This window comes from Hypomesus transpacificus, chromosome 18 (genome assembly GCF_021917145.1).
Source record: "Hypomesus transpacificus isolate Combined female chromosome 18, fHypTra1, whole genome shotgun sequence".
Classification (NCBI taxonomy): domain Eukaryota; kingdom Metazoa; phylum Chordata; class Actinopteri; order Osmeriformes; family Osmeridae; genus Hypomesus; species Hypomesus transpacificus.
In genome coordinates this window covers 8,473,187-8,614,532 of record NC_061077.1, presented here as the reverse complement: position 1 = coordinate 8,614,532, position 141,346 = coordinate 8,473,187, and the positions used below count along the sequence as shown (strand labels likewise).

The following is a 141,346-nucleotide window of genomic DNA, read 5'->3' as shown; positions in this document are numbered from 1 at the left end:
AGATAAACTTGAAGTATAATGAATTTTAATGATGCCCCTGCATTTCAGCCTGTATTTCAGACAGCTCAGTGGATATCAATTTAGAACTTGAAACTCAGGCACAGACAGAAGGCCAGCTTATAGGGATTTGCTGTGTTTTTGTGTAAAGCATTGTGAAGTTTAGGACAGGGATAACTTGATTTAAGTGACAAGCAGTGTCACTTAATGAGAACAATGACAAGTTGGCATTTTGGGGCATTGGAAATAGAATCCATGGCATAATGATGTCTACCCAATTTGTAAAAATATTTTGGTTGCAGCTCCTTCACAACATGTTTACACAACAACTCTGTATTTAAAACAATTAGCATTCTTCTAATAATCACTCATCCATACAGTTGAGAACAAACCAAAATGATTTGTCAAGCGTATATCAGTCTCACTTTGCTGTAAATTTGGTAACCTAGTGTCTTTAACTGGATAAATCTGTTTTCTAATCTGTTCTGTACTCTCTTTTTCATACTTTCAGATTTTTCTTGGATCCATACTTGACCTTTGACATTTCCAAAGCAGCACAGAGCTAGCCCAAGTCTGCAGGCCAAAATTCCCCATGCCAAAGTCCACAAACTCACACATAAATCATCTCATAACAATCTGGCTTCATCAATATTTTCTCAACTTCCTGTTGCTGTATATATGGCCCACATTCATCAAATGCATTAGGCCTACCAACTGCAAAGGATACAATGGCATAATATTCTTTTCACAAAGTAAAATAAACAGCAAAGAAATTCAAAATATTCAATGTCGATCAAAATGTTTTAGTGAGGATAATCAGTGCATCTTTTTTTTGTGGCATTTCTGCTTCTAAATGTCTTATTATTTTCATAGTGACAGCATTACTGATGGGATGACAGCAAAGGGCCCATTCCAGATTTGAATCCAGGCCACTACGGTAAGGCCTTAGCCTATGTACTACACACATTCATCCGGTAAGCCACTGGATAAATTAACACCGTATGACAGTCAAATTTCACACAAAATGATGAGATGTATCTGTCATGTAAAACATGCTCAGTACTGACCTACAGGTTGCTTCTTTTATTAAACAAACAAATGCAATGCCAGCATTGTAAGTGACAAAGTGAAAGCCTACCATAAGAATTTAAATGAAGGCCTTAGATGGAGTGTTGCATAAGAAACCTAAATTTAGTCACGTCCTCCTACTCTTTGAATGAGTAATTTATTGCTTTGCAAATCTGTCAGCAACGCTTAGTAAAGAATGAGACTACACAGTGCATCACTTCATCAAGGACTATTACAGAAATCAGGATGAACAGACTGAGAGACATATGGCCTGGACAAACATACGGAAAGACAGGTTATGGGACTGGAGGACAGGAAGAGAAATCGACACACAGACTTTTAAACAGGCAGAACACAGGCAGACAGACGTATCCTTGAAAATATAACTGTTAAATTATACTCAATGAGATGTGACATCTAAAAGAAACCTTGTCTAAAAAGTCAAATACACAGAGATCTCTCAATCACTCCCGTCTCTCTTATTAGCAAAATGTCGGTCAGTGTGTTCAGAGAAGCAGAACAGTGGAAGTGTGTGTGAATGTGTTTGCCTGTGTGGATGTGTGATGTTGACCTATATCTGCGCCATCGGTTTGGGAAGCTCAGCAGGAACCACGTACAACCTCTGTGCATTACCCCCGATCAACACAATACAATGAGGACTTTGCCTGATAGTGCAGGTCTCTCTAAATCTGTGGGAGAAAGAAACGTGCATGGCGCAGCTTCTATCCACCGGCTCTACGCACAGTCTGCACCCCCCCCCACAGCTGAGGCCATATGCAACCCCCCGCCTGGCCCCTTTGCAACAAAAATTGACAAGCACATTGCATTGACCCCTGTGGACACTTATTAAGTCTAGCTATTTCGCCTCTCCAAAGGGGGTCCCAAATAGTGTACCTGAGTGTGCAGTAAATTGCTTTGAGAGGGGTTCCAAAATGTGGCAGTGATGATGTGTAAACAGCTACAGGGGAGCCACTGATGTCCATCGTATAAGTCCCACAAGCATACTTCTACGTTAGGAATACAGTACACTGCACAGTTATGGAGCTGCTCTCAGCTAACATTAATACATTTCTATTATACTGCTGAGAATGTGAGGAATCAGAAATCATGTTCCAACACTGCTCCATGGGTCACAGTATGTTCAAGAGATCTCTCAAGCTATGATAAATACCTGGTGTTGTCCTCCTGTACAACTAAAGACAGCACAAAAAGACTCCAGAATGTAAATGTTTACCTACTCCATGATTAAACCTTACCGGTATAAAGTGCATGCTGGAATATGAATTTGAACTAAAAGCATGCATCCCATGATCCGATCATTCATGATCAGATCATGACCACGACAGACACACCTGACAGAATGCATCTTAGGTGGTTTGTCGGTGGTTGCTGAAACCACTATTCCTAACCATTGTATACTCTATACCATGTATGTCAGATTTCAATCTAACTGAAACATTACAGTGACTCAATTCTCCTTCCCAAAAAGTGAATGCAACATAATGTACCACCACATATTTTGAAAAGTGGACAATACATCATATGCTTCGATCACCCCACACTTCCATTCTGTATTCCACTCATGTCATTAACCACACAGTGCTATCAAATTACTGTCTACTGAGAGTCCTTTACAGTAAACAGGCCTCTTGGCTTGTACCATCAGCAAGATCTGTTACCGACAGATACCTGACACGCTCATTGTTCACATGAGTGACTAGCTGAACAGCAGCAAAGTGGATTCTATTCTCGGCCTTAACTAATCTATCTTTTAGAATAGCGAGAATAGTAACATGTCATTGAGAAAAAAAGCTTGTCTCCAGAATGGAGAGCCAGAGACAGGTTAGGAACTACATTTGTGTGGCACGTAGTCATCCACATGAAGCAGGCTGATGTCGTGAAAGCACTTTCACACAGTGAGAGATGAGCTAGTCCTTCAGAAGCCAAATTCTCATTCATCTGATGCATCCCATGTGAATTATGATCAGCCGGTGATAAACGACCACCCCAAGATGATACCTCTGATGCAAAATGATCTGCAGCACCTTTCATCTCCAGTTGCTATAATAAATTACTTGGTCGGGTCACTGTATCATCTGGCTGTTTGACTAAATAACTAATGAAATCCTCAAACCTAAATCACAGAGTTAACATTAGTCATGCATCAGTTTATTATATTAAGTAGTTGTCTTATAACGTTGTTCAGAAGCCTATTCATTCCAGATTTCTTAATTTTCCCTTGTACGTGCCAAGGAAAGACTACCATTGAATACAGTAGGCTGTGCAGTTAGGCTAATTAATGTGTAATAAACTGCAAACGATTACAAGTTGGGTCCTGAGTATGTATGACTCACCTAATCATGTATCTAATTTAAACTGCAACAGGTTGATTTAAATAAATATGACTGCAAATGGTTGTTTTAAGTTTGGAGGTCTATTCCATGTGGTTGACAATTTGTAAAACCGTAGACATGCACTTATCTGCATTATGTAGGAATATTAACATGGGCAATGTAGCCTAAGGCATTTATACAATCAAACTATACATCCAGCTACTTATAATACTCAGTAATCAAGGACTTTTGGAACCTTCCCGTCTCGTTCATCAAACATCGATTTATATGCCCAACCGCAGCGCTAAATTTGGAAACTTACTGATATCCATTTTCCATTAAAAAAAAATATACACAACTATCAAGATGGTTTGACATTATGTATAACGTAGATTAACCAGTGGCAAACTGAGTCGTTGACTCAACTTCCCACAAATTATATTTTCTCGGGATAAACGTAACTGTATAGCATAAAACAGTGGTTAAAAGCCAAACACTTTATCACGATGCACGTTTTTGGTTAAATGTATCTGGTGTGTATCCAATAATGGGGGTCGTGAGATATAGTAATGGTAAATACAATAATTAAAATGAAGTAGTCCTACCTCCTGAAACGTGCTTAGATCGATGGCTGGTTCCAAAAATTACAAATTACCCGTCTCGTTAAAAACGGTGCTTCTTAGTCCACAAAAGTTCAGTCTTTACATTCCAAATTGAGGAACGCTACGCGCGATGTCAACCTCAATTCCATGGTGTGACTTCGAAAATGAACGGTGAATCTACTAGCAGTAACCCTGTCACCACAGCTGTACTTGGCCATTATAGCGCGCGCCTCCTTTGTCTCATGTGAAGATGAAATGACTAATTGTCGATCCGTTCTCCCCATTAACAAAATTCCATCTCTCAAAAAGACATGTCACGCACGGAGTATTGTAAAGTGAAACATGACCAAACAAGCTAATTCAACGCCAATGTTCCCTACATCACTGAAGACGTCCTGCTACGAAGGGAAATGTGAGTGAGGCATGAATGCGTCGTGCACTCATGCGCGCCCACTATGGAGGTGGTTACCAATGGCAGTTGGAGAAAATCCCAATATTAAAGGTAGTCTATAGGTAAGATTTTCATATTTTTGGAGAACTTATTTGCTCCCCTATCAACATGGCGCGTAAGCTAATGAGGCTAGGGTTGTGTATATCAACAGCTCAGTGCCAGTGGAATGTCAATTAATTTTTTTGGAGCGGCACAGCACTTTCCAGACAATTACTCCAGTAATCCTGTTTCAGCCAATCTCTTTCCGAGGAGGGTTTTCCTCTATTACTTAGTTTATTTTGTAAAGCCATTGTCATCAACGATTCAATGTAGGCCTATCGACAAGAAAACAATTAGGCCTACGACTATGTTGGTTTTATAATAACTATGTAGGCCTACAATCTTTGCATTTATAAACCGCAGATTACATGATTTTGTTTGGTGAACTAATAACTTGAACATATGTTATATGCTAATAACCCAACCACGAATCATGACTGGAATTTCCATATCTGCTTAGCCCAAATGTCAACATGACTTTTAGCTCTCCAAAAAACACATTTGCAAATAAGATTTTTTTTTGAACGACCACATTTATATAACCTATGGGTCTTATTGTCTTGCCTTGCAATGCTAATGGATAAACGCAATTAAAGAGCTAAAGGTGACGTTGTAATTTTACAAGGGGTACATTGTTAATAGCTTCTTATACGGTCACCGACGGGAAAGGCGTTGTCAAAGTGCTCAGAGGCGCCTTTTTATTAAAAATCTATAATTTTCTGCTTCTGTTTTCTGTCTTTTATCCATGCGCCTTTCCTACCCTTTTCATTCACGTTATTGTAGGGTGCTTGTTACGTAACACCTTAAGACTCCTTTCCTGGATAACTCTGCATGAATGAGTTTTCCCTTTGGGACTTAAAATGTTCCCAGTGATAAAAAGCTAATATATACAGTATGCAATATGCTGTACAAGACTAGGAAAAGAGAGACACGTGGCAATATTCATAATTAATAATATTTATACTCACGTTTAGTCTACCTAATCACTTGATGTCATGTCAGTATAAAGAAATATGTTTTCTAAAAACATCCCTCTAACATTACCATTATGTTGACCTTTTATGTCCACCATTATGTTACCATTATGTGCTGCTGTAGTTCTGACAGAAGGTTTTTGAAAGCCTAAAAAAAAATGTTTTTTTCTTCTTCTAGTAGTCATCATGAAATAAGGAAGGGACATTGCAGCCTTTTTTGCCTCAGTAAATACAAAAGTTAGAGAAACATATCAAGGTATTGAGAGAGCTGAAGAGCTGGAAGAGGGAGAGCCAGAGCCGTTTATATGATTTTAATGTAAAGCAAAATTAAAGTATTTAATGTTTAATTATCATTTGTTTGTTTTTAATGTGCCCCCTGATTAAACACTGCCCCCCCCCCCCCCCCCCCAGTAAAATGTGTCTAGAACCGCCACTGATCTGTACAATCTATCAACCAGTGTGAGTATGGGAGTTTGTGTGGGTGAGGGAAGGGCAGGGCAGGGGTAGCGTGGTGTGCCTGTTGTCAATAGTATTAGCATTATACCGTATAGCACTGTAAAACCCAGTCTGCTGAACTAAACACACTGCTTTAATGTCATTATGAATGTAGTCTCACTCCTGGACCAAGTGAAAACAGTACAGACTTACTTCTCAGGCAAGCAGCTAACAAAGGACAGACTATGGATGGTCTTTGGTCAAATAAAGAGATGAGAGGGATTAGACCACAGTGTGATGACATTTCAGTAGTAATCCATATAACACAAACCACAGTGTATTGGATTGCATGGAGAAGAAATGGGAGGAAGAGAAATAACCATTCTGTTCCTGTATGGTGCTTGGTGACCTGGAAGTAAAGAGCAACAGAAGGCATCTCCGCCCACCGGCTCTGCTGGCTCAGGGCTGCCCCCACTTCCTGTGTGAAGCAGACGTTCACTACTACTGAATACTTACCACTGAATGTCTGTTTTCACAGCTTGGCCATGCCTATGAAGCATAAATAGTGAAGCCAAGCTTTATTCTCTACAGAATGTGGACAGATTTGTGTTTATGTTTAATATTTTCTGTCCTTCAAGGGAAGGGAGCTTGTATATATTTCTGTAGCCCCTGTCCTCAATGGAAGAATACTGTCCTCGCTGTTATCAAATACCTAGTGATTGTAACTTGCTGTATTAACACATAAGGGCTGGGGAATGCAAAACATGTTGGTTGAAAATGAAACATGAGATTTTTGTCCTTTCCTGGCTGGATCATTTATCCCTTTTCCAGGAGCCCTAATGGGGTTCTCCCTGACAGTGTGCATCATCCGTCTTTCAAATGGCCTTGTTTGTCACGACAATGGGTTGTAGCTCAGTGCTGCAATTCTCACTGGAAGCTATATGTAAGTGTTGAATGATCTTTGAGATTTGTAGTGTTATTGATAAAAGTGTTGTAGACAGGTTATATCCTTTTCTATCTAAGAGCAATCTGTGAAAAAGGTCCCGCTTGGCTTAGTTCTTCCTATTTAACTGTTATTTATAATGAAAAATGTAAAAGAACTGTTATCGCAACATCATGGTTGTTGTCAGTTTATCAATTTTTTGTACGTCCAAAGAAATTTCCCACCATCCACTTTCCTATCAAACATACTGTAGATTGTATCTTTCCTCTTCATACTCCTTTCTTAGTCGCCCTTCATTCTTCCCCCTCCCCCTCCCCTATCATTTCCCCATGAGATGCCTGGACTTTTCTGAGGATAAAAATAGAATTAGCTCCCCCACTGCTGTAGCTTGAGATAATTCTATTTTAATTAGAGAAAATAAAAAACTAAATGTTCTGTGTGGTGTAATGGGGAAACTCAGGTCTGTGTAACATTGATAAATACATTTAGCACATTTGAAAGTGCTAAATAATACCCCTTGCTCGTTTCCGGCTCTGTCATTTTCCATCATTTACTGATCATTCACCATTCATTTGGGTTTAATTTAAAAACTGGTATATACAGTCACAAGTATAATTGACCCTCACTTACTAGCTACTTCTGTCAAGAGTATCTCAGAGCCCCCTATTTTAATTATGTTTACTGAAGTAAAACAACTCCACTTAAACCTCTGGATTAGAGCGTCTGCTAAAAATGACTAAATGTAAACCTTTTGGGTTCTCCAGCCATTTTTGTATAGACCATTGTCATGAGATGATGTCAATGTGTCATAAAGGAATAGGTGAGAAAACCAGTGCTTTGAATATATTTATGTTATGCTATGTTTATTCCTATTAATTTAGCTAGGGAGAGGTTAAACACTTGTTATCTTGAATACATTCAAACTCATCAGGCCACTGGATAATCCCTGTACTATATCAATCAACATATATAAAGAATGCAAAAAAGGGAATAAAGAGGTGAAGGAAGATAGTAAAACATCTGAAGCCTATGTAAAGAATGCAATACAGACACAGTTAGAGTAGGCAATGACAGGGTGATTGAGAAGGGTGCAGACAGAGAGAGGGGAGGAGGAGAGAGATGACTGTTGAGTCAGAACCATGCCGCCCAGGGCTGACATCTCTGTGAATAACAAAATGCAGAACAGATGCATAGTGGTGGCACTCTTCACCAAGGCAGGCCTAAGACAATGACATCAGAGAACACACCAAGGTCATAAGGCAAGAAATGATTGTTTGTAGAATATTGTTTTACTCACATATATTTATTTGTTATCTTCTGACACACATACAGAACGTTTTACACAGATATGCATGTTTAGCCTTCTTAAAAATAAATATTTAGTGGATAAAATAATACTTCATACTTTCCCTTCATATACAGTTACAGTATAGACACTTTGGTGTGTTGCACGCACTGAAACTAAAGTTAAAAGAAGCAGCTCATCTTTTTTCCAAGTCACACGTTTTTCTCTTGGTTTGCTATTTAAGACAGGAACGCAATGGCAAGGTGCTACTGTGTTCCTGGGGTTTCTAGCATGGTGGAGAGTGATGTCATTGTTTTCTCTCTATGCCTGCCAGTCTCTTTGTCTTGTTCTGAAGATACCGTTCTTTCCCTTCCTCAAACCTCTTCTGCTCTTCCTCCCCTTCAAGCTGCGAAGAGAAAAGGGTACACAATCCATATCACATGTACACCCTTAGGGATTCATCTTTCAATGAACACAAATTTGAACTTTCCACACATTTCCCTGTACTACTTTTTAATTGAATGGTTTTCTATTCCTAGCAAAACTCACATTCATCAAACCATTGGCAAATATCTTAAGCGTGATTGTCAGCTACAAATATTTTTACACACACACACACACACAAACCATGTCACAATGATTTCTTATACGGTTGTCTCCCACCTCTGTCTACAGCTCTGCTTGGCTGTGTTGAGGGATAACTTTTTACTGCCAGCACAGTGTTAATTAAACTGCCTGGCAACCTCATGACTTACACAGTAACGTTGTTGGAGTGTCAATGTCAACACACACTTTTATGGTAGTGCCTAAAGCCTGCTTTATCACTTACATTGGCACTACAGTGTCTCTCTCTCACACATGGGAAAATGATTCATCTGTAGAACTACAGTGCAGATGATTAATTGAGTACGTTTCCAGATGTGTTCTTTTATCAACAACAACGGTCCTGATCAATGTGTGCAGTATAGGGAGTTTCTTGAACATATTGGACACAGTATGCTATTCAAGGACAGAGCTGAGTTGTCACAGGCATGACACGCTTTATCTATGTCAAACAGAGAAGTTATGACAGATGATTGAAAATGATAAACTGATTCATAGATGGTATATGGAATATGAGATACATGACTATGCATGTATAGAATATGTGTGCAGGGAAGTCCAGGTGGAATAAAGTGAATTGTGAGCCTGTGTCTAAATAAGTAATCATATCAACATGGATGCAGTCAAAGCCTCCATTTACAACTTATTGAAACAAGTCTGACGCACTGCGGAGCATCCATTATTTTATGATAATGGACGACGCGTCTGGCATTATCACTTATGTAAACTTTATAGTTCTACAATCGTAGTGCCATTTTATTCATGCTTTTATCTTTAACAATTTACAACCGGTAAGGGAATTTTGTATATGGTCCTATTCAAGATTGAATCCATCATTGTAGCTTCATCAACTGTCCACTGACGTTAGCCTAATGTCTTACTGTACATCATTTTCCATTATGTTTCTGTGTATTTGGTTCTTGTCCTCATCTCACCAGTCGACCAATAATGTTATTACACTGTTCACATTCTTTCAAGGACTAAGGACCTTTGACTGCATCTATGTTTTTTGTTCCCTAATAAGTAAAGAGTAAGCAGTGGAAAGATTAGCAAAAATGACTGTGTGCAATCCCAGGCTTCAATGATAAAAGCATTTTAAGTGGTTGAAAGGGTCTGAACAAGTGGAGAGATGTTGAAAACAGGAACTGTTGACGTCATAGTCTTTCAAACAAAAACACAAAAACAACTTGACCAAATAAAAAGTACAAGTCCTCAATTAAGATACACAGGTATAATGGAACCCATGTAGAAAAGGGATACAAATGAAACTGCGGTCTGCTAAATGGGTACATGCCTCTCCATTTTCAACCATTTGTCTGTTTTAGAGCAGAAATGAATATTTGTCAATGTCTCATCTGATTTTCCTTCCATTGTATGACACTTTGAAGAAACCCTGTTCTGGTTGACTAGCTGTCCTGTGGCAGCTCAGTGTGTGTGTGTGTGTGTGTGTGTGTGTGTGTGTGTGTGTGTGTGTGTTGTGTGTTTTGAGTGGAGAGGAGCAGAGGATAACAAACAGTTCTTGTCTTGAACAAACTGAGTTAATCAAAGGGCAGAGGCTACATACTCAAGAGAAAACACAGCCAAACTGATTCGGTAGGGATTCAAAGCAATACAGAATACATTTTTGCATAATATAAATTGCCATTTTTGATAGAATATAAAATAATACAATAATAAATTGAGGAGAATCTTTATAGACAAAATAATATCTACAGGATCTCTGACCTAAGACTATAACCTTCTAACCTTTTTCATACATACATTTATTGCACACTCAATACACAGGTAACTCTCTCTCCCAGGTACTGTAGAGATAGCACCACAATTCAACACACAAACACACTCCACCCTGGAATGACACATTCCTCAATACTTCAGAAAGATTTTTGTTGGAGTGCATAGAAGGGTACCTATAACTCACTTCTTCCTTCTCTCTCTTGAGCCACTCAGGGGGTTTCCGATCCTTAATTACATACACACTTCTTTGAGCTGTGCTCGTTACAGTAATAATGTGGCATCTTTGTCTGATGGGACAGCCAATTAAAATATATATCTGACTACTGCTGATGACAAATGGTATGTCCAAACTGTGTGTAATGTGTCTGTCCACTGTTTTCTTATGTAAATGATAATCATAGGAATGGACCAAATGGAGTAGACCATAATCAAATGTTTCTGTGTGTGTGTGTTTGTGGATCTGTTTATGTCTGTTTATGGGGCTGTGGATGTAGGCACATGACTGTTGTGGTTTGTGTGCATATGTTTTCTTTGTATAACCAAATGAGACACGCCACTGTTGGCTAATTGTTCTTTTGATGTCAGTACGTCATTGCTATTTCCACGGTAACCCCTTTGTTCCATGGTAACCTCTTGCTCGTGTTTCTCATCTCGAAGCGGTGATCCTGGCACATATAGATGTAACTGTTTGCGACATGGGAAATAGTCATTTATCTGGGCCTCAACTATGAAAGTGGATTCACTGAGGCTCTTTTTGTGCTACTACAAGCAGAACATTTTCCTAATACCCAGTAGACTATGATCTAGTATAGAAATAGAAATATTACATGCTGTACTATTTGAGCACTGTAGGTTAGTTTGTCAATTTCTCACATACTGCAGCTGCTGAGTGGATATGAAGTCTCAAATAGCCTCATTGCACCCATGCTATCTCTGTATGTAGCTTCAGTCATGCACATCCATTTTACCAGTGCTGGAATACTGAGGACCTTTCCCATCTCTCCCTCCAAATGACCACAGCTGATCAATACGCTCTGTTCAATAAGCACTGAAAACTGTTATGGCAAACACGGCTCACAAAGACAAGCCTACAGGTTTCAAAATCATCATGTAACCACTCCCCCAGTTTTGTCTGACAAAGTTAATTGCATTCTTACATAAGGTTTGATAAAATCACTTGACAAATCAGATGTAGCCTTTATGTTCCTCCAGATGCATTTCAAGGTAATGAAGAGCACAGTCATGGCTTCAAGTGTCAGACCCAAAATGGCCTTGTTGAATTCATAATGGCTCTATAGGCCTCTAGTCATTGGGCTATTACAACGGCCCAGAGTGGGACTCCACAGGCTCTTTATAATGCTACAGTATATTATTATGAGGTTACTCAAGAATACAGTATGCACTCAGAGAGAGAGAGAGAGAGAGAGAGAGAGAGAGAGAGAGAGAGAGAGAGAGAGAGAGAGAGAGAGAGAGAGACAGACAGACAGACAGACAGACAGAGAGAGAGAGAGAGAGAGAGAAAGAGAGAGAGAGGACAGAGTGAAAGAGCTGGGTGGCATTGTTATTAGACTATTCAATGTAAAATTATTAAACTGTTAAGATAATGAGTTTGTCTTTCAGTGATTGTGGTCTGGTCCGCTGGGGAAAATGTTCAGGAGAAACCCCTGGCTGTTCTCCTGTGTGTCAGAGAGAAGATGAGAGGACACTGGAGACAGAAAGGGTAGCGGGTAGAATGGCATAATCTTGGCCCAGTGACACAGCGTGTGGGGAGGGCCTGCTCAGAGGGAGCCACAGAAATGCCAGAGGGGCTCCGCTACGTTGGCATAGCCTCTTATTGGAGTGGGCACAGGCATCAGTGACAGTGCCAAATGCCACCTTCTCAACAGTGGCACTAAGCAGTAAGTAACCGGTAAGGGACAAATAATAGCCATCTGCAGGTTGGACCATGTCCTCAATGTGTCTCTGAATGCGTGTGTTTGGTCAATTGAGTTATTCAATGTATGCTTGTGTGAGAAAGCATGACATTTGCCAAAGCACAAAGGGTTAGTTGTCAAACAACTCCAGCCAGCCCAAATAAATCTGCTAATTATTATTGATGTAAAATTAAGATAAAATATTGTTTTAAGACTTACTGATAAATCCACAATCACATAAATGGGAATAAACCGTGCATTTTGTGTCACCCCATGAAAATAAGAGAAGTACATGTACTACACTCAGTGGACTTAGTTACTGAGAGAATAACAGGCACAGCTCCAACCCCAACACAAGCACATTAACCCATTGCTGATCATCTTCAATGGGAGGCATCTAAAAATAAACACACGCTTCATGTGGACTACTGGGGGTTGCCATGACAACCCAGCTTGTTTTCATTTCAAAGGGGTCCAGCTGAGGCTCTGCCAACTCTAAAGCAAAAGGGAGGGATGGAGGGAGGGAGAAGAGAGACACAGGGATGGATAGAGAAAGGGATTGAGATGAAAATGAGAAAAGTTGACAGGTAGAGGGGCTGCTTAAGGATAAAAAATCTGTCAGTTACCTTTCTTGCTCTTACTTTACATTTTATTTCTTCCTGTCAATTCCTCATTTAAGTATTCCTTCTTCACTCATCAAAAGCTAATGTAATGCCACATACTTCTGGCATCGCAAGATGATACACATTCAGGTGGAGACAGGCAAGACCCACACAGAGAACTTTTCAGATATTTTCAGTCTTCCCTGGCACAGTCATCCTTGCATATACATGATCATAGCCATGATCATGTTCAAGGGTACTGCTTCTAAGAGGCAGATTGTCCCGCCCATCCCCCCTCCTCTGCTGCATCCACAGTACATTGCAGTCACTGCCAGCCCATCCTCAATCCCCCCCTTCTTCCCTCGCCTGTGCTGTCCCCTCTCCCCCCCCCCCCCCACACTCACACACACACACCCCTTCGCTGAGCTAAAATGGGAATGTCTAAAAATAGATGAGAGATTTTTCACTTGAGAGAGAAAAAAAGCACCTGAGGTCAAAAAATAGAAGGCACAGTCCTGTCGATAGGCTATTTTTAGGGAAGAACATGAGTGTAATTGGTCACAATATGACAAGACCCATTACGGAGGGGATTTTTACGTTTGTGCATGCACTTTTAATGCTATTTTTAGAGTACAGAAACCCCTAGCAAATGTTATTTTGAAAACTTGATGTTATTATTGTGATGAATGTTCAGTCTTCCTACTTAAATTGTACATGGCTCAGTAATCAGAGGAAAATGCAAACACTCAAACACAAACAGCCTCCTAAGACAATAAGCTTTCGAAATTTGACTTATCTTTTCAATCTATATGTCCATTTTATGCCAATAGTTGAAATATTTCATGGGAATTTTCATGTGCAAATGCAAAGCTTGGATGAGACACTTTTTCCAAACCAAAATCAAATGTAAGCACCTGTTTTAATCAGTGCTGATTGGAGTGACATGTTACACCTTTTATCCTGCATGTGACGCCTGCTTACATGGCTCTGAGGGACTAACTGTTATGAATAGAAATGTACAGATCAATGGTGTGTATGGGCTCTCCCTCCTTTATACACTCCATGCCTTCCTCAACCCCATAGTACATAGTCATGCCCTAAATAGCCTTGATTGAGCATTATTCCACACACACACATACACGTGTAAATACGCACATAGAGATACACACTGACACAAACCCATTCATGCATGCCCGGAAAAACACAAAAACACAGGCACACACCCATGCATGATTCTTTATTCTCTACCATGGTACACAACATTCCAGTACTGGCAGACTTAGCCCCATTTGAGTTTCCATTTATAGTGAAACATTCATTATTAAACACAGACATTTCTAAAAGGTGTTCTTATATTTTATATATTTTTTCGCAAGCATTTCTCAACTTGGCAGAGAAAGAAATGCAAAAAATTCCCATAACCTTCATTCACTTCATTCAAGCACTTGTAATCAGTGTTGGAAAGAGAAACTGAGGTGATCAATGCAGAGACTAAAAACAATGGTTATATAAGCAAGGTTTGTCTGAAATGGAAATAGGGATAATGCTGCTGTTAGAGGTTCAAATACAGAGCTGCAGCATGGGGCGCAGTGTCTGTGCTGTTTTAAGAGTGTCTTAACTGGATATCTTTCTCCAAAATGGAGGTCTTTCCAAAATGAAGGGGTACTGGTGAAATCATTAACTCTGCTACACTAGCAGTTTGCTGCTATAGAGGCAACAGACACTAGGAAGAACACAAATGTGGAGAGAGGTGGAGAGAGTGTCAGTAAGTGTGTTTCGTCAAGTAGAAAGCAGGTTTATGAAGGGCTGTTTCAAGAGCTGACAATGCAGAAGGCCTGAGATACCTAGTCTTGCAGGCGGGAGCAACATTTAAGTGGCATGGTGACGTACCTTGAGTGGGGGAACGGGTAAAGGCTTGCCCTCCTTGTCCAGGGAGATGTAAGTGAAGAAGGCTGTGACAGCGCGATACTTCCCCTCATCCGTCTCGATCAGAGGATCAGCATCCACAAATACCTCAATCTCCATGGACTTGTTGCTGGTGAACGTCATCTGACCAGACACAGTCACCACACAGCCTTTGGACAAGAAAACAAAAACAACAATTTCATTACAAAAACCTTTAATGTAGTGATCTCGTATTATCACAACACTAAACCATAAAATATGAAAGAAGAATATGTAAACGGTATCAACATCCCATACAAAACTGAATTACTGTGTCCTAAAGTAGCTGTACTAAACATAGTACAGTACATCTGTGAAGTAAAATGTGTTCTATTAGGGTAAGTGGCATGTGTTGGGGAAAATAGAATAGAATATACCCTACATAAGTTATGAGCCCGGATATTTCTTCCTCTGTTGGATAAATGGACACTTAGGTCTACACACAGTCACAGTACAGCTACAATTACATGACTGGAAGTCTCATAAGTCTCATGCTGATTTCAAAGCCATCTAAGGTCTTGCATCACAGTTTCTAAGACTCTGCCTCTGCAGGCACAATACCATGAAAAGAGGCAAAGTCTTTGTCTTGAAGCAGGGAACAATTCAGTTCTTTATATGTTCCAACCAGGGAGTAATTAAAACTTGTTTTCCTTCTATGTTCACGTTTATCTTTGCCAGCAGAGTTTAAACTACAAAGCGCTTGAAGCAGCACTTCCTCAGGCACAGACAGAAAACAAAATGATAATGTACATCTTCTTCGGTCCTTTCTGGCATATGGCTTTCCTTAATGCAAAATGTAGACTTATTCATGGCCTGTGTCCTACGACTCACCTGTCATTGGGATAATTAACTGAAAATGGATCATAAACTTTAATGCACAAAGTAAGTAATTTTGCACCACAGTGTTGAATGGCTCATAATGAGTATTTGGCATCCAAGTCCAAAACCAACTGCTCATTTAGGACAGAGCCATGGCAGGAAACTCAGTGTTTCACACTCCCACTTTTGAGCTCAAATCTTCTCACTTTGATCCAAACACACCGGTACTCGGGCACAATGTTAGCTCTCTTATTTTTCCATTGCACATCAGCAAGATGAAACAGATCCTATATGACAGCATGCCTGCACTGTTACCAAGATACCTGAAGTAGAAAATAGACTGTAGTCAGTAAAGACAGAGCTCACATTTGGCAAGAGAACTACTGCAGAAGTCAAATCAGGATTGTATCCCTTCCGACGTATTACTAAGGCCTGAATGGGTCTTGATTTGAAAGTAGGACTTTGAAATTGGATGGTTGAAATTGTATTGTCAAAGGACTGAATGAATGTGTACAGTATGGATATTTCAGTAAACTGCGCAGTCACACTGGTATTATTGACGACATCGGGTTTCTTTTTCTTCGTTCAGTTTATGTACATTACATTGCAATTCTGCCTGGTTTCCATGAAAACAACAAGTGCCATTGCCTTGCAATTTTTTTTTACTGCTTGTAAGTTTAAATACTCGCCGGAGATCTTTGTCCCATGTTCTGAACAAATCAAATTCAAGGCACATTCACTATACTGTATTCTGCTGCTATATTATAATATTCTACTATTCTTCCTTTCAGCCCAGGAACACCTCACAAGTAATAAAAACTCTCAATCTCCTCCAAAGCCTCTTTAGGTTTCATTCACTCTCCCTCCTTGCGGCTCTGTCATCAGGGTGATGGATGAGGTACAGGAACAACAATTGAACTTATGTCTCTCAAACAAACGGGCAGCCCCTCTGTGGCTCTTTGGAGCAACAGTTGAATCACATCATATCCAGAAGACACCAGACTTTACCTATACTGACTAAACAAGCTTGTTTATTTACTTGCTTCCTAGCTTGAGATGCATTCCCAAGGAATTTGCACTACCCAACTGACTTTTCAGATGGAACTTCTAGAGTCTTGAGATGTGTTTGAGTGTTACTTATGTGGCTCTGGTGACATCATAGTAGACTAATGGTCAAATAGATCAATTGTAAACCCATTGTGTGTATTAAGTAGGAAAAAACTGGGGCCAAGAAACTGGACCAGAAAATGTATTAGGCTATGGGTGTGCACAACATATGATTTACTCCAACTCCACAAATGACTGTGTCACCACACTATTTATTTGGTGAACTACTCTGCTTATATGGTCTTTCTAAGTGGGACCACCATCATCTTTTAAACATATTAGACTTAAATGGGCTACCATCTGTGTCAGCTCCACAGATTCTAAAACAGATTCTGTGAAGAGACATACCCACAGTATCTGCCAGCTAATTGTGTGCTCATCTGAGCCTCTGTCTGTTTGTGTGCATTGGCACTCATTATTGCTGAAGATAGCCTAAAGGCACTATTGTTTGACTACACAAATTAAAGATACAGCGTAAATCCATTGTTGAGGCACTAAACAAAATATGTGAAAATGGAAATAAAACGAAAATAATTACAAGAATCTAATATGTTTCTATATTTTTTGTATTCACAAAACAAATGTTCAATATTTATGGTAGTTTGTCCATGTTTCATACTACATACAAATTGATGTTGAACAACGCGTGTTTTGTTTTCTATTACATTAATCCTAGACAATCTTTACAGTATATGGTATATATATTTAAAAAATGGGTGAACTTCTCGTGCAGCATCTTAAAATTCTACTGGCATGGCAGAGAGAAGTAATTTCACTACTCAAGACACTCACCATACCCCGAGACAAACCATAACACTACTGTCACTTAAATACAACACTTGATATCTGGAACGTATCACATTAACACAGCCCTCACAAAGATTCTCTTTAAAGTACTATTTTCCCCCTATCCTGTGAATATAGGAATCCAAAACCTTCTCTGAGAGTCAACACTTCAACAAGAAAGCAGGGATTTATTGTATGTAGGTGAGAGGGTATACTACTTTTATTAAACATATAGACACTAATATCAATATTCCTGTAAGAACCTTAAAACCATTGAAGAAACATAGGAAGGCCTTTTCCATACAAGCCAGCATGGGACAATGACAATGGTTAAGCTGTACTTGTCCCAAGTACCCACTAAAACACAGGAATTATAACACAATCACTGTTTACAACACTGAAGTCAAACAGTTTCTAAATATTTTACAAATGGTGAAATCTCTGTCAAGATATTAAGGTGGTCTGAAAGTTGCTATGAAAAACCTGGTAGGTAAAATAATTATTCAATAAACAGCAGAAAATGATTAGTAGCCAACTCTGATGCCAACTAATAATAATTAGCTAAATGAAATCCTGTAGCATTATTATAACAGAGCTGTTTCAAAGATTGGATTATAATGGCCCCTACCAGAGGTCTATAGCACTATTCTTGTCGTGACTGTTTTAGAACCATTGCCACTGACAGCAGTAAGATAAGCCTCCACTAATCACATAATAGAAATAAATGCAATAGAACTGGAGAAAAACAAAAGGTACAAGTGTCATGAATAAAATGTTGGTCCTTGTGAAATAAAGGGAAAAAGACCACATACTTTCCCAGACATGATACTGCTCCAATAAGTTGGCTGATCTTCATTATCTATAATGTGATGCCACTTAGCTGCAGCTAATTCACCTGTGTAATATTTAGCTGTCTGAGGCCATATTTATAGCCTGTTGGGTTTTCCACATTAACAGGTAATGGACTATTCATGAACTGGGATTCATTAGCGTCTCAGCTTATTGTAGACTAGTTAAATAACGTAATAAAAGTGGCAGGTACATCACTCTTCCTGTAGCCAGTGGCAGCAGCAGTTAGCTAATTACCTAATTGGCACAGCTAATGCTAATATCTGTTAGCACTGTTTGTACAAACTGAGAAATCTGTTGAATCAAACACTCCTTGAGTCTATTTTATTGACTGTATTGCAGCCTAAAAACTGGATACCAGCACCCACCTACATTGTCTTTACAAGCTTTAACAAGCAAATGTGAACTTGCAGCTGGGCCTGTTTCTGCTGATATTCTGAGAGTTGGTTTAGGGTTTAGGAACTCCATCAGTACAGGAGAAGATAAGGATGGGTCTACAAGGATAATTACAGATGGTTACAACTGAATGGTAACCATATGTGCAGTATTTGAGTAGGAATATATACCTTTTTTTATCTTGCGATGGAAGTTGATGGCATCCACAGAGGCAGTGACAATGTTGGTCTTGCAGTGTCGAGCTGCCACAATACCAGCCACTTCGTCCATTAACTTCATAGTCACACCTATTGTTGGAACAGCACAGTAAGTGACACACACTATGATTAGGAGATACGTCAAATTGGTGGGGTACAGTATACTAATCTACTGTTGATAAAATTTATTTTGGCTTTGACTTCACAGAGACTTTCTTGGGACTGTAGTTCTCCAATATGGTGGGGCATCTTGAATGTCTGGCAGAGGTTGGTGGTGATGGGGGGGTCATCTCTTTCTCATCAAACCCGTGTGCAAAGGTGCGTTCCTGAGTTTTCGATTATAGGCCCACCTCACTCATTCATTCACTGAGACCTACATGTTCATGTTTTTTTCCCCTGCCTTACAGAAAATCAATAGGTGTGCTTGGTGATTCTGTCTTGACTTCCGAAGGCTCTCATCATCTGTGCTAGCTCTGTTTTTAAGAAAAGCTGAAACCGTGGGTGAACACAGGCAGAGCCTGCCATTTTCACTCGGATACAGCTGTAAGTGTACTGTCTGTTGTGACCTGGAGAGTTGACAAAAAAATGTGTTTCCATTCCAAATGCCCAAAGTGTCACTCTGTTTGGATTTCGCTGACACTGTTTACATCTGCGGAGGCCACACTATGGATTAGTGGAAACTTAACACCTTGCTTGAATAAGGAGAGGAAAATAGGTTCCACTGTCACAGTACAATCTCAGGAACTATCATTTAGATCGCAATGCGAGATGTTTTTTTTTTTGCCATTCGTTACACACAGGTTAGAATAAGACCGACCACATCATGGGAGGCTATTTGATTGTCAACTCTCACTTTTGCATGGAAGAAAGCAGGGTGTTATCCATAAAAAAAGAGGTGCCTGGCCACATCTCCCCTGTGTCTCTGTTGATTTGATGCGGCTGTACATCTGAGAGGAGGCTACAGTTGGCGCTGCTGTCAGTGTGTGGGTAGGGAAGTTATTCACTAAACCCCAAACGCCTGTTGAGAAGCGTTTTCCAAAGCACAGATTTGTCATCGTCCCCCCCACAATGTGTTACGTGAAAATTGATGGGATCTCACTTTGGACTGAATTTCCCCTGGGTCAAGAGCATCAAGTCGTCTGCTGTATTCAGAGCCATGGGAAGTCGTGTCTGTGCATGCAGCCACCCTGCCCATGATCGGGCACTTTCCAGAGGCCCCTTGGGAATCATTAATCAAAATGTTGAAAGATAATTTGCACTCAATATCTTTGTATCTACAAGTGCAAAACATACTGGAGGGCTTTTTGTTCTAGGATAGGTGATTGTTAAGAAAGTTTAACTGAACTTTTCAGGAATGTCAAGTCTTTACAGATGTAAAGTGATGCTCTATCTGAAATATAAAAATGTATCCTGATTTCTCTGATCCTTTTATGACCACCATGTTGATTCTGCTCCTCCTAATACAGCCTAATGCTTAGAATGTCTTCATTGCAGGTTTCCAGACACAGTAGACACAGAGTTAGAAAAGAGTGGTTTGGGTTCTAATGAGACTGTGTTCCCATTGCATTGATTCCCTTCCACTACCTCCTGCTGTTGTCAGCTCTCGAGGAAAATAGTTTGCCTCAAGGAGAAAAATAAGCATTCAAAAAAACAAAAAACAAAGTGGATTGCCAATTAGCCCAACATTGTTTTGTTCTTCTAAGTCTCCATCACCAGTGTAACTAAACAGTTGGCTCAGACTTGGAAAGATATCTGGCTATCAGGACCATTTAGTTGATCACAATACAGGTTCAGGGCTATGAAATCAGAGAGCTGTCCAGTAGTGACTGACACACCTTAGTAAGATAGAACAACTGTAGTCAACTCCTAATCAACACCATGCTGGGGAAGCTGGGATCTACAGCATTAATGAAGAACAGTATGCTGAATTTGCCGTGGAGACCTTGCATTTGTCAACCAACAGATTTGTGTGATTTCCTTGTGGGATCAGGCCCAGGTGGTGTTTAAGGATCTCCTCAGGACATTAAGTGACGTAGGTCATCGTCATCATTTTATCAGGTTGCTCTGATGAGGGTATACCCACTATTGCCTTTGCAGCTCTCAGTCCAATCTGCGGCTTATATCGCAGGACTGGTCAGGTGTAAATGCTGCCCTGCTTAGGTAGTTTATTACTTTTATTAGCTGGGATGCAAACATTAAAATAAACCTGGAGAATAGTACATTTAAAACACAAATTCAATAAACATGGCAAAAGGCCTTCTACAAAACCCTACCCGTTTACTGTAAATGTGAAAGGTTGGCGTAGGTCCTTATGAGATGGCAATGAGGACAAGCAAGGCCACAACTGCCTCGGGCTGCACATTGCACATCCAAAGAGTGACATAGCGCACTATGACTCTCACTACGCCTCAGGATGGAGAAGAGGAAGCGAGGGAGAGAAGGACAGAGGGAGAGAGGGTGGGGGTGGGTGGGTGGCGGCTGCAGAGGGAGAGCTCACTGCACAATGGAAAAAAGAGCAATTAGTAACCAAATCCCAGAGGAACCCAGTTGGCCACGGGGCAGAGTATCTCCGTGATTAGATTCCTTGTGACGATTACCCCAAATCTTCTTGCACAATGCTCTCAGCCAAGAGCAGGCATTAGAACAACAAAAGGAGTCTTCTGGGCAGCTCTTGTCTCCGTCAACCCTGACTACTAACTTCAGGCCTTTAATTATAACCCACAAAACAGCCCTCTGCTGGTAAATAAAATGTTCTTTTTTCTGTCCTCGCACTTGCTCTCTCTCTCTCTCTCTCTCTCTCTCTCTCTCTCTCTCTCTCTCTCTCTCTCTGTCTCTCTCAATCCCTGTATTTTTCTGTCTTTCTGTCTCTCTCTCTCCCAAGCCGCATCACTCCCTCTCTCCCACACACGTTCTTTCTCTCTCTACCCAGCAAGAGCTTTAATCATGAACGGTATAATCAAACGGCTCAAACTGCCTCCTAATGAGGTGTTTCCATAGAAACGGCTCCCGTTAATATTTTTGTAGAGCAGCCCAGAGGTCCTGTAAGCCATACACTTTATGTATATTTGTCCGCTGTTTTACTCTTTCCAGCTGTTCAGGGCCTTACTTGGCGTGGGGCCGGCATAAACAACATATCTGTGGCACTTTCATGTAATTGTGCACGGACAGTTCTAGAAATAGCACGTAGGCGCTGTCATGGTTACAGTTGAAATTCAGTGCCAGCATACGGCTGCTATGAGAAAAGTGTCACAATTATAGACACAGACTCAAAGTTAGCAGGATACAAATAACCAGCATAAGTATAGGAGAGGTAAAAAGTTATCTTGAGACTTGAGTACACTAGTTACACTTTCATAGATTTGGACTGTTAGTCAAACCAGCCAAAGAGCTGTGATCAATATTATCAGTCTTTAAAGTCATGAAGTGTCAAATCCTACTGACAATTCTTCTCCTAAACTTATCCATAGCCAATGTAGGTTTTGTTATTAACTTGAAGTGAATGTAGTGGGCTGCTTCAGTGCATTAGTGTTTGGGTAAAAACTTCCACACACATTTAAAGGTTTGATCACCTAAATGGAAATATCCATAAAACGGACTTTTCAAAACAGTCATGAATGATGCATAAAATATCAAAACATCACGAGAGGACGTGTGGTAGAGGGGCAGTATGTTTCCCTCTGTGAGTGGCTACCATGCCACAAGATGGCTGACGGGAGAACTACGCCTCCCAGAATGCACCACGCCGACAGGTGCAAATGCCTCAGTCCTCTGATTGAGGCGGGAGCTCAGGCGGGGGAAGGAGAGAGGACAAAAGGCTGGACCCAGATACCAAGCGAGAGAGAGCATACCTGGCACAAACAGAGGTCGATGCCAGAAGAACTTTAAGTTGAGAATCCATTGGTAGGATCCAATAGCCTGGTCCTAACCAGACCTTCGTACATTTCCTTTGTACAGAGGGTCTAGGATCGCTCCATTGACAAGCGTTAACTTCCATAAGGGCGGGTACTCTGTGGAAGTTTAAAACTATTGGATCTGCCTAGAGCCACTCTGATCTGCCATAACCAATCGCTAGCATTCGCCTTAGCCAATTCCTTCACCACTACTGTAACAGAGCTAGCTGCCGTAGCTGGAAAATCAAACTTTTCCTGAACCCTGTGGGGAGGAGGGCCACAATATCATGGCCACCAACAAACCTCAGCAAGGATTGTTCTTGCTCCGGCTTTATGGATATTCGGCACCGTTGCCACAACGGACCGAATAGCTTCAATCGCATCTTTCTCCGCCAACTACAACTCAAACTAGCACACAACATCAACGTCATCGTTCTCAGCCACTCTCTCTGTTCGCTGATTGGACCTACAATAAATGTGTTTCTAAAAAACCGACTGATGCACTGAAATCCCAGACCTAGTACAGAAGCAAAATCCAAATTGAGCGGAAGTACGTAGGAGGGCAGAGCCAGGCTAAGGATCCAAGGTGAGGAGCAACCTTTTGTGTTCCCAGTAACTTTGATGTTTTGCTTCCTGACCTATGTTGTTTTTGTTAGTGAATAAACCAGTTTCTTTGTTTGAACCCACTTTTGCCTGCTCTGCCCGGCTGTGACGCACTGCCCTACACCCTGCACCGGCTCTGCCCTACACCCTGCACCGGCTCTGCCCTACACCCTGCACCGGCTCTGCCCTACACCCTGCACCGGCTCTGCCCTACACCCTGCACCGGCTCTGCCCTACACCCTGCACCGTGGTCGAGCCTCTCATGATACACACACAAGTCAACACATATCCGTACATACACTCTCTCCCTCGCACACATTTCTCACAAAGGTCACTTGCACTAGCTTCAGCGGACACAGATCCCTGTCTTCCTTAGTTGGTTTATGCAGAACAGTGACATCTTTATATCTTTTGAGCCCTGTGCAGACTAGATAGACCTTCGGTGATGGGTCGGTCTTCTGGCGCCTGGCAGCCTGGCTCTCTCTCACACCCGTATATCAGTTCAAGAAATGTTCCTCTTTCTCTCTCTCTTTCTCTCTCTCTCTCCCCCCCCCATTCTCTCTCTCTCCCACTCTCTCTCTCTCTCTCCCACTCTCTCTCTCTCTCTCCCACTCTCTCTTCAACTCTCTCTCACACGCACACACATCATGTGAACATAAAGGAGAACATTACAGGAAAATAAACTTTCATTTTGATTCAACCTACTTTTACAGTAACTTGGGAACAGCTGGGAGGACAATTATTACCTACAGAAAATGGCCTCAGAATGTAGCCTTCTGCAGCAATAGGCTGGTACCCTTCTATACAAAAAATCTAGTTGATAATTAAAAATAAGAAGTCCATGAGAGGATACTCATGTACATTTTAAACCACCACTGACTACCATTTTCACTTTATTCATTAGTCTATTTGTTTTAATAAGACTGACATGGTCTCCGAGCCTGTGGCAATCAAGTGCTGTTTCCATGGAAACAGTGGAAAGCTTCTTTAGAACACGGGGACTAAAGGGGGTGGGTGGGGGTGGGGGGGGGCACTGAGATTGGCTTCTCTCTGATCTCTTCTCTCATTCAGACACTTCCATGCCGTTTCTCCACACTTTCATCTCACCCAACCACCCCAACATCTTGTAGAGGGAAAAGAGAAATGGATAGGAGATGTTTCTAAAAATGATAATAGCTAGATGGACAATATAGGGCTGCATTACATATCACACAAAAACGTTTATAACCCTTAAAACAGACACATCCCTAAGGACTGAGGTGAGGTGTGACATCTACCAAAAGCCACTATGTGATCTACAGCACATTAGTGTCAGTGTAAAGTATGCCCCATTGACGCATGCGGTCAACTCCCTGAAAGTCTGGTTTCATATTACTGTAAACAGAATAGGAGAGGAGCTGTGCTATTATCGTTCACTGTCACTCACTTTAGCAATGGAAAATGCACTGCAGTCTGTAACAATGTTTATGTTAGAGTGTGTTTGAAAGAGACAGAGAGAGACAGAGAGAGAAAGAGCAAGAGAGAATCGTGGTTGGTTGCTCTGATTGAGGGTTATGTAAACACAGCAGCAGCGGCAGTATCCTCCTCAGCAGGGCTCATGCAGCGCTGCTTAATGAGCCTCCTCATGTGAGGGACGAGAGGCAGAGAGAAGGCCACAAAATGCATTCTAAATGGATGGCGCTTGTTCCCCATTTGCTTGTTAATTGGACTGATTCCTCAGTGCCAAACAAATTAAAAAGTCCCACACATCACATCTGTGTCTCATCTTGTCCCCTCTCCTTCCCTCTTTCTGTTTGTTTCCCTCTCAAACTTCTTTTCTATCACTCAATAATTGTCCTCACAATCGATATTCCTGAATGTTTTTCGCTCTGCCTTGTCTTACACATCCTCACAATACACACACATTCACACACAAACACGTCTTATTTAATAGCCATGTCCAGTTTTAATTTACTTCCTACAAGTACAGAAAGTCAAAAAGCAATTCCACAAAACCCATGAAATTACTCTCTCAAGGACATAAGGGCTCTGATAAAATTCCAGACCGATTCCCCATACCCTAGAGTAATATTGTACAACTTCTCTAAGCCCCCAAAACTCTTGCTTTTGCAAGTTTTTGCAGGGGATTGATTCCTGCAGTTTTAAAAGTTAGATGAAACCTGGTCAATGATTCATTAGCTGGCAAGGCATGCTCCAGGATGTGAGGTGAGAGTTGATCTCAGAATCTGATATATCTTGCTCTTGTTTACCAGCTGTCTTTTTATGTGGAGTAACGAGGCCAGCTTAGAAGTTGGCAGGCAGGAGGAGGGAATCAATACACCGATCATAGACACATCTCCAGTCATCCCAAGCTGATTCTTTTCTATGTCTGTCTATCCAACTCTCTCACACACCATTTTTTTCTTGCTTCCTTCCTCCACCCACTGAAGGTTTTTCTTTTCATCATCCATCTCTCCCGGAGGATCACAAGGGAGACAGGACTGGGATAGTCCAGCTGGACGCTGACTAGCATACTGATACATTTGCCTGCAGCTTTTTTCTTAACTTTTCCCTTTCTTCTTAACATTCCGCAGTACTGTCGGACAGAGTGACAGGTACGGGAGAGTGAGGCACAGATCTGATAAATGTGCTGGCATCAGTTAGAACGCAGTGAAACGTTTGAAGCTGATGCCGCAGTCATCTAAAGTACTTGTTGTTTACCTTAATACTTCTGGTGAAAGAAGGTGACAATGCCCTACTAATTGTTATAATACTCACACTTCAAAATCATGACATGTTTACAAGACCCTTGTTAAACTAACCCAGAATAAAATGTGCTTTCAATGAAGGATGTCTATTTTAGGTGTTTTGCAGTAATGGACAATGACCAGTGTCTAAAGACTGATCTCAGAAGACTAAAACATACATATTGCATTGCTAAACTAACTGCAGAGCCAATGCCACTAACCATTGAAAATAGCAGCCACTGGCAGTACCTGCACCTCAAACAAATGTGGGAAAACAGCCATAGTGCCAGGGTTTAATCTGACATATATTTACATTGTCACAATATTCATGAATTTTCATATTTGACATAGTCAGAAATGGAGTGCATATGGTACCTTCCATATGGTATATGAGGCATGCTGTGTCACTGGCCAGCTGAGTAGCCCACAGCAGGATTATACTTTGTTGATAAGCTAGCATCACCACCTTAGTCAGTAGACAGGACAGCTAAAGAGCTCCATTTTCACATGCATGGTCACATGCTTCAGGTCACCATTTGACATTTAGACAATACTATAGGCTGCTTCCTCCAGTCTGTTTTCTCTATGACAATGTGCCCCTACAGCATACTGTCTTGACTGATTGCTTCATTAGCAATGTGTGAAAAAAGAAAATGAAAAAGAGCTAGCGAGAGAAAGAGAGACCCAATGCAACTCACATGATTGATAATCAAACAGTAATCCCAAGCCAGGTCCTAGGGAGGCTTCAATGCCTGCTAGCTTCTCTCTCTCTCTCTCTCTCTCTCTCTCTCTCTCTCTCTCTCTCTCTCTCTCTCTCTCTCTCTCTCTCTCTCTCTCTCTCTCTCTTCTCTCTCTCTCTCTCTCTCTCTCTCTCTCTCTCTTTCTTTCCTTCCTTCCTTCTTTGGCTGCTAAAACCACAATCTGTTTTCCCATTCAGCTTGTGTGTCCTAATCGCTGAGTCTTAATGACTTGGCTACTTCCAGAGGATGAATCAGTATTTATCTGAGTGGAAGTGAATGGATGACTTGGGAGGACAGAGCAAGGAGCAGTATGGGAAGGCCAGCGGGACTGGCCTCTGACAGATAGAAAGGAGTCTGGACTTAAGGACACCCTTAGACAGAGCCAGCCCAAGGTACAATGAGTGTTAGCATGTGTGTTTATGTGTGTATAGTATGTGTTCAGCACCGTACTGGATGAAACAGCTTAGTGGTATTTCAGTCCAGGACATCCTGTGTACTTAGTTAAAATGCAGTTAATTTACAATCAACTCACTAAGGAATGAGCTGATCACTGAGCTTCCCACACACACACACACGCTCTGCTCATCTCTGTGCATAGTGATTCACTTACCTCCGTGGACAAATCCTAGCAGTGTGCAGTCAGAGGGTCCCACTAGATGAATCAGGCTAGACTGGCTGAATCCAACAGTGTGTGGCTCTGCATTACACACACACACACAAACACATATGTAACCACATACACGCATACACAGAAGTAGAGAAAAGTTGTAGTATGACCAGTGTATTCCTGTCAACTCTTAAGAGTTATTATTATTTTGCCCAACTTCTATGTAACCCCCTCTCCAACATACACACACACACACCCAAACACAATGAGATTGTCCTACCTTGTGTTGTTCTATCTGCAGCAGATCATTTGAAAAAGACAAAATTAGACTAGGACCGAAACGCATCCCATTTATTCCGCTGAGGCACCAACCAGTGTCTGAGGCAGTTCGTCAGTACAGATGGTTTAAGATGATCCTCAATCATGACCATTATCTTATTTCATCAAATCTTAAGAACAAATTCCCTGCTGCGGTTATCGACCAGCACGGCGTGCGTGCTCTTACTACAATTCTGGGTCTTCTGCAATCATTGTCTCATAGTCATTGTTGATTATTTTGTTTACACTTTCTGGCTGGTTACCTGGGGCAGGAACAGGACGACTCAGCTCTCCGTTTCTCTCCTTGGTCTCCAGTCTCTCCATCTTCTGGGCCTCATATCGCCTCTTCCCTTCCGCCTCCTGTTCCACACTGGCATACTGGAGGACACACGCAAACACAAACAGAGATGACACATTAAGATGAACAGTGAAGAAGGACGATTATGTGAGCCATGGTAGCGTCAGTGTGCAGGTTGTCACATACACTCCATCACACTGTCATATTCTACTGCCCACTGCTGCTACCTTAGTCTTTCTGTTGACCGGAGGGTTTGGGTTGTGTCCCCAGGGTTCAGAGGCCAGGGCTCGGGCCTCCTCATGAAGATGTGTGCTTCATTCAGCTCACTTCCACCCTTCACAGCTCAACTGGGCTCCAGATAGAGGCTAGCCATCTAAGCCCCCATCCATTCCTTCACCATTAAATAGTATTTAAAGGTCATGTGCAAATGTGTCGCTTAGTCCACCTACCTTGATTGGAGGCACTTTAATAATCTTCTCCAGGTTCTGGATGGAGAAGGGGACATACCATAAAGCTGCCTTGTTGGTCAGTTTCTTGGCGCCTGTGAACATAAATTTCCAACATCATTCTTCCAAACTGAATACAGTAGCTAAACTTTCTGTAGTAGAAAACGACTGTGGAATGAGCTCAGAGTGAGAGAAGCACAATCTTAACCCTAACCCCTTCCATTCAAAAGAGAAGCTGGAATCTTTCAAATCTTCAGAAACATTGGTTGTTACTTAAACCCATACTCTAACAGGAAAACAATGAAGAATTATTGTTGATCTCACACATCTTGAAACAAACCTCTGCAGGAATCAAATGGCTGTGGTGTTGTCATGGCAATATAGCTTTTTCTAGCCTCCGTATTCAAACTTTTACTGAGTAGATGCTATTTCTGTTGTGGCACACAGTGGGATTTGTCCCCTTAAAACAAAATAGGGTGTGAGCAGGCCTTCCAGTCACACAATTAAAATCTGCTCACGCAGAACAAATCAGCCATCAAGAAAGGTGATGTAAAGGTCAAAACATTTTGTTTTAGCTTATATATTGTTTAGCTACTGTATATGAGTCAGATGGCTGAGTGGTTAGGGAATCGGGCTAGTAATCAGAGGGTTGCTAGTTCGATGCCAACCAAATGACGTTGTGTAACTGACGTTGTGTCCTTGGGCAAGGCACTTCACCCTACTTGCCTCGGGGGAATGTCCCTGTACTTACTGTAAGTCGCTCTGGATAAGAGCTTCTGCTAAATGACTAAATGTAAATGTATATATGTATATACTTTGATATGTCCTTATTAGATGCCCTTGGACTCTGACCATATGGAAACATGTACAGAAGGCTTCATGCTGTAGCTACTGCACAGTGACATTATGTGGTATTCCTTCGTAGCTTACAATATAGAAAATTCCCTGTTCAAACCATCCTTGATCCTTTATGGCTCAAGTCAGAAAACCTTATTATATTCCTTAGGCATCCTGTAACCTTTACACAATGCATAAAATATGAGGGTATCCTAAGACTATGGACTATTAGTACACTACTTCCCTGCAAGTGGGAGAGGGCATGTGACAGACTGCTTTTGGGAATAACATTAGCATTTTACACCCAAGTCAAAGCCATGCAGACGAGGCGGCGTTGCCATGCCAACCCAGCTTTGCACAGCAGCCTCTTTCTCATTGGCTCTAGCCCACCATCCAGGAAGTTCCACACAGCACAAATGGAGGATATATTTACATATGCTCGGCTCTACTAAGACTGACATGACTCTATAAATAGAAAACCTCTGGACCTTCTGACTTCACTGTAAGGGAGGAGGGGGTGTAGGATTGTATTAGAGTAGCATACGAATGAGTTGGTTGCTAAGGTGAAGTAAAAAGGTTATGTATTTATGTATGTTATGTATGTGTAAAGGATTTGAGCATACCGTTGGTCTTTTTTTCCTCAAATATATCAAGTGGGGAGCATTTTATCCTTGGAGGAACTACACATCAGTGGCCACCATGAGGACAAATCTGCCACAGTGAAAACAAGAGTCCCACCACTTTCCCTGTCCAAATGTTCCAAGCCCTTTACTACTCTCCAGAGGCCATTCTCAGAGGGACAGCTTCTCTTCCCATTGACTTTAAACGCTCCAAACTCCCAGGAGACAGACTCCTCAGCTCCGTTTCTCTATATACATGTGTGTATATATTCAGTATCTCTTTGTCTCTGGACCGCTTAAAATACTTAGTGTTCCACTCGTCCTTCAGAACAACATGTTCCCAGTACAAAGACAGTACAGCAGGGCTAGTTTAGAACTTGATCCCATAATTAAAGCCACAGATTTTCCACAGAGGTATGCCAAGCTAGCCTTGATACAGCATCCTCTCTGCAGGCCAACCAGACACAGAGGAGAGCATATAAATAGACGGAACAGAATGGAGCTCGTACTTCTAGAACCGTTCATTGAAGGAAAAAAACTGTCCTTTGAAAGGCCAGACGTTCCGGACTAGAAAAGCCTGACTGGGGTCAGAGTTTGTTCTGGTTAAACTGTTGGAGCTACAGATGTCGGGATGTGAATACTGCATCAGTGTTATTTTGTTCTCTCTATAATAAGGTAAAGGCCAGATCAGGTTCTGGTGCATGGTGCTGCATTCAGTCTTTTTGATCTCCATGCTGTATGTTTTACTATGAAAACTTAGCACATGCCAAGATGTGCAGACATCTCTGGTTTTCCACAGAGAGAGAAAAATGTACTGTATGTCATCTATACCACATGTTGATGTTCCCTGTTCACTCTCCATCCCCTGCTGAAGCATGTGCTATGTTGTGTGAGCTACAAGCACTGCCATGCTCATTGTAACACTGGCCCACAATGCACTGCAGTCAGCTGTACATGCTGCGTGTGTCTGTGGGAGGAATCTCTGTATGTGTGTAAATGAGGGCATGTATGTGTCTGTGCCTCTGTAGGTCCAATGTGTGCCTGACTGTGTATGTGTGTATGTGATACTGTCTGTGTGTGGATTTCTATGCATATTATGTGAATTCCACATTTATATCCAGCTATCTGTGTGTTTGTGTGTGTGTGTGTGTGTGTGTGTGTATGGGTCTGGACGGTCCACCCAGCGGGAACAATCATCACGGCCCGTGCACACAGTAACTAGAGTTCCCCTGGGGGAGCGTGACTGAGACCACACTGACGAGATGAGGCCTGACTGGCTCTGTGGAACCTGAACGCCTGGTCATGTGATTGCCAACAGCCCCAGTGCCCCATGCACATACACACACACACACACACATACATGTAAATGCATAAACAGAAAAATAAATAAACACACATATAAGAAACACACATACACACACATCCATGACCTCCATTCCAATGCCCTGCTCCCGTCCCTCCACCCAGGAAATATAGCATGAGGGCTTGTTTTCGATGAATTTGCACAATGATCAAACCCCTGACAACGTGTTTATTATTATGCATGTGTAAGCTACATATACCACCAAAAGTGTTCTTGTGACATAAGTTAAGGGAATTGAGTATAAACAGAGCTATCTGTTTGGAATGTGTGCCCAATAAGAGCCTTGGATGTAGAAGGGCTGGATGTGCAGGTATATACACTCAGTGTTTGTGGCTGACTGGGTCAATGTTTGTGATGCCTGATGCTAAGTAGACATGACAGAAGCAAATAATGTCTGCTCCCGTTATCTTCTCTTCCCCTAGGCCCCGCAGGAGTCTTTAAAGGGGCAAATACTGACACAGCACACACACATGTTCACACACATATACACACTGCGATGAGTGCAAAAACACACTTACAAATGTCTATACACACACACAACACACATTCACACAAACACACACGCAGAAAGACACACACACACATACCTTCATGGAGACACATTCACAGTAATGCAAGGTTTTTGCATGCAGCTCACACATGCGCAAACACATCAACACTGACACCTGTTTCACTGAGAGCTTTATTTTTGATACGGTGACCTGGTTGCCAGGTCCTAACCCCTTTTGGTGGTGTGCCTCTCCAATTTGGAGAGGCACACCACCCTTAACAGTGCCTGTGTGGAGCATCAGCTAGTTCCTCTCCACCTGTCATCTCATTGCTCTGCCCCCGCGTCTCCCAACCTGCTCGTGACACACCGCCGAACGAATAAACCCTGTTGCTGTGGCAACGACCGCCTGGGGTATACCTCTTTTGTCTTCTCACCCGTCCTCCCCTTCCTCCCTCCAATACGCCCAATTCCCATCTCTCTTTGCTTATTCTGTCTTTTCTCTCTTTGGGTCTGTCATTCATTCACAGAGTTGTTATTGGTCCTAATGTGTGTTGGCACACTGACATTGGACCGGTCGAAAAAGACAAGGCAGGGTGTGAGGTGAATGTAAAGAATGTCCCTAATCCCTCTGTGATTAAAGGAATATTCACTAATTCTCTTTACATAACTCCGCTTTACATATTTACCTTTAAAAAGTCCCAGCTCTCGCATATGTAGCATGTGCGTTGTATGTATACTACATGTGCTATGTGAAGCCAATGGCTTGTGCCCTTATAGTACCTCAGCATGTGTATCTGGTCACAGATCATATCAGTGCTGACTCCAGACAGGTATGATGAAAATGCACGTCAGATAGGATTGTCCACATTGTTTTGTCAGATGACATTTCAGGGTCAGAGGATCATGTTGGGTCAGGCCATTTTGATGTTGTTGTTTTTTGGTGGACAGAGAAACAGAGCAGGCGTGTACATGAACTAAGTTTGTGCACAATAATTTTGTTTTTAAACAATTTGGAGAATGTAAACATATATACTTTATTACATTAGGGTGTTGAAAATTACTGGTAGAAATACTGTATATTGACAATCACCAACTGCATGAATGATTGTGTTGCTGGTAGTACACTGCCCCCTTGTGACTTTCTAAAGGTATAACACCATGAAGTCATTTATTAACCATTTCAAGGCCAACATAGGGGCATTTTAGGAGTTAGTATTGAAAACAGTCAGGACTGGATGACCACCTTCTTAGATCAGGCTAGCTGAAAAATTCCCAAGAAAGGTTTTCTGCATGTATAAAACATTTAGCACCAACATCAATTGCCGTTGTTTGGCTACTCATACCTTTGTAAATACAACCATTATGTCAATATACTGACACTGTAGTAACTAAAGTCTCTCAGCTCTTACCTGTGAGGATATTCTCAGACATGACGTTGACCTGCACCTCCACAGAGTGTTTCGAGGCGTAGGTGATCTCAGCGCTGACGTGAGCCACCTCACCGATGAACATGGGGTACAGAAAGTCTGTGCGCTCCACCCTGGCCAGAGCAGCAACACAGCGATCCTAACAACGGAAGGCAGCAAATAGATTCAAATGTTCACCCTACTCAAAAACGTAATAATGATGTGATTACAACGCGACTATGTTATTTAACAGTTCCCTTAAGATAATTAGCCTAGAGAGGGTTTGCTAATTACGGTTAGCTGATTAAGGCTGTTGCACTGTGCCTGATAAAAACAGACTATTCTTTGGCTACCACGGAAATACGAAGATAACTGTGCACTTCTCATTGCTGATTATGTACTATATTTATAAGCACTATGTGATGTCTCTACAAAAATGTCTCCTCAATGATTACACATTTTGAATTTAAAGCCCTTACTATATTGCTCACCGGGTGACCACTATGGTGGACCCAACCAAAGTGGTTTCAAAAAGTTGGAAGATGTTTTCTATGACACTTCTTTTGAGAAGACTCTTCTCTTCACAAAGTACTCTGCTAAACACAATGCATACAGTATGCAGAGTACCATAATGCAACATTCTGCCTTCACTGTAACATAATCAGAATGTTCTAGAAGGTAATAGGATAGGATGTACATCAAAATGGGGCTAAAGATAAGGGGAAAGAATGCAATGCAACACACACACAATGACACGACAATGTTTCCAATCTTTTCCTTAATAATATTCAAATCTTTTCAACATTTCAAAATTATCAAACCCACTTTTAAGTCACTGGAAAAGTACATACTTTTTGTCAAATTGTTAACAACAAAGTTCTACGTCAATCCATGCCATTCAGCAACACTGTTCTCTGACATCCCTGACATCTGCAACCTTCAACTGAAAATCTGCCAAACACTACACACCAGCTTGCATACACAATGTCAAAGCAACTCAACATAAATAGGTAGGCCTACACACACATACTTACTCCTGGCTGGGTGTTGCAGTGGCGTGTGCCAATGATACAGCCGGCCTCTTCAATCATTTTTAGGATGGTGCCACCATGGACGTTGCCCACAATGTTGGCATCATCCGGGCGCATGAGCCTATCCAACAGACACACACTTAGAATTAGCACTAGTACTTCAGGTACATACTTAGCATTAACACTATTACTTACAGGTACATACTTAGTTAGGATTAGAAAGAAGTACATGTATTGCTACTGCTATTTACAGTTACATTTGAAAAGGCTCTGAGGATATTTGAAGGCTTTACTTTAGTTTAAAGTCAAAATTACAGACCAGCCTAGTACCGCCACAGATACTTGACACCACAGAGATACACGCTCTGACACAAACCTAAACACTTTTGGGTACTTATAGCATTGGTTAGGCTTTCTCAGATATTAATCATTATAAACCTTCTTATCCGGAACATCTAGGGGTTCTGTCTCTTGCTAGGTTAAATTCACACAGACAATGAGACAGTTCATCTTCCTGTTGTCAGGTCTCACTGAAGGATAGTCCCCCTTAAAGCCCATCTACATCACACACCCCACAGGACTAATGGGATGCTGTTTGATGAAGTGATCAGCTCCAACAGCTGACACCCAGACGCACACACGCACGTGCACACACACGCGCGCGCGCACACACGCACATACACAAAGATCTAGTGAAATCCAACAGGTTTTTGGCTACACTCTTTACTTCGAGCATATAACTATAAAGGCAGGAATTTCCGTGGGTCTGTGGCTCAATAACCAACAAAATCAGACAATCGAAATCCAGCAGGTGTATTGCTCAGTGTTGCTCAGTCAGGACCCAAGGACGTGCGGTGTTAAGTGAGTAGTTTGGATGAGCAGATTACGAGAAATAAATATATATGTGTTTTGACGCCATCTTGGGCTGGCAGGATCCAATCTAAGACTCTGAGTGGCGAGTGGCTTCCAGAGTCAATGCTTTGCAACAAAAAAAAGGATGAACACATTGGATAAACACCCTTCATGTACATTTCAGTAGCAGAGTGTATGTGTGTATGACAAAGAGCTAAAGAGAGCATCTGTGTATTGTAGGTGCCACCATCTCCTGAACTTCCCACAGTGTGAGTGAGTGTTTGTGAGAGGATGTGTGTACTACCTGATGAGTTGTGATCCCATTTCCCCTGTTGTGAATCTGCATTTCCTTTATCAACTAACCCCAATTTGAGAGTGAAAAGCATCAGCTCTCTCTACAATGCTCTCTTGGCTTGTTGTCATTGATAGATCACTTCATGACACTACAACCCTGGGGACATACTGTACATCACATGAGAACTCCTCTATCCTCATGCGTGGAAATAGAGGACAATTGAGCTATTTGTTAAAGTAATTTGCATAATATACAGTGCCCTCCATAGCCCAATTGTGCATACCTTTTATATGCTGAAGAAAGGGACTCCCCCCCCCCCAAAAAAAAAAAGGTAGGAGCTGAAGATGGCTACAGAAAAGCCCTAACAGAGCCTCACCAGAGAAGATACTTAGCACCTGGTGATATGGGTCACAGACTTCAAGCAGTCATTGCATGCCACGGATATGCAACAATGTACTATATGTGCCTATATGAATTTATACATATTATTGCTGTGTCCAAACCATTATTGTGCCCTGAAATGGGGGGTAATTTCTACATGTTGAAACCAATATGTACGAAAATAACCTTTAATAAAACTTGAGAATGTACACTTTAAAAGGGTTCGAATTAGAGGGGGATTGACCCCCCTAATAAAGACTTGGACCCCCCAAAAATAAGTAAAAACAACAGGCCGGGGTGTCAAAAAATGTATAAATAGTTACCTGTAATGTTGATAGTGTCTTTTGTTCTGGTACAGTATTGTGTGGGTCTGTGTTTGAGCGGAAATTATGGTCTCCTGTTGTGTGCGTGGGTTTGACTTGCTGACAGTTTTGTTTTACTACACTTTGTTGGTGACCCCTCACTACAAAGGTTTTTGTGTGGTACATGCCCGATGGGAGCTTCCCACATATGTGGATGTGAGTTTTCAGTAGTATGAATGTGTTGAAACGTTTCATAAGTGAATGTGTTTCATATGTGTTTGTGTAAGGACAGTCTGAAACGGCACCTCATCCTATTGAGCTTTGGCTCACAGGTTGGGAATCACTGCCTGCGCTGTACGAGGTATCTTTTACGCCCTGGAGAAAAGGTTGAGCCCCAATTGTCATTAAATAATTTTCCCCCTGCACTTTAACCACTTGTAAATGTTTTATTACAAATCTAAAACTTGAGTATGGAGGAAAGTCAAGAAAAATGTATTTGTCCCAAACACAATGTAGATCACTGTATGTTCCCATATATTTACAGCATGTAATAGTATTACATATAGTGGGGTAAGGGATTCTGAATTAAAAGTACAAAAGGTAAGATTTGTCTGTTAATATAGAAAAGGTTTGTCCCCTTTACACATGTATGCTAATGAGGCCCTCTGAGAGTTGTTAAACAACACAGACAGATCAGTGCCGGTGGAATGTCAATTTATAATTTTGTAGCTACTATTCAGCCAATTGTGTTCCAGCAATCCTGTTCTTAACCTGCATTTCCTTCTTGACTGTATTTTGTGAAACCACTGTCAAATCCAACTCAAACTGGAGAAAGTGCAGGTGTTCAGACAAGAATTGGGGATGCTGTTTCTCATATTGGAATGTATTTCATAATGTCACCTGCTATATCTTAAATCTTCATAGTAAAGATAAGTGATGATGAAGAGAGTACAATTCTGAATATAGGCGCAATCTCTGTGAGTTTAGGAAGGCTTGAAAAAATGGGTTTGAAAATGCTCTTGCATCTTAATCTGAGACAGACATTTAGACATAGACACACTCCGCACTTAACTATAACCAGAGTAACAGGCCCAGCAACATCCTTTGTCTTTAAAGCATGACTGAGTGGTGATTCATCCTGATAACAACAAGTAAAGAACATAGGACATGGCTACCTGATAAGGCTTAGAATCAGAGATAGGTTCAGCCAGTATTTATGACAATCCTCTTCAAGTCTAGAATTGACTTTCTATTTGGTACACCATCTTTGTGTCTCTGTTCTGTTTATTGAATTTCTGTGGAAATGTGTTGTTCAGATGTAAAGGCAAATGCGTTGGTTTAATGTCTCCATTTTGGTTAAGAACCATTAACTCAGCAAGAGTGCTAAAAAACAATTGAATGATTGACGATGAGCTACAAATAGAAAGCCCAACAGAGATTTCAAACTCACCAAAATCCTTTAACAAAAGTTGTAAACTCTAAACTTCCTCAAAGTATCATTGAACCAAATATTTTGCATAAATGCTCAACCATCAAGATGTCAAGTTCAAAATGTAAAGATATTAACATAGACAAATACAGCATGCAAACCCTTACTTTTTACACTGAAAGGGTTATTATAATATCATGTCTGTCTACAAAGGACTACCGTTACCTGAGTGGATCTACACATTTCACTTGCTTCAGAAAAAAACCTTTAAAAATCCAATATTTTCCATGAAAGTGCCACATCGTAGGTTGAAAGCTTTTCAGATGTGTGAGGCAACAGCGGATGCATAAGGGGACTAACTGGGTTAGAGGTTGAAGTAATGTAAATACATCATCTGTTCCTTGTGGTCCTTATCTGGTGACTGAGGCATCCACGAAAAATACTCAATGCAAACACACAAGCACTTTATCCCACCTCCACCCCTTTCCCACTACCACATATGATCATGGTTTCTCTTTATATTTGATGACTTGTTCACTGAATTCTGATGTTCTCTTCATTGATATTGCTCCAGTACAGAGGTCTAAACCTGGTACCTTGAGAGCTGCCTTCCTGTAGATTTTCGCTCCAATCCTAATCTAGCACACCTAATTCTAATAAAATGGTAGACGAGTTGAATCAAGATAGTTACAAAACCTAGGAACATGGTTTGAGACCCCTGCTCTACAGAGCATTTAAACTTGCTTTAGTGCGACGAAGTGCAGGGTTTCTTTCTACCTTCAGGGGGATCTTGAGTGCAGTAGCCTACGGCTACGGAAGTTGCTAAAAGGCTACATCGTTGGGCTGACATTGTAATACGAAGCAAAGGCAAACCCGTGCATATTACATTTTGTGATGATAAACACACGTTAATGCTGTTTTTGAGTGATCGTTTGTTTGTTTGTTTTTTATGACAATTTGTTATTCCTTGACTAATTTGGGTTACATATTAAGAGATCGTGTTGGCTAATGTAAAATATAGTCTTTCTGCGTGCAGTTGACGTAAAAACAGGCATGGAAGGTATTGCAAACCTGTTGGCTACTGTGTGTTATTGTTGTGATGTAGACTCAGTAATACTAAGGTCGATATACGACCTTACAATGTCCTTGTTAGCAGTGAAATACTGTAGGCTATCTTCAACCGGTCTACACTCAAGCATCATTGCTGAAGTCAGCCTAGCCTACGACATGGTGACGTGCACAATTTTCAGTTAATATGCAGTTTTCTTTCGTACGCTGTTGGAAATAACTGGCGAAAAGGCTAAATAATTACAATATCAGTATGAGTCGTCTTCCGTATGTAAGCTATAACTACAACTGAGAGGGAGCATTATTTCGAGCGGAAGCAATGGATTATCGGATTGGTCTGAAAACGCATCGTGTTGTATCTGTTCCTGTGCATTAGAATAGATACACTGAAAAATGCATTAAACTGTTAGATTACCTGCATATTTGAAGGCCAGGTGCTGCCTCTTGCGATTTTGTTGCTGACATGACTTGCTTTGTGGCCCAATATGTAAGACTCGTCTCTGCCCGAGACTGCGTGAGTAGACTAATAGGCTACTCTAGACTTCTACTGTCATTCAGGCTGCGGCTCTGGTAGCCAGACCGGTATAGCTAGATACTGAGGATGAGGTGGCGCGCGAAGGCTATTTCAGATTCCGATTTTTGGTGGAAGTCGTTTTGTGTGGACCAAGCTCGTATGGTAGCATTTGATTGCGCTTATTTTATTCTCATTTTCAACTAAATAGCAGTTCAGTTATTTGATCAATGAAAAATTTCGGACCTGTAAGTAGAACCTGAACGTTATCACAAATAAGGATCCATATGATAAAGGAAAACATTACATTTACATTTATTCATTTAGCAGACGCTTTTATCCAAACTATCCAAAACACCAAAATATGCCGTGAGAGGGCAGTACAGACCATGCAATGCGTGGGCTTGGCTGCGTTGAGGTTCTGACACCAACAGAGGCGCATTTGACCACAACATTCTGACTGGAAAACTTACGATTTTACCATTTTTAGCATGGTCTCTATTTATTCTTCAAATTGAAATAATATCCCTCCCAAAACATTTTTGATTACCATATAAGGTAGCAGTTGTATGCTTTGGTAAGACCATATGTGGATAGGCCTACAACGTTTTCACATCATTGCGCATGCATTCTGATTTGCGCGTCTTGGATGCCGCATGAATAGACTCAATAAAACATCTGTGAAACTAAATAAATGTAGGATACGAAACAATTTACAACTGAATCATATATTTATTACATTGTATTACCAACATGCTTAACAATTTAATACATTAAATAAATACATCCCTAAAATAGAGATACTCACGTTTAAAGGTAGAATAATAACACAACGTGCTTACATGTCGTTCATCTGCACGAACCCAGAAATACTGAAGTCTTCAGTGCAAATTCTTCACAAAAATACAACCCTTTGGGTTTTACGTGGGCGTTTTTTCAATGGCCCTTAATCATCTAACCCCAAAACAGGATTAAATATAACAAAATTACATACATGCAGATCTCGAGAAAAACGTCTTCAAACTTGTCATTTTAAAGGACAACGAATACGAGTGCGTAATAACTTAAGTATACAATACTCAACAACTATCGTGATTTAACGACGAATCCTAACTGTTCATCAAGATAATACAACGATTCTCCCTATGTATATGATGAAGAATAGTACACTGGACGTTTTCTAACATGTGTAGGCTATATCTTACGGTTCACATTGACTTGTTAGGGAAGGGACCAGCTACACTCTACCAAGGCCTCCACATGTTAGCATTGACAGCTTGTGGCACCGGTTGTGGTCGGTTGGCAAGGGGACCTCTGATGTGTGAGTGGTTCTCAACTCTGGAACTAAGATTAGCTTTGAGGCTCATGGTTCTCTGTTGAATCTGGGAGACGGCTCTGGAGTTCTGGGTGCAACAGTTCTGACATGCTGGGGTGACAGACGTAGACATGGACTGCTGAATAAACTCGTTCACCCGCTGGCAGGCGTCTTTGTCCAGGTTCGTCTTGGAGAGTAAAGCGGATACGCGCTGGAGACATGCTTTGTACCCTTCTTTGTAATTGTCAGTTGAACCTGTGGATCGAAATTGAACTCATGTTAGTTTTTTATGAATGTTGGCGAATGAAAAATACTCAACACACAAAAAATTCAGGAAATAAACCAAGAAAGAAAACTCACGTTTGGTTTGAGCGGGCATATCACTGAGGAATCCCACGGTCATCTCAAGGATATCAGCTTTTTCAAGCTTTGAGTGTCGAGATTTCTGGATAGAAAAAAGCACATATTAATGTCTGTAATCTACACAATTAATTCAGTTTCTGTAATATTTTAGATTAGCTCTTCTAATGTAGCCTATATTGGTTGTTTAGTGGTTGTTTGGAACTTACATCTTTGCCGGTCAAAGGAAGTATGAGAGTTTTCAGTTGATTGAGGCTCTGGTTGATACGTGCGCGCCTTCTCTTTTCCATCAACGGTTTCATAGTCTGAAAAGAAGAATGAAATCTGTTTAGCATTACAACCACAAAAAATAACATCACTATTCAGATGAAATGTAAAGTGTTTGCGAATGTAGCCTAATAACCTTCTTCTTTTACCTTTCTCAGTTCCAGCGCCTCCTTTCTCCGGGCAACAGTCAGCCTTGGAACAAATGGTTGGATCTGTCCAGAGATCATTTTTAGATAAAATTTGAAGAGAGGGAGATGCCTAGTAGAATCGTGGAGAGGATATGAACCCAGAGGCAACGAGTAGAGGTATATATGCTGGTCTAGAGCGTCCTTTCAATGCGTCAGTGGCACGCCCCCAAGCTACCGTGTAAAATTTGAACTGAGGACCATTGCTTTCAAAACGACACAAACGAATATACATTGCTACCATAACCATCTGTGTCCTCGTTTAATCCAAGCGTAACAACAAAGCGTGCCTTTGATGCTTGCATTTTGTGTTCAGGTTTATTTTGTCGACAGTGTTCCCAATTTCATATAGAATACAATGTCCTTATAACTTTATTTTGGTCGGAATTACATTTAATGCACTATTATACTTGAATACACAATAATATTATGATATTCACATGCCATTTAAAGGTTTTGTTGTTGTGGAAGGGTTGGACTCTATGCGTAATTACGCATTCACCCATATTTCTATAAAAGTTTTTTTGTATATTTTGAGGGTGGAATTCAAACAGAAAAACAATGCATTTAAGATCTATTCGAGTAGGCAGCGATACATCTACATGCCTATCTCAGAGACGCCACGTTTTACAAAGGAAAATCAGCGTGCATACAAATCAGATGCATATCCGTCCGTTTGTTGTTGTTGCGTTTGGGTACAGTTTTATGCACAAAAACTCCTGAAATAATCTATATTTGGAGCTTGGCTGCACAAAATATGCCAATAGTGTTGCTTAACTGTCCCCCTATTTTACGCGGGACTCTGTGCTGACGTTGCGCAGAAAGCCATCTAGGAGCAACTGTGTTGAATTGATTGGATAGTGATAATATCCTAACAAAATTGAAACTGTAACGTAGTCCCATTAGTAGAATGTTTTGTTATAGTTTATTTACCAGTAGATATATCATCAAAGTTATACCATCAAGTTACAGCACTTTTTCAGCATTGCTGTGGGGACCGAGGGAAGTGTTGGATATTCTGAAGCGGACATAGGCCTACATGATTCCTAATTACATATACAAAAACCCTAAACCCAAGCCAAGCTACTTTCAAATGACATCTGCCTTCAAATTCAAAAAAACAAACAATAGAATAGTCTTTAGTGACGTCCTACAATCTTTCTCATTAGAATGATGGTGAATGAGTGGCGTGGTCTTCACCTGTAGCCAACTGGAGGCGGAGCGAGTATCTCTAGACTCTGGACCAATACGAAGAGGATCTGGGGGTGGCTAGCACCTTGGTTTACGAATAAGCACAATGTCTAAATGTTTGTGCATTTCTATGAGTTTCAACGTAATATATAGTAGTTTATTATTAATTTGAGTTATCTACATGTTATCGACGCATGTTCTGCAGTATTATTTACCTTTTTGTAATATGGGTACAATTCTGAAGGTACTGCATGTAGCCTATATGAGACATACCGTTTTTATTTTTTACTAACAATCATTGTGCTAAGCATTAACGACCGAAAACTGTCCCTCATGGGAACCACGCGTGTAGCACGCGCCACAGGGAGCAGATGGACTTCTGTTACCGACCCATAACCCCCCCACACCCCTCCCTTTCCGCTCTCAAAACCCACCTTCCAGTGCTTCCCTCTCCGAGTCCCACCATAGGGACGAATCCCCCCTCCTTACTTGTTCTCGTTTCATTCCATTTAGTGTATGTCTACGACACAAGATTTCCATACAACTTTGGCGTGGGTAGCCCATCTGCATCCCTCAGCCATCGATGTGCTCATTGTAGTCAGTTTATAATTAAGAAGGGGGAGGTTGAAATAGTTCCATCCCCCTTTCCTTTAGATGCCATATTCCGGACGTCTTTTTTTTGCGTGACTCTTTCGTACTTAATAGCGTCCAAGCCACACATGCAATGCATCTTTACTAAATGTTTGTGCAGGGCCAGTCTACTTTTCAAAATCCTGAGACATTATAGGCTACAAACATCTGATTTACGTAATTTACACGTGCAGAATAAGCCAATATGGAAAGGAAAATGATAGACTTATCCTAACATCAATATTTATTTACAAAACGATAGATTAAAAAGCCTGGTGCTAGATTGTTCAACAAATGTGATGGTGGGATGCATGTAGCCTACTGAATTTATTCATCGTCTCACGACAATCGCAGAATAACATTTTGAATTATGAGCCTTGAGATAACCATCGATGTAATTATTTGGGGAGTGTATGCTGTCAAAGCAACGCTTGTAGTGTTACAAAGCGATGCACTGAAATTGATACGCGCACTTCCTGCACGCGCCCCTCTCACCCCAGCAGGAGGCTTCAATTAACATGACGTTCTGAGAATTATGAACTATTCATTCCACTGCTTACGGTTAGTCACCCTTTGTCTTTTTCATGAATTTGGCGTGGGTAACCCATCTGTGCATGCTGGGTGGACAGGGAGGCATTGTCTAAGAATATTCCTATACGTGGGAATTAAAAGTTACGCTTTGGAGATGGGGGAGGTTCAGATCAACTCCACGACTGACCAGACGAGGATCTGTGTGTTAGGTTAGCTATTTCCATGGTCAGTCAGTGTCAGTTATGACTATAATGTTTTCAAACCTATGTCATTGATAAATGTAGCAAAAAAACATGAATATGAAAGCAAATTTGCACTGTTTCTATTTAAGGTAATGACGCCTAAGATGATATACAATAAGTCACACTAGGCTTTAGGATAGGCTTCAGCATAGATATACAAATAAAACCTTTAGCCTTTCATTTTAAAACAGCCTTACTCATGTGGAAGGATAGCTTGATACACGCATGTTTGTCCAGTGTTAACCCTCCTATTGTGTTCAAAAAGTGTTTACACCTTTGGTGTTCGCGGGTCAAATTTGACCCACAACACCACAGATGTAACTTTTTTTTTATAGGTATTTAAAAAAAAGAAAACTGATCAAATTGTGTTTGATTGTATTCAGTAGACCACCGTGGAGGCATTAATGAAACCTTGTTATGATCAGAAAAAGTTTAAGGTGTTTTTCATGCATCTAAACTTCAAAATGGGTCAAATTTGACCCGAACACAATAGGAGGGTTAAACAAGTGAAATGGTGTCTACTCCTCTCGATATGAGTGTCTTCTCTCTTCAAACAGCAGCGTGTAGCGTAGGCCTACAATGTGTGTGGATTCACTGGATAACGCACATGCAACTGCTCTTGCATGGCAAATCAAAAATATTATGAAATGTGTCATGTCTGAAATTTAGGCTTGTATGTTTTATTGGGATGTACATTTGCGAACAGTAGCTAACATAACAATCTGAATGGCATTTATTTGGATGGTTGTGCTTATTTCATGTTTGAAATGTATTAGACCATGTTGTTTTCCTATATATAAAACCTGTTTTAATAGTTTTTATTATAATATACAAAAAAGGGCGCGAAGAAAAGAAGTTCAATGTTCACGACTGTCCTATGGCGCCCAAAGCTGCGCGGAAAACCCTCTGCTTTCAGCATGCGTTCGACCAGACTAAATGGGTGCGCGTATCATCTAATAAAATGTGTTTAATTTAACTATTTTACGCAATTCAAAAACATTTAAGAGACAAGATTCCCAACTGTTTTTCAGAAATGTTTTTTTATTCAGACAGTAGTCAAACACTAAACATTTGAAGTACAATTGTTTTCTTGTTTTAAAATAATATGCCAACTACAACACACAGTGTTTACAGACAGTCTTTTGCACAGACCAAAATACTTCAAGTCAATAGTGCAAACCTCAAACAAAATAACCCTTGGGGTTTACAAATGTGTTGTCTACAACCAATATCTTTGAAACCCCAAAGAGGATTGCATTTAACAAAGTTCTTAGTGTTCGTTTTCTCATCAGATCTCTGCTCTTTTGGCTTTTCATTGAGTATGTACATTGTTAGCTAAATGCTAAATTCCCAATATCACTCAATTTCTTCATGTTAATCTCTAAGGCTAAGTATTAGCTGCATTCATTTTCTTAGTTATAAATAATACACATTAAAGTAAACAAACAGCGTCTGATCTACCAAGGTCTCCACATGTTAGCATTTACAGCTTGTGGCACTGGCTGTGGTCGGTTGGGAGGAGAACCGCTGCTGTGTGAGTGGTTCTCAACTCTGGAGTTAAGGTTGGCTTTGAGGCTCCGTAGTCGCTGTTGAATCTGGGGAAAAGCTTTGGAACTCTGGGCGCAACAGTTCTGACAGGCTGGGTTGGCAGACGTAGACATGGACTGCTGAATAAACTCGTTCACTCGCTGGCAGGCATCTTTGTCCAGGTTCGTTTTAGGGAGCAAAGCAGAGACTCGCTGGAGACATGCTTTATACCCTTCTTTGAAACTATCTGTTGAACCTGAAAAAAATCAAGTTGAGTTAATATTTTTTATCATAACATTACCATTTAGGAAAATATGCAGTAATGAATACGTAGCATATCGTTTCAGAAATGAAACTCACTTTTGACTGGAGTTGAAGGAAGATCTGTGAGGAATCGTACGGTCATCTCGAGAATATCTGCTTTCTCGAGTTTCGAGTAACGAGCGTTGTCTTTGCCAACAAGAGGCAGGATAAGGGTCTTCAAATGTCCAAGGCTGTCGTTGATGCGTGCTCGCCTTTTCTTTTCCAACATGGGCTTGAGAGTCTAAGAAAAAAGACAAAGTGAACATTAGTAACTGGGAAATTTTCGGAAATTGGATGACAGAAAGTACCGGCTATTGATGGGGAATCTATAGGCCTCCATATTCCGCTTACCCTTCTCAGTTCGTTTGCTTCTTTCCTCTGTGCCACGGTGGACCTTGAGGGGAGAGACTCGTTTGTCTCAGACGCGACGCTTGGTGTCATGTTCTTTTCGTTGTGATGTACTGTCTCTCAGAGATGTTCTCTTTGCGAGGCTGTGAGCTGAAGTGTCCCCGGCAGCCGGAGATTTAGCTATTTATGCGAGTCCGGGGCGTCAGAGGGGAGGGACTATCAACTATTGTGCGCATATCAACTCAGGAGGGGTATGCCTTTGGGACAGCAAACCGGCGCTCCTTTGACCATCTGGTCCATGGTGTAGAAATAAACCAGACACCACTGGTATTTCACTGGTTTTACTTTTTGTGTGTTGCAAGCTTTTTCCCCACACCAGGTTTTTTTGAATAGACAACCTTTGTTAATACATGGGCTATGGCTTTTTATTCAAACCTATGCGTAACGCTTAACTCTTGTCTGAAAGGTTCAGCAGCTATAAAGAATTGCCTACCCATTATAAAAGGAAGCAAAGTGTATACGTAGGCCTTTTACACATAAGCAATAACGGTGTGGCTAAATACATTGTTATATTTTCATTCATTAGGTCTATTTCCGTTCACACTTGTTTCCTTCAAAATCCACACTGTCGTTTTATATGACATCTTGTATTCTGCCTTACATTCCTAGACAAGTGTTATAGTTACTATAAAATTGTTCTCATTGTGAGACGTAGACTACGTTTCATTGTGTTCGATATTTGTTTAGACTACCCAAATCCTGATCGAGGACCAATACATGGGTAAACTGGGGTGGATGGTTTTCTGAGGTCTATGGACATCTAATGAACAGATACCCAAGCCACGCTATGTATGGATTGACATCTGCTTGCAAGTCCTCATCAACATGTTTTCAACGCACTATGTATCCGTCCAAAACCTTTACTTGTGGAACTGACTCTTGATTTTAAGGAAAAGAGCGTCAGACAATAAAGGGAGGTGATCATTTTACCATAGCCTTTATGGTGTAGCTTAAACTAAATAAGGAATTTGGTTAAAAGAACATACATATATTGTAACTGGATGAAGGCTATACCCACATAGAATTGGGCATTGTGGAAGCTAAACCAATTATGTTCAAATATTAGATTTTATTTTTGCGTCTCATACAACGGCTATCAAAATAATATTCTGTTACTTTTTGCACTCCCGTAAATGTCTTGTAAAAAACATACAGATATCGATAAATGTTGTATTTTTTTGTTCTTGAATAGTCAGATGCTGGTTACTCGCGCTCGGCACGCGCCACGACTGATCAACAGATGGTAGTCTGGTGAGCCCAGCCACTGGGTCTTGCAGCGGAGCTTTGCACGCGCATTTTTTCGATGTCCCGCCAACACCCTAACCAACCAATGCATGCCTTGGGCTTGATTTCTGCTCCATCGTGTTGCTGGCCAGCTTTTAAAAAATGATTTGGCGTCGTTGGGCTTTTTCTATCTGCATAAAACCGAGTGGGGGAAGGGGTGGATTTTAAGACAAACAACACTGACAATGCCAATGGTTGTTTTATGGTGATGCTGTGACGCTATGCAGTTACAGTTCATACACTTTAAAAAGGATATAGCCTAACCTTGTTTACATGATCTGTTAACCACGCCATGAAATAAATACGCTCTCCATACATCTTTAATCCGATATATTGAAGCTACTTGATGCAATGCATGGCTTTGTTTAAGGAATGAAAATGTCTAGTGTGAAGTTGTGTTAGTAAAGTTATATAACAATGTATACTTTTCACTTTAAATAGAGTTAATGTGTGTTGAAGATAGTGTTGACCAGGTGGATTCTGTGGCTAGTTTCTTTGTGAAACCAAGGCTGACTCGACATGGATAAGCGTTTTTGCACGCGTCCTGTCGGCCCATGGGGCCCCAATTAACTGCCACTAAGGGATGGGCTCCTCGAGATCCGACCAGAATTGTACAGGACTTACGGTTAGAACCTTCTTTGTCCACATTTCGGCGTGGGTGTCCCATCTGTGCCTTCTCAATGGACAGTGATCCTTTGTTGAAATATATACATATTTAGAGATTCAAGCATGATTGTAAAGGGACATGCTGCTTTTCGATAACTAGGCCTATACGAGTTCTACTTGCTATTATGTAGCCATAAACATTCATGTTATATTTAGTCTTAAAATACGTAATCTCAATTGATAAATTACGTGTTGTAATGCTGTGCATCATATATTTTCTTGATTGTACAATGTGGCCTATACAAAACACGCAAGGGACAGGCCTGGCAAGTCTACATTTTGGGATTATTCTAGTTCTTTCTTTTTCTCAAAAACATTGCTTCAATGCTTCCATACTGCATCGTCAATGGCTTAGCTTAAGGTTTAAGGGTCAACGTAGCCTAGCCTTTACTGAACTCCTGAACGGCATGAGACCGACACGAGCCAATATTTCTAGGCAGATGGGTTCATAGCTTTAATGAAGCGTAAAGCCAAACGTCGAACTTCGATTTGTTGACGCCTTATACTGAGGATTTTACTTCCATTGTTTTGTCACCTTGCTGCCTTTAAAGTTTAGAACAACAAATAGATGCTGTTAAGAATACAAATGAAGTGACTAGGCTATCTAAACGAAATCGTCTTTGGAATGACAAGAGCATGAGATTGTCTAAAAGCTCAAACTGATGCTCAAACGTTGCACGAGCACAACAACACCTGTGATCATCCTACCCTATAGTAGATCCTACCCTAGATAGCTTGATGCCAAGCCAAATTGATACACACTAACAATCTCCATTCTGTTCCAAAATGTATTTAGTTTTGCCTCCACCTCGAGAGATTTAGTTGTGAAATACATTGTATAACTCCTAGATTTTATAAGCCAATAAAATTGGCTTATAAAAAAAAAATCTAAATACATTATAATGCGTTTTTTCAAGACAATAGCACATTAAAGATTATAAAAACATCAGAGTCAGTTTCATATAATGTAGTCTTGAGATGGAATCACTTGATCCTGAGATGAGATAAACATCAGACATGGAGCAGCAAGATGTAATGACAAACAAAATGCGATGTTCAAATGCATTAAAAAGTAAGAGGAAAACACGATTCCAATTTCGGGGACCAAATGAAAATGATAAAACACCCTTCAAATAGTCATAAGTGGTGACAGGTAGGTGTAGCTAGTTAATTAGTGTATTTTTGTCATGGGAGTCTTAGTGTAAGTGAAACAATGCAGTGTGTGTGCATGATGTCTTTTAGTCAAGGCTGGTAGGGGTGGTAAGTTGCAGATATCAATGTGCTAATGTAAAGAAAGAGTGATGGTGTGATTAGATCGAGTATTAAGGAGTCTGTATTAATACATAATTGATATGGCATCATTCCCGACTATGTGCTCGAGAGGTTGTGCCATTCATATTTCATGGGTCTGATTTTTTATTTACACGGATCACTTACAGTATGTGCACCTATACTCAAACACGGTTAGTGAAGCAGGCATCAGTTAACTATACTTAACATAACACTTATGCTATATACATATTTACTGTACAAAATGTATGTATTTATGTTTGAGACATGAGAGTTTTGAAATGTATGTCATAATCATGGTACTGGATTGTTACAGCCATTTCATACACAAGCTTCTAAATCATAGAGATCACGTGGTAGAATTATAAATCAAAGTCTTAAGTTACATGGACATACACTTGTCAGAATATGAAATGAAATTTCCATTTCCATTTAGTCATTTAGCAGACGCTCTTATCCAGAGCGACTTACACTAAGTACAGGGACATTCCCATGAGGCAAGTAAGGTGAAGTGCCTTGCCCAAGGACAAAACATATTTTGGTTTGCACAGCCGGGAATCGAACCAGCAACCTTCTGATAACTAGCCCAATTCCCTAACCGCTCAGCCATCTGACTCCCCACCTGACCCATCTGACTCCCCACTGATATCCCATGTACTGTAATTACACATTGCAAAGCAGATATTTGTTGTGTCTACAGTTGAAGATAAGGCAAAGGGTTCATAGAATTACCTTGATTTTATGACCAAAGACACTATAAAGCTGTAGGCAGACAGGCTCTATTTTCGGATGACAGTTTATCCCAACTAGACTACACCTAATCATTCTTCACAGTATTTTACTTAGGTTTTCTCTGGTTCTACCAGCTATAAAAGGGAGATTTGTGGGAAACAAATTGCTTTTGGATAAACAAAGTTGCTTTCTCACTCAAATGAACCAAGTACAGACATTTTCAATTTGCCAATCAATGACATGACAAAGGCTACTGAGAGAAGTATTAGTGAATCAGTTACATATGGCAGGGTCAAGGTTGGCTAGTCTAAAGTTGCTTAAATAGCTACACCTAAACAGACTTAAAAATTGGAAAAAACGTTACCTTAAGTGTACTTTAACCGCTTTGTAACTACTAATACCTGTACAATAATGCTGTAGTGACAGTGGTAATAGAGTTCATCCGTACAATTGATATGAGGCATTTGAACGGGACCCTCCACGGGTAAGTGGATGTTGATTTTGTTTGGCAAAACAACCTTCAGCTGATCTTTAGCCATATCCACTTACCCTAAAGTGCCCCCTTCTTTCTGAGGTTTGGTCTAAATGTTCAAGAATGTGGTAAAAAGTATCATATTGTAACAGGTTTTGACAAGTAATTGGCTTGCTAGTTTCTTCCTTTTTGGTTATTTTATTGTTGCTTTGTGTTGTCCTTTGTTGTTATTTACTGTGCTTGTAAGTCTCTCCCACCTCTTCAAATTCAATATTGTAACTGTTATTAGTTAATTTAGAGGTCCTGGAATGGACATGAGAAGGTTTAATTATTAAAGAGTTTGAAAATAATAAACCATGATTAGGATTGGGTTTGGTTTAAGAGATGGTGTAGGCTACCATCTGTGTTTAATATCACTGCCTTTAGGAGTGTTTTAGCTTGAAGCATCAAAAAAAGCAGTGACCAGAAAAAGCTTGCCAAGCCACAAACAACGCAAATTTGTCTAACATCTGCCACTCTAACACACCGAAAACAAACAACAGGGCTGTAACATTTCCAACCTCTTCAACAAAGGAGTCAACATGACGTCAGTTATTTGGTTGTGCGTCTAGTGGATGCAGTATTTCACCTGGCAACTAAAGTCCAATTAATATAAAGAACGATAACAAACAAACGATTTACAATGTGTGTGTATATATACGTTAAATAAATATTTAAACATCCATTGTCGTAATTTAATTAAACCGTTTTAAGCTGAAAAGCTTCGCTTTGCTTTTTGTACCATACACATGGTAGGCTATCTGGAAATGGTTTGGACCAGATTAATAATATATCCAACCAAAGGATTCTATAGTTCGTAGAGACATCGAAAGTAACTTAACAGATGACCCTCCTTTGACAATTTTGTCTGACGTTCTTGTGCTTTGTTTCTGAGAGATCTCGTTAGATATAATGGCAAATGGGAATAAACGCTTTCGCAGAAACGCAGGTTGCTGTAATTTATGTCATTACATATGACCTACAGCCACGTGTAGGCCTAAACATTGGGCTTCTAAAGCCTACTTAAAATGTCCATTATTTAAGGCCAGCAACTGAATATCTAACCAAACTATGCATTCGAAGGAGGTGGTATTCTACAAAAGCATTATCTGTTAATTGCTTTGTCTGCAAGTGCTCCACGCAGTCAACAAATCGTCTCCAACTATATGGCGTCGCTTCTATAAATCGTCTAAATAATGTAAAGCATCAAGCCCTCATCTTGAACAGATTTTGGGTCTACGACTTTGCAATAAGCAAAAAGCTACCCTAAATACCCAAGCCTAAACCCAAGCCACAAGGTAGCCCTCACATCTGGTGTCAAGTTTTTGTTCATCAAAGCACGCGAAGAGTTGTGGCATAGCAGCGTCACACAAGGGAGATATTCCGCCAATCGCAATACTCCAATAAGATTAAGGTTGTCATACCAAGCACCTCTGGCCTATTTTACCGCCATGTATGCCATTTATGCCATTTATTCAACAGACATTTTTGTCTGCTTTGAACAAAATAACAAAACTTGAATTATAAGACCTTTACCATAATCAAAAGAAATGAAGGCTACTTCAGGGTGTAGGACAACATAGCCTACCTTCTTTCACATCATAGACTCGGTGGGCATGTTTAGAGCACTGCTTATTGGCGCGTTTTTTGAATGTTCAATCTATCATGGGCATTGAGGGTCTCCATTGTGCAACCCTTGGAGATATGGGACGCACGAGAACGGCACGAGCCAGAAGAACAAAAGGGCAGATGGCCATCCAGTACCAATAAATTATAGAGAGGTTGGTAGCAGTCAAGACCAAGACATTTCCCACCAAACGGAGCAGGTAAATTTTGTACACAGCATTTGGAATTTGGCATTACTCCCACTGCTTTCAGGAGCTATAGGTCAGTACTTTTTGGTGGTTATAAAATGATTTAATCAGCTATTACTTAATTGTTGGGAAAAAATAGCAAGAGAGAGAATAACATATTTGCACAGAATCCTTTTTGTGGAAGTGATATCCATACTTGTTTATTAGCCTCTAAACATAAAGGTATATTTACTTGCTGTGTGTTTTCGGTGTTTTCGTTTTTGTATGTGGCTGCAAACGTTTCAGTCTCCAAGCTTCTGATTGAAGGCGTTGACCGTACGCCCCCGCCCACAAATCGGAGGGCACGCTTTGAGCTGAAGCGTCTTGTACCAAAAGGGCGTTCCATCTGATTCCATGCCTCAGCCTTCCACTGACTGACACCATCTACGCTGCTGTTCCATTGCTGCAAATCGAAATGATCAGCTTGTTTGGTATGTTAAATCTCCCGATATGTTACTTGTTCGCTATAGCTATTCAGCTGTAGGCCTATCTTACCTATTTCAAGTTGATGTACTTAATGTTTGTACCGTAAGACATAGGCTATATGTTGATTTCCTTGTAGCCTACGAGTGTGTTATCGGTAGATAGAACGGGTGTTCGGCAGTGAGTTCAGAAATTAATGGCTACTATTTATGAGGGTGCGATAATGAACCTTTACACCCATGTAGTGTTAATGACACGGGCATTAAAAAACATATTGTAAACTGATACTATTGTTTGCAACTTGATTTACCGGCATTATATGCACATGTGCAGTTTATAGCCTGCACTAAATGATCTAAACTTCAGTATCATAATAATATTTAGCTGCATACTCTTTATAGACTAGCCTAATTAGCCTATATCTTGTCTCAATGAATGTTCATTAAATAGGTTTGCATGCCTGCTACTAATGAGATTCAGAAACTGTAGGGCTAGAAGTGTGAGAAAGTTTGACCATGAAACTTCTCACCAACAATTCACGGATAACTGCATCGCCGTGGGAGAGCTGGCAGTGTTGTAAGTTGGGGGTCGATTAAAAGTGCTGTATCAAGAGCAGGCTAGGTCTAGACCATAGAAAGATGACAATATTGACGGTTTTGTCTTATATTAAAGTTAGAAAGGAATTTAACTTTCATTGTATCACTTGACATTTCATGTGGATCTAAATTGCAGTTAGAGAGATTCCACTATGCCACTATTGCATACAAAGTTTATCTTATTTTAGGCTTGTTTTGTGTAAGTGTGCAAAGCTATAGGCCTACAGCATTTTTGAGATTAAGAACATTGATAACTTTTAAGAAACAACACTGTACAATAACATGACTACCATTTTACCCACGTTAGAGCATAACTAGCCTGATCCAACCACTGTCCCAAACTCCCAATACAAAAGGGCTAAATAAAGGTTCAAATGTAACTCAATTCACATAAGGCCAAGGGTATGATTTATTCACTGTTATGGCTGCGTGTGTCTGTGTGTGTTTGCGTGTATGAGCAAGAACAAATAAACGAATTATTCTGTGTCACGTCATTATTTAAGAGAATATGCCGAGAAAGCCTAATAAAGATTCTGATGTGTCTGGTCTGATAATTTATCAATACGATATGGGAACCTGAATGTGTCAATTATGGAGCAACAATTACGGTAATAGTGGTATAGGCTACAAAAACATTTCAATAGGCTTATTAAATTTGACAAAATCAAAGAAAACTACTTTTGATGGCTAACAAGATTATTAGGCCTAGCCTCCTTGAAAATCGTTAGGCTAGGCTTCTTTGTAAAATTAGCAATCTGTATTTTTTTATTATCTGTATTTTATTTATTATTATATTATATTATTATGTGAAAGCCAGAGTTATGGATTAATGGGGTTTTCAAAATTAAACAACATAGGGCACATGCTCAGAGTATTAAGATAAAATTAGCCTACATAAAATATCCCAAACCCAATTTTATTTAGGACCTTGGATCAAATGTTGTTAGTTAAACGGGTTTTCATTGTCTACAGTTACCGCATGCGTCCCTGCTCGCTCATCCATGGGTAATTAATGGCACGCGCCAACCTGCAGAGCCGTTGGACAGATGGGCGCAGAAATGTGGAGGCACGGCCATAAGTACAGGAATTTGAAAAGAGTAGGCAAGTCTTCATCTAAAATATTGTTCCATACATACTTTAATAATAATAACTCAGAAATGTTGGCTATGATTTGTGCACAGATCTGGCAAAGTTAGCCAGAGAATCCAAAACATTGACTTTTGGATAGCTCTTAACTATTAAGGCTGTATGCTAGTCTACGTTTTTTATTTATATGTTATTATATATTATTATAATTGTTTTACCAAAATAGAGTGTAGGTTACCAAGTTAATGTGTTTTATATACGTTGTGAATTTTCACATTTTGGGTGTAACCATAGGCTAGGCTATACCATGGAACTGACATAGCCTCTGCTAAACATCACCTTTTTATTCAAGTAAACTTGAATTTACTTGGGGGGGAAAAGGTTTTTCCTCTGTGTGAAACCCAAAACAATATAGCTTAATTTTGGTACACCACTAATAAGTAGGCTAGACCAAGCCCTTGTCCTGATTTGAATTTCCCCGCGCAGTAACAGATGGCGCTAACAATAGGGCTTTGGTCCTCCCATTCTCTGAACATCATTGCACGAAATTTGAATAACTGTCACACGCTGGACGCGTGCAGCGAAATATCCCTTTCCCAGGCCAGGCTCGTCTAGCGTTCAAGTTGAACAAGAAAAACCGTTGAAAGACCCTCTTCAATACAATGGGGATTTTAAAATAACTTGAAGTAAAGAGGGCGTGCATAATAGACCTGGGAAAAGCCCCAAAGATAATGGCTCATGGTATATAAATAAAGTTGGATTGAAAGTGCTTCGGCCCCGTTTGATAAAGACAAAAGGCAGTCTTACCAACAGAACATTTAAAGAAAAACTACGGACCACAAAATATGTAGACTAATACAAAATAATAATGTCTGTAGCTAGAACAGACGGCCTACATTTGGACAAAAACATGTTGCTGACGTTTTGGGAATAATACAAATCTAAATCAATTGAATAAAAGTGTTATGCTGTTTTACAAATAGGCTACGGTAATAAATCTACCTAGAAAGGTTTGTGAAAACATATTGGTGCCTTGGTTTCAACATTTAAAATACAAGCTATTCAAAAGATAAAGAAAATTAATTAGTCCCTTGTGCAACTTCTGCGCGAGGTATCTGTGGCAGTTGGGCTAGCAACAGATTGCTCAGTCAAGCACGCGTCAGGCACGAGACAATTCTCAAGGGAACACCCAGCTGAAAGCACTCAAGCACAAAGTGATAGCCTAAAGCAGATAATGGGACCTTGTTATTAAGCTTGGTTATTACAAGGCGACTGATGTTCCCTTCTATACTAAGAAGGGCAGGGTGATTAAATGATAAACAATTTGTCCACATAACCTAAAACGTAGCCCACAATTTTTGAATTTTCATTTTACTCGTTTAGGTCTAGGCTACCCATGAGATGGACCTTGGCAATATAAACACTTAGCCTACCAAGTGTTCAATTAACACCTTTCTGACTTATTCCTGACTCACTTCTGACTTATAAACTCAGATAGGGTAGCCTATAAAATGCTAAAATAAAAAATAGAATAGACTATGAAAGCTGTACAGAAGTAGCCTAGATTTAGTCCATGTTAGACAATGTAATGGACCTAATAATGGATAAGAAACGCAGGACCTATTTTAAAACAGGTTAGGCAAGCCTATTTATAGGATCAAATTCAACATTGCTAAACTTTACTGAGAGATTCGTATGACCGACAATGGGACTCACTCAGTAGGCCTATAGGGTGAATTCGGGTAATCTGCATGTTTGGTAATGTGGCACACCTAAATCCAGAGCGTTTTCTTCCCTGCTATGACAATGTCTAGTCCACACAACGTTGACCCTGGGTTTAGCATGGATGTTATGTGACTGAAATCACAAAACGTGATTGGTGTGGTGTCACAGAAAGGGTCATCACACTGTTCAATCAGGAAACTCCGATGAGAAAATGCATGCAAAAATTGTCCCAGATTACCCGAATTCCAATTATTGAACAATATCCCATTTGATAAAACGCAGCCTGTAACATTATGCTTTCCTGCCACCATTTGGTAATGAAACGTATTGCAATTTATCACAACTTGTATTTCCATTTGGAGACAGTCAAATATATTATTGTCTGTACAAGCACAACCACACACAAATATAAAAATAGGCCGGCTCTGGACCACTGAATTACCAAACTGAATGTAACCTATATCCACATCAGCACAGTGTGTCTCTCAACAGGGTGTGCAATTCATTGGATACAAACCTGGTCAAATGATGGCGTACTGGCCCTTTAACTCCTGAGCCGATTGGAAGGGACCAAATCGCCTAAGTGATCCTCCCACTGATGGATTATTTAACAAGCACTGAGTCCCATGTCGCCATCTGCGGGGACCGCGAATAAAGGATCCAGGACTATTGCCAGGAATACTTTTTTGGAGATAAATTGTCTAACAACTAATAATTGTAACACAATTGAATTATCTGAGAATAAAGAAGAAAGTCTTAACCAGAGGATGTATGCCGAATATGTCTATTGAAACAGTTGGATGCGTATGGGATAAAGAAACGTGGCGTTGATGTAGTCTGGTGTGGCGCTGTACAGAATTAGAAAACAGTAACAACAGCACCATCTTTTCTCAAAAAGCCTAAGAATGTCTTGAAAGAAAGCTTAGTTGATGGTTTATGTAGAACCAATTTTTATATTTGTGCAGTGAAATGACTGAATATGCATGGTCGGAGACTCGGACGTCTCCTCTAAATAACTAGGTTATTGTTGTCCTCAAAAAGTATTTTTAAGTATTTTTTTTTGCTATGTCAGGCTACAATTCTCAATCAAACGAGGATCGACGTAGAAGAGACGGATATTAAAGTCAACACAGGACTGATATACCGTAAACTCATCTATATGGTGTGGTATTAAATATTTTCAAGGAGTTGCCGACTCGTAGCCAAGTCATGGTGGTGGAGCGGACACTTCTCGCCGCAAGGCAGGGGGATGTAAAAACTCTGAAAGTGCAATTAGCGGAAAATGTACTGAATGGTGATGTAAAGGACCTTCTGGGTGCCTCACCCGTACATCATGCTGCCCGGGCTGGGAAACTGACATGCGTAAGGTACCTAGTTGAAGAAGCTGGTCTACCGGGGAACAGCTTGGCAAATAATGGAGCAAGCCCCGCACACGACGCTGCTGCTACTGGTAACTTGGCCTGCCTGCAGTGGCTCTTAACACAAGGTGGATGCTGTGCCGTGGTGAGTCCGATATTACGCTGCAAATCTAGAAACTGTTGGCCAATGTTATTGTTATGTCTGCAGGTTTGTGGTCACTGGAGTGGCCTATAATCCAATGACATTTAGACCCACAACAAACTATCGTTTTGAACTACATTGTCTCTATGTACTTGGCTAATAGGCCCAAGGCTTGTTCTACCACTGGTTAAAAACAGGTTAATTTGTCTCTAGGCTATATCGCCCTCTAAAACATGAACACAACACGTGAATGTTATTGTGAGTGTTTTAAGTTCGTAATGTAGCCTACAGTCGGCTTATCACGTGCCAAGACTTAGATGTAGAAGTATTTTGAGTTGGGGCTGTCACCTTGATCGTTCATAAACCTATGTGGCAGGTTGAGAGCGCCATACAGCCGTGAATTGTATTGCTCATGTCAGTCTTGAATCTGAGGTCTTCCAAACTGTTATCATCAAAACCCCGAAATATCCAGTTCTACCTAAAAATATATTATGGTTTGATGAAGTGAGACAACAGCCAAACAGTCTTGTATTTTCATAGTTCTTTGCAGTCCTCTGTAACTAAGCAAACATTATTTAAATGAGGCCAATTATGCATAAGCTTATGCAATATTAATTTCACATTTTGACACGCATTGGTTTAAACTGTAGGCTAAGTTTAGGATACATCAGTAATGTGAAGGAACTATAGTTCTTTAGGGCAAAGTTTCAATTATATTCATCATCTTGATGGTCACTTTGTAAAAAGCCAAAGGTTATCAGTACTTACAACAGTTTTGTCAGAATCTTGTCATTTGATAGCAGGATTGTCTTGGATCTTTACAGGGTTTGAGAGGTACTACTCCTCAGGTATCAAACAAGTCCTTTCTGCAGAGCAAGCAGAGGAAAGGATAAAGGAGAATCCTAGTCCACTGAAAACTTGTGTTGGTGTAACATTTGTCAATACATTCTTACTTGTATCCATGCAATGTTTTTGCCCCTTGACTTGGTTACATTGCAATACTAAACGTAGATCTTTCATTGCTACACAAAATGTGAGGATGATCAAGTTAAGAATTGGAGAAATGAAAGTTTATAGGATTCAAACAATACAGTATTTCTGTGAAAATTTGAATATAGTGCGTTGTCATGTTTTGGCAAAAGATGTAGCATCATGACAGTGAAAACATGTGAGAGTCTGGTCTAAACATTTAACAAATGAAGATGATTATATTATTAGCTGATGTGGGATTGAAACGTAAAAACTTTTCTATTTGGTGTTGTTATTGATTAATGGCTGCACAAGTAGCACTAATGACAAGTCTGTTTTAGCTCTTTGTCGAGCACACTGGTAGGTGTTGAACTTATGTTTGTGTATGCAATAGGGGTGGCTGTTAAACAACATATTTGGGACTGAGGGACATAATTTATATAGTTATAGGTATATACAACACCTTAGGACAGGGATAATACATAATCGAAGTCAAAGCATGGTAAAAAAATATATGTTCTTTGTCGTTAAATTAGTAAAACTTTTATGCTCCAATAGGATTTGTCCATTCCACAAGGTGTACTAGCAACACATTATCTTTTGATGTTTTGATTGAAAATTGTGTGAATACAGCAAGTGCACCCTCCCGCCCCCTCTGTTGCTCTTTGTTACTTTCTCTCCCCCCTTTACCTTTGTGAAATTGTATCAAAGCAGGAGAAAGTGATCCCGTTCAGGCCTTGGGAGAAACAATAGAGAGTAGGGATGAGTAACCTCTTAATGCTGGTCTTATTGATGTCTTCAGTGACTTATTTGCTCATTAATATTGGAGGTTGATATTGGAGGTTACCACTGCATCATGTCTTAGTGTGCAGGTCTAAGAAGTAATAAGAGCCTCCATTACGATCACTTATCTTCATCATTAACCTCTGGGTTGATTGGCTGGGATGCTTTTGCACCCGAACACAACAAAGAACCCTTCATGCCTTTGACAGAAGGACATTTGCTCACATTGAATCGTATCTAGATGAATAAGATTGTCGCAGTGGATGGTCTGTTTAGGTTTTCCACTGTGCTTTACGAATCAGGTATCTTATATGCTGTATGTGCTTGCTACGTGAACTTTAATGTATTTAGTTAGTTCTAATGCGGTCCAATAGTGACTGTGGATTCATCCTTTATAATTTTCCCATGTGTGTGCCTCATCACATCCCCCTAATATTTGTCTTCTCTTTTCCCTTTACAGGATAGGGACAGTTCTGGAGCCACTGTTCTCCATCTTGCATCCCGTTTTAGCCACCACGAGATCACTGATTGGCTACTGAAGAGTGGGGAGGCAGACCCCGGGGTTGCCACGGACACTGGGGCCCTTCCTGTCCACTATGCTGCTGCCAAGGGAGACCTTCCCTCCTTAAGACTACTATTGGGACACAGCCCAAAGTAAGCAAACTAAGATAAAACGGATACACTATACACAGACAGCAGTTATGAACCAGTTGTAACACCAACAGCATTCACTTGTGCTAGATCCATTATGGAATACAGTGTGTAGCTAAATCAGTTTTGATAAATGTATTTCCTTTGATAAACATCAAAGGCTAAAAGAGGCAGATTCAGTTGTCAATTAATTTGACCCTTTCTTCCTTCCAAGTGTTTAACAACTTGACTATGGAATTCAAACCATTTAAGCCAATTCCGGAAGGAAAACATCCAGAGGTCATCCTTGTGTGTGTGTGTTCTTATACCAGGAGATGAATGTCAGTGCTAATCACTGCTGTGCCAGAGGCCCTGCACCTCATTGAGATAACACTGAGCCATATGGCCCGTATGATTGTTATGGACATAGGCCAGGGCATTAACAACACTGAATAGGCTGAACAAAGAGGTCAACTAACATTTGTGAGTTTCAGAGTGAAAATATATCACCACAACAACTAATCATAGCACTACATGATATATTGCAACTTGTAAAGGAAGATTTATGAAGGAAAGTGATAAGGTCTGACACTTTCATAACCTGTAAATCTCTGTTCTAACAGTAAAATCATTCAGCTTACAAAAATAACTTCCACATGAAAGGAGAAAAGTAGACGATGGTAACATAGCATTTAGAACGTGTGTAGATGAGCCATAAGATATTCCAGAGATTACATTTGACCTATAATGGTGACAACCAGGGCTGTAAAGGGATCAAATAGAAAATAACTGAGGATATTCAGAATGAATGTTTTCAAGTAGCAGCAAATATATGAATGTATTGGGCTCATAAAGCAATATAGATAACTAACAGGTCTATGGCACCGCCTTAAAGCTTAATTACGGAAAGTGCTTGCCAGCAGTCTCTGGGTTCGATGACCTGTGTGGTTAATGCGCCAGTCAAAGAGCTAGCCTTGGGCCATGTGCTACTAAGGGCTCCTCTGTTGTCCTGGTACATGCCAGACAGGTGCGTAGCTACTGAAAGTTTAATTAGGCTCAGAGACATGGTTGCTTCTGATAGCATTGTCCCATTCACTTCTACCTTCCCTCCCTCTCACCCAGGCTATTTACCACCGTCTCCAAGGCGACTCACAAGAGCGCAAACCAGTGATAAGCAAATGAAGGAAACAAATACGGCTGAATTGAGGGGCCGCTTTCTAGAAGTTTGCTTCCTACATCATGTAAACAAGGCCTTAGCTGTATACAGATATTATTCTTATGTCACGGTTTATTACACAACATGACAAATATAAAATGACAATATCAGAAGGACCAAAAAACTACCTTCAAAGGATGCAAATTAAATTAATGCTTGATTAAAACAGCTTACACATAGCCTGTTGTCCTGCTCACTAGGTTCATATAGTACATATGCTGTAGACAAAACTTTATCTCTTATCTGACAATCAGACAACTAGGAATGAGTCTTAGTGAAGCATGTAGTTGAAAAGTGGGTGCTCCTAGTGCCTTGTCACTTTACATACTGTACTTCCGAACACTGGCTCAACTTGCTCTTGATCCCTCCAATCACTTTTTGGTAGAAAGTTGAGTCCAGATATAATTAATTAGTCGGATTCTAAATCAATAAACAACTTTTTCGGTTTGTGATTCATCATCTTCTGGTGAATTATTTAATTTGCAGCTGTGATGGCAATGTTGTACTCGCAATAATGTTGTGTAAGTATTGAACTTGCATAAAAGGATTACAAATGTTATGCAACTGTATACAACTTTATTGGCCATTTTAATACAAAAATGTCCAAATTGAAATGTTATCCCCTTTGTCAGGTCAAGTGTCTCTTCCATTTGTAAAAAGAGTGCTGAGGATTTATGCGCCATTAACATGCACTGTATTTAACTGTCCACAATGTGCTTTCTTTCATGATGAAAACAGAAAGAGACAGGTGCAGTTCTACACAGATGCATGTTTAGACAATGCCTACCCAATTTATGGGCCGGTTCAGAATAGGAGAATTGTTCCCTCATCCTGTCAAACCAATGTAAACAGGACAGTGTGCTGTGTTGTTACCGATAGTGTTGGTACACAAAAGGTTCTATGAAAAAGCCACCATTGAAATGGCTATAAATTCTGGTAGTTTGACACACAGAAAGAAAGGGGTTATGCAATCAATTAGCACAGATTAAAAGATTTGGCTAAGGCTTAATTGTGGCATGAGGTTAGGGGGAAAGGCGTAACAGATAGACGTCCTGCTCCCACCATTAAGATTCCCAGACATGCTACCCAGAGGGTGGGTTTCATGGGGAAGTCTCATCACAAGCTTCTGGGTCTAGATTTTTGCATTAGTCCTTTTCCCACGTCCTGTTCTCAAGGTGTATTTACAGCAACGTGTCAAATTACCTTCTCTTAGGAGACCCCTTCAGTTTTCCAGTGTCATGGTTGAATATGCATCTTCCTGTCTATGTTTTGGGCCATGCTTAAAGTGCTCAAACATACAATTTAGTTACTCCGCTGCTCAGTACCATGGGAAAAACATTTCCCATAGTAGGGATTTTAATTATTTAGACAGGAAAAACCATCAAACCCATAATGAGCTTTTATCAGGCAAGATGCCCATTAGTGTGACAGCATCAGTTACTTTTGTACTAACGAAGATAAGATTGGTCTTTTGTTGCTGTGGCTACTGGGGAAGGGAGGGAGCGGAGGAGAATAATAGACAATAGCCTGTGCTAGGACAATTTCTCAATTAATGATGGATTTGAAAACCCACTTGCTTTGCTTGTTTTGAGGTTGTGCTGGTTTACAAGGATGAGATATCGCACTTTGTATTTCTACTGTTGCACAGGGACAGGTTCTTTGTAAAGCCCTGTGAAATCTACACCTGTTCTCCAAATGCACTTTCTTTATTGGAGAGTGCCAAGCCTTTTTTTTATTCAAGAGTTTTAAGACAGCCCTCATTGATAACAATGATGATACGACTTTCGTGTTGTAGGCATCTTTGTTGGCTTGGGTGTTCTTGAGTTTCTAAGTGTTGTAAATGTGAACATGGAAAGGGACAAATATGTTGCTCCCCTTTACAGACCCCAGTGTGCAGATGAGCCCGGGCCACTTCGGTTACACTCATGAATGATTCAGCTGTCCACCCACTTCCTGATGATAGAACTGCAGATTAGGTCCCCTTCCTATATTGAAATATTTAGGGCTTGCTTGTTTTGACCAAAAACATGTTTCACATGTGTGATACTGATGTTCTATACGTAGTTGTTTTAATCATGTTTTCAAGAAGTCAGAAAGATGATCTAACATAGGTGTTACAGGCACAATGTTTGCATTCTGTGCTTAAACGCAACACTAGACCACGTGTTCACGGCAACAAAGTATGATTGGTTGATTGTTGAGACAGATGAGTGCCAGCCTGGAGTTGAAGCCAGCATAACCAAGAGCTTGCTAGTACCTGGGTTTTGAAACCTTTGGCAGCTTATAGTGTTACTTATTAGTAAAAAAAAACATGCATATCCACATTTTGCTTTAAAGGGGCAATTGACTGCAAAACCGATTTTACCTCGTCATTGTTGAAAAACGACAGTTCGGAGGGTAAACTGAACATACCGTGAATATAAAAGTCCATTGACACCTCTTTCCTATTCAAATCTCAAAAAGAAAAAATTTGGCTGTAAAACGCTAGCTTTTCAACAAAGCCACCGGTCCTACGTAGGACCGGTGATCGCCCTCTTATTGGCTCTGGTCTGTATCTTTGTCACGCCCCAGAATTTACATCCAGACCAGCCAGAGGTAGCGTCTATCTCCGATACTAGTTTAGCTGCGCGCTGCTCTGTGTAGGCTACTTATAAGGAATTACAAAGAAGAACGTTTTGAATTATAACAAGGATATTGAAAATGGACCACGGTCGTAAATGCTGTGTTCCAGGCTGTACAGGGAAGGCTAACACTCACAGTCTTCCCAAGGAGCCAAACATTCAACAGGCATGGCTGCTGTTGTCTACGAGAAGATTCCGGCGAAGTTCGACACTCAATCATTCATTTGCTCTGAACATTTCACCCAAGACAGTTTTGACAACCTTGGACAATTTCAAGCAGGATATGCTAGGAAGCTGAACCTGGAAAGAGGTGCTGTTCCAACCGTATGCTCATTGCAACCGCAAGCTATAAGGACAGTATGATGTTGTGCTAACAGTTATTAGCAATGCCAACGTTTCCTGTATAGCATACCAGGTAGAATGCTAAATACGTTTCTACACACATCAAATGACTCTAGCTAGACTAGCTGCTTATTGCTAACGCCTGTCTAGGTAATCTGTTTGAAAGAACTGGAGAAAGGCAGGTTTTAGATACAGGATACGTTAGCATTGCTACTAACTGTTACTAGTAACACCTAGACTGTAGGCATGTAAACAAGTTTGGCTTGCTAGTTGACGCAAGAGCATAGAATATGTGATAATTTAGCCTAGTTTTTGGCAATGGGGCTAATGTTGATTCATGTTCCTGACTGTGTTTCATTCCAATAAATAACCTGTGTAATGAAAATCTACAATTCACGATGCATGTTTGTCCAGATCTTTGTCATGTTATTTTACAGCAAGATATCTAGAGCTAGCTTAGCTAGCTAACTGAAGCTGAGTAGAATCATGATATGGTTTGGTTGCTAAGCTGTAGCCTAACGTTCTACCCACCTAAGTCAATCCAGTTTGCTTCAACAACAGAAGTGGAAACAAGTAATGTTATCATTTCAAATGATATATAGTCAATCTTTTGAAAACAGTGTTGTGTAGACACAATAGATTTATTTGCGCGTTTTTATTTCAAGTCTCCAACTTTGGTGTTTCAGCGAGTGCTGCTGTTGGCCGTGTTGCGTTTTTGCCCCCAGCTTCACTCGTTGATAACCAACCAATCAGCGCGCAGCTTATCTAAATATTAATGAGCATACCATAAAAGGAGAAAAGCTAGTGTTTTTTCCCGGGAACATTTCAGAGGATCTGTCAGAGGGCATAGAACAGCACCCGGGCCATTTTCAACCCAACCAATGTTACATACCCTATTCGGAGACCTTAAGGAACAGTGTGAAATACCCCAAAAAAACAGTCAATTGCCCCTTTAATAGGACATTGACTAGGATGGGGTTTTGGCTTTGGTTTTAACTTTGTCCTTGTAATCCTGTGAGTTTAAGCAAGGTGTGGTTATACTGGCTGTGCTGGCCTCATTCCCCCCCCCCCCCTTGCCCCCCCCCCCCACACACACACTTTCAACTCCCCTCCTCCCTCTTCTCTCAAGTCTCCCTTGGCCATCATTGATGTCTCGTTAACCATAGACTGCTGGAGGAACTACTAGAGAGATAATCCTCTTAGGGGACTCATTGCTCGCTTGTCAGTCAGTGTCCAAATAAAGCAGGGCCTTATGGGATTTAGAAGGGAAGCACTTGTTCACTCCCTGACCTCCTGCTGTGACTAGAAGGATCTGGGACGACGGGGAAATTTACATTAGGCAGACTTTCCCAGAAAAGGAGGGGTAAATCCTTTGGGTTTTGGGAATGAATGGGAATTAAGTTAGCTCTGTGGAATTTGTTGTCTGTGTTCATTAATATAATGTTTAATTGGAGCATTTTGGAAAGTTAAAAAAAAAATTAAAGGTCCCCAAAAATGATGTTTTTAATAGGTGGTCAAGATATTGATAATGTTCAAAAATAAGGGATTTTACCAAGTTCCTGCTTTCTTTTGATTTTCTCACTTTCTCATAGTGTTGTCAACTCCCAAACAAAGAATGGTGCCACACCCCTGTACCTGGCCTGCCAGGAGGGGCACCTTGAGGTTGTCCAGTACCTGGTGAAGGACTGTGGGGCAGAGCCCAGCATAAGAGCCAATGATGGAATGACACCTCTACATGCTGCAGCCCAGATGGGCCATAACACAGTAATCGTCTGGCTGGTAAGCTCAGCGGAACCCTTTGGTCTGTAGTCTATAAACCAAAGGATACCTCCAAGTAGTCACAAAATACAAATGACATGGTCACACTTACAACAAAAAACAAATGTGCTTTATGAATCATTAACTTTTTGTCCGAGGGCCAGTTTAAATAATGTGTGTCGTCAAGTCCAAATGTAAAGCCATAGTGGCCCTAAATTGCATTTAAAAAGTCTCACCAGAGTCTGTACCTCTATTGACTCATACAGGCTGTTGAATCATGAACGGAATACATTCAACTTAATGTACTATTAACACAGTTATATAAGTATTTGTGTTTTTATGGTAATATGTATGCTATTTTATAGTGCAATCACCGGGCAAAGAGTGATTTCAAACCCAAACTGTGATGCTGTAGCAAGTCCATGGCTTTGTCATGTCATATCCTGTCCCTCTGATAGATGAGCTTCACAGATATCAGCCTGGCAGACAGGGACAGTGACGGTGCCACAGCCATGCACTTTGCTGCCAGCCGTGGCCATGCCAAGGTGCTCAGCTGGCTGCTGCTGCACGGGGGAGAGATCATCACAGACAGCTGGGGCGGGACTCCTCTACACGATGCTTCTGAGAACGGGGAACTGGAGGTAGACGTCCGTTTGTGCCGCGAATTAGCTCCCAGCAGATTGTGTGGCTGGAGGGCTGGCGGTGGTGTAGTTTTTTCAAGAATGTATACAATATTTTCAACATAAAATGCTATACCTTTATGGCAACAAGGAAGCATTTAATTGTGTCTCTTTCCATCTTGCTTGATCTGACCATTGGTCACCTCCCTCCACACCACCAGTGCTGTCAGATCTTAGTGGTGAACGGAGTGGACCTGGGCATCAGGGACCAGGATGGCTTCTCAGCAGCTGACTTAGCAGAGTACAACGGCCATGGCCAGTGTGCCAAGTACCTGCGTACAGTAGAGAACATGGTAAGAAACACAAGATCTACTGATTCTATACTCCTTCAAGGTCAACCCTGTTGAACAATACCAACATTCTAAATTGACCCAAACGAATTGTGTATTGAGATTTTTTATTGTAGTATTGCAACTGCTGACCCCCACTCTGCTTTCATGTTCCATTTACTAGCTCATGAAACCGATGATGAAACAACACATTAAGAATGTGGAAACTAGTAACAATGGGCTGGTAGGGGAGCCAACATCTTCTGACTATCTCACCACTTCCTCTCCTCTAATGATTATAGTTGTTGACACCTTCCTCACTGGGGCCCTTTTGGTGCCCATGAGTGTCTGAGAAATAATAACAGCTCCACTGGGACTCCCCAGGGTGTGTGGGAAACAAGTTTCCCCTCCCTCTGATCCCCTGCCCAGGGAGAAGTGTGTACATTTACTACGGTCCTGCTGTAGAAGCTAGGAGGCCCAGGGATTGTTGATCAGCTGTGAGCTCTGTAATTAAGAACTCAGTAATGAAGCCCATAATGCAACTGGTCCGTTGTAGGAATGAGATGAGGCAGGAGATAATGAGACTAGATGAGAATAGTTCAAAGGGTTTCCATGTTACAGCCTCTGTGTCAGCCCTTTGTCAATTTATCAGTACCATTTCATGTCAAGTCAGTTCCTATTTAAACCTATTTTAATTACACTGAAAGTGTTGTAATGTAAATTAGCCTTACAAATCTTATGAGTGTCACTTTAGCTCAGATAATCCTCCTAATGGTTCCTTGATATCTAAATTGTGGTTGTCCCTCAGAAGTAATTTTTCTTATACATTTGGTAGAAAATATCAATAGTTCTTTTGAATCAGATGGAGTAGGTTTGGTTAGAGTTCTCCATGGTCTGCTACAACAGTTTGTAATAGAAATGTTACTTGCGCTTTCACAGAGTGTGGAGCATCGTGTGCTGTCAAGGGACCCCTCAGCCGACCTGGAGTACAACAAGCAGCCTGACTCTGGGCTTTCCTCTCCCAATAACACCATGCCCCCCTCAGTCCAGCCCGCACACTTTGACATCGGCTCACCCTCTAGCACCCTGTCCAACTACGACTCGGCCAACTCCAGCCAGTCCAGCACAGGCGAGAAGAGGAGTGGCTCGCCCCCCTCACAACCCCCTGAAGGTCAGTGGACATGCATCCAAACAAGGCTTTTAACAAGATCTACTCATTTTGCTAGAATAAATCTGGCCAAATCATAGTTAAATCTACCCTAATGCTCAGAATACACTGTTTCTTACACATAAAGAAACATTATCATATAGATATATATCATGTATATGAGTAAATTGAGATGTGTAAATTGAACTTTGCGTGTGTATACGTTTGTTCGTCACCTCTGTGATGAAAAGCTTCAGTCTCAGAAACAATGGTGGGAACTGCCCCTCACTCATTGAAATGGAACAAATTCCATAAAACAGTTTGTATTCCTTTGTGTAGGACTACAATAGCATGTCATTCTAGTGCTGCTCTCTAGTGGTAGATCACTGGATTCCACAACAAACATGTTACATATCCTTAATGCTGTTAGGTTAGAACTATTTTATGTGTCAACATGTGGTACACAAATACATAAACAGATTTCAAACTGAACAATAGCATTCAGAATATGTAAAAAATGTTGTTTCACAGAAAATTTGAATCACCAAATGAGTAACAGTTTTTATTTTCTGTCAATTACAGTTTTACTTGACCAATGTGTAAAATGAATTTTAAAAAGTGTACTTGGAGTGTACCTGATTGTTTACATATTGCAACTTATAACTGACCTGTCCATAGTATAACCTAACAGAACAATGTCGTTGTCACAGGACAGTCAGAATCGGCCATCACAGATATGCAGACCTACATGGACATGCTAAACCCAGACACTCCCAAAAAGGAGCAACAGACTAGCTCCACCCAGGCACAGCTTCCTCCCCCTCCATCTTTCCCTCCTCCACCTCCTCCCGACGACCACAAAATCCTGCCTCCCCCACCTGGCTACCCAGCCCCCCAGCCACCCGAGGAGCAGGTTTCTGCTGACATCTACCTGAAGGTGAAGAGCAACCTGAGGCACGTGGAGAGTGACGCTGCTAAGGAGGTAAGGCTTCCCCAGTTCCTCCTCAAGCAGTTTTGATTAAATTAGTCACACACTATTTCTATACTGTAACAGCTCTGTGCCTCACATTCAGTTCCAGACAGTATAACCAATTTCCTACTCTTTTTTGACCTCTATGACCTCTATGTTAGTCCATTATCAAGTATGCTCTTACAGAACCGACATTGTCAATTTTAGTGAATTATTCAGTGCCACAGCTGTTCTGATGTTGCATTAGTTTGTGAATCAGCAAGAACAGATGGTTGTGCCTTCACAGAGGGTGGGATATCAGTGGCAGGTTTACTCATCTGTCCCTATCCAACTCAGTACAATCTTGAAATAGCGGATAGAGGATGATGTGCTTGGATTTGGGTAGCAGTACCACAATGTATATGTCCTCACCAAAGTAAGTTGGTGGACTGGGACCCAATAGAGAAGGATTAGGGTCAGGATTGGACACTGGTCTTCTGTCTCAGTATTATCTTAATTGTTTGGCAATTAACTAGACATTATGTGAATAACTAGACCCCTCAAGATGTGGATGGCACTGAGACAGTTGTCCCCATGGTACAGTTTGATTGACTCACAGTCACAAACTTGCAACAATGAAGATACTTTTTGGAGATACATAATTTTGAGACTTAAAAAGAGATTCCTAGCAAACCGGGATCCAAACATATTAAGGAATCAGGGTGTTTTGGTCCAGATCTGGACCATGCTCCCTGTTGCGTTGTTAATAAGTTTGGCTAGTCCCTCAGTGTAACAATGTTTTCTGTCCCCACTGCATACTGTTCAGACAATGTTGTTATTGTGCTAACCAGGCTAACGAGGATCCTCATTATCAAGACAGGTCTCCCCGTTGGCTTCTCTCATTAAGGTTGTTGATGGGCCCAATGTTAATTCCACTAATTGCTTTGGCCACATCATCAGAAGTGGACTTAACTCAAATTGAAAAGAAATGTCCAAGAATGTCCAGTCATATACTGTAGTATGTGGTAAATTCCCTAAAACCATTACGAGATTAAGTTACTAGATGCATATTGTTGGCGGACCCCATAAGTGTATGTTCACTGTAATAGTTTCACTAAAAGTCTATATGGCCATATACTGGATATCATGCTGTATATATTATGTTAACAATTTTCACGTGCAACATTCTTTGCACTTGGACTTCGTTTCCACAATATGAATTCAATGTATGTGTTTCTTGGGTCTTGAGGGGAAGGGAAGGATATTTTAATCCGTGCCCCTGCCCCTGTCACAGCACCAAGGTGACGAGCCCAGGGTTCACCTTCATTAACAATTTAGCGCATCCCTGCCCCCTCAACCCTGCACAATGCACACCAAGATCCTCTTAATTGTGTTTGAAGGAGGAGAGGAGAAAGCGTAAGAAAAAAGATTGGTGTGCCTTATAGCTGTAGGGAAAAGCAATCTTCCCTGAGCGCTATAGTAACACCACAGCAAAGTAACCTTATCCTTGGAAATTGCTGATCTGATCTTCCAAAATATCCAATCTGTTGAGTCCGTTGATACATTATGGTTACTGGTTATGTTGTCTATGTGTGTTCTTGCTATTTTTGCAGTCTGAGTTTTTTTGTAAGTAGTAACGAGAATACCTTAATACCTGGGTACATTTGAATATCAATGAAAAATGCTATTCAAATGCATTTCATCAAAGTGTATTATTATTGAAAGGTGCCTTTCTGCAGCACTTCATAACAGGTAGTCCACTTCTCAGGTTTGCATGAATTACTGCCCCACCTCATTTGTCTGTGTTTGTTTTGTAGCAGGTGATGTCTTTTGTATGTATCTAGCCATTCAAATAACCTTGGTCTACCATTTACTGTATTGTGGTAGATTTCTTATCATCAGAAATAATCCAACATGCAACACTAGTATAGCCCTTTACTCCTTAATTTATATAGTAGGATTTCAAAACAGTAACCAGGAATATTCTAATCCGTAAGCCTGGGAGATTTTAGTGTGGACAGCCATTGTGAGGCAGAGCTTCACTCCTTTGCTTAGCACTTTGCATAAACAGCACCTAAATGAGTTCAACTGGACTGTGATTGGTCAACTGGTTGGTAGTGATGTCACCACTGCTGCAGTGCAATAGGTGTGCTTTATTGATGAGGCCTGTGGGTAAAGTGAGAGGCCAGGTAGAGTGACACAGTAGCTCAGGGACGTAGGGATCTGATGACGGTTACTCTCTCTGTGCACTACTGGGCTCTTGGTGAAGATCTGTCAAGACACAGGAGGACTGTGTAAGGGGAACTTTGAAGGTAAGTTGCAACTGTGAAAGAGTTGGATGTCTATGGGGCTGTTTTGGAGCTACCGAGGTGTTGATGGGATCCCTCTGGTAGTTGGTGCCACACTAGATATACTGGACAGGTTTGGTTGATGGTGCCTTGGACTTCCATCATGGTTTTCTTGAATGTAGTGTTTGTGTCTGACATTTGGATGGTTCTGTGGCGTATACTTTTACTTCAGTTGATCTGAGTATCCAAGCAAGTTTTTTCTGTATCCAATCCAAACCCCAGACCTGGTGTATTCAAAGCTGTTATATTTAAATGAATTGCTTCAGGCTATTTGAATCTCTAATCATCTACCTTACACATTCGCAAATTTACAATGTGTTAACCAAACTTGGATATTACTTCAAAACCCAAGTTAAACAGGGTGAGACCTAGATCGGTGTGGTGGGATTGAGAAAGTTTGAGGAAGGTTATGAATAAGTGTGAATGTGTTTGAGAGGGTTTAGATGATAAGATTTCTAAAATCGCCATCTGCCGATTTCTCTAGAGAATGAATCCAAACCATATGTTGTTGTCCAATGCTCCAAACAGTGCTTCACTGGGTGCCTTGGGACCATGTACGCAGACGAACCATAAAGCATAACAATGCAAAAGGCAAGAGGTCACAGTATCAATAGACTACATGCCAGTTATTTATACTAGTGAAGGGGGTACAAATGCCTAGATGTCTAAAGCTTTTGTCTTCGTCCCTTGGGAGGAACAGAAAAGGACTTGGATGTAAATAATTACATTTGCAGGTCTTGCCAGTCTAGATTTGAAAGGCAAACTAGTGTTTGAATAAAAAATGCCAAAAGGCTTTTTTCAGTGTATTTTCTTGAGAAGATTTGACTTGAATTTTACTTTGTCATGAATTGTCATGACTTTGTACTTGATTTACTTTTTTACAAAAAATGACCACCACAAACCTAGCTATACCAATCATCAAGCAATGTGTTTCATGATGTACATTTCTTTTGACGTGCAGAAGACAAATATAGACAAAGTGCTGTTAGATGTGTAATAGCCAACATCACCATGATATCAAAAATATCAAAATACATTTCAAACCTGGTTTGCTCATCTGACTTTAGGTTTTTCATGTCAATGTAAATAATGTACCTTTGCATAAGGGAAATTAACCTGAATCACTGAACTCTTCCTTTTTGCACAGGAAAAATGGAAATTTTAAAGGCTCATTATATCTAGAAAGCCTCTGTGGAAACTTGGTAAATGTATGAACTGTATGGCTGATGAACAAATACTCCATTATAGAGGCTTTATCCTCTGCTTGGTCAGCAGGTGGCTGACATGGTAGTCAGAGCAGGAAAGTGACAGTGTTGGAATAAAGGGGCCATGTTACTAACCTGTGACCCCGCAGTGAGGTCCCAAGGGTCTCTTTTACCACGAACAAGAACCTGCATGTGAATTCTTACTTTGTGCTCTGTGACCCCAGCAGCTTTAATGCAATATTAATGCTGTGTTTCAGCGTAGACAAAGAAAAGCCTTTTTGTTCCTGTGTTAGTGAAAATAAAGCTGCTTCTGCTCAGAACACATGGGTGGGTTGATCAGGCTACTAAAGCTATTTTGCAACTGCCAAAAGATTGGTTTAGTAAAATCTTTAGTGCAAAAATGTTAGATATTTTTCTTTCATTTTGTACACTTCACTGTGGGATACCTTTGTTTCCCTAATTTCATCTAAAATAAAAAGTATTGAGAATAGCTGCATACTGTACGAAACCCGTTTTTTACCTAGAAGTTTTTCTCTCTTGTGGTTTATTGTCGTGCAATAAACCATAAACTTGGCCACCTATCTGATTATTTAAACATGCCAGATGGTAATTCTTTGTGTCTTCTACCCAGCAGCTGATCCCAGGTGAGAACCCAGACAAACTGCGCCGGGTTGATTCAAACAGGAGGTCCAGAAGCTTCAGCAAACAGCCCAGCACTGGGGACTACTATAAAGCCCTTGGTAGTGACACCACGGAACACCGTGGGAGTAGAAGCATGGCACCCAATGAGGAGGTGAGCATTAGCACATCTTAGTTCTTAGAATTTATTACTTTACTTACACAATTACTTTAGGGACCAGAGTTCTTACATATAGAAATCAGCTCCTACAAATTCTATTATCTTTTTTCTCCCAGTTTTACTTATTCATGTTATTCACACAGGGACAGGACATATTGTGCCTGCAGTCCAGCATTAGGAAACACGCATTTGATAACTAAGTTGGCTGCCATGCCCCCAAGGGTGAATTGGCACAAAGAGGACCACCTCCTGTAGTGATCAGACTAGTTCATGATAAATGACTTCTAGAAAACTCAAAGCCTAACATGCCTGTCTTTGAGGGAGCTGACTTGCCCATTTCCCTTTTTTCCCTGCTCCCACATGATCAACAATGATTTATTAGATTGTTTGTTTAAGTCCATTTTTGTATTAAAATATTATAAACTTACAAGTTGTCCATTCATACAGTATTTAGATGAAGGACTTTAGTTCGTCCTGGGTGTGGTGCATTAACTATTAGGCCACCGTCTACAGTGTTTACCAGTCTCTCTTAGTAGGTTGCATAACCACCAGTGCCCTTGATCTTTTGTTTGCCACTTTATGTGAAGTGCGCCTTCATTTCCATTGGCACTGTAGGCCCCTCCCTGTTGTGCAAACCTACCAGGAAACACAATAAAGGTAGCTTGGTACAATTACAAACACAAAGCAGGAACTAACCAGGAACTCCTACAATGACAGAAAATCCATAACTTAGCTGTATGTAAATAAACATGTGTTCTTCTCAAAGTATTTTATTCAGTTGAAAGGTACACTATATTACAATTTCTACTGTGCCACAATGTTCACCTCCAAAAAGTTAATTGTTTCAGAAATATCTGATACAACTATTTATACATTTTAAAATATATGTTCTTATAAATAAAATGCTATTCAAGCTTTTGTGTCTACAAAATGTGAACACACAGACACATACTTATACTGAAATGCGGTCAGTCTGTCAGTGGTTGTCTCTAGGGAATTGGTCATGTAATCTCATGAGTATTGGCAGTGGGGTGTTAAAGGCCACTATTGGTGTAATCTACATTGAGCCAATTAGGACCTCTGCGGGATGTCGACCCGTCCCAGAGGAGCCCTGGCAGATGGTTCCATATGTAGCCGGGCTAATCATCGTCAGCAGGGCGCGTGCCGCATAGGACCCCTTCTGGACACCACCCTGCCCCTCCTCCACCCAGTTCCACTCAGATGTTAAGGGGGGTTGACTGAAGAGAGGGGGTGACAATAACTAGCACACTTCTAAAAAAAGGGAGGGGACTTGGGGTTAAATGTCACGGTTCATTAATTTCCCACCAGCTGTGTCATTGCACGCTTGTGGAGTGTGTCAGTCAAGGGGAGGGAACAGGGGGCGGTGAATTGGCAGGGGGGCTATCATGCTAAGCAACAGATGGCTCCCCCTCTTCCCAATACCCCAGAGATACACAGATTAGACCATATTAACTGCATTATAACCAATGGGGCATTATGTCTGTGTGAGTTAAGGGAAGTATCTAATTTGACTGTCATTAGACTGTCAACAGACATCTGTCACCCATAGTGCAATGATCAGGGCCAAGTCAAGCTCTGCTAGAGTTTCAGCTGCCATGCCTCTGCAGGCAGGCTGCATGCACCATTAATTCCGTAACGTGATCAGCTTTAGAGTTACCATGTAAGAGCCATTTTGACGTTGCACACATGCAAAGATATTGTTGAATTGATTATAGTTCTTGCTGTATTGATTAAATTGAAGAAATGTTTTTGTTCCTAGGGGCATGTAAGTGTTATGGGAAGCAACATTTTTTTAACCTATACAGTACAATGTATAATATTAATACAAAATACTTACGTGTTATATTTAGAATCTTTTTAATTTTTGTGGTATTGTATTTTGACTATACTTTTTACAGGGCAGAAATAATTCAAATTTTTTCTCTACATAATAGGGTTCTCTATTATTGGAGGAACCCACAGAAAGCCCAGCCCCCAGCCCTGAAAATGGTACTGCAGAGGAGTTGGTCCCTCCTCCTCCTCCTCCCCCACCACCACTTCCTGCTAGCAATCCAACCCCAGCACCCCCTCCTCCCCCTCCACTACCCTCGGAAATGACCACACATCACTACTCTTCCGCAAACAACACCAATCAGCGACGACTGTCATCTTCATCAGGAAGTAAGTGCACCATCACTGGATTCCCCTCTCCTGATATATTCTACATTGCTATCTATGTTCTTCTTACAGCGCCAAAAAAACGTCAAAAGATTTCCATTGGATCACACTTTGCATTGAGTTTGCCACACCCCTTACTACAATAAAAATTACAGTTGATCTCAATAACAGTTTTTTCATTGGGTAAAGATGAGACGAGTCTGTTCCAACTGTTCTAAATAACTGATTACAAATTCATGCCATGGGGCTACCGTTACCTTGAGAACGGGTTTAGAGTTCTGCCATTTCCTTAATTAATTCCTCAACCCTACTTCAGTATGTGGCTCTCATGGATGCTGTTCCCTGCTACCCATTTTCCAGCACAGTTATAAAATAAACAAATGAACAGTCAGTTTTATTCATTTAGCCATAGCCTCAACTTATCATCAGGTCCGAATTCTAAACACATACTTTTTTTTTTTTTAATCCCCAACTTGATACTCATTTATCCTTAACAAACACATTTCCACCTGTTCCTATCCTCCTAAACTAAGTGACTTGTCCTCATGTTCCACCTTCCCCAGTCCCCCTTTTCTGTAATTTCTCTCACTCTGCTCATTCTTTTTCATCCTCCACATCTGTCGTTGTCTTGCAACACATGTCTGTCTGTTTCCCCATTTTGTTCCTCTTTCTATCTGCTCACCCATTGACTCTTGCTGCCCTTCAAAGGCAGGACTCTTCCATCTCCTTCCCACTCAGGGGCTGGAGCCCTTAGACCAATAAAGAGTAAGTAGGGGTTAAAGACCTCATGTTGAACCTACAATAACCTCTCGCTTGTCTTCCCCTTATATGACCCGTCTCATACAGAAGTGTACAACATTTAAATTGAAGTATAGTGATGACAGATTGTAACAATGATTGTTTATCAGGCTTGTTTATTTAGGCTAACCACCTTGTTTCCTACTCCAGAAATGAATAGATAAAGGATAATGGGTGATAAATGGATAAAGGGTATATATTTATCACCATAGTGTAACATTGTAGCGATGGTAACCGATGCTCTCTGCTGTGTCCTGACAATGTTTATCTCTCCTAAACCTAGTTCTTTTGTGGTCCATTGTGGACGGTTATTGGCCAAATACACTCCTCCTCGTGTTCCACCTTTCATATAGCATTTCTGTTCAAAGTTGACACCCTTTGTCCAAACATAACTACACACGCACACACACACACAGTTACACACACTATTACAGTTACACACGCACACACACATGCAGTTACACACACTATTACTGCATCTTTCACTCCTCTGTATGAAACTGCCCAGTACAATTCTGGATGTATTTTCCTACTTTAAACTGCTGTACAAGAGAAGGAACACTGCGATGAGGATTTGTCTGAACAAAATGGATGATGGTAGGTCTTGTGAAGGTCTAACTATTTATAAGGATGTGTTGTACATTATAAAGATTTTAATACACATTCTCTTACAAATTTCTGGCTGAAAGTTAACTTCTCCAAGTCACTTCCAATAGGGGCAGACGCCTTCCATTCCGTTTACATGTAATCTGTCTGTGCTTTCATCTCAGATGAGTCAATGATCAAGCACTGTTTGTGTGTCTGTGTGTGGTTAGGACACTATACTCATTAGCCTATTATCCTCACTGACTGAGTTGGTAATCCACTAGTATGGCAATGGTGAGTTGGAAGAAGGCACACGAATATGATGAAAAGGTAGGTTAGAGGGAAGTGTGTGTGTGTGCGTGTGTGTGTGTGTGTAAATGTGTGTATATATATATATATATATATATGTGTGTGTGTGTGTTTGCTGGTGGTGTTTGTTGAGGTAAGTTGCTGAGGCGGGGAAGTAAAGGAGTGTGTGGATCTTAAATCCAGTCCCAGTTTGGCCGCAGCTTCTTGTCAGCACCAATTACCACTGATTCCTTTCGATTTCCCCCAACTGTGAAGGGCCCTATATAGAAAGCTGCTTTCTTTTTCTCTGGCTGAAGAGAGAGAGATGGCAGAGAGAGGGTAGAGGTATAGTGCAGAAGGGAAGAGAGAGAGAGAAGGGAGGGGGTTAAGAAAGGGGTGGGTGAAGGCGGTAGAGCTTTGTGTACGGTCAGCCTGTTGCCTTTGCTTCGGAGTGCAACAGGTTTTTTGCATCTCCTGTTAAGAAATGAATGATTTATAGGAAACTGGGTAGTGAAGTTCTGAGGACTATTATATCCAAAAAGTAAGTGATGTATACATTGATCGTTTCATTTATTGGATTATACATTTGGATATGATTAGTTTTGTTCAGTAAGGGTATAATGAGCAGATTATTTGTATATATGTGTGTATGTATTTTGTATTTTTATGGCTTTGTAGCAAAATACAAGTTAATTAATTAAATGTGTTTTGTGGAATTAAATGTTAAGGTTTTTTAGGCTTTGAAGTAGATTTAAAAATGTTCAAATATGCTCTATTTTTGCATTATCTGCAATAGACCAGTCTTGTTTTGGCAGCACAGGATGAACTCTTCCCGCATGGGGACTGTCCTTTGTTTTCAGCTGTCTTCACAATTTTCAAACAAAGTGCTCTTGTTTCAGCATTAACAATGAAGTTTGCAATTAAAGTAACCTGCTTTACAAACTGTATTCCATATAAGTAGATTAGGATTTGGGTAAAAGAAAGATTAGTTTTTAAGTCCCAATCTGGAGTTTATTGTATACAGTTAGCCTCCATAATATGTTGAAAGAGCTTCATAGTCTGTGCATCTTCTTGTGTTTGCTTTAGTTCAATGGTGTGTAGAGAACTGTACATGCACTACGTTCTCAGCATTCTGGAATTTTTGATCAGGATAATATATCTCATATATATATATATATTATTTTTTTTCATCTTAACAGAATATTCCCTTATTTACAGTAGGGAAATATTCTATATATGAAACAGTTCACATTAGTTACCTTAAAAGATGTAGAGCCTCTTTGATTGAGGATGTCATTTTACTCAACATACAGGAATGTCCAACACGCTATATTAGTTCTATCTCCCTTGCCTCTCTTTTCCTACAGGCTTTAGTTCAGTATTGTTGTCTGACACAGAAGATGAAATATTCAACACTGAAGCTTCTGCCAGTAGCCCAATGTCACTCGCCACCCCACCACCACCACCACCCTCCTCTCTCTCTTTTTATCTCTCTCTCCCCATAGTCTCACTTTTCCCTTTCAACTTTTTGTCCCCAGGCACAAAGTCCTTCAACATGATGTCCCCCACTGGAGACAACTCGGAACTGCTGGCCGAGATAAAAGCAGGAAAGAGCTTGAAGCCCACACCTCACACTAAAGGATACACCACTGTCTTCTCCAACAGCGGTCCTCCTGGGAACAACGTAGGTCACCTTTCTAGCCTCTTCCAACTTCCTGAAGTTTTATGGTCATTGTGTATTGAAGGATGTTTACTCTGACATAGATTGTAGATCTGAAAAGATTGGATAGTTGTAACCAAGATGGCACAACTTACCTTCTGATGACATTGTGCCAGCTTGGTTGAAGGTTTTTCATTCTTTCGGATCACACATTGCTTGAGCTAAAGCTTTGTGTCTGGACATCTTCAGAACAAGCAGCCAGTGTTAGGTGTATTATGTAAACCTGGAATAACATGCATTTTATTTCCTAACTTGCTGAACTGTATGTTGAGTGGAGAATTCAAAGGAATCTAGGAGTCTGACTTGATGTAGATTTATCATTATACTTGAAGCATTTTGAGCAAATTTCTGTCAGTGTGATATCTGGATAAAATCATGTTTTGAAAGTTTTGTGGTTTAGTGATTCTTTATGTGAACTGAAACTGTTAAAATTGATGTGCTACTCTGTTTAAACATACTTTGATTGGCTTGACAGCTGTTCCCTTCATTGGTTCATTGAGAAACAATACCTCCTTTGACTAGTTTCATTCACAGACTCCATTTAGTTTTATATCTCTGTTGCATAAGAAGCAGTCAGTAGCCAGTATCCTTCATAAGCAGATCAGATTCTTGAACAATGGTTGTTCAGTCATTCAACTGAATCGTAAGCAAGCACCTCTCCCCCAGAAAACGTACAGGTATAGGACCTTTACACTCATCTGGAACATCTGCTATTACATTACTTATTATAAACATACTTTGAATACATATGTTTTAAAATGTTCCATTGTCCAGGGTAACGTGACCACAACCATTTTAACAGATGACAATATAGCCATTTACTCTTGATGACTCATAGGAGGGGACATGTCGACTGAATCAACATGTCACTTGATCGAGGCATAGATGCTGTTGAATGTGCACTCTGTCACTGTGGAGACTAAGTGAGGGCTAACGGGAGGACCTGACACCAGCCATTGTTCTCCTTGCAGCACAGTTTGCCTTCATGGCTGATTGCATAACACTGAGTCAGACCAAAACTGCCACTCAACAAACTGAAAATTAATAAGCATTTCATACCAGTGCTGTTTTGTTAGCGTAGTCGTTGTCCTTTTAATTGACATGAGAAGAATCAAACAAACTTGATGAACCAATCGTTTCATTAGACAAGGCCCTCCAGCCTGGCTAGTCTTAAAGACAACTCCTGAATGATGAACTCTGGGGATGTGAGGTTTGTTTTAATTGCTCTTGATATGATTTAAAATTGTATCAAAATTCAAAATATAGCATTTATTTCTTAGTTGTTATTCTTTCTCTCTACCAAAACCCATTTTCATTGCTCTTGTTCTTACATCGTAGAAGGAGGTGTTAGTGTTTGTTTTCATGCAAAACAATTTGACATTAAACCGACAGTAGGCAAACTACAACTCTAACATCTTCTTCACATCCCATCTTTTTTCCTCTTGTTCCCTGTCATACAGGGTGGTAGCACTCCGTCCCCACCAGAGACCCGCACGGCCAGCCCTTCCACCAAGCCGTCATCACCCCCTCCATCCACCACCAACATAACGACCCCACCTAAAACACCCAGCCCAGTGGGCCCTGCCATGCCCAGGACCCTCTCCAGCTCCATGAGCTACGAGCAGCTGCCGTCGTCAGCAGTCCTGAATGGGACAAGCGGTGGGGCAGAGGCAGGACTGGGCCAGCCCCGGAAGACCAGCCTAGTGGATGTGGAAGCGTTGGTCCCTACCCACGATGAACAGGGCAGAGCAATCCCTGAGTGGAAGAGGCAGGTGATGGTGCGCAAACTGCAGGTCAAGATGCAAGAGGAGGAAGAACACAAGCGCAAGGTAGGTGTGGCCGAGGGGGAGGGAGAGGGGGAGGTGTGAGATATGGATTCAGCTCTCCGGTTTATGCTGCTGCTTTTGTATCCTGAGAAAATTTGATTTGGCAATTTACAGCATAAAGAGGATGGCTGAAATTTGTATTTGCTTGTGTGTGTGTTTGTGTGTGGTTTGTTTGAATACTTATTTAAAACTTGAAAGACTACAGTGATTCTTCTTCTTAAGGAAGTAGTTCATGCATATTAGTCGCAAATGTCATGAGGAAATTCTGCTGTTGGGGCCCTCCCTGCACTGTTGACATTCATTTGAGGTCTTGCTCAAATTCAGTCTGTAGTCCACAATGGTTTTCTTATCCATGATTAACTTGCACTTTATTGTAAGTTTGGTATCTAATCTTTGCAACTGATTAATTAGGATTAATCAAACCTCAAAATACACTATTCTATACATTCAACTGTATCCGCTCATCGTGTTGTACGCTGTGTGGAGCTGGATTGTGAATTTCCACTCCTTGCTGTTGTTGATAAAGGTACAATGAGGTATAGAAACCACATCTCTGAGTTCACACTACATTAATTGACACAGTACCTAATGTAGCCCCTTATCTGAGTACTTACATTTTGGACTGTTCCATGGTTTTGAATTGTCTGTGCATGTTTTTGTGTGTTTTGATTTGACTTGTGTGGTGAACTTAGGCTCTGGAGAGTGCTGTGAAGCTGATACTTACAAGCTACAGTGCTCATCCCAGCACTAGCCCTTGAGCAAAGAAGACCAGTCTAATCACTTGATAGTGTGGGCTAGGGCTTGGTGATGGAGCTCTGCAACTCTAAGTGTTTACATGCTGATTCAGTGGTGTGATGCTAGGCCCATTACACTACAATTCAGTGTTCACAGTCCATGTCATCTCTGTTTCTATAGATGCATTTTTGGGGTGTCCATTTAAAATAAAGTTCCCTATAAAATCCAACAGTAAAAGCCTGTTAAAAAACATAAAATACATTTCACATATTTGTTAATAAAATACTTAAATAGACATAGCTTTGATTTTATTTGTCACCATTATTGCAGGGTTTACATTATAAAAAAATAAATCAACTTTCACTTGAAGGTAAACATTGTTAGTGATAAGTTTAGATTTAGTAAGAATGTTTGGATAATGTGTTGTCCATGACTTCATTTAGACTTAATGCTATTCTTTTAATAGACTTTTGGTCTATTAATAACAATGAATAACAAGTTTACGGCAAACACCCAGCCATGAGTTAAGAGCACATAAACATAAACCTCACCCAGCAATATTCAAGAAGCTGTTAATGGTGATTTTCCGCACTGCTTTCATAAAGAGTCACCTAATCAAAGTGTTTTGAAGCTTGTGATGAGGCAGTGCCATTGCACCACTAAATCCATGTAAATCCTGTGTACCAAGGAAACATTGCACATACATCGTGTGTGTACAACCAGGAACTGCAAGTTGAAGGAATCCTCCCTTCCCTCCTTTTCTGTTGTGTTTTGGTCTCCCTTGACCTCTGATCTAGTTTGCTGCCAGTGGACACTACCAGCCACAAGAGTGGCACTACTCTCACGTCCACAATGCCATCCTGGGCCCTTTTGGAGAGCTGATGACTGAAGATGACCTCATCCGTATTGAGAAGCAAATTGAGAACTTGCAGGTTATGCACAAAGTCACAGAGGTGGAGAAGGAGCTGGAAGAGCTGGAGCGAGAGCTTCAGCAGCTCCTTCCTGTGTCTGCTGCCCTCAACCAGGAGCACTTCTCAGTGAATCCTAAGCAAGTCCATGGGCAGGCAGAGGATTTACCTGCCTGGTGCAGCAAGATATCCACCCTGCTCAAGAGCATGGCTATCCTCCTTGCCACCCTCGGAGGCAAAGAAATAGACATATTGGATATGATATCCCCTGGCTATTCCTCAGCAGAAACAAAAAGCATGAAGACTGGACAGACAACCCCAGCAGGGCCTGTTACATCGGGAGTTATGGGGCGATCTCAGTCCTTCTCCACCAGGGAGGAAGTGGAGAAAGAGATCAAGCAATGTGGTGTCTCGGTTAAGAACCTCAAAGCCAACTATGAAATCCAGACTCAGTCTCAGTTTGCTGATGACAAAGCAAACAGGGTATACATGCGCAAGAGATCTCTCCCTGTACTAAGTGAATCTAGCTACCACCCTGAACCTATTCAGGAAGATGAGTACCAATTCTACCCGGCAGCCCTCCAGTCTTCTGCCAATGAAATCTTGACTCCAGTGCAAGAGTCCCCCTTACCTCTGGTGGAGGAACCTCAGATTACGCCATCTCATGCACACCTTACGCACACATCTGAAATAATCCCTCAGCCAGATGAATTCAGCCAGGTACTATCTGCAGACCCCATTTTAAATCATGAGCAGCTCACCAGGAGCTTGGAAGTGCAGACAGACCTAAGTTATGTCCAGGAATGCATTGAGATGAGGAAGGAGAGGATTGTGTTTTTGTTCCTGGAGCACTGGCGTAAGTATACCCTCTCAGAGTCTTACAGGCCGAAGTACATTGGTAGACGAGGAAGTCATCTGGGAGTGGGACTTGAAGAATTTAACCAATTCAGTGCGGAGATGGAAGGAGACATGCAGAGTCAGGATGACATGCTCCTCCTCTTCATGAAGTCAAAACAGGTGGTGGGGAATCTGATTGGCCACTGGAGAAATATCATGAGTCAGGTGCCGACTCGTCAGATCCGGCGCCTCAGCCGCGCCCAGATGATCTACTGGCCGGAGCACTTCCTGCCTCACATTAACGGGGCCCCCGTCAGCTATGAGAGCTTGACCTTGGACCTCTTCATGCTGGGCTATTTTCAGCTCCTTGAGATGAACATTTCTAGAAGTGAGCGCAAGTTCCGGCACTTGTTGTGCTATGAAATGTTTGACCGTCTTGGCAGTCATAAATGGGAAGTTATTCGCCAGTTCCATCGGGAGGTCATGGAGGAAATTGAACGAGGAAAGAGGGACTGGGCGGACGGGTTTGAAGACATTAAGCTGAAGTACTTTGGAGACTCAGTTGATGGAGGTGGAATGATGACAGCCTCCCTATTCTCAATGTCTCCTGACTTACCTATAAAACCAATCCCTGAGCCTCCATCAGCACTACCTGCAGATCGTGAACCACTTCCCCCTCCTTCACATCCTCCACTCCCTCCACCACCCACACACCCTGCACCTCCTCCACCTCAACCAGAACCTCCCGTGTCACCACCTCAGGACCCTGCGCAGGAAAGTGTTGAGCGCATTGAACAGAGCAGCACTTTGAAGGACAGCTTGCCAGAAAATGCTCTGGTTAACCCTAAGACCACTGATCCGATGGAAGAGCCACTGAAGCCTTTGCAGTCCACCAGGGAAAGTGCAATGCAGGATGTTGCTACAAAAGACACACTGCAGCATTCTGCAGAGGAAAGTGTACAAAACTCAACAGGACAGGTCATAACACCACCCGACTCAGCACAGAGTGCTGTCCAGACACAGGTGGAAGTCAGTTCAGTCCCAGTTACAGTGAAGGTCACCAAAGAGACATGTGTGCATAAACCTGCACCCAGGGAAGAACCTAACGAGGACTCTATCAAACTGATATATGAGCTAAAAGAGTTCAGTAACGAAGAGATCATCAGGTACATTGACCGCAGCTTTGCCTTCTGGAAGGAAAAGGAAGCAGAGCTTTTTGATATCTGACCACCATTGGTGGATGGTTAACAAATACCGTATGGGAAAGGGTCACCAAAACATGTTGCTTATGACTGGATTAAGCAGACATTGAGGGGGAAGGTAAACTTATGCAGGGGAAGGTAAACTTAATCTTGGTGTTATTTTTTTGGACCAAAGGTGGTGAGTACTGAGATGTGATCAGTAAACCAAGTGTATCTGGTATGTTCTCAGATAGATGACTGTCAGATCACCTCAGTAAATGCACACTAGTGGATGACTCGTAAATGAGATAGAATTGGAATGTTCCCATGAACATTGCAACAGGCCGCTAGGCCTTCGGTTTGGTATTTCCATGTTGTGATGGAATTGTATATATTATATGAAGTTATGTCTATTATTATAGGCACTGGATTGGGAAATAACAAAACAAAACCTCTCAATCCCCCAAAAAACTGGTCCGGGGTATAACAAAAAATATATATATACACTTTCACTTAGTCATGTTTCTATTCATTATGCAAATATAAAATATCTTGAAAGTGGATATTGGACATTTCTGTGTCAGATTAAGGAGATATTTCTTGAAGGGTAATGTATACATCTTGTGAGAATCTATTAATGTATTATAATAGTTAATTGTTTCACTTAAAGAATAAGGTCATTTGAGGTATTCTTGTCTGATGTATATTTTCCCTGGACACAACACAGTCTTTCTGTATTGTGTACATTGAAGCTGAAATCTTAAAAACGTTGCACTATGTAAATGTATATATGAATCGTACATGACTATAACAGTATCCCTGATAGTCGTGCATTTCATCATTTTACGACTGAAATATGACAAACAGACATTATTTGCTACTTGCATGACCTCAGTATTAGGTTCTACTGTTTTAGGTTATCTAGTGACTAACACGTTCTGTGATCTTATCAAAATAGAATATTTTGCTTTGAGACTAGTTTACGGAGATGTAATGATTTAAGTGGAGAGTGTCATGTGCAAGTCAGTATGCCTTTGTAATTGTTATTTTTCAACAACAAATCCAATTAGAATTTTACACCATCAGAACGTTAACTGACTTGTTGCTGAGTGTTCCATATAGCAGGGGTTCTCAAACCTCTTGTGGCCAGGGGAGAACATTTTCCAAGGACCCCCCTACAATCGTAACACCCATTCAGCATACCCTTTTTGCTCTTAAATGGACACAATATTCTTGTTTTATTGGTGCAAATGGTCCTCATCTGTAGATTATTATATATGTTTTCACTTTTTAATGATACAGCACCATTTTATAATTTTTGGCAAATTATTTCGCGGACCCCCTGGCTATGGTTCGTGGGCCCCTAGGGGTGCGGGGACCCCACTTTGAGAACCACTGCCATATAGTTCATAAGTAGTATTTATATACTTTTTTTTATCATAACATAACACAATATATGATTTATTAGTCATGCTTTTTTTGTTTATCATCAAATTTTTCATCTCAAAGTGTGTTTCTGGAAGTTTTTATGCATTTCTTAAATTATCTGTTCAACAATAAAGGTGTGGGACATTCTTTACGCAGGTCGATGGTAACATCTCCACAATTAACAGATGTGGTAACTGTTGTAGTAATCTATAGTAAAAAGTCTGACTTTTGCAAATACTTGGGTTTGTTAAGAATAAATGTTTACTTCCACAAAATTATATCCTCATCACTTTTAAATTACATCATCTTAATGAACGTTTCTACCGTAATCCACCACCACAACACATTTTCTCATAGTGTCTCTCACTAACATCCAGAATACACCAAATAACCCTCTTAGTGTGGCCAGCTGTCATGCTAGTGCTGGCTTACTGGAGCTATAAGAAGGTTGCTCTAACTCCTGATCTACTTTTGGCTTATCATTCAGATGTGGGTGGCAGATTGTGCTATACATAGACGTCAGCACAGGTTAGAGTCAACACTTAAATATATTGGTCATTCCAGAAACCAATACTTGACCAAACCACTCAAACGTAAATAGTGGGTATTCATTTTGAGGGAAATGTTACTTTCTTCAAAAGAAAAATGCTATTCTTGTTTACGGACACAGTGCAATTATAGTAGTGACAGTGAACTAACAAATGATAGATAGCATAAAATATATGTATTTTTTGAGTAGCAAGTCAGCTTATGCTTTATTTTCAATAGAATATACTGAATATGGCCTGCACAAAGTTGTCTAACAGATCGATAAACAACTGTGTATAAACAATATAACAACAATAGATATCATTTCTTTGTATCACTATTATAAAATATGTCTTAGACTCACTTTCCTGGTGACTGTTTGTATATATTTTGCCACTTTGATTTAATTTCATCCAACTCTATAATTCCCAGGGGATTCATTAAAAATGCAATGTGTAAATAACAGTACCTGTATACTATTGACTAGTGAAATGGTTTTCTGGGTGGAATCGGGAAGGGGGTAATGTATCTGCAGTGAAGCAAAGATAAGACATCCAAGATGGCTCCCCTCTCTCTTTTGGACCCACCTCTGATTACAACCTTAGAGAGAGGAGAGGATCCAGTTACAGGTGTGTGTGTGTGTGTGTCCTGTCTGGGATGGCCTGACACTGTGTTTAAGGAGTAGTTTTTATACATGGATGATGTACTAAATCATACAACATTCCATCTGTAGTCCAAGTCTGGACAGATAGTTACAGTGCCCTCCAAAAGTATTGGAACAGTGAGGCGAATTCCTTTATTTTTGCTGTAGACTGAAAACATTTGGGCTTGACATCAAATAATGAACGTGAGACCAGAGATCAACGTTTCAGCTTTTATTTCCAGGTATTTACATCAGGATCTGATGCACAACTAAGAAAATATCACATTTTGTTTGAATCCACCCATTTGTCATGTGAGCAAAAGTATTGGAACAGATATACTTAAAACATATTTAAGTGAATAAGACTTAATATTTAGTTGCAAATCCTTTGCTTTCAATAACTGCAGCAAGTCTGTGACCCATTGACGTCACCAAACTTTTGCATTCTTCCTTTTTGATGCTTTCCCAGGCTTTCACTGCAGCCTCTTTCAGTTGTTGTTTGTTTTGTGGGGTTCCTCCCTTCAGTCTCCTCTTAAGCAGGTAAAATGCATGCTCTATAGGGTTTAAGTCTGGAGATTGACTTGGCCAGTCTAATACCTTCCATTTCTTGCCCCTGATGAACTCCTTTGTTGTTTTGGCAGTGTGTTTTGGGTCGTTATCTTGCTGCATGATGAAGGCTCTGCCAATCAGTTTGGTTGCATCTTTCCTTAAATTGGCAGACAAAATGTTTCTGTAGACTTCCGAGTTCATTTTGCTGCTGCCATCATGTGTTACATCCTCAATGAAGATTAATGAGCCCGTCCTAGAAGAAGCCATGCAAGCCCAAGCCATGACATTACCTCCACCGTGTTTCACAGATGAGCTTGTGTGTTTGGGATCATGAGCAGTTCCTTTCTTTCTCCAAACTTTAGCCTTTCCATCACTTTGGTAAAAGTTAATCTTTGTCTCATCAGTCCATAAAACTTTGTCCCAGAATTTTTGAGGTTCATCTCTGTACTTTTTGGCAAATTCCAGCCTGGCCTTCCTATTCTTCTTGCTAATGAGTGGTTTGCATCTTCTGGTGTAGCCCTTGTACTTTTGTTCATGAAGTCTTCTGCGAACAGTAGATAGTGATACCTTCACTCCTGCCATCTGGAGGTTGTTGCTGATCTCACTAACAGTTGTTTTAGGGTCTTTCTTTACAGCTCTCACAATGTTTCTGTCATCAACTGCTGATGTTTTCCTTGGTCTACCTGTTCGACGTCTGTTACTTAGTACACCAGTAGTTTTCTTCTTCTTCAGGACATTCCAAATGGTTGTACTGGCTATGGCCAATGTTTCTGCAATGGCTCTGATTGATTTTCCATCTTCTCTAAGACTCACAATTGCTTGTTTTTCACCCAAAGACAGCGCTCCGGTTTTCATGTTGTTCTCACCTCTGAATACAGTCTGCATAGACAAAACCTATCTTACCCAATCTGAACCTGAGTGTAGACATTCAGTGGTATTTATTGATTGAATAATGTATGTAATAGGACACACCTGGGCAACAAAACACACCTGTCAGTCATATGTTCCAATACTTTTGCTCACGTGACAAATGGGTGGGTTCGAACAAAAAGGTGATATTTTCTAATTTGTGCATCAGATCCTGATGTAAATACCTGGAAATAAAAGCTGAAACGTTGATCTCTGGTTTCACATTCATCGTTTGATGTCAAGCCCAAATGTTTTCAGTCTACAGCAAAAATAAAGGAATTGGCCTCACTGTTCCAATACTTTTGGAGGGCACTGTATGTTTCTCTCATTCATTTATCTGTGTGAATGTGAATGTCATATGTGAAACTATATGACTGGTGTGACGAATAGATCATTGAGAATGCTGGGCTAAAAAGTAGATGAAGATATTGATTGATTATTTGACTGTGTGCCTCAATTATTATTACCTGAGTTAAATGTCTGGAACCTAGCGGATGGTAAGGTGCTATGTGTGACAATGTACTGTTGACGGTGTTGAACATTTAGCCATGATATTGGGATCATATTAAATGGGCTGGTGACTGATGTATTGGTACCTGTCTCTTTCACCCCCTGCAGGTTGATGAGGAGGCGGCCCGACTGGCATCCATGCCTGCATGGCGGAGGGACATCATGAAGAAGAAACTTGATGATGAGAAGTAAGTGAGAGGCAGTGCCAGCCATCCCATCCTCAGCCTCTCACTGTCTCTGTTCCTCACTTCATCTTCTTATTGGCTGTCTCATTTCACCTCATGCTGTTGTGCTTTATTTTTTCTCCCCTTGGCCATGACTACTGTTCTTATGTTTGTGTTCTAATCTGAGCTGAATGTTTATATTTACAGCTACCTTCTTTCTCAACATATATATTTTTTTCCTTTTTGGAATGCAGTAAATGAACCTGATGTATGACTTATTCCCATCTGCTTTGTGTAGAATATCATGTATTAATCCACAATTATCTAAATTTCTTTCTGCGCTTACCTTCTCCGGGTCGGGCAGGGAACAAAAGAGGTGAGAAACATGTTATATTTTGTATTTATATATTTTTTTAACTTTGTAAAGTGAATACACTATCAAAACACTGTTTATTCTTTTTACTGAAAGGCATTAAATGTTTCGCGATTTTGAATTACATTATGTTAATTTGGGAACAAGGTTTCCATTCTTTTGGTCAGCCATTTTAGGCTTCTTATAACATCAACTCATTGAAGCTACCTTGTTTAAGGTGGTCCTGTTAATTAAATATTCAATACTGATAAGGAAAGCCATGTGTTCAGTTACCTTTAAATACAAATTGAATGATTCTTGTTTTCTTGTGCCTCTTTCATATTTGTGCATTCAGAAAAGAACATGAGCAAGCGAAAATGGCCAAGGAATCTGAGGAGAAGACAGAGCTTGAGCGAATACGGACCCTGGGTTATGACGAGACCAAGTTGGCACCGTGGCAACGACAGATCATCCTAAAGAAAGGGGACATAGCAAAACAGTAGAACACCCTCTCAAGCTTGTAAACCCCTCCATACTCCCTACCATCATTTCCCAAGCCCTGCGCCTTCATCAATCATCCCTCCCCCATGCTAGTGGGGGGAATGCATAGGCCTCTCCATTCCAACCATAGCTAATCAGGACCATGCTACGGTTGCCACTACTATGCATGCTTTGCAGCTTGGCCAGCCTGACAGAGCTGGACCCCCATGATGGTCTTCTGGACACACTATTTATAGGATATTGTTAGTTGTGTCTGATTCAAAGGACTACATTAACATGTTGAATAGATGCTCCCCTTTTTTCTTTGCTAAAATCATACTTATCCAAACTGTATGAATATCCTTAGTGTTTAATCATATCAAGGTACACTATTAGCTTTACCTACTTGATGTTATTTTACATGGTCATAGGTTATTACATTTCTACACATTACCACATATTAGCACAATTTTGTATACCAGGTGGATAGTTGGAACAGAACAAGAATTTTAGTTTTTAACTACCATTGTCTAGAGATAAAATAAATGTTTCATGGTTCCTTATCATCTGTCACACACACACACTAATAAATTGTGAACTGAAAGGAGTTCTAGTTTATGTTTGTTTGGAAAGTGTCATGGTAAACAGGCTTACTAGGCAAAATCTGCTGCAGGTGTTGTATTGTTATTTTATAATGTAGAAAGTTGCAACCGGGACACTGCCATAGAGATTTCTATCTATGGTCTCAACATAAAAGCTATTTCTTATTTAGCTTGTGTAGCACTGTCTGAATGATCTCTAGTCTAAACTGCCAGAAATTGTATGTTTTGAAAGGTCTAAACACATCCAGAAATAATTTATGGGGCTCCTTTTTATAGTCATTCTCTGAAAATGTCAAACGTCTCTTGTAACTATGAAATAGTTGAGGTTCATTTGACTTCTATCAAACTTTGTCTCATTTTGAATTAATCAAATTGAGCAAATAGCCCATTTATATTTTTCAATTAATTTCTTTAGATGTTAAGTTATTTTGACCATTGTGAATGTTGTGCGTTTTGTGTCTTATGGATATCAAATGTATTGTTCCGAAAGTAAAGTCCAATACTCTCAAGGGAATTTATGACTTCCTAATATGCCAAGGAGAGACGATATGTTTTAAATCGACAATAGAATTCAGCGAGAAGAACGGAATTTATTGGATGTGTGAACAATTAAATCATAAAAGAACACATGGCACAATGAGTATTGCAAAAAAAACAGAAAATAAATCAATGACTCTGTGTCTATTCTGGTTCGTCCCGTTAACTCAGGGTGTAAATCTTTGATGTGCAGATCCCATTCCTGGTTGAGTGCTTTCTGTCTGAGAGTACTGACATTCTGAATACTCTGTGGATCATGCAGCGGTGTGGTATAGACTCTTAGAGAGCTACTAGGTGTGCAGACAGTTTTTCCAGTCCAAAACTAATACCAGCCTAATTGTTGTGGGAACAAACTTTCAGAAACATCGCATGTCATATTTGGGATATTTTAGAACTGATCATAGACACATTTAAGGTCTGTAGAGAATAGATTGTGCACTGTAATGTTGTGTCTAGGTTGTTGGACCTTGGGACGTGTAAAACACATGGTCCTTTCCGAGTAATTATTTGGAAATATTTTAATTCACTTCATTGGATGCCATATTGATGTTTAAATTAAAAAGCTATGTTGATGTCATTGCCATTAGAAGATTTTCTATACATAAACTGTACATAGTAACCCTCAATACTTGTCCATTGTTCCAATATTAGCCTACATGATAATACAGTTATGAGCCTTGCTTACATAGAACGTCGGTTCATTAATGTCCAATATTTTCAGACTGTCAAATGGAATTAAATAAAACTTTAATCACAGTGTGTGTTTAGAAAACATTTGTAAAGACATATACAGTACATGCAATTTAAATTAAGTGCTTATCAAATTAATCAAATGTTGTGCCAGCTCTGGTCCTGCTCATCAGTTGTAATGTGTTAAAGCAAACACTAGAGGGGGCAGGTGCTTATGTAATACTAGTAAATTGAATCAACCTGCCTTTAACCTATTTGAAACACACTGATTTAGAGTTTAGACTATAGCTAATTAGTAGGGTTAGTAAATATGATTATTTCCAAAATTCACAGGTTTAAAAGTTTGTGTCTAAAAGTTGTAGCATTATTGTTTGGTACTAGTAGGCGTGTAATTAATCAGATTTCCAAGGCGAACTGGAAATATCGTGTTAGGTGACTCAATAGTTGTTTACAGGCTAGTTGTTAATGGACAAAATGGAGTTAGCCATAAGACAAAAATGATTGGCACACCTGTAATGACGTAGAAACATTGTGAGCACAGATTGAAGGGCCACATTACACTTGCAAACTGAAGAGGAAGTCAAGTGAAAAGGAGCATATTGAAACCTGTCTTAGGTTATAGTTTCTCTGAAACCTTGCTGAACATTTTTTAAAGACTTGCTTTAAGATTATTAAGGACCCAATCCCCCCCCAAAAAATTACCGGATTGGATATTTCTTCTTTTGACAGGTAAGCACAACTGGGATAAGATGCATTTTTCTTTAAAAGGGTGGCATTTCAGTCGTGAACCGTGGGATTGCGCCTAAGACATTTTTAGGTCGACTTTTTTGGCGAAGAAAATAACGCTTGTTACGCAACGTTTGTTGTCGAGTGTCAAACTAGTTTTGTTGTTAATAAAGCGATTGGTGTTTCAGGGAGTGAACAAATACATTCTTCGTATAAAACAAAGTCATGATAAGTATGTATACAGTAGTAGCCCTAGGCTAAGAATGATAGACAACGTTTGTTAAAGTCAGAAAGGTTTCGATACATTACAGAATTTTGGGATTCGTTTGAAATCAACGTTAGTATGAGTGTGGTCATATTTACGATGAGCGCTCATCCGCTTTTGTAAAGTCGACTGCAGCGTCTGGTAGAGTATGTGTAAGTGGTGAGTCACGGGTTGATTGCAATGCTATTTCTTTGGGAATGGATGAACACGACCGGCTCTGATTTGAGAATGGAATCACGAGTTTCAGTATAGGCTACTAGGCTGTCTTTGCACCACCGTTTAGATTTTGTCCCACACAGGAGTAAAGGCATTCTGCTACATTGCTAAGAATTTCATGAATCTAAAACTGTTTCTTTCATTGTTTTGACAGGGTTTCCAAGGGGTTGACTAATGGTGAATATTCTCCGATGCAAAAAGATACAAGCAGAAATCAATAGCACCACAACACAGCTCGAGGAGCATACACATTTTCAATAGGCCGTCTGACAGCTATATGGGTGAAGAGGCCCCACTTATTATGGAGTGCCGCTCCACCTCTGACCATGAAATAGATGTACAATCCGATGTGTCTATCAACCACTACATCCAATCAGATGATTCACCCAGTTCCCCAGCCCATCTCTCAGTAGCTCATCTGTCATTGGAGGGTGGGAGTGAACTGCCTAAGGTGGTGCTGAGTACCAAAAGTCCAGCTGCGCTAAAGCTAGGTACACAGCAGCTCATCCCTAAGGGCCTTGCTGTGGCAAGCCGGCCTAAGAACCGCCATCACACAACAGTAGTCACCTTTCCTGTAGGACTTGAAACATCTAGCCCACCCACACGGAGTCGTCACTCAGTTTTGGGGCCTGAAGTGTCCTGGGATGACTATGACAGTGAGGGGGACGAGTTCTCTCGGTGGAGGACCCGGAGGAACAAGTCCTACAAAGCGGCAGTGACCTGTTTAGACATAGATGCCATGACCGGAGGTCCTGGGAGTGCCGCCACACTCCATCCCATGAAAGACAATAGGACCCCCAGCTCCAAAACATTTTTTTCTCCTGGAAGAAAGGTATGTGTGCATTCTCAAGCAGTTTAGCAGTCATGAGTCAACAGTGCCAAAATTGTGATGTTGATTCAGATTATATGATGTCTTATTTCCAGGACTGCTTCCTATTTTACACCATTGCTAGTGCCTTTGATTAGGGAAGTACTACAGTAACATTAAAGGCTCATACACTGTCATAACAAATATTTACATAATGGTAAAAACAGGCAGTAATATGGTAGTAACAGAAATTGAGAGAACACAAGAGTAGAGACAAAAAGACACAGATGGGCAAGCTGGAAGGTTAGTGTCTTTCTGTCAGTAGAGGCCCTCACATTTTTGGCTGATTAACTCAAGCTGTGTCCCTACCTCCCCTCTCAGAAAACCCTGGGTAGGAAGAGGAACCAGAAACATGGGGGATCCTTCAAAGATGGTATGTCAAGGACCATACAGAATTCAACACATACACTTCAATATTTGAGAAATGGAACAAGTCAATCAGAGATGGAGAGGATTACCTCATCCTGGTGTATGATTTTCCTGCACAGTCAGTCAGTCATTCCGACTGGCATTAGTCTAACAACAGCTGGCTACAATAAGATACTTTTATTGATATGTCCATACAGTATAAGGATAGTATTGTATGGTTAGAATTGTTTGAGGATATCAATGCCTTTAGTTCATGTTCTGCCAAAATCCACTCAGGGAAGCTTAAGATAATGCAATATGAATCCGTTTTAGACCATTGCAGTTGGCATGCTTAATATCAAAAGTCATATATTGCCTCTTAGTTACTAAGTGCCATAGCTATTGATTATCCTATCAGTTTAATACTTTTGATTAGATTGATTTGCAGGCAAGGACTATTCTTGTAAAGACATTTGGTAATGACATAATTGGCTGTTAGATCCACGGCTTTACCAGGAAATCAAAGAGCGAGGATTACACTCCACCAATCAGAACGCAGAAGAAGAGATGGTGGATGACTTTGTGATGCTGGAGCCGCCTGTGGACCAGGGCATCGTGGTGAAGAGCTACAGGCCTGCCCAGGTCACATGGAGCCAGCTACCTCAGGTCAGGGCAGCAGAGGGGGCTCCCAGGGCATTAGGGAAGGAATATCTGTTTTCTGAATGACAAAGTCTGACAAAAGCATGTATTCATTCCAAACCTTTTTGGTGTTCTAACATCAATGCATTTTTATTTTTGTATTTTTTGGACTTCTCAGATTAAAGACACAGGCATTCTTCAGATGATCTCAGCTGAAGAACGGAAGCGGCAAGAGGTATTTGTGTTGTGAACAAAAGAGAGAGAGAAAAGGGAGGGCGGGGGAATACCAGTGGAGTTAAGTGCTTTTTATTGAACACTATATATGAGCTTTGACTCCAGGACTCTTTAGTAGCAGTCAAACTGTAGCCTAATTCTTGTCAATATCAAGGTTTACCCTGTACTGAGCCACACCCTCTCTTTGTTAGCCTTCTCAGTCGGTTTACTCCTGTCTAGCCCTTTTGTGTCAATAACACCTGGCTCAACATGTCATAGTCCAGTTTTTTTACTCCAGTTTATTATCCACTCTACCTCCAACGTCCATAAACACTCAATAGGACAAATGTCTAATTTATTAACATCAGTGAAAAGAGCAAAACAAACCTGATACTGAGCCTTCTGCTATCATTGCTGTGCGACAGGCCATCTTTGAGATCATCACGTCGGAGTACTCGTACCTACACAGTCTCAGTATCCTGGTGCGCCACTTCAAGAACAGTGATGCACTGAGGCGCACACTAACCACCACAGAGCACCACCATCTCTTCTCCAACATTGCAGTCATCCACAATGTCAGCAAAGGGTAAGGGCTCTGACTTCTGAGGGAGACAGCTTTATGTTAGTGGTATGTCAGAATGATCAGTATAAACTATATACATCATGGAGTTTCTGTTGGATTCAACAACAGAAACTCATATTCTGGCATCAGAATATGTACCTATTAAAAACATCCTAGCACCTATTTATACCTCAGACCACAACATTGTGATGGTATAACTAGCATATAAGTGTGTGTATATATAATTATATGGCTAACAAGTACTACGGAAAAACTATCCCAATTTTTTTTTTGATTTGGGTTTGTTTGAGATCACTACTTGTCAACAAAGACCAATTCCTTTAATCCCCTTTAGACAAAATAATAATGGCCATGCAAGTGGCAACCCCCCAAATTCTCACGAGGATTGGTCTACAGAAGTGCTTGCAAATGGGTTTCAGTGGGTGTAGATATTCTCTTTAGCATTTCTGTAGGATTCTATGAAGCCCCGGAACATGTTGAAACCTGTCTGCCAAACAGGTTTTACCACTTCGTAAGTTTAAGGAGCATTCATCAAGCTTAGAGAAGTAACTGAAAGGTATATATATGTAAAGCGTGATGTATGTAGAATATGTAGATTATTGCCAGGATTTGAAATGGTCATATTAATAACAGCAATTGCACAGATCACACATGTCTTTATGCTTATAAGATTTCTGGTGTGTGGGATTGTGTGTGTTTGTGTGTATGTCACTTTGGGTTGGGCTATAGCCATGGCATGGGTGTCAGTTTACTATGCTTTCTTAGAAGGGAAACAGGTAGTTGGTAGTGTTGGAAAATCCTTTGTGTTGATTTGAAATGATGGCTATCTTTGAGAGATTTTATGAAGATTCATATCTAATACAAAGTAAAAAGTACATAACAAGATCATAACCACTTCTTTGTATCAGTATGTTACTTTTATTAAATGCCTTTACAGCATGGAAGAGAACAAATTGCAACAGAAATATGTAACCTTTTTGTCTGTCTCTGGAAGTTGAGGTAACAAACAACAATTGCCCAATGTATTAGCTTTCATAAAAATCCCAGGATTATGGTACTTCTGTGTTGTATGGCCTTAGGTAATGCTGTTATTTATTGTCTTATTCAGGTACCCCAGCCATGGGAGTAGAACATGTATTTATGTTCTCCCTTTTCTTGTCTACAGGTTTTTTGAGGACCTTGAGAAGCGTCACTATGCCAACCCAGTGATCCAGGACATCAGCGACATTGTGCAGAACCATTCCACCCACCACTTTGAGCCGTACATTGTATACTGCTCCAACGAAACCTTCCAACAGAGGACGCTACAGAAGTTGTTGTGAGTGTGGGGGAAGGGGGGGCACCTCCAAAGATCAGATAATTTAGGAACACTTGTATTTACTTGTACTTAACATTCAGTGATGTGAGCTATGAGCATGATGTGTGTGTCTGCGTGTGAACACCAGGGCTAGTAACACTGCTTTCAAGGAGGTTCTGAAGCAGATTGAAGGGAACAGTGAATGTGGAGGCTTGCCTATGATCTCCTTCCTCATTCTGCCAATGCAGAGAGTAACACGGCTACCATTATTACTTGATGTAAGTAAATCAATTCTGACATTCCTACACCCTGTGTTTTTGTTCACTCTTCTTGGTATATTCTGAGGATTTCAGCATGTATGCATGGGCTAAAAGTTTTTTAGACCGTATTCTTACAATGGGACGGCATGCACTGTGCATCCTCATCAGACCCTTATGCCCTCTAATGGCCATGCTCTGCTACAGCCCTGCATTTTGATATCCAAAGGTATTGGAAAAAACGTATATGTTATATTTATAGGTCCTCCCTCTCCCAGTCTCATCCCTCTCTCTCTCTTTCTCTCTGCTTCCTTCCTAGACCATCTGTCAGAAGACCCCAGACAAAACCGCAGAGTACTTTGCTGCAGTGTGGGCCCTGAAAGCCATTAGCAAGGTTGGGATTTTTTTCTTGAGCTTACCTTCTGCAACGCATGAACTCAAGTCCATTTAAAGACTCTGTCCATCTGGCAGTCTAGGCTGAGTCCAAAGAAAATGTTTACCTTTTAGTCAGACAAACTAAACGCATATTAATTATTTTCATCTCATGCCAATCTGAAATGTATGCAAGAGACACCCGCCCCAACAGCCTGAGTTCTTAGCCCTAACCGAAATGGATCTGTAAGTGTATTTTTCTGTGTCACCAATAAGTGTTTTATGCATATGGAATTGTTTTGCGCAATCCCATCAGTTGGTGAGTAGTTGCAATGACGGAGCCCGGAGAATGGAAAGGACAGAGCAGATGTACACTATCCAAAAGCACATGGATTTCGGCAAGATCAAGGTATGTTGGCCAGTACAGGTTTACTCAGTAGACGACTCATGCAGTGAGATATGTTGTCTTAACATTCCCTCTTTGGCCATGTTCTGCCCCCAGCCCTTCCCTCTAGTGTCGTCATCCCGATGGCTGCAGAAGCGTGGGGAGTTGGCAGTCTGCACAGAGGAGCTCAGCATCTTCTGGAAGACCTTCAGTCATAAAAGCTATTACCTGTTTCTCTTTAACGATGTCCTCATCGTCACCAGGAAGAAGAGGTGAGCACCTGAGTTTGATCTAATGGCAACTGTTGCCTAACTCTTGATTTATCTTTGTTTTGAAGGAGGGTGGGGGGGAATAAGTAAAAAATAAATAAAGGCCTTGCAAATCATTCCTCAGTGGATGCTCTAGCTAGCATGTATAGGTATCACATGCTAATGGGAAAACACATTTCTGAAGAGGATTAGGAGGATTTGTCTTCTGATCCACTCTGATGGTCATTTTGCGCACTTATTCACTTATCCATTGAGATGTTGCCTGTGTCCTTCAATGTAAGCCAATAGAGATGGAGGTCATGACCACAAAGGGGGTTGAGTAAGGCCAGCTGGTGGATGACAGGGAACTTGAGAAGGGAGGACTGGGAGGACAGGGGGAGGGGTGAAGGAGGGAGACTGGGAGTGGTGCTTGGCATGCTTGGGATTCCTTTATCCCCCCTCGCAGCATGCCTGCTCAGCTCACTCAGTCACTACATTCACTGTGCCGAACTGGAGAGTGAGACTGAGGGGGAGCGTGCCTGCTTAGCGTGTCAACGGTGAGAGGAAGCAATAACCCACTATGCTGGTTTCACTTACCAAGCGGGGACCTTGCTCACATGACCCTTTTCAGGTCACATACTTATGACAGTTGGCTTTGATAGCATGTGGATATGCCTATAATAAATACATTAAAAAACAACAATTGTGTGTTAATTCACTTCTCTGTATGTTTTTGGTTCAATAAAAAAGTATTGAATATGTAAGTTTGTGTGTGTCTACCCAGTGAAGAGAGCTATGTGGTGATGGACTATGCCACTCTGGAGAACGTGGAAGTGAAGGATGAGGCAGAGGAACGGATGTCTCCGCCCAACAAGGGAGCCTCCAGCCTCGGACTGTCCCTTCGGCTGCAAATGACGAGGAACAGTGAGGGCAGACCAGAGCACATTGCTCTAGTTGCTGAATCCAGGTAACCAGTTTTTCTTTTTACATGTGGACATTGAATGTAGACCTAAAGGCATTTAAATTGTGAAAATGTGACCTACAGAGCACCATACTCAATAAATGCCTTAAATAATCTGTGTAATGGATATACTTCTCCATGGTTTTATTAAACCATCATCCCAGATGTTTGTGTTTTAGCCAATATATGCATGGAACATTCCATTCAGACCTGGGACAAAGACAGAGCATCTGGCTCCCTCTACTGACAAACGCCGTAAGAAACAACACTTTGTTTTGAGGGGTATATGTTGGTCTGATGGTTCATTTCTTATCAATTCAAGAGTGGACCGAGCACGCTGGGTCAGTGCTCTACGGGAGCTCAAGCTAACAGGGAACAGCACGAATAAAGACGGTAATATTGAAAGTTCCACTTCATTTTCTCACATTTTGGGATGTAAGGATTACCTTTTCATTTGATCACCAATGGTCGCCGTTTTGTTTTCAGACCTACCTCAATTTGAGGCCACCAAAGGATACATGCCTAAGCAGCCAGATGAGCTGGGATTACAGCAAGCTGAGGTGGTGATAGTCTTGGAGAGAGAGGAGGGTGAGGCTTCATTTTAAATAGGTTATGATGTGAATAATGTTTATTATTGCATGTGCTGATGATGCATCTCTGCCCCCTCACAGCTTAAGTAAACACTCTTGTAATTCTGTAGATTGGTGCCACGGGGAGAGGATGAGGGATGGAGTTAGAGGTTGGTTTCCTGCTGGCTGTGCCACAGAGATTACAAACCGTGCTGCAATGGAAAACAATGTTCAGAGGATGAAACGCCTACGAAAAGAAACCAATGTCTGAGAATCATTGACAGCGCAACAAGAAATTGGCAATTCCCATTTTAAATCAGTCATCTTTCTGATAAAATGTGTGCACAAAACATTGATAGTGTGATTGGTAATTGTGCAACAGTGTCCATGGTAGTGTTTCATAATTGTGCAGATGTATAAAATGTCAAAGATGTACATGACATAGCCAGTAATAAAGTATTTCATGTCACAAGCCAGTCCATATCCAAGCTTGAAACCATGTTGTAGATCCAGTGCTGGTAGTATACGACAATGACAAATGGTGAAATTAAGTATTGTAAAAATGTATTTCTTTTTCAGTGACCTATCCATTTGTAAATAAACATTTCCAAATTACACCAGTTCAATCTTCATAAGGAATGCTATGGATTAACTTGATCCAGAAAGAATAACATACAAAAGACCATTCTCTGTTGACTTTTATTTGAGCTTGCATTTTGTTAAAATGTTTGAATACATAAAAAGTTATTTAAAAATGTCAAACTGACCAGATATCAAATTACTTTTTTTTTTTTTTATAAACAATTTGGTGTAAAAACTCAGGACCGATTTAGAAAAACATCTGCCGTTTCCCCAAAACTTTTGTAGCTGTCACGTAAAAATAATGGAAAATAACAGGTCTGCATAGATTCTGCAGGCAATCGGTGGTAATCTGGTCAAATGCATGGTGCAAGCTTGTGACGATCGTCAAGTCAAATCTGTTTCTTATTGCTCAGATCTTTGATGTTTCTTCTTGTTGACAAAACTGCAAGAAAATAAAATCTAATTTAAAATCCAATTTAAATGTAATGAATGACCATCTGAAACTGAAGAGGTTTAGATTATACTGATTCAGTTAATTTTGGATTAACAAAAATCTGGAAGTGGTTAGCAAATTTGACAATCGATACGGTAAGAAAGCATTATCTCTAAAACCCAAGTTGAACTAACAAAGTGTCAAAACATACTGATATGCTAGAGTGAATACAAATTAAATAATCTTCAAATGGTATGTGCATGCATGTATCTGGACTCACCCGGACGATGGTAAGAGATGGTACATGCCGGTGGTGATGGTTCCTACTCAGCCCCACCCTGCTGGGCCTCGGGAGCGGACGTTTTCTCAGTGGATGGTTCGCCTCCTGTCTTTGCTTCCTTGCCCTCCTGGCCTGGCTTTCCACCAGCCTGGGGGCGTCTGCGGCGGTAGTTGAAGTTGCGACGGTAGCGACGCTGACGGGGCTCCTGGTTTGGGCCTCCCTCGCCGCCCTGGTTCTCCTTGTCCTCTTCACCGTCCCGCACCGGTCTGGGACGGGGTGGACCACCCCTGGCAGGTTGGGAGAACACGATCAAATACTACAGCTAGAGCAGCTGGAAATGAGACTGCATAACGTTGGCTTAAGCCTGTTCAGTGTGACCAATTCAAAGACAAACATTCAGTTGATATACATTTTAAGGAGCCCCATACATAAATGAATAGTGCAACTACCATTGTCATGCAATTTTAGCAAAGCAACAGCTGAGACCAGCACGTACTTGCAATGAAATCAGACAAAAAGTACACATGTAAATGGCATAACAATCTGTGGAAGCAGTTGCCGTTCAAAGTTAGGCTGCAATAAAGGGAGCGTAGTCAGTACAATTCTACATACTTAAGTCAGTAGGATACTTATATGCTAAAGCAATCTGAATTAAAAAAAAACAGGCTAACCAGGCCAAACTGTTAACATATGATTTTCATAAATCTTTTCCCCGCATTTCTCCCAATGTTGCAGCCTTGTGTCATTGAAGCCAACATGCAAACCGTGGTCTGAACCTTGGTCGGAAGCCTCTGTAGTAGTTCTGCCTCATTGGTTTATTGCCCTGGTCTGGACCTCCCTGGTTCTCATCGCCTTCGCCGCCCTAAAAGCAAACAAGGATTAGTCAAACAACAACTACATTGTAATGCTCATTTATGTTGAGTTCGCACCTTCTAGGAGATAGCATGTGCTCAATTTCAAAACGCTATCAGAATCGGTCACCGTCTGATAAGAGTTCATACTTTTTGAAGTTACAACAACTCCTCTTTAGGCTTCTGTCAATATAATATGGTTGGTGCAGGGCTGAAACTCAGCAGTCCCAATAGTTTACTATGGTACACTTTGATTTAATTTCTGTCCGTTCGTCATCTGCTGCTAGTCCGGGGGTAGGGTCGCGGGGGCAGCAACCTAAGCAGGGAGGCCCAGACTTCCCTCTCCCGGGCCACTTTCACCAGCTCTTCCTGGGGGACCCCGAGGCGTTCCGAGGCCAGCCGAGAGACGGTCTCTCCAGCGTGTCATGAGTGTTCCCCGGGGCCTCTTCCCAGTGGGACGTGCCCAGGACACCTCACCAGGGAGGCGTCCAGGAGGCTTACTCATCAGATTCCTGAGCCACCTCAGCTGACTCCTCTCAACGCGGAGGAGCAGCGGTTCTACTCTGAGGCCCTCCCGGATGACCTAGCTTCTCACCCTAACTCTAAGGGAGAGCCCGGACACCCTGCTGAGAAAACTCATTTTGGCCGCTTGTATTCGCAATCTCGTTCTTTCGGTCACTACCCAGTTTGTGAGGTCAGGGTAGAAATGTAAATCGACTGGTAAATAGAGAGCGTCGCCTTTCCTCGTCTAATTTTGATATCCTAAATCAAGTGTGTTTGTGTTGTGTGTGACGAGAAGTTTGAGAGTTGGGTATGACATCACTAGAACGGGGTCCGGTCAGCGGCCGGGGAGACCCCTTGTTGCCTGCTTCAGGAAGTGCCCTGTGACGGCGTACCTCAGTCATGTAAGGGGGGCCGGCGGCCATAGCGTCAACGTACAAAGTATGGTGGGTAGCGTCGTCTGCCAGGGTAGGAGGGCCTGCGCTGCTGGGGCTGCATCTCTCCCTCTGGGGCGCTCTCTGCCCCCTCGCGGCTGCTCTTGTCACGGCTGCCTGGTTCGCGCTCGCCCTCGCCGTCGCTCTGGTAGTTCTCCTGGTAGTCGCCACGGGGTGGGCCCCTCCTGCGGGGATACCGCCTGTAACGGTTCCTGTCAGCTGCGTACTTGCTTCCCTGGACAGGAACACCCCCTGGGCCAGTGACGTTGGCTGCCTCGGCTCCCTGGAAGGATTGGAGGACATTGCACAGGTCAATACAGGTCTACACATCAGCCCAATGTATGCTGTGGTAGACACAAGACAGTTCTGAAGATAATTGGGGTAGGCCTGATATTAGTGGGGGTTTTTTTTGCACAAACCTTTTCCCCTTCAACCACATCAAACTCCACAGTTTCTCCATCTCCAACACTGCGGAGGTATTTCCTTGGGTTGTTTTTCTTTATGGCAGTCTAAACAAGAAAAACAACCATACTGAAATATCTTCTGTAAATATAAAGCACATCTTTTTTACATGTTGCATAAAGATAAATTAAACTTCTGTTTATTCTTACCTGGTGTACAAAGACGTCCTCTTTTGTGTCATTCCTAAAAGTAAAAAAAAAAAAAAAAGAGGGAAAAGAACATACATACAGTTACTGAAGCTCAACTTGACACCAACTTTGTCTGGTCAGTGACACTGACCAGACAAAGTATCCAATGGTTGTGTAATCAAATCAAAGCCGTAATAGGATTGGGAATGTTCTTCACACATGGATCATATTAGTGTCTTTAGACAACTTGGGAGGGAGCCAACTTACCTGTTGATGAACCCATAACCATTCCTGACGTTGAACCACTTAACTGTACCCAAGACCTTAGTTGCTGAAAAAATAAAGATAAAAAGCACATAGGACAAAGTTCTCACACACACACAGGCTGGACAGGACTGGGGAGCCAGCTATATTTAAACCCTAGCTGTTAAGCTTTTTATAGATTCTGATGCTTAAGCCTTGGTGTTTGCTACCAGCTGCTCAAAAAGTATGGCATGGTCCGAATGCATATTTGGTCGCTGTAATGGTGGGGGTCTTGTGGGGCAATGCTGTATCAGAATTTACGTGAAAAATACCACCAGTGCGGTTGTGTATAGACAAAGGTGACGTATATTAGGCCCGTCCACACAAGGAAGTGACTGAAACTATTACACGTGGTGGAGTCGCGCCCTGAGATGCTAGCTAGCTAAAAGCAGCTTATAAGGCTAGTTCGACAGATAGCCGGAGTGCTACCCACCTAGCTGATTAACTATGGTCTACTCTAAACCATGTGGTTGGATTTGAGCCAGCATGGATGAACCGCACTCTTTCTGTTGGCATAAAATAATTGTAACACGTTCAATTGTTGGACGCTATTAGTTGGATTTTATCACACAAATTAAATCCGAGGTTGTTAAAATTGAAATCTCCTGGGCACAAAAGATTTCAGAAGAATCCGACTATTGCGGCGGACATTTTGGGTGCTCCTTCTTGGCTACTGTAGCAAACCAGCTAGCTAGATTAAAGATTGTCATGCCCAACCACTGAACTATTTTAGGCATCTTACATATTCCTTTGTCATAATTAGTAAACCCTTAATGACTCATGAAAACGCGATAAACTCGTTTGGTAAGAAACGGCATTCACACGGACGCCAAGTGTTTCCCAGTACGAACAAAGGGAAGCTAGCTAAATAGCATTCGTGTTAAGGCCTATGTCATGGCCAATTCACTACAAGTTGGGTCTGCCAGCCAGATCAGGGGCCAACGTGAACTCATCTCATACCGCCTAGGTAATTAACCTAACCTAGCCGTCTAGGAAAGAAACGATACAACTTGCCACGGTAATTAAGGTAAACTGATTTGAGTGTCATTGTTCTGGTTACTGTAGTTATATATCCATCTAGATGGCCATTATCAAGGGCAACATCTAATACAGTCGCGTGTAAGCTATCCTGGTTAGCTAACCAAGTCAACGTTTAGAGCCTCGCCGTATGAGACAAGTGCTGTAGTATTGTACCTGCTAGCTACCCAATCACCAAAATCACATGTGCAGCTAGACTACCTAGCACGGCCGATTTCTCTATTGGACATCCTACACCTTGTTTTTTACCTTTCAGTTGAACCACTACTATTAGACGTTCCACGTTAACTAAGGTACCATAGTGATTTGGTCGAAATAATTATTCGGCAGAAAAGAAAACCCGCGTCGTGGATTCAAACAGGCGGCGTGCAATAATTTCTTAGAACTTATGGACGTGGAACGTTGATGAACGCCAACAGTTTATGTAGCCTTTAGGCAGCCAAATAACTGACATTACCGACATTGCCATAAACATCATTTTGATATGATGGTTGGCTTACCGGCCAACAGTTTATGGATTAAAATGGTCTCTAGTTGCCTTTCACAATGTACAACATTCATGGCCAATCCATATAGCTCGTCTACCTGGCTTGTTCAGCCTTTGCCAAGTAAACGAGTTAGCTAACGGCTTGGAAACCCCTAGCGCTTGATACATTAGGTAGAGCTAACTGGTATGACTGTCTTTATCTACTTGCTAAAAAGGTTAAATAGTATACACACCTCTTTGCTAAATACCTACTACGTTAGCTAGCTAAACTTACCGATGACCTTCTTATCCCCCGCGGAAGCTGCGGCTGCCGGGCTGGATGGGCTCTCCGCATCGGCAGCAGGCTGCGGTGGTTGTTGTTGTGTCTCGGCCTCGCTGCTCATGGTTACTGGTTGGTAATGGCCTATGCCGGCGGTGGCTCTCTAGTGTGTTTCCCGGTGCTAGATGGTAACCTGGGCCGGCGGTGGTGGGGGCTGCTGCCTTCGGGCTCTCTCTGCTGTCCTCTTTCCGCTCCCGTTGCCGATCGAACTGGGAGGAATGAGAAACGGTGCCGGGGAATATTCTTCGCAAGGTTCCCTCCCACCTTCTTCTGTAATTGGTCCCATTCCTAAACGTAGTACATTTTCATTGTTTCCATTGGTCTATTTGGTTGTCAATTGTATGAAGAACAAATCCAAACTGAAAATGATTGGTACAACAGAGATGATGTACATATGTACCTCCTACAACAATGCTTCAAGTAAGGGCCAGACAGACGATCGTCCCATAGTTTTGTTCATGGTCATGGCCGTGGCAATTTACCGTTTTTGTCTGTACTCTTATTAATCAAATAGTATGATACAAGTTAAGCATTTAGAGCCACATCTTATATGGTATCTACCTTAAGTATAATTTCACCAGTGCCCTGTCAGTAGTTTGTCCCTGTGCCTCTTAGCCCGTCTTCATTTGATCAACCTTCACTTCAAGAGACCCGATGATGGGGTAGCCATCATGATGGGGTAGCCATCATCGGTCTTACTTATGTGTGATGCATTATTAGTCGTATCGTTATGTCATATTTGATTTCCTGTGTGGTGAGAACATACAACACTGTCGTCCTTAACTTAAATCCCAAATTTAAAGTCTCTCTAGTCATAGTAGACCAGACATCCCCCCAGCCAAGCTTGAGACAGCCCCAACACCAACCCCCAACTCATTGTAATGTTAATGCTCTGCTGGCACTGTTTATGAGTCCTGGTTGATGTGTGAAGAGTTCGTTGTTAATAGCCAAGCCCTGTTGTCCCACAACAAAGACAAGCTTTGACATTGACCCTAGAAAGCCTCCCATCAAGCCTCCCAAAACCCTTCCTGCTTCCATAAGAGAGCAGAGTTGCATCTGAAAGGATTCCTTTGTGTGGGGGGATGGTGTCCAAGGCGAGAGAGAGCAAGTGAGAGTGGGGGAGGGGTTATGGTGGATTTGTTGACTGGGAAGATGGGATAGGCAACCATAAGTTCAGCAGTAGATCCTTGGTACTAGTGTGTACTTGGAAAAATGCATTATACACCAATTCCTGGTCAAATAATTACACCTGTATGACTTTCATAGGGGAAATTTGGCAAGGTTGCTGGTATGGCAAATGGGTCAATTGACAACATTCGTTGTTTGAGCCTGATGCTCTTCACACAGTAACCTCCACACAAGGCAAAAAGGACATCACATTGTGTTTGTACATCCACTTGAATACCTGAATATTTGAACTGTTCTGTCCTACAAACATGTTGCTATATTGTTTAATATTGACAATTTCAGATTGGTTTGTTTCAACTGGAAATTTTAAATACATACAAATCCTAATATGACAGCCCTGCACTTATGACCTACTTTCAAATAGAAAACATTTGACTAGTAAATAAGGTAAGCAAATGAAAAGAGAATCTTTGAACCTCCATCCAGACATTCTATATGAGAATCGTATCTGAAACCATTTACAAAAAGTAAAAGTATTTATTGTAAATTTGACCCAAACATTAACATTGTATTCATAATATTTGTGTTGTCAACTCAAATTTAGCAATGTACTTTTCAGTAGGGTATTGTTGCTGGATGGTATAACTATATATTTAGAAAACATCCTTGATAATCTGCAATTACTATTTCCAATTACTAACTGCCTAAACTAACAACCAGAACAGTAAAAATACTATATAGGCAGTGTGAAAATAAACCACTACCTACATTTCACTGAAAACTATTAGTATTGTCTTTCATATTGTCTATCAGATACAAGCGATTAGGAAGGGAAATATAGAAAAATGATTCAAATATGAAAGACCATGTATCATCAGTAAAAAAAAAAAGGTCATTTGAGTTGGGTTGAGTCACATCTCTCCACACTGAGCGACAAGGATAGGCAGCTTGGGCTTGTTGTTTGGCCCTGTGGGAACATTCTGCAAAAGAATCAGCGATGAGATGTGTAATGTGCTATAATATTAGGAATCCTATTTAAAACATAATAACATTAATTTATAAGACAATTTACTCAAATGGTTTTAATGAAATATGCAGAGGTCACTGCTAATCAGTGCACCGCATACAGCAAAATATATATATTTTTTACCTCAATCTTTCTCATGACTAACAATCCATCAACAACTTTGCCTAAAAGAAAAAAACAATTATGAACTTCACAAAAGGGTGTGAATGTTAGGGTAGAATATGCCAAATACTTAAGAGTGATATCCTACTTACCGAAAACTACATGCTTTCCATCTAACCAGTCACATTTGGTGCAAGTGATGAAAAACTGACAACCGTTGGTTCCGGGGCCGCTATTTGCCTATTACAAGATAGCAGATAGATAGGAGTGGACTTTGTCACATATTGACCAATAATATGTGTGGAAATATAGCTGCACATGTTAGTCAGTCTCTCTGTCTAGTCTCTACAATTGGTTCCCGAAGCCCTTGGACATTGACACATGTATGTTTTGTATGAGATAAAATGTACAAATTCCCCCATTTTATGAACCAAACATCCTTGAAGTGTACATTATATACAACTAAATTGATTGCATATCTCTTGCTATTAATTACTGTAGAACAGTTTGGAATATCTTTGTTGATTAAATAAGTGCAAGTAATCGGGGTAGCACGCCCATTCCCACTACCCCACCCAAACAAGGCAATCTGACCGAGTTAGACCAGGGGCTTGTTCCATAAAGCAAGTTACTTTCAGATACTTTCCTTGACTTAAGCCTGTTTTATTCTGTAAATGTTTATTATTATTAATTTATTCTGTAAATATTCTTCATGGGACAGGCCCCAGGTCCACATAGGTCACTTGCCTAGACTTCTTGGAGTTGTTTATTTAGGTGCAAAAACTAAATTACAAGACCTTGTGCCTGTGGCCATACATTGGTGTCAGAGTGCCGATTGCACATGCCAGTGTACAGGCACTTTACACCAGTCATCACGGATCTTAGATTGCAAACTAGCATTAATCATGCGCCTGCTAACGAGGTTGCTAAAGGTAGTGATCATGTTAAAACCTTGTTTCTTCTGACTTTTCTTTGAGTCATGAGAAACAAGTAGCCTATACACCCACTACAAAGCTTAGTAGCAGGAGTACAATGGTTAACCTACTATGCCATCTCAGCTGAATTCTTATTTATCTGGGAAGTTTCTGCTCAACATTGCCCAAACTGGAGAAAGGCCTCAGCCAACAACAAAGGATGCAAGGAACAACTTCCACAACTTTCAGTGAAAGAGTGCCAGCAAATAAGACACCAAGAGTTGGGTGATGCGGACGGGTTACAGAGTTGAGGCAGCCATTGAATGTGAAATAGGACTACAACCAATATTAAATATGACTACATTGTAGCTTATGTCACACCATTCAAGGACTATTGAAGCCATACAATAGAACTAAGAATGAGGGATTTTCTAGATGGTTTTGTCATTTCATTGTATCCAGTAAACTCTAAGTGTTAAACCCTACACATACCATGGAGAGGAGGCCTGGTGTAGAATGTTTCATCCGAAAGTTTTCATCTGCAAAGGGACCTCTATAGATGCTGCAAATACCTGTTCCATCACCCTAAATAACAAAGTAAACAACTTAAGACATGCAAATCAAAACTGTACAGTATTGAAGTAACTATGTCCAGCAACAAATTTGTGCTTAAACTTTTTTATCTTGGGCATGCAATAAAATACAGTTCACTAAACGGCACAGTTGTCCACTAGTGGGCAAACTGAGCATGAAAACGAAATGCAGACAAAGTGTATACCTCTGTTTACAAAGATCTCATCTGAACAATAATACAACCAATTGGGCTCTGAAATGGACAATAGGTAATACTGTCAAAGCAACAACATATTTTCTTCTTGGGCCTAAAACAAAGGGTAATTATAAACCCTGTTAAAGAACAGTACTCACATTTACAAAGTCTCCTCCTTGGATCATGAAGTCTTTGATCACCCTACCATTAACAAGGAAATAAGAATGTATTTCAAATATCTAGTCAAATGTAATATTTAATGTTTTACTATAAATATACTTGTACATTTTAAAACTTTTACTATATTTTACTGTTATTAATGATGTGAAAGACTTTTTACCATTTTAATGTCCAAAAGAACAGTTGACAAATGATGAGCTAGACAGTAAAATGATGATGAGCTAGTCACAAAAGTCTGTCTTGTTGAATGTCAGTTAAAGGCAGGGTAGGTAATGTTGCTAAGAAGCACAGTTCCTGTGTTTCTTGCACTTTTTGAGGTTCATGTTGTTTAATTGTAACTTGTTTAACTACATGCGCTTATGGTTCTTCCCTTTGGCACTTATTTGGTTTTTCACAATGTATGCTTCATGTTTTGACTACCTGCAATGTTTGGGGCTATGTCGTTGTTATGATCAGTGACCTATGCACTTTTGTAAAGCTCTCTCTTGGAAGTCGCTTTGGATAAAAAGTGTCTGCTAAATGAATAAATGTAAGTGTTTTGGAGGAGTGGCTTTGAAGGGTAGGGTGGGATATTTTGGTTTGAATCTTTTGGAACTCAATCTAAAATGGCTTGGTCCATAAAACGTACCTACCTTGACTTTAACATTATTGTTACATTGACACTTAAGCCGACACTTATACAATATTGCCTCAGACTTCCAACTATACCTGTGGAATGTGCATCCTTTAAAACCAATGGGGACACCATCTTTTCTGTGAAAATAAAATGAAAAATTCAAGCATGGCAAGATACTATTTGTTAGATGGTTGGCTGGTTGTTGGACACAAAAAAGTACACCATGTCTTCTTAAGGACTTTTTCCTATTATGTTATGTTTCTGATTGTTGCGCAGGCAGGTTTCCCCTATATGCGATTGTGGTATTTTTTTTTCATCCTGTAGTTTTCCAGGTGTCCCCTATGTTCCTGATTGTGCTTGTTGGTGTTTCCCGCCTTGTCTGACTGTGGAGGGACCAGTCAGCGCACACCCATCCTAATTGCCCTGTCCTAATTGCATCACACATCCCTGGTTTAGGAACCCAGTCAGTTGGTTCTCAAGGAGAGGACTCTGGTTTATCCCCATATTGACAGACACAATTGACATGCAGTACATACCTTTTTGTTTTTGCATACAGACATTTCATTCATGTGTAACAGACGTGGTCTTGCAAGTTCCGTCAGAGGCACTGTCCGCTCCGATAAGGAGTCGAACTTACCACCTCTGACTTCCCAAGCGCCACCACTACCAACTACGCCAACGAAAAGCTAGCAATTCATTGACGTGGGTGGCCTGTTAGATACTTGAGGAGTGGGTTTCACCACACACCGGCTACACATGCATACCTCACTTCGTTCAGCATACCTCTTATTTTGTCATACCCGTTTCATGTGAGTAGGTATTGCTGTGGGGTTTTGTTTGGTGTTGTCTAGTCGGTTGTTTTCTGTTAGTTGTTTAGTCCCTGTGTTGTGTTTATTCATCCGAAAGGTATAACTTTGTCTAAAAACACTAATAAGAACTGAGCGGAACTTAGTGGCCTAGTGGTATTTGAGGCAGGCAAGTTCAGTTTAGGGGTGTTTTGGATTCTATCGTTTCATTTCTTGGGTCCAGCTCAGCCCCTTTTCCCTAACCCCTTTACCATGTGTTTAAATTAAACGTTTATGTTTGACGGTAGCTTTGGTTGTCTGTGTCAATTGTTCTCACTGTGCCTTAATTTGCATGAGATTTATGTTACGGGTTTATGTACCCTCCACCCTACTGTAAACTGCTAGAGCCACAGGGTTCGTAACACTGACCATTTAGTTATACACATTTTTCAACAATTCCATCTTAACATTGAACTTATCTTTAAAAATAGGAAGCAGGGCTAATTATTCATCTAAATAACACCCAAGTGTCTCAATGGACTGCCTTTTCTATCATCATATCATATCATTTTTTACACAAGACACAGTGGCAACATGCCTACTAATTTAAGCTTGTGTAAAAGAATGTTTCCAGACCACAAATGTGGTCAAATATCAAAGCACATTGTCTACTTACATCATTTAATTTCTTGTATGAATGAATCTGTATCATGTACAGTTGAAATTAAAGCAATATATGCACCTCCTTTTATATCACTGTAGTCTGTGTATATATGGCATCACTTACTTGAATTCTCCAGTACAGAACTGCCTGTGAATGAAAACATAAAATATTAATGATATTAATGTAATACTAATATCGTAAACATTTTACAAGGAATGTCACACAGTTACAGATGGCACCTATAAACAACCTAAACCCTCAGAGTAGACAAGAAAAAACTTCCCAAATCTCTCAGAGCAAGACACAATGAATCATAGGTCGTTGGTAATGCAAAACAGTGCGACTTGTCTGTCTGTCTTCATGTGTTTTGGAGGGGTGGCATATTTTGGTTAAAATCTTTTTAAACCTTAGTTAAAGTTTGACAAAATTGCCTATCTTGCCTTTAAAAAAAACAGTTACACAAATTAAAACTCATAATTCCATTTCAACACTCTAATCAATTAAGAAGAATGTTCCTTACCGAAAATTCTCTGCCGTCTTGGGAACCACATCAGCAAAGAGTTCAATCTTCATTCGTCCAACTTCCTAAAAGTCAGTTATCAAACTGTATCAACAACACTGTGGAAGGCCCTATAACATTGCACTGACAAACATTACGGAAGGGATAATTATACCATGACATCCCCAGGTACACAAACTAAATATGATATTTAGACAATTACATCCTGTTCCTATAGTCTAAGGCTGAATCCCCCTTACCCCTACCACCTACCCCGAGCCCTTACTTTTGCGGGTTCAGGTAAGCGCTAGTGGTGAGTTTTTTTTTTACATGCCTTTTGCCATATTTTCATCTCAAATTTGTTAAGGGGGGCGGCGCACTTGCACTGCCACTGTTTCAGACTGCAGCAGAAAGCTCCACTGCACTTGGGAAAAATGTTACTGGTGTGGATGCTACCACATTGCTTGATTGCTAGAAGAGATTTGATACTGAAAAGCTATTTAGTATAAAGACACGAAACCAGCACCACAGTAATGAGATATGTAGTTGAACTAGTAATACCGCTACCAGTTAAAAGGAAATAACAGTGCAAGTGTGTAGCTTTTATGTGGTTAAGACTCTTTTGGAACAAAGAGATGGTAGCACATCATTTCATGGCTAAATAAAGATCAACATGAACCTTGAAGAATTACTCAAAAAAAAAGGTTTATAGTAATAAAAATACAAAATATGTCCGTTATGTCCGTTTATTCACCAAATGTTTCAAGAGATCAAGATTAACTAGTTCTGCTACACCTTAAACTGTGTTTACTGCTTAGCCTATATACACCAAGTGAGTTCTCAGTGATCAAACATTTACATATAGTAGAGCAAACAATAAAAATGTCTCACTGTTCCAGAATCCTGGGTGGAGTTATTATGGTTGTAGGTTGAAAGTCTATTCGTTTAACGACTTGCACTATGCTGTGGCTTCAGAACCATGCCTCAAAATATAAATGCAGTCAATACAGTCACAGAAGTAACAAATATAATAATACAAAAACTGGATGCGGGCACATTAGATTTGTCCATCTATGTTTGTACTGACAGTTTAATTATATTTCCAAGCAAAAGAACTATGAGGAGAAAGTGACAGGATTATCTTGTCTGACAAGACAAGCAGGTCATTAAAACATGCCTGAGAGGATAGAAAAGGGTGGGGACACCTGAGAGCAAAACTCTTGCAAAAAGGGAATGCAGGGCGTGTCCAATTGGCTTTATACAGGAAGTTCTGGAGTTAGACAAACAGACCTTTATAAGGCAGCACCCAACACACACAACAACTTCACCTGCAACAGGCAAAAGAAGAACATCTTCCAGCTTGTGAAGTTAACTTTGCAACCTGCTTCTGCATTGAATGAACCAGTAAAACCATCTATGGATCAAAAGTAAGATTTATGACGTGAATTCAAAGATTTACAGGTACTTAAGTGTACATTGCAGCACAATATGCACTTAAGAGCATATGACCTGCATAGGCTCTGTACTGGTAGCTAGATGTGCGGCACAATGTGCGGCACAATGTGCGGCACAATGTGCGGCACAATGTGCGGCACAATGTGCGGCACAATGTGCGGCACAATGTGCGGCACAATGTGCGGCACAATGTGCGGCACAATGTGCGGCACAATGTGCGGCACAATGTGCGGCACAATGTGCGGCACAATGTGCGGCACAATGTGCGGCACAATGTGCGGCACAATGTGCGGCACAATGTGCGGCACAATGTGCGGCACAATGTGCGATTGGTTCCTTGTGTTTTTAAGGGGAAAGTTAAAGAACTTGATTATTTTTAAAGAACCAATCTATTTTTAAGGAACCAATCTCACATTGTGCCGGCACAATGTGCGGCACAATGTGCAGCACAATGTGAGATTGGTTCCTTGTGTTTTTAAGGGGAAAGTTAAAGAGCTTGATTATTTTTAAGGAAACTATTACAGATATAGGGATACCTTTTCAGACTGACAGTCCCATATTTTAACTGAAACTGAGTACAGGCATGTGTATTTGGTTAATTTGATACACTACTAATGGCAACAACAACCATCATCTCTTCAACAGCCTGCGTTAGAGCACCTCTTATTGAACAGAGCGATGCAGACCATACAGATGCCCCTCAAGTCACCAGCTACTCGCCACAACAGCTCAACAATGTGGGCCATCATAGAGCACTGGGAGGGGAGAGACAGCTGTCGGGTGGACAACACTCAGCAGTATCTGTTCATCATGCTCTTCAAAGTTGGCCTGGAAACACTGGTCCTGACACTCTTTAGGCGTAACTTGTATACTTTCTTCATGAATGTCTTCAGCTATTCACTTGTCCTGGTTGATGTTGCATTATTTTTGGCTATAACAATGGTATGGTTCCTCGGGCCTGGTCAGTCCCCTGTGTCGGTGTGTTTTGTGCTTGCACATGGCTCGGATATGTATGCTGCGGTGCCTCTGCCTGTGCTGATACTGGGACTTCTAAACTACTTATTTGAGCTAGGTAACCGTACCTGCCATGGTTCACTTCACAGTGGCCTGCAGAATGTTTTTTTGACCCTAGTAGTGTGGGCCATGGCTTGCCTTTGGTCTTTCCACTCAACAAACATAGATATGATAGAGATTGAGTATAAGGCAGGAAAGTATGCACGAGTATGTAAAATGCAGGACTCAACGTTAATGTCCTTTTTCTTTGTAGGCATTTCCATGGCCATCTGTTTTGTGTTGCTGCCCTTCTACTCAAAGCTGCCCATGTGGCTCAGGGAAGCTAATAGAGCTAATAGCTCTGCAACTCTGAAGAGTGACTTATACTTCAGCAAGACCTTGTTTAATGGGCAGAAAAGTGATGAGAAACATACACTGGTGGTGGAGACTGGCCAGGAAGTTCCTCCCCTTTATGTCAGCCTTATGTTGTGTTTTACTGTTACATGGATTCCTTTCATAGTCATATCATGTCTCTGTACAGTCATGGAGTTGGTAGTACCTTCCTACATCACTGTCAATATGCTTTGGGTGGAGTGTGCCAACAGTCTGCTGATGGGGATTGTATTTTGGTTGAAGAGTGACAATTTAGGCCCTTACATGGATCTTTCTGATGATTTTAATCAGTGGAAAATTTACTGGAACTTGAGTAGAGGGCCAAAACCTGCTGCATACCAAGATGAACTCTCCAATGCTGTTTTCAGTCTCTCAGGTGACCCACTACTACACGTGTGAAAGAAAAATATACAAAAAGGGGGGACTTTGTGAAAATAAACAGGGATGGTTAAATGCATAAATGTAAATGTACACATGAATGGAGCATCGTAGTCTACGCTTCTTTAAAAATATGTTTGTCTAAACATATTTTAACTTCCTAACTGTAAGTGTAAATGTAAAGTGAAAATAACAAAACCAGTCAGTATGATGACTTGAGCGAATATCATTCACGTCTTACTAAAACAGCGGCCACGCCAAAGGGAATAAGGAAATGGTTTCCTCTACTAAAAAATACAATGCGGGGCACGTGAAAAAAGGACCGAAAGACTCGTAGAAAGACCGAGTCGGGAAATGAACGAATCGTTCGTTTCCTCTAGCTACAGTGCCTATGCAGGACACGTGAAAAATGATCCAAAGACTCGTAGAAAGACCGAGTCGGGAAATGAACGAATCGTTCGTTTCCTCTAGCTACCAGTACAGAGCCTATGCAGGTCACGTGAAAAATGATCCAAAGACTCGTACAAAGACCGAGTCGGGAAATGAACAAATCACTCGTTGAGAGGACTCGTTACTCCCGAGTCATTATTAGGATTCGTTCAAAATGAACGAATCGTTCACGAACGACACATCACTACTTCACTAACCAATCAGCATTCATTAGCAGAATGCTAGCGTGTTATGGGCAACAACGACTCACCCTGTAAGAAATCAACTTTCGACCTATAATACATGTTGAACATGCAAAAACTACAATCAAATCGGAGATTTCTCAATGACAATCAGGCAAAAGAGACAAATGTAGCCGTTTAGCTCCATAGACTCTCAATCAACATGCACTAGCTCGCGATCAACCCCAGTGGAACTCTGGTTGAATTGCAGCCAAATTCGGTATAATGGGGCTTGATAGGGAGTCGCATGGCTCTGTTATCCTCAGACGCTTTTTCGAGAAGCCAGCTTTGGAGAAACTACTGCTACACTGTACATAGGCCATGTGTTGTTTTCAATTAAGCATGTTTTAGATAAGGAGATTCATGTCTCTTGTATGTAATGTATTCGTGTATGGGCCATTGCGCCAGAAATAAACATTAAATAAAATGAATAGTAACGGAGTTGAAAAATCTGTTTGACTAATTCTGCAGTTGTAAATAACGTTGGTGTTTTAGAGCCACCTTTGGATCTGTGATGTACTGCAGGTCTGCAGCTTTTATGTGTGTACTGTTGCCGTAACTAGACAGAAGAAGTTGAACAGGAATTAAAGCACTGAGCAATCGCAGTGTTCGTCAGTCCCCTGTTTGACCACCGTCACATTGGTGCCGTGACCCGGATCACTTGGTTAGCGTCAGCTGACCGCCGGAGTGAGTTTAGAGGGGTGAATGTAACCGGTGTGAATCGGTGAAACTCACTCCTCAGGTATGTAGCAGGCCACCCGTGTCAACGAATAGCTAGCTTTTCTTTTGGCGTATCTGGTAGTGGTTGCACTTGGGATGTCAGAGGTGGCAGGTTTGACTCCCGGTGGGAGTGAACATTGGCCCGATACCTCTGACGGAGCGAGACCACGTCTGTTACATGTGCTGGCCCTAAACAGTAGGTCTGGTCGAGTACAAACAGGCGGAGTGTGTGGATGAAACACTCTCGACTCCATCTACTGGTCAAGTGAGTTGGAAGTAAGTAAAAACATATCAATACAATTATAAGCACTGTATTGAGTATTGATTATATAAACGTTTCCAATTATACCACGCAAACTCTTCATTATCGTTTATATCTAGCTAAGACAATTTGATAATGACAATATTGTCTGCTTGAAACAAAAAACAACTGAGTGGAGAAATCCTTCAAACAGATCTTGCCAAACTCATCACATGCCTAGAATATGACAAACAGTAACAGATTTATTTTCCTTCTGAGGTTTAGTCCCTACAGAGTATGAGAAAGATTTATTAACGCGTACCGATGCCGCTCCGTGCTGGGCATGATGCACTCGTCTATCATACATGCTTCACACTCACTGTTAGCAATGGACGTCTGCTCTCACACTAGTAGATGTTTTTATGATACCAGAATAAGGTTAGTTTGTACACGCCCCAATGATGGCTCTAGTTGCTCAGTCTACAAGACCTCTAAGCTAAAGTTCGATTTTTAGACAATCCAGTGCAGCCGAAAGTTCCGTGATTACTATAGCACGTAGAACCTTGCAAACGTTGGCAGTGTGGTGTACTTGGCTACAGTTAGCTCTAGCTAGCTAGCAGTAGACTAGCAACTAGTAGTAGACTAGTGTTAGGAAAAACACTCACCTGACCGCCTATGGTAACATCAAAGAACACAATTGGGTTGTTAGGATTTGATGGCTGAACATTCATTCTGGAGGGTGATGGGTAATTACGTGACTATTCACTCTAAACTGAAAACATGCTACCTAGCGAGTTTCAAATGAAATGCGGTACAGAGAGCTACGGCAGCCGACAGCGGACATCAACTAGCCTATAGCTAACGAGGTGGAAAAAAAGACCAATAGTCGCCATAGAAAATTACATATAATACATATTAAAAGACCTAGACAATACATATTGCATTTTAATTACCGAAAATTCAGTTCCTTAAAACAACCACAAATTACAAAAGAGAAAAGTTTACATTTTGTTAAGGTTTATTGGTCTAAATAAAATATTACAAACTAAAATTCCACACAATGCAAAACATGCTCCAGTCTACACCAAGAACCAACTAGCCTACATTTAAACTGAAAATGAAAAAGTGATGCAAGTCATTTTCAATGGTTGATCTTGAGCACCATGTTAAAAAAACGTTATGAATGGTGGTGTCTACAAAGCACAAACTCAAATTGGTTGTGAAGGAAAAGTAGCGTGGTATGTCTCTTGCATAGGCCAATACACTATGTAAAGTAATGAGGTTTCTTGACATTTATACCATATTCGGACAGGGCAGGAGACAGGTCCTCCATTGTCAACGTGTACTTCTTATCCTAAAGTAGAGAAAGAAGATTATTGACCACTAACCTATAAACGTCACACGTAGTTTTAGACATGTGGAAGGTCTCTGGAGAAGGATTCAATGTTTTGACATGTGGAAAAGTGTTATTTCCAAGCAATTCATTTTGCTTATAATATAAATGTGATAAATCCTGTAAATGCCCAACTGTGGGAATACAGCTGCCAAAAGCTGCACACTTTCACAGCATCAAGAACACAAACCTTTGTCTTATTTCTGGAGCTTCCAGAGGCTGTGCCTTTCATCTTACAGTGCTGCAAGGCATCATTGGCGATGTCTGAGATGAACTTTTGAGCAGCAAGAGAGATCAGACGAATTCTAAAATAAATGGGGGGGAAAACAACAAACATATCAGTGTATTACATTTTATTGCAATGCTAACAGTCCAGAGTTTGGCTATACATGTATACAAAACAAAACTCACATTCGTGGATCAGATGCCTCAAAACCAGCTCGATTAAGATAGTAGCCCGTCACTGCATCTGGAATCTAGTGAATACATAATGAACTGTCAATGACAACTACCAAAAAAATCCCAGTTTATCATGCAAATCTCTCAAGTTAATTCAAGATTTCAATTTAAGATCCACACAGCATGACCAAGCTCACTGTAGGAGTGTAGTCCTCCAACTGCATTAGAAAGTCAGCCAGGGGCGTTGTGGAAATGACAGACTTCACGTCTCCATTGGCAATGCCACTAGGAACATAGACGCCGTTGGACACAGACGAGTCAGATGACGAGGTGGCCATTGCAGCTGAGGTTGATGCTGTAAAAGAAAAGAGTGGTAGCCTACTTATATGTCCTCAAAATGGGGGACACGGCACTGGACTGAACTGGGAGAATTGAGTCCTGTTAACAATAATATGATATGAAACAAAGGCATTTCACAAAAGGTATTAGAATCAGCCAACGCGTGTTCACGTTTTTTCTAGTATCGTCGAAAATGTAATCTTCTAAGTCACGCAGATAATAACAGACCTACAGTATGGTGTTAAAAGCTATAAGGTTTGCTTCCTTACCGTTAGTTACAACCGGGGGGATGCTACTAACATTCGTTGCTGTATTACTGTTTGAGATAGGATTACTAGATGCTGATGAATTTGAAGACGAACCCCCGGTTGTGACAGGCTGATTATCAATGTTCATTTTGTTGTCGTCGTCTCAGCTCGGTAAAATATGCAAAACTGTTAAAACAAAAGTACGATAATTTTAGTAAAGTAGTAAATAGTAAATCATACAATGTTGCAAAGTATGCTAAAGTAACGACAAGATCGCAATCTCTTCCAAACCTTGGATAATCTAACATCAACACTTCCTTGTGCATCGATAAATTGCCCGCCGCAGCCTATTTCCTGAAATGTGGTTCCGGTCATTTAGCTTCAACGTAAACGCTGAACGTACACAAACCTTTTTGCAGGTGGTTTTCAGAAGGTAGGGTTATTATTACCAAATATGATTTCACATGGTCACAATATAAAAAGGCATGGGTAATGACTATATTATAATTGGTAGATAGATTCGTATTTTGTTTGGTTCTGCCTGCCTAAAGGCTCCCTCAACCTCACATTCAAGACTGTTCCACGCGTAAATGTTTTTCCTGCGTCATAGCACAGAACGCTACCTACTACTTGACATGAAACATTATTTAAAATGTGTCAAATTTGTGATCAAATAACATGTGAAATATACTTAAAATATGTATACTGAAAAGACAATTAAGAAAATAACAATTAGCAAGTTGCTGCTTAAGCAGTTGGAGTGGGTGCCCTGACCTGACTCGTACAGCCAAGGCAGGACACGTCAAAACTCTGTCTTCAGGTTGCATATGGCACTACAACAATAGGAGCTATTGTGATAAAGTAATATAACAAAACGAATATTACTGTAACATTTCAGTTACTATTATTTTCAGTCTGCCATCATGCCTTCAGTTGTCCATGTCATTGTGGTTGGTGCTGGGAGCCGTGGGAAGACATACTCAGATTTTGCCACCTTCCATCCCGAACGGATGCAGGTCTTTAAACAGTTATATCCTTTAAATCCACCACCACATCTTGATAAACTATTGACACAAGCTATTGCAAAATCTATATGCTGTGTTGGATTTATACAACTTATTGTCAGTCACGTCTAATTATCATACAATTACATTATTATAGAAACGGTATAATACATTATTTTAGGTTGTTGGAGTGGCTGATCCCAGGAAATTTGCAAGAGAGATACTTCAAAAGCAGCACAACATTGCAAATGAAAATATATTTGAAGGTAAGGGAGTCATACCAAGTAGTATGATTTTATAAGCATTTGATCCTCTAGCCTGATTTAATGTTTGGTTTGTGATGTTTCTTAGATTGGCACAATATAGTACAGAGAGAAAAGTTTGCAGATGCTGTGTTTATTTGCACTCCAGACCGTCTTCATAAGGTAATGTAGTAGTCATCATTATAGAACAAATATGATTAATCACAAAATCTTTAGCACAGGTTAGTTTAGGTAATGTGCTCAAATGGTCAATTAAACACTGTTATAATGTTATAATTGATAGTGTAATAGATGAAATTCTGTTTTTATCATTCTGTTTCAACCTAATATGTACAGGACCCAGCAGTGGCACTCGCAACAAAAGGCTATCATGTTTTATTGGAGAAACCCATGGCTGTAAGTAACACCACTGAATGGTCGGGAAGCTACTGTATGCACAGCTCTTTTTGTAAGAACAAGTAAAACAAGTATGAGTCAGCTAGGGATTTGATTTGCATTTTTGTTGTTGTCATTTTAGGTGTCTACTGAGGATTGCACAGAGATTGTGGAGACATGCATTCAGAGTGGAGTTATGCTCACTGTATGCCATGTTCTTCGATATGACCCAGTGATCCGCAAAATAAAAGTATGTTTATCTTCACCACTTTCCCAAAATTATACAGTAAGAACTAACACATTTGAAAGACGGAAATTGCAGTGAAGTCTTCCATGATTGGTGATTATTTCAAGGTTTCAACTTATTTTGATCAAAATCTATGAATGATTCTGCAGGAGCTGATTGACAGTGGAGTTATTGGTGAGGTGATCCATATCCAACACCTAGAACCGGTAAGTGTGTAACAGTATACGAAATTACAGAATAGTTATACAATTAGGAACTATTTACATGCATGATTTTGACCATCTTATCTGTATGCATCTCTTTAACATTGTAGTATAAATACCAGATGTGGGTTATCAGATATTCTTATGTATTTTATTTTTGCAGGTGGGATTCTACCACTTTGCCCACTCTTTTGTTCGAGGGAACTGGAGGAATGAAGCTGAAAGCTCCTTTGCCCTTTTGGCTAAATGCTGCCATGACATTGACCTAATACATCACTGGGCTGGAGGACGCAGGTAAAACATTTGTAGACTAAAACAATAAACAGTAATGTAGCTTACACAACACACTGTTTCACACTACTTAACTGTGATGTCTGTCCTCAATCGCTCAGGTGTTTGAAAGCATCGTCATTTGGATCTCTCAGCCACTTCCGCAAAGAATGCAAGGTGTGTGTTTTGAGGCTAGTTATTCACATCATCACTATTTAGAGTTAGGGTTACTACCAATCACTAACAGTGATCTTCGAATGAAGTGCATCAACTTTTGTTATTCTCATGCTATATATTACTTTACTGTGTTTTTGTCCAGCGTTGTTAATTTACTTAAGGTAGCTATAACCACATTCAATTCTAGCCACCAGGTGCGGGAGATCGCTGCCTACACTGTCCTGTGGAGGGAGACTGTTCATATTCTGCTCGTAAGATCTACTTGGACAGAGTTAAGCAGGTCCTTGCCATTTATACATAAATGCCTCAAACTAAATGCCATTCTGCATTCATTGATAGACTATTTTCAATCCATTCATTTACATTTAAATACAAACTTGTAATGTAATTGAAATAATTACTTGATCATGAATACATTTGTGTCTTAGGGTCATACGGGTTGGCCGGTGTCTGTAATATGCCCCAGCTCTCTCCCAGACATTGAATCTGTGACAGATGCCTTAAAGACAGGGCCTTATGGACGCTGTGTATATGAATGTGATAATGACGTTTGCACCAACCAAGTAAGAATGTCTTCAGTCTGGTTTGAAAATGTTTAGTTTGATACTTTCCGAAAGATTAAAATGCAAAAGCAAACCAAACCAGTATGCACACATCTTAAAATGTTGGTTAAAAGTTAATTTGCAGTTATGTACTCTCTTCCTTTCACATTCCTACTGTTATTTCATCTGTACAGGTTGTAAACATGGAGTTTGACGGTGGTCTTACAGCATCCTTCTCCATGGTGGCATTTACAGAGGAGATATGTCAGCGAAGAACAACCATTTATGGTAGCAAGGTTAGACTTATACTGTATATTCTAACAACAGTAATATATTAACTATGTAATTGCAGTGAATGTATACATGATGTGAAGCAATGTCCTAGGATATGTTATTTTTCTCTACCGAATGCAAATCTTCAAGCAATCCTGTATTACTGGCAAAGCAGGATCCTCAAAATAAACTGCAGTATATTAATCCTGCAGGGGGAGCTCTCTTACAATGGTAATGAGATTAGAGTGTTTGACTTTCTGACTCAAAGAGCCACAAAGCACAAATCCAATGTCCCAGGGCACTTCGGTATGGGTGGTCATAGCGGGGCTGACTATCACTTGGTAGATGCCTTCATCTCTGCTGTGGCGGTAAGGCTGTTAATAGTCAACATATTATCAGCACATCAACACCTTGCTCTTCTACCTCTACTCTTATGTTCAACTTAAACAATTAGATAGTTTGAGTAGTTAATAAAGTTGTAGGTAAACAAAGATATATTATTTTGAATGTCATTAAGAAAGGTTTGGGCATTATGTGTCTGTCATTGACTTAGTGTGTGTTTGTCTACAGAGTGGAGATGCATCCTTGATCCGTTCAGGTCCAAGGGAGACTTTGCGAAGCCACAAACTGGTTTTTGAAGCAGAACGCGCCCGTTTGGAAAGCAAGGTGGTGTTCTGTGAGACTGACCCATGAGTAGAGGAATAGACAAGGTGAAATGCAGACAGTAAATCATCATGATTATAATCAACGACAATGATTCCCATCCCCACTTGACCAATCTGAATATTCTCAGGATAAATGCACTTTATTGGTTTAATGTAGACCATGTTATATTTAAATGTGAATACATATAAAAGTAACATTCTGTCATCTAATTCATTGAAAAATATAGTTTTTGATGCCTCAATGAAAAATATGGCAATTTACTCTTGTTGTTTGGTGAGTCTGAGTTCATATGTTAATATTTCATAAAACATCTTAGATACAAACAACTGACAAGAAACAACAAGGGACAATTGTCAAGTAAGAATTTAGATGGTACAAAAAATATAACTCTATTCTTTGCCTCCACAAATGTCTCTATTGTCAACTTAAAGTCAACATTAAATCAAATAAAAGGGATTCTTTCAGACTAATGTTTTTAAACAATCTTTAACAGAGGTACTCAGAATATGGTTTCTCCACCATAAAACAATACAGAGCTTTTCTGTTTCTGGCTCATCCAAGGCCTGTTTGAGCACTCTCTTATCCCAACCCCAAGCCACTGTGACCACAGAACCCTCACCATGACAGACTCCATGACGACCTCATTCCAGGTGGGCCTGCTTCCTCTCTCTACCCAGTCAATCTCGAGTCTGCATCCATCAACTGTTCTGTGTCCACCCAACGTTGTCTGCGGGCAGCACAGTGCGACACACGAGGGTCACAGAAGAATCTGGTGATTCGTCTCGCGCATCAGACCTTTCACAGTGCGTGTACTCCGGTGCAGTGGCTAGCTCCAGCACAGTGAAGGATGGTGACCTGGAAGGTTTGTAACTTCTCTATGCCCTTTGCCCACATCGTCAGGTCATCATCCTTTCATCCTGTCCCCTATTGGGCTGAAAAGGTTGCTTCTCTTTGTGGTGGGCTATGTGTTTGCATGTGATAGGTCTGGTCCCCCCTGGATGTGTGTCCATCCCCCAGCACTGCCTCTATCATCACGGCCCTTTTGTCTAATAGTCTAGGTTGAGGAAGGCTGCCTATGCACAGTGAAGCTTGCTTGTTGATAAACATGTTTACTTAAGTTTTACTTTCGTTCAACTGAAATACGCTGAACAGTGAATACGTGTTTCATATTGTAGGAACATGTTCAAATTCATTCAATTTCAAAAGTGAGTTGTTATTCCACTTTTTGTTATTTGTACTGAAGAGATAGCCTATGCCCTGGACAAACTCAGTGGTCACAGGCAACGCTGTTACACAGGGACTGGGAATGGCGTGGGCAGACTTCAAGGCCATGTCCCCTGTCTGTCCATTATCATTTAGTCACAGAAATACACACAAATACTCACATGCAGACAAATGGCATTCATGATGAATACTAGCCTTTTCTGACCTGTGTATTCATTCACTTGCTGCCAATTGTAGAATAATTGTCCAGCATAATCATTTAAAAATCAATCTTTTTATCACAACTGTGAGGGACAGGAACATCATGATCCCATCCTTGCAACAGTTCCCAGTCTGAACAGTCCTATATAACACTACAAAAGGGATCACCTTACTGTCTTACTTTCTCAATTACAGAATGACTCTGGCAATAAGGGAGGGTAGTGTAAACAAATGAAATCATTATATGGGAGTTCATAAAGAGAAAGAAAAATCTGAAATGAACTAATCTAGAGTATTGTTCTATCTTTCTTTCTCTCTCTATGCATATACAATAGATTAAATAGATCAGGTAATCTTTCTTGGTCAGATAGATTGCTGAAGTAAATACCCTTGTCGTCAACAGAACTCCAAGTTTTATTATGAGTAAAGGATGATAAAGAGTCAGAGGTAGGGCACTGTGTAAAAGAGGAATACGTGCCTGTGTGTTGGAAAGGCTATGAAACCAAGCCTCAGTGACGGACTGGCTGACTCATTTGGAATACATCTGCTGACTCAGTTGGCCAACCTGCTCTAACTCTGCCTCTGCAGCTGCACTCACTCTCTAAAACACTAAGTGTGTGTGTGTGCTTACTGTGTGTACAGAATGTGTGTGTGGGAGAGAGATTGGTCACTTTAATGTTTCCATTACAGTGTTTTCCTTGGGAATTGTTTATGTCACTTGAGGTTTCAGAAATGGAGCTCATTATTTTAACCAACCAGATACAAATATTAAATAAACCACATCTCTAACAACACAAGGAATTTACAAACCTAGAAACAGCTAAATACATGTGTCATCTGCTTTAGTTTTGCCTGGAGCCAAGGATCCCTATCTTAGACAAGCTCAACTACCATTATCCCTGAAAAGGAGATAGGGGGATGAAACAGAAAGCAGAAGGTAGAACGCAGTGATAGAGCTATAAAACTGTAAAACATTGCATACTCCTGTTCTGTGACTCAACAGGAAGTGGAGTGTGAGGTGAGCATAGAATGGAAAGGGAGAAGAGGGTGGGAGGGATGAGTTGAAGAAGAAAAAAGAGGGGGGGCAACTGTGTCATGTCTCAAGATTCCAAAACAAGTTACTGGCAGAGAAAGAAAAAGAAAGAAAGAACCCAGAGGGTCTTTGAAACTGGGCTGAAGATACACAGACAGCCTGGTCATTACTCCAACCTACAACTCTGTGATGGAAAGCCACACATTCACACAAAGGCAAACAAATCACCAGGTTTAGGTCTGTTTGCATACCTTACCTAACTTTTTCATAACTATTCTGGGTAGTTACTAATGCTGTGAAAATAAGTGAGATTGGATGTGCTCCAAGGTCTTGTTTAACGGCAATGACACGCATATAATGAATTCACCAAATGTTTTTGTTGTGACAAATATATACTCAAACTCCATATTATTTTCTCCCAAACCCCTTTCACTTCAATCTGCAGGAGATAAAATCGTTAACACACTTATTTACAGCTGGTTTATATATCAGAGAACACCCCATGATATGATGTAATCAGTTCAAACCTACACAATTTACCAGAGAATGTATATGAACATATGACTGTTCAGCTCCAATGCCATTGTAGGCAGACATTCACAATTCTTGTTTTAGTCTTCAACTTTACAAACCTCTGATATTTAACATTAAATATATTGCTAGTTACATTATGAATAGTATTAAAACAAGTCTTTATGAAAGTGTATTTCTTTACATATGAAATATGACAAATGAGAAACTTCTTACCATCTTCTTAAAACAATGGCTCTGGACACGTTTGATCTTTGATGTCAAAGTATTTGAAGAATTCCTCTTCCTACAAAGCAATCATGTCTTTGAAGGAGGAGTGGTGGGTTGCACGTAGGGTGGAGGTGGGGGATGCATGGCACTAACAGCTGTGAGGGACGGAGGTCTCTTAGCAGGAAGTAACTCGACCTCCCCTGTGAGAGTTTGGCCCTCCCTTGTTCCAACCCTCATAGCTGAAGTCCATTGATAGTATAGAGAGGGGCCTGAGGGAGAAAAGCACAGCATGTAAGAAAATACAGAGGGCTGTATCCTTCATGTTTGATGTAGCACTTTCTGAAAGTGGGCCTCATGTAAACGTCAGTGACAAGGAAAGGTTCATGAGGTATTTGTAGACTATAACCCACACAGAAAACGTTCTGTGGCACAGATTTTTCTTTCTATTATTCCCCTGGTTTATGTTGTATTTATTTACGATGACACAGTAACATCTAATACAAGTGAGAGATGTTATAAAGGTCATGGAAATAAGAGTTCTATAAGAGCATTTGTCCCATAATGCATTTTCAGTTGACAACGGAAAACTGACATGAGTATCTGCAGGTGCTTCAAGAATTTGCCTTATATGGTATTTCCTGTGTACTGCAGAAGATAAAACAGTTTCCCAATGGGTAGGGGGAGTTTGTTTCTTAGTCCTGTGGATGTATATTGATTTTGACTGTATTTACCCAGATGGCTCACAATTATTGTTGTTGTGTCCTTTTGCAATGCTGCGTGGCAATGAAAACAGTGTGTTCCGGTTGGCTTGGTCTTGTCTTGATGCAGGATTTTGACTTTGACTAGCTTGCAACTATACCCTAAAACATCCACACACTCCCAAGTATTTATATTCTATGGGTGTGGGGAAATTTGACAAAAAGCATCCAAACTAATGTATTGCTTTTGGTTAAACCTTTGCATTAAATGCGTATACCAGTAGATTTTCAGAGCTATGTGTCTATGATCTGACAAACCTGTCTTTACTGAATGAAGCCTTTTCCGTATAATTAAGGAACACCAAGTTCCTTGTGTTAACATTATGTTATGATGATGATGAGTAGGCCTATGTCACCCATATTTCTGATAAACATGCGTAATGAGTTAGAACTTTTTCTGGTTAGAAATGAAAACAGGCACCTTTAAGAACAGCTTGGGTGGAGCTACGGCATGCTTATAAAAGAATAAGGAAAGATCGTCACAGGGAGCAAATTAATTTCACGAGCGAATGTTGTCGCTAAAGGAAAGTCGCACGTGCAAGTGGATTAGAGTTAACTAATAACCGAGGACCTATGTACTGAAGGATTTACACTAGCTGTCACAAGTAGGAGGAACAACAACACACCTTTAATTGACTTGTTTTTATAGTAAGTATTTATGGTTTGTGCTCATTTGTATTTAGGAAGCTGTTATCCACTTATTAACCAAAGTAGCCTAATACGTTTCACGTAAACGATTAGGCATTGTTATGGTACATCAATGACTGGCTGCCCAGCGCTGTAAGTGAACACTAGTTAATGACAAACAATCAATTAGTTAAAGTTATAAATCAGTTTACAAATCATATTCTCGTTTTGGTATTGTACCTTAGCGATGTCGGAAATACAGTGATGGGATAATGTCGATGCTATTTGGAAAATGATTCGTACCTTAGTCACAGGTCAGATGGTCGAGTTTGCGGAATATAGGGTGTGTTCACATGGAAAACTTTAGCAGGTAGGAGTAGGGCTGGTTGCCTGAAACCTGTTGGCTACTATTTCTGTAGAAATAGAATATCATTTTCTTCTTTGGACAAATATATGCTCTATGCTAGGGATCAATCCTGGTCCTCAGGGTACACAGTCCTGTATGTTTTAGATGTTTCCCTGCTTCTACACACATTATTAAAATGAACGGTCGTTTTCATGCTTCCACAGAGCTAGATAACAAACCAGTCATTTGAATCAGGTGTGTTGGAGCAGGGAAACATCTATAACATACGCAGGACAGTGGACCCTGAGGACCAAGATTGAACACCCTGCTTTATGCCAATAAAGCAGGATAAGCCAGTAATAAGCCTTTAAAACTGAGTTACTCACTCTGCTGCCTGTGCAATTTCATAGACTGCACCTGTATCAAGAGTAGGCTAAGCGCAGCCTATAGGAGGCTAATGAAAGCTGAATGTAATTCAAATCCACCAGTGGTAGTGAATTTGCCCTAGGCCACCCATAGGCTCCAGCTCCAGATAAACAAGTTGTTGGGAAAATAACTGTGAGGGCTAGTTTTCCTGTCCTCAATTGGCTTGTTCTGCCTATGACTGTAATGCCAATACCAATTCTTAATCTCCCAGGGGTTTTGTTTCTCAAGCTCATACTTCGGCCATCCCTCGATGTCTCCATGGCATGTCTTTTCTCCTGACCTCATGGGAGAGTTCGCTTGGATTTTCAGGCTTGCTTCTCCCTGCAACATTTGAAAACAAAGGCCCATTCATGCCCGAGAGTGGCCCCATTCATGCACATTGAGTAATTGCCGGTAGAATTCATTATTGTTTTGTTTCTTCCATCTCCGAGGCTCACTGACGGAAACGACGCTGAACGTTATGCTTGCTGAAGGCACATCAATATTCAGACATACCATATAGGCCTAGGTCTTGTTGTATACGTCCTCGGTATGCATAACCAGCCCACGTCAACCCCTCCTATAAAGATGTTTTTGTGAATGAATGTGGATCTTGGCAATCTCAAAATGTATTTTTTTTTTATTCTTGTCATGTTATTGTAGACTTGATTAACATTTTACCTATCATTTTTCATTTTCAATAAAGTTGTCCCCTGTTGTCACAGTGGGAGAATCTACTGGAAAACCCTTTTTGGCTCTTCATAAAACTAAATTGATCCATTGATTTAACCCTTCTTGATGTTCATTTATTATAGTTTTTTTGCATCAGGAAAAACAGATGGTGTTGTCTTCGGCAAACGCTAAATTATTTGTTCCTTTTCAAGTTGTTTTGGGATTGTAAACGTGGATACATTTATATCTGGCAAAATAGTGGTCAACGTACCGGCATTACACATGTTGAAAGTACAAGGATGCTATGCGGTTTTCCATATTGTTCGCATACGTGAAAGGGTTGGTTTTCAAAACTGTGTTGTGCATACTTTATTGCACATTTTGGTGAAGCCACTGCCCTCCTTTTGTTGCATAGGTGCCTACACATTGTGTTATCAAGTTTAAATTGTATATGTGAAGCTATAATTCAAATAGCTGCTGTCCACTGTCGTGTGTGTGTGTGTATGCATGCACTATCTCCTGTTTAAATTTGTATGTGTTTTGGCTCACTGTCACACTGGGAGTTTGTCATTCCAACGTTACAGGAGCGTTGCACAATTGCCCTGTGTTGAAAGGCAGGAGTGAGGCTTCATAGTGTGTGCCCTATCCGGCAGTAATTACTATAGAGGACGGCTGGCACCACTGCAAAGGGGTGGGAGGGAGAAGGGAGTTCTCAGACCTTCCCACTGGTGACCCAGAGGTTGCGCAATGCTCCACGCCTCAAACAACTCTCTTTGAGCTGGAGTCACAAAGGGGAGACACACATGACCAGCTTTTCTCAGCAAAGGAAGCTATATTCTGGTGTAGGTTGAGTGGTTGGTTGGGTTTTTGTTATTGACGCTTTGTTTTGTATTTACCTTTACCCTTTTTGTGAAATCAGGCAAATAAATTATTTTGTGACAACGTATCCTTACTAGGCTATTAAACTTCAGTTTCAGCAATACCAGTAACTTCTGTAATTGTTAGATCACAATAATACAGCTGGGTACATTAACAATATTAATTCACCAACAACCAACACACACAAATATAAATTCAGGTTGACTTATGTTTCTTTCTGTCATTCTCTTTCAGGTATGCCAGCAGTGGAGGAGCATGACTTGTGTATTGGTTCGCTGAGCAGGTTGATGGATTGTGCTCATATCTGTGGGGCTGTGTACCTCACAGACCTACCTTTTCTCTGAGAGCAAAAGCTCAAGTCTGGCCCTCAGCATGTCTGGGGCCCAGCCTTACCACTGGGGACCGCAACATGTTGTTAACAGGTAAGCAAACACCATGTTTAGTGAATAATCCAAAATCAGTGTGGTGTGGTATTGCCTTGTTCTGTTGACATTCAAGATTTCAATAGAAATGGGAGAAGCAATGTATGAGAACCTGTGAGTGGGCTGCACAGCAGGGTTTCCTTGATATTTTCACTGAAGGTTTGATAATGATGGAAGAAACTACCTAATTTTGTTGTTTGATTTCCTATCTTTAGAATGTTTACATCTAAATAATAATTGTCATGCTGTTAATCTATATGTTTGCTCTGGATAAGAGCGTCTGCTAAATGACTAAATGTAAAATAACTAAATGTAAAATATGTTGCTTTAATGTTAAGTTTAAATCCTTAACATTGTTGCTGTGTCACCTTGATCCTAAGCAACATACAGATCCCATGCAGGACCATGTAATGCTTGTCATGACAAATAAAATGACTGACTCATTACTAGTTATGAGTAGAAATAATTAACATATTCATGCATGTTCTGGTATCTGGTTGTTCTGCAGCATGTGCTTTGACTTGGGTATTGACAGCATGGAACACAACCGGAGAGAACTTCAGCAACAACAGCTTTCCGAGGGATTTGAGAGTAAGTGAAGGACAGGACATTTTGATCAAATGTATACAGTACTAGTACAGAACTGTCTCTATCTCTCAATATTAGTACTTTTAAATAAATATAAAAGTTTTGTATTTTTATTTTTATTATTCACAGCCATACTAATGTTGTTTCTTTCTGTGTTTTCCCCCAAAAAAATGAAAAGAAAAGTTTACACTATTGGATAGAGTCTGGAGTAGTAGTACATTTGTATTAGCTGGTTGACTAGCAGGTTTTCAGTAATATGAATGGTGTGACTGTGAAAAGGGAAAAGTAGAGATAGCTTCCTTCCTCCTGGCTGTCTATCTGGTCACTGGCTGTTCCTGAGGTCTGGGGCAAATCGGATGTTTCCACACAGGATGTTTCTCAGGAAGCTCAACAGAAGGTTATGGGAAGCTTTGCTAGATTGTCACTTGAGTAACTGGTTGTTGTGGCTGATATGAGGAGAGGGAGCTTCTTGTTTGTGCTGGTACAAACAACAAATAATATTGTTTGAATTTAGAATGTGGATGAAGTTTGTTAGGTGTGGACTGGCTTCGGGAGGCACACAGTTATCAGCTCACGCATGCTTACCCTGAATATACACTGACACTATATATATATATATATATATATATATATGAATCTGATCCTGGGTACATTTTTGCGCATGGTATAAGAATAAAAAATGTATGTGTAAATCAGTGTTTAAATGTTCTTTATTGTTTCTTACAGGCAGACTCCCTACCCACTTACCAATGTATCAGAACCTTCATCAGTTAGCCTCCAACATACCATGTCTCACTGAGAGGGATCAGGTGGTCCCGTCCTTCCAGAGATTAACTGTGTATGAGCATGGTCAGCCATACATCCCCTGTAGAGACCCCAAACCCCTCCCTCCTCTTCCAGACCCAGAGGATCTCTCATCGGATGAGGCAGCGGATGGAGAAGTAGAGTTTTTTACAGATGAAAGACGCCACCTACTGCCTAAAAGCTGCCCTAAATATTTTGCCCTGCGCCATGGTGGCCCAGGACGGCGTAGCTTCAGAGGCTGTGGCCAGACCAACTATGCCTACCATGAAGGCCAGGTTGTAGATGGCAGCAGTGGAGCTAACTATGCCACCAGCAGTTGGGCTAACAATAAAGCTAAATCTGTGGTTACCATAGAGGCAAGTGGAAGAACAAGCAGTAGTCCTAAGGTTGGAACTAGCAATGGGGGTAGCGTTGGAATCCAAGGACAGTGGTTCCAGATACAGAAGGGAGAGCAGGGGATGGCAGCAGCTAGGGTCGTCCCTCTTGGGAAGCAGCCAGACCGCACCCAACGTGCCAAACTGCGTCGTTCTCACTCAGAAAGACGCCTCGTAAACCACCACAACCACCATCACCATGCTCACAGCAACTGCAGAGACAACACCCAAGACAAACCTGAGGTACCTCCACGTGTTCCTATCCCCCAACTGCCCTTAAAGAGCACCACCACTGACTCTTCTACCAACTACCATGACAAGGACAAGCCTCCCAAAGTACCACCTAGGGTGCCTTTGCAGCCCACTGTCCCACCCCGTACTCCCAGCCCCAAGAGCCTCCCTATCTATGTCAACGGGGTAATGCCCCCCACTCAAAGCTTTGCTCCCAATCCCAAATACGTCAGCAAAGCCCCTCAGAGATTTCCTCTGCAGAGCGAGGGGGCATCTTCTGCAGATATGCAACCCCCCTGTATTGTGCCCATCATGGAGGGTGGAACAAAAGCCAGCGCCACACACTATTTTCTTCTTCCTCGCCGTCCGGCCTACATGGACAGGCTCGAAAGGTTCCTCAAGGAGGCAGACAGTGAGTCTGCTGGTGGTGCATGTTGCTCTGCCAGAATGAGCATAAACACCCTCTACCGTTGATCTAAAGCCTCAGGAAACTCAAAGAATTACCCTATTCTCCCTCAGTCTTAGGGTAAAAACACTTACAAAAACGAAATAAACCTCCATCTGTGATGTAACAATCATTTATGTCATAGAATGAGATTTGAAGTCAAGATTTTATATTTATATTGTATTGATTTATGGTGAGTTTTGGACAGTTAATATAGTCAGTCTCCATACTGACACAATCCAATAAGAAGTGTGTTAAAGGGTAAAGTGATAATTTTCTAGTCTCGTTTGAGCTTTTCAATAATACAATAATTCAGATTTCACTCGTCGATGTAGCCATTATCACGGGGCTGAAGTCAAGTTAGTCTCAGGTTGGATATTCTACAGATAGTCCACATTAAATTTCCTTACATTCACTAACAGAAGTTAGGGACCAAAGTTGTTTTATTAAAATTTAAATAGCTCCAAAAACTTAATGACACTGGCACACCCTTTGATTAGTCCATTTTCATCTCACACATTGTTATACAAAGTCTTAACATTTTAATTTCAATAGTTCATTGGTCATGTGACCTTCAAACCTCAAACTATATTTCAATCTATGAATATATAATGCAACCCCATTAGATTGTCCAAATTTGCTGGTGTGTTGGTTAAGCAGACATTTAATAAGGGATATTTTGCCAAGTCTTATATTAATATAACTAAACCCCAAAACTATTTTAAGATCGCATTTAAGGAAAAAAGGTTTTCGGCCATGAAGTTTTGGGTCAGAAGTTTTGGTTTCAGCCCAGAATTTTCATTTTGATTCATCACTACCCAAACCAATAAGTATACTTATCACATCACACAGCTTTATGCTTTGAACAGCTGGTCTGTTATTGAATGTTAACTAATTATGAAAACGTTTCCAATGTCTAGTGCAGTCTGTACATTGGTGTAAATGTTTAAAATATTGATTTTTTGCTTAACTTTGGTCTAATTTAACCTCACCCTTACAGTATTTTGAATGTCAGTTTGTGTGAGACGGAAGGATAAATAGTTATTTTAAGTTATCAGTTAGACATGCTTTTACCAGGTAACTAAGTAAACAATAACTATGTGTAATGGTTACTGAAGTTGTGTTATGTAGTAATTGAGTCCCTGTAGAAGCGAGAGATGCCTTTTTTATGTTAATGTGCAGATTTATGAGATGCCCTTGTTATATTTATGAAGCTGTGTCACTGTTTGGACATTGTTTTCTATGTAAAAGTGCCGTTATTTCAAGGGTAGTTTGTCACAGTATTTAAAGTGTTTTTTGTGTTGGAGTGAAATTTGTGATTTTGTATTAATCTATTTATAGAAATTAAATAACTTATTTGAACTGCTTTTGTTGTGCTCAATCTTTTTGTATTTAGGCACAGCACAGAATAAAATAAAGAATCTCTGGCTTGACAACTGACCAGCTTGAGTGAACTGTCCATTTACCTGATCATTGAAATATACAGTGTATCTATAATGTTTTCACACATGCATATACATTTATTTAAAGCTGCATTGTTACCACCCCAAATATTTTCATGGTCACAGGTCAGTTCCTTCCCAATGAGTCTACACATTACCTTGTTAATATCTTGATCATTTTCACATTTCAAAGGGGAACACTACAATGACTAAAGACACTGTGCTAAATGGATAAAAAACTCAGGAGAAAGTGACATGTTATTTTTGTATATTATTTTTGCATTGGTTAACAACAGCACCTTCTTTTGGCAACTGTACAATAGTTGTGGACACATTTGGAGACAGTACCTTTAACCTTGCAACCCAATTGATATTGTTTACTGGTGTCCAACTACCATTCAATCGCACTGCGAAAGGACAAATCCTCTTCCACTAAATTTAGATTAATCAAAACAACTGTACTTCACAAAATCTCATTTCGGAAATAAACACTCTGATTCGCAATTTAGATAAGATACATTTATTGAATTGACATCTTCAATAAAATAATGGTGATGCCTTATGCAAACTATGTCATCAAAATATTATTGAAATCATAATAAGTCAAATTGGTATGTGAAAGATAAATATTTCCTGCTAAGTTTCTTAAATCAAGTTATGTCCCAGTGCAACCTGTAGATGGCAATAACGCATAAAGAATCCAGGGCACTAGCCAGCAAAGTATACTTTTCAGTATATCCTTTTTTATTTTTAGTTGTCTCCTATTAATTGTCCAGCAATACATTAGTTGTTCCACCAATGGTTCAATTATAATTTAGTTTATTAATAAAATATTCAAATTATATATATAATAACAACATTATATAAAAACATACTTGAAACTATCAATTGTGTGGAAGATGATTAGATGATTCTCCTGATACCAGAGTAATCTACCAAAACCTGGTGATCCTAGTAGGCTCCCAGTAGGCTCTAAATTCGAGGAATCGAATGAACCTTCTACAAACTACGGTTGTTTCAGAATCTAGAAGAAAAAGATTATTTGAATTCAAGTGAAGCTGATCAAATGGATATAATAGCGTGAAGTCTGGATTGGAAACTTTTTAAATTAATTTTTAAATTAATGTTGCATGTTTATTTTAATGTCCATTACTCTGTAACATACATTTTATTACCTGATATGGTTACTTGCTCTGTTTGCCATTCTTAACTGCTTAATTGGCTGAGAGCTTCACCACAAATTTTTCCATATAGATCATCTTCCTCCATACTGTAGAATATTCTTTGTATTTCTTCATTTTTCAGTTTAGTTTTTTTTAACACATCCCTATATTAAAAATAGATTGAGGAAGGTATTTTCTTCACATAAGTGGTAATGGTGTCCATTCTGGCTTAGGCCTACTCAGGCACCGAAGTCAATGGGTTGATCAAATACCCAAACATGTACCACTGCAGAGTCATTGAGTCATAATACAAACATTGTACCGAAATAAGCCTGAAGATGTTATTCAACTTAACAGCATCACCATCACGCTGTCCACTTTACTCCTGTGAAAAATTGGCCAATGAATAGGCACTTCAGATAATTAGTTAGCAAACGAAATGCATCTTGCATGGTGGATCTGTGTTGCATGATCCACAAAATGGCGACATTGATTCCAGAGGTGGCTCACGCCCCTCATGAAGGTCCCATGCTCATTCTGATTCTGAGACAGCCTGTTCCAGTAGTAATCGCATGTGAAAAAACAAGTTAGCGATGCTTGGATGGCCAGATAACACTCCGGCTACGAGTAAAAAATACCCCACCATAAGAAATTAGCTATGTTTTATGTGCTGTCAATGTTGCAGTACTGTGGGTGCACTGAGGGTCATTGAAGTTATCCCAATGTATTTACATTATTGAGAAAGATTTGTATCAAAAGTATCTGTGATTCTGATTAGCCTACGACTCTGCTAAATTAATGTCTGCTGAACAGATACTGTATGGACTGAGAAATAGATGTCTTTTTACATGAACAAGTTCCAATCACATACTGAACAACATACTTTTAATCATTCATTCCTTGTCTAAAGCCAAAACTAGAAATATTCTACAACATAGTGTAGCATAGTGCGGTTGTGTTTAAGAAGGTCACAGCTGTACTGATGATAGTGTCACCCATGGTTAAGACACAATTAGGATGCCAATGACACTTAATGGTTTGGCAGTCAGTGGTGTAAAATCCAAAGTCAAACATCTCATATAGCTTGAGAATGGGGTATGGCTTATGAACCATCGCTGTATCAAATACCCCACTCCTAATTGAGATTACTGAGGTTTGACCATGGTTGCTGAAAAAGCGGCCTCCACAACTTACAAACGCTTCTTAAATTGTATGGGAATCTTTCTGTTTGCAATTGGATTAGCGTTTGTGCAACCATTTGTGTTTCACATGTTTATTGAGACCTTTATGCTGTCTAGGAAATTGATGGGAAAAAAAGAGACAAGAGATAGTGAATCTGCTAGTTTGACAGACTACATGGCATATTTCAATGACTATTGATAAACTATTATTGCAGATCACCCAGTGTTATGTTCAATGTTAAGCAGTGTGTTCACACTAACAAGTCATTCCCACCTTTTTATACAGTGTTGTTGTGTTCTTCTCGCTCATATGGTCATTTTTACAACAATAGAAATCACACTGGTTTTTACACATAGCCATATGGTAATAAGGAGTCAGGTGGCTGAGCGGTTAGGGGATTGGGCTAGTAATCAGAAGGTTTCTGATTCGATTCCCGGCCGTGCCAAATGACGTTGTGTCCTTGGGCAAGGCACTTCACCCTACTTGCCTCAGGGAGAATATCCCTGTGCTTACTATAAGTCGCTCTGGATAAGAGCGTTCGTCAAATGACTAATGTAAATGACTAAATATGGTTGAGCTTTCACCAAACTCTTTACGGTGAAGGTGTTTTCTCTATTATGACATGGGTAATAGTTGTGAAGAGTCTCTAACACACTCATACACAAAGTAGATGGTAGGATAGGAGTGGGTGGGGTGAGGAAGGCATATGGGGCATCAAATGATTCACTTTTCATGGGTTGGTCACCCAGATTGATTTACTGAAACCAATTGAGACAGCATGCAAAATTGACAGTGCTACTTTTATCTATGTTAAACAGAGTCCTTTCTTTTTGACATTTTCAAAGGCAAGCTTTTCTAACTGATTATACCAAAACAACCAAACAGTCTATCACATGCTAGGAAAATCCGATGAACTTATGTCAAAAGTAGGGGTCACAACTTTGCTCTTGGGACACAACTTAAATGTGTTCTATGTTTCTTTCAATTAAATACAATACATAAGATATATTTGCATTAAATTGTAGGTCATAGATTCCATCCAGGTGCAACTAAATTAGTTTAACTAGAACACTGAAAATAGCAAATGGCTGCTGAAATGACTATAGTCTGTTCATTTTTGTCTCTGTACTAGTGATTTGCTGTCGTATTGTGCATTTCAGTACATCAAGTAAGATCTACAGATCTATTTCCATGACTTGTATGAGTCGCAAAAATCACAAATAACAAAACCTGCAATAGCAGCAATGACCTTCAGATGGGTTTTGTATTTTCTATAATTTCTTGTTGTGGAGATGACAGGTATGCCAAAAGATTACTAAATCAGCTCCTTAGGTTCTCTTTATACTGTCCACTTAATATGATTTTTTCATAAACTACCATATAAGTAAGACATTGCTAAGTTTGTGGATTTATAGCAAACCACGTATTGACTGCTTATTGTTGCTCATTGCAAAACAATTTAGGTGCTTTTGGAGACTGAATTAACGTGCCAGTGCATGCACCCGGAGTCCTTAGATTCCTGACCCTTCCACATATACGTTCTCTCCCTGTCTGAGAAAGGAAGAACAGAACAAAAAGGAAATGAAAGGAGGTGCAGTTTTAGCATGAGAGGATGACACTCCAGCTGGGTTACTGACTGGATGTTATGTACCGGCTCCATGACCTCAGCTGCTTATATCACACTCTCTCCAAAAGAAGAGGGGCTCCGAGGTGTTGCAATGGGTAATTAAATATTTATGCAATCAATACATCAGAGTAGTTGAACTTTTATTACAATTAATTTACTTTACCCCTACTCAACCAGGGAGGTTAGTTGTGAACAAATTCATATTTACAGTCTGCCAAGAGGAATTCAAATATTACAGTTTAAGTCCTACTGTATATTGCATACTTTTGTGAAGGTATTTTTTTTTTAATGAAATTCAATGAGTGTACATAGAAAGCAACCTAAAAAAGTGAAATTGCTTGAAAACTAAAAAGCGCTCTGCATGCTGGAAAGAGGGAATGTGGAATGAAGATGAATATAAAGAGAGAACCTCAGATTCTTCCCATTCATTGCAACTCTTACTCATTACCCTGTTCAATCAAAAGAGAGTGTATAGTATCCAGTAGCAATAACTCCCTATACATCAAAAAACACAATTTTCCATGGATAAAGTTGATTGAACAGGTGCACAAAATGAGAAAGACAGGAGGAAAATCCAATCAACCCACACAACAGGTATGACAGCAAAGGGAACGTACACACACATAGTGTTTCTGTGAGTGAGAGTTCTACGTCATAGTGTACAGTGTACACTGACATTCCTTCCTCCTGCTCTACGTGATAAATGGTGACAGGATGTCATTACAAACCACATTGATTTAACACCTTTAAACACTTCCAGCTGGGGAGCCCCTTGGCCAGACTATAATATGTCTTGTGGTTGGTTACCAATTCTCCGGGTTGGGACATTTTGTTTGTATGCACCTGTTCACTCTCTTGTCAAAATGTTTTCTCTAAGTACACTGTAAGCACACAATACAATATCTACAGGTGTGTCCCACGTGGTCTTAGATAGTTAAACACCTTGATATTTAAAGGATACTGTCACACATTGGTTTGCGTAGAAAATCAATGACACACAAAGCAAAGTTGCCCACCCTGATTTTGATGAATTCATTTTTATTGAGAGAGAGATAAATCGAAGGTGTTGGAGTGAGTTGTGACCATTGCCTTAGGTCTCAATATTTCATATAGTCCTACTATATGTAACCATTGCCTACTCAATCTGACTCAACTACGTGTTTTTTGTGTTAGTCGGTTCTATGCACTTTCTGACCGACAACATATAGTGCAGAGAACCCTTTATCGTTTGTTTAGATAGTCTACACCTTTTGGCTTAGTAATAAATACTATGCCTGGTGCCACGCAATATAGCCTAATGTTTGGAACTTTGGTTGGCGCAACAAAAGTTGTGCTAAATAACCTCTAGTCTAGGGTTGGTTATAGGCCATTTCGCGCCATGACTACAAAGCGCCAGCGGAGACTGGACGTTTAAACTACGTTAACAGCGTTACCATTGACCTTTACAATATTTGTATCGTGATTTTATTTCAAAAGCTTTAGGTGGAGCTTTAGGTTAGATCTATTCAGGTATTGGTCTGGCTTTGAAAGGCAAACATAGTTGCCACAGGTTAGTGACTGGGTAGCCTAGTCAACGCTTGTCAGTTTAACAGTTTACAAGGGTTTACAGTGTCTATTATCGAAACAGTTAACGCATTAGCCTACCTTTCAATTTGATCGACATAACAACATAGTTACAACTTAATGGCCTAACCGAGGTTAAAGACCCGGCAAGCAAATCCATCATCTATAAAAATGCACGAATATGCATGAGTCTTGCTCATTTAGTCAAATTGGATAGTTTATGTCCAACTTGTAGGCCAATTCTGATTATGTGTTTGACATAATCATAAATCAAACAAACAAAACTAGACCCGACTCACCCTATGCTGGAAAGTCTTTTTCACCTTTAAGCATAGCCGGCACGGTGCATATGACTATAGGCCTAGATATATGAAATCATAATTTCTACTTCCACGATTTGAAGCCCTTTTTGTTCTTATTCCTATTGCTGTGGTAATGTAGGACACCTTGTTATGTCTTAATTTGGTAAGTAAACGTTAAAACAATCAAACATTTCCATTTCATTTGCTGCAAATGAGCAAAAGGTGTGGTACATCTTCCCAATTATTTTCATCTGAGGTGTTCTGGTTGCTCGTAACTAAGTATCACTCATAAATCCCTCGTGGATGCTCTGCGTTTGGTTTGGGTTTACTTTTTAATTACGTTTACAGTCAAATGTCAGGATAATATAGCATGCCTGAATCTATGTTGTCGCTTGAAGATGGACTATTTATTGGATGATTATGATGTTAATCAGACTTGTTGATGCAATACTATATGATCCTTGACAACAGGGCTTGAACATGGCCATCATTCAGCCCAAGATAACCTACTCTTAAACTAATTGTAATATAGGCCT

The 141,346-nt window shown here is 40.5% G+C and overlaps 12 protein-coding genes across 24 annotated transcripts in view; 5 read left to right on the top strand and 7 right to left on the bottom strand.

The window, feature by feature from the left end:
* LOC124481266 (probable G-protein coupled receptor 153) overlaps positions 1-4,411 on the bottom strand; it is a 22,592-nt gene extending 18,181 nt beyond the window's left edge. The window contains exon 1 of the mRNA XM_047041187.1: positions 4,004-4,411. The gene's annotated coding sequence lies outside the window, so the exon portion shown is untranslated. The remainder of the gene's footprint in view (positions 1-4,003) is intronic.
* Positions 4,412-8,335: 3,924 nt separating this feature from the next.
* acot7 (acyl-CoA thioesterase 7) lies at positions 8,336-39,393 on the bottom strand. 4 transcript variants are annotated; one of them, XM_047041144.1, is made up of 10 exons: positions 39,198-39,393; positions 34,459-34,576; positions 33,428-33,584; positions 28,712-28,803; positions 28,228-28,342; positions 27,927-27,941; positions 27,650-27,736; positions 19,054-19,170; positions 14,873-15,057; positions 8,336-8,533 (listed from the first exon to the last, which is right to left on the bottom strand). In XM_047041144.1, the coding sequence occupies exons 1-10, from the start codon at positions 39,245-39,247 to the stop codon at positions 8,435-8,437; spliced, it is 1,035 nt and encodes a 344-aa protein (XP_046897100.1). In that variant the 5' UTR covers positions 39,248-39,393; the 3' UTR covers positions 8,336-8,434. The 4 variants fall into 4 exon arrangements, with proteins under 4 accessions (XP_046897100.1, XP_046897098.1, XP_046897101.1 ...); XM_047041142.1 differs by lacking the exon at positions 39,198-39,393 and adding an exon at positions 37,940-38,044; XM_047041145.1 differs by lacking the exon at positions 27,927-27,941 and having other exon boundaries at positions 39,198-39,386.
* A 1,144-nt stretch (positions 39,394-40,537) lies between these two features.
* Positions 40,538-41,462, bottom strand: LOC124480226 (transcription factor HES-2-like). The gene is made up of 4 exons (XM_047039332.1): positions 41,385-41,462; positions 41,178-41,273; positions 40,969-41,053; positions 40,538-40,863 (listed from the first exon to the last, which is right to left on the bottom strand). Exons 1-4 carry the CDS (start codon positions 41,460-41,462, stop codon positions 40,538-40,540), a joined length of 585 nt encoding a protein of 194 aa, XP_046895288.1.
* A 3,982-nt stretch (positions 41,463-45,444) lies between these two features.
* Positions 45,445-46,285, bottom strand: hes2.1 (hes family bHLH transcription factor 2, tandem duplicate 1). Its single transcript, XM_047041166.1, has 3 exons — positions 46,196-46,285; positions 45,902-46,085; positions 45,445-45,797 (listed from the first exon to the last, which is right to left on the bottom strand). The coding sequence occupies exons 1-3, from the start codon at positions 46,283-46,285 to the stop codon at positions 45,472-45,474; spliced, it is 600 nt and encodes a 199-aa protein (XP_046897122.1). The 3' UTR covers positions 45,445-45,471.
* Positions 46,286-57,062: 10,777 nt separating this feature from the next.
* Positions 57,063-92,132, top strand: espn (espin). The gene is made up of 15 exons (XM_047041032.1): positions 57,063-57,921; positions 60,131-60,324; positions 66,072-66,258; positions 66,696-66,878; positions 67,079-67,210; positions 67,371-67,430; positions 68,126-68,357; positions 69,044-69,315; positions 73,467-73,628; positions 75,590-75,815; positions 79,022-79,167; positions 80,664-81,032; positions 89,366-89,445; positions 89,786-89,797; positions 90,129-92,132. The coding sequence occupies exons 1-15, from the start codon at positions 57,628-57,630 to the stop codon at positions 90,274-90,276; spliced, it is 2,697 nt and encodes an 898-aa protein (XP_046896988.1). The 5' UTR covers positions 57,063-57,627; the 3' UTR covers positions 90,277-92,132.
* A 470-nt stretch (positions 92,133-92,602) lies between these two features.
* Positions 92,603-100,933, top strand: arhgef16 (Rho guanine nucleotide exchange factor (GEF) 16). The gene is made up of 15 exons (XM_047041053.1): positions 92,603-92,811; positions 93,444-94,121; positions 94,479-94,530; positions 95,005-95,171; positions 95,323-95,379; positions 95,783-95,943; positions 97,106-97,258; positions 97,386-97,515; positions 97,814-97,888; positions 98,183-98,275; positions 98,369-98,523; positions 99,284-99,466; positions 99,783-99,853; positions 99,947-100,048; positions 100,161-100,933. The coding sequence occupies exons 2-15, from the start codon at positions 93,567-93,569 to the stop codon at positions 100,298-100,300; spliced, it is 2,094 nt and encodes a 697-aa protein (XP_046897009.1). The 5' UTR covers positions 92,603-92,811; positions 93,444-93,566; the 3' UTR covers positions 100,301-100,933.
* ybx1 (Y box binding protein 1) lies at positions 100,715-106,011 on the bottom strand. The gene is made up of 8 exons (XM_047041149.1): positions 105,803-106,011; positions 103,968-104,031; positions 103,722-103,755; positions 103,530-103,619; positions 103,115-103,393; positions 102,101-102,186; positions 101,325-101,611; positions 100,715-101,053 (listed from the first exon to the last, which is right to left on the bottom strand). Exons 1-7 carry the CDS (start codon positions 105,909-105,911, stop codon positions 101,368-101,370), a joined length of 906 nt encoding a protein of 301 aa, XP_046897105.1. The 5' UTR covers positions 105,912-106,011; the 3' UTR covers positions 100,715-101,053; positions 101,325-101,367.
* A 1,481-nt stretch (positions 106,012-107,492) lies between these two features.
* On the bottom strand, positions 107,493-118,226 carry ppih (peptidylprolyl isomerase H (cyclophilin H)). 3 transcript variants are annotated; one of them, XM_047041170.1, is made up of 9 exons: positions 118,048-118,226; positions 112,553-112,617; positions 112,156-112,179; positions 110,676-110,720; positions 109,946-109,988; positions 109,511-109,603; positions 108,257-108,344; positions 108,126-108,166; positions 107,493-107,955 (listed from the first exon to the last, which is right to left on the bottom strand). In XM_047041170.1, exons 1-9 carry the CDS (start codon positions 118,111-118,113, stop codon positions 107,887-107,889), a joined length of 534 nt encoding a protein of 177 aa, XP_046897126.1. In that variant the 5' UTR covers positions 118,114-118,226; the 3' UTR covers positions 107,493-107,886. The 3 variants fall into 3 exon arrangements, with proteins under 3 accessions (XP_046897126.1, XP_046897128.1, XP_046897127.1); XM_047041172.1 differs by lacking the exon at positions 118,048-118,226 and adding an exon at positions 113,423-113,629; XM_047041171.1 differs by lacking the exon at positions 118,048-118,226 and adding an exon at positions 112,818-112,842.
* Positions 113,799-116,848, top strand: si:dkeyp-100a1.6 (probable G-protein coupled receptor 160). The gene is made up of 2 exons (XM_047041140.1): positions 113,799-113,958; positions 114,632-116,848. Exon 2 carries the CDS (start codon positions 114,665-114,667, stop codon positions 115,769-115,771), a length of 1,107 nt encoding a protein of 368 aa, XP_046897096.1. The 5' UTR covers positions 113,799-113,958; positions 114,632-114,664; the 3' UTR covers positions 115,772-116,848.
* LOC124481223 lies at positions 116,994-124,041 on the top strand. Of its 5 annotated transcripts, none has more exons than XM_047041114.1 (14): positions 116,995-117,417; positions 120,676-120,777; positions 120,947-121,031; positions 121,117-121,190; positions 121,365-121,424; positions 121,546-121,653; positions 121,800-121,856; positions 122,017-122,147; positions 122,246-122,300; positions 122,488-122,580; positions 122,729-122,863; positions 123,037-123,138; positions 123,328-123,483; positions 123,686-124,041. In XM_047041114.1, the coding sequence occupies exons 2-14, from the start codon at positions 120,685-120,687 to the stop codon at positions 123,806-123,808; spliced, it is 1,272 nt and encodes a 423-aa protein (XP_046897070.1). In that variant the 5' UTR covers positions 116,995-117,417; positions 120,676-120,684; the 3' UTR covers positions 123,809-124,041. The 5 variants fall into 5 exon arrangements, with proteins under 5 accessions (XP_046897071.1, XP_046897070.1, XP_046897069.1 ...); XM_047041113.1 differs by lacking the exon at positions 116,995-117,417 and adding an exon at positions 119,536-119,656; XM_047041112.1 differs by lacking the exon at positions 116,995-117,417 and adding an exon at positions 120,111-120,194.
* LOC124481250 (transcription initiation factor TFIID subunit 10-like) lies at positions 118,383-120,127 on the bottom strand. 3 transcript variants are annotated; one of them, XM_047041167.1, is made up of 6 exons: positions 120,053-120,127; positions 119,783-119,947; positions 119,372-119,529; positions 119,187-119,251; positions 118,966-119,080; positions 118,383-118,736 (listed from the first exon to the last, which is right to left on the bottom strand). In XM_047041167.1, exons 2-6 carry the CDS (start codon positions 119,907-119,909, stop codon positions 118,647-118,649), a joined length of 555 nt encoding a protein of 184 aa, XP_046897123.1. In that variant the 5' UTR covers positions 119,910-119,947; positions 120,053-120,127; the 3' UTR covers positions 118,383-118,646. The 3 variants fall into 3 exon arrangements, with proteins under 3 accessions (XP_046897123.1, XP_046897125.1, XP_046897124.1); XM_047041169.1 differs by having other exon boundaries at positions 119,876-119,947; XM_047041168.1 differs by having other exon boundaries at positions 119,876-120,088.
* A 4,181-nt stretch (positions 124,042-128,222) lies between the features above and the next one.
* Positions 128,223-134,959, top strand: LOC124481222 (ERBB receptor feedback inhibitor 1-like). 2 transcript variants are annotated; one of them, XM_047041109.1, is made up of 4 exons: positions 128,223-128,386; positions 130,902-131,089; positions 131,598-131,680; positions 132,404-134,959. In XM_047041109.1, exons 2-4 carry the CDS (start codon positions 131,040-131,042, stop codon positions 133,558-133,560), a joined length of 1,290 nt encoding a protein of 429 aa, XP_046897065.1. In that variant the 5' UTR covers positions 128,223-128,386; positions 130,902-131,039; the 3' UTR covers positions 133,561-134,959. The 2 variants fall into 2 exon arrangements, with proteins under 2 accessions (XP_046897065.1, XP_046897066.1); XM_047041110.1 differs by lacking the exon at positions 128,223-128,386 and adding an exon at positions 130,570-130,630.
* The last annotated feature ends 6,387 nt before the right edge of the window (positions 134,960-141,346 follow it).

What these genes read in the sequence shown, in the direction of transcription:
- espn (XM_047041032.1), top strand. Translation starts at nt 57,628, where the DNA reads ATGGTGGTGGAGCGGACACTTCTCGCCGCAAGGCAGGGGGATGTAAAA. An exon ending in ACACAGTAATCGTCTGGCTG is followed by an intron (nt 66,259 to 66,695) that starts GTAAGCTCAGCG and finishes TCCCTCTGATAG; the next exon opens with ATGAGCTTCACAGATATCAG. An exon ending in ACTGTCATCTTCATCAGGAA is followed by an intron (nt 75,816 to 79,021) that starts GTAAGTGCACCA and finishes TTTTGTCCCCAG; the next exon opens with GCACAAAGTCCTTCAACATG.
- arhgef16 (XM_047041053.1), top strand. Translation starts at nt 93,567, where the DNA reads ATGGGTGAAGAGGCCCCACTTATTATGGAGTGCCGCTCCACCTCTGAC. An exon ending in CATGGAGCCAGCTACCTCAG is followed by an intron (nt 95,172 to 95,322) that starts GTCAGGGCAGCA and finishes TGGACTTCTCAG; the next exon opens with ATTAAAGACACAGGCATTCT. An exon ending in TGGATTTCGGCAAGATCAAG is followed by an intron (nt 98,276 to 98,368) that starts GTATGTTGGCCA and finishes TTCTGCCCCCAG; the next exon opens with CCCTTCCCTCTAGTGTCGTC.
- ybx1 (XM_047041149.1), bottom strand. Translation starts at nt 105,911, where the DNA reads ATGAGCAGCGAGGCCGAGACACAACAACAACCACCGCAGCCTGCTGCC. An exon ending in GGGGGATAAGAAGGTCATCG is followed by an intron (nt 104,032 to 105,802) that starts GTAAGTTTAGCT and finishes TTATTTTTTCAG; the next exon opens with CAACTAAGGTCTTGGGTACA. An exon ending in GGTTATGGGTTCATCAACAG is followed by an intron (nt 103,756 to 103,967) that starts GTAAGTTGGCTC and finishes TTTTACTTTTAG; the next exon opens with GAATGACACAAAAGAGGACG.
- LOC124481223 (XM_047041111.1), top strand. Translation starts at nt 120,121, where the DNA reads ATGTGGTTCCGGTCATTTAGCTTCAACGTAAACGCTGAACGTACACAA. An exon ending in TATTGGAGAAACCCATGGCT is followed by an intron (nt 121,425 to 121,545) that starts GTAAGTAACACC and finishes TTGTCATTTTAG; the next exon opens with GTGTCTACTGAGGATTGCAC. An exon ending in ATATCCAACACCTAGAACCG is followed by an intron (nt 121,857 to 122,016) that starts GTAAGTGTGTAA and finishes TTATTTTTGCAG; the next exon opens with GTGGGATTCTACCACTTTGC.
- acot7 (XM_047041142.1), bottom strand. Translation starts at nt 38,016, where the DNA reads ATGTGGCACTTTCATGGAAAATATTGGATTTTTAAAGGTTTTTTTCTG. An exon ending in GCTAGGATTTGTCCACGGAG is followed by an intron (nt 19,171 to 27,649) that starts GTAAGTGAATCA and finishes TTCCAACAATAG; the next exon opens with GTGTGACTATGAAGTTAATG. An exon ending in TACCCGTTCCCCCACTCAAG is followed by an intron (nt 8,534 to 14,872) that starts GTACGTCACCAT and finishes TTCTCTTCGCAG; the next exon opens with CTTGAAGGGGAGGAAGAGCA.
- ppih (XM_047041170.1), bottom strand. Translation starts at nt 118,113, where the DNA reads ATGAATGTTCAGCCATCAAATCCTAACAACCCAATTGTGTTCTTTGAT. An exon ending in ATGTTACCATAGGCGGTCAG is followed by an intron (nt 112,618 to 118,047) that starts GTGAGTGTTTTT and finishes ACTGACTTTTAG; the next exon opens with GAAGTTGGACGAATGAAGAT. An exon ending in TAGTCATGAGAAAGATTGAG is followed by an intron (nt 107,956 to 108,125) that starts GTAAAAAATATA and finishes ATTCTTTTGCAG; the next exon opens with AATGTTCCCACAGGGCCAAA.
- hes2.1 (XM_047041166.1), bottom strand. Translation starts at nt 46,285, where the DNA reads ATGACACCAAGCGTCGCGTCTGAGACAAACGAGTCTCTCCCCTCAAGG. An exon ending in AAGCAAACGAACTGAGAAGG is followed by an intron (nt 46,086 to 46,195) that starts GTAAGCGGAATA and finishes CTTTTTTCTTAG; the next exon opens with ACTCTCAAGCCCATGTTGGA. An exon ending in TCCTTCAACTCCAGTCAAAA is followed by an intron (nt 45,798 to 45,901) that starts GTGAGTTTCATT and finishes GATTTTTTTCAG; the next exon opens with GTTCAACAGATAGTTTCAAA.
- LOC124481222 (XM_047041109.1), top strand. Translation starts at nt 131,040, where the DNA reads ATGTCTGGGGCCCAGCCTTACCACTGGGGACCGCAACATGTTGTTAAC. An exon ending in CCGCAACATGTTGTTAACAG is followed by an intron (nt 131,090 to 131,597) that starts GTAAGCAAACAC and finishes GTTGTTCTGCAG; the next exon opens with CATGTGCTTTGACTTGGGTA. An exon ending in GCTTTCCGAGGGATTTGAGA is followed by an intron (nt 131,681 to 132,403) that starts GTAAGTGAAGGA and finishes TGTTTCTTACAG; the next exon opens with GCAGACTCCCTACCCACTTA.
- si:dkeyp-100a1.6 (XM_047041140.1), top strand. Translation starts at nt 114,665, where the DNA reads ATGCAGACCATACAGATGCCCCTCAAGTCACCAGCTACTCGCCACAAC.
- LOC124481250 (XM_047041167.1), bottom strand. Translation starts at nt 119,909, where the DNA reads ATGAACATTGATAATCAGCCTGTCACAACCGGGGGTTCGTCTTCAAAT. An exon ending in TGGAGGACTACACTCCTACA is followed by an intron (nt 119,252 to 119,371) that starts GTGAGCTTGGTC and finishes TGTATTCACTAG; the next exon opens with ATTCCAGATGCAGTGACGGG. An exon ending in GAGGCATCTGATCCACGAAT is followed by an intron (nt 119,081 to 119,186) that starts GTGAGTTTTGTT and finishes CATTTATTTTAG; the next exon opens with AATTCGTCTGATCTCTCTTG.
- LOC124480226 (XM_047039332.1), bottom strand. Translation starts at nt 41,462, where the DNA reads ATGATCTCTGGACAGATCCAACCATTTGTTCCAAGGCTGACTGTTGCC. An exon ending in AGGCGCTGGAACTGAGAAAG is followed by an intron (nt 41,274 to 41,384) that starts GTAAAAGAAGAA and finishes TCTTCTTTTCAG; the next exon opens with ACTATGAAACCGTTGATGGA. An exon ending in TTCCTTTGACCGGCAAAGAT is followed by an intron (nt 41,054 to 41,177) that starts GTAAGTTCCAAA and finishes TTTTCTATCCAG; the next exon opens with AAATCTCGACACTCAAAGCT.